This window comes from Lactuca saligna, chromosome 2, assembly GCF_052625555.1.
Source record: "Lactuca saligna cultivar CGN05327 chromosome 2, ASM5262555v1, whole genome shotgun sequence".
NCBI classification, from domain to species: domain Eukaryota; kingdom Viridiplantae; phylum Streptophyta; class Magnoliopsida; order Asterales; family Asteraceae; genus Lactuca; species Lactuca saligna.
In genome coordinates, this window is record NC_136418.1 from 144,546,756 (window position 1) to 144,672,899 (window position 126,144).

A 126,144-nucleotide genomic window follows, 5' to 3' on the forward strand; every position below is an offset into this window, starting at 1 on the left:
CCTCCATTCTAGATACCATATGGACTGAGACATGGATTATAATCATTCTCTCTGTCCATTAGTTGTTTCCCGATTTCCGATTTATGACGACTGACTAATTGAACAAATCAAATCAGTCCTGGCCCGGCCGAGCACTTCCGTTTGTCATCATCAAATCATCGAGGGGCCCACAGATATCGCTTTCATCCCGAAGGTAAAAGGAATGGATAAACTTCGACTCATATGGCTTGTTCTACTACTTGTTGAATCATACACAAAGACACGTTTTATAGCACCGAGTTACCAAATGCAGTTTCGTGCAATCAATGTACAACCAACTCATAGTAACAACTCATATCTCTAGGTTTGAAGAATATAAGATATTATCGTCTCATGATCACTCGTGATAAAATCCATGAAGTGATTCCAATGAGCGCGGGTTGAATCCAATACTCAGAACTTATGAGCACTCATGAGTGTTGTAGCCCTTTGTCCAACAACTTAGACCTCTACAAGCCAACCCATGACAGTCTTAATTCATATCTACTTCCAACATATGACCGACTGTGGATGGTTTGAATAACTTAGTCATTCCGGAAGAATAACCTAGTTTATTCGGGAAGTCAAAACATGCAAAGTGAAACACAATAATAATTGAATCCAATATGGTCTCAGAACTTATGAATATAAATAAAACTCCTTTTATTTATCACCATATGATTACACATTATTCATTGTATATTGTTTCAGCTATCAACATTATTCTTGAATTTGAAACAATAGTTGTCCCATGCTCCAAGCATGCACACTATGTTTTCTAAACAATAGTCATGCCATACACCAAGTATGCATACTATGTTTGTCTATGATCTTTACCTTGTGAACTAGATCAATTGAACATAACTTCAATGATTCTCTTTTCACACTCCCAAATCCTTACTGCAAATGCAAGAATTCCAAATTCATGTCATTTACTGAAATCTGTTAGATTCTAAACTTATATGCATCAATCCTCTTGTAATGATTATGCACAAGGTCAGAAAGACTTAACAACAATCATTACAGAGCATTCCAAAGAAGATCAAGTCCTTGGAACCATCCTTCTTGCATTAAGTTTCCTTAATCTTACACAGATTGAAAAAATTCTAACTTTGAAACATTTCCAGATTCCATTTTGACTATCACTTCTGAACAAGAGTTGCCTCCTTACAGATTATGTCAATATGGTCCTTCCAGAATTATCACTATACTTCCAATTGTCCTTGAGCAACCAATCTTTGGTAAACCTTAGATTGTCCTCGACAATTGTTTAATCCTTTTAGTCATATCCAGTTCTAAACCTTTTCCCTTCTTAATGCCCTAGGCATTTGGAAAATTTTAGAAAGGATGAATATAGCACATGTAATCGATCCTATATCCGAAGCATATGGGACACGATTCATGACGTCTCACATAAAGACTAAACCAGTCTTTTGCTATAACATTTCCATTTCTATTTGCCAAGTTCTCATAATTCAGATTATGAAAAGGGATGCCGTAATCATAATTGAATTTAAGAACGCAAATAATTGACCCATATACAGAATTTCCTTATGTTGAGCCATTCCAACATGAAATTCATATATATCCTTGACTAAATGATTAAAACCTCACGATCTAAGCTTATAGATTTGAGATGAAGTATAATTTCCTCTCCCTTAATTATAGCAAAACAACTCTTTCCCAGTTGAAACTTTTGTTTTCTATAATTAACATTGCTAGCTTGCAATACTTATCGTAATTATCATGCTCCCACTAACATGATGATTATTAGCATAACACTTATGCTCCCACTAGCTTTGACATATACTCAGAAAGCTCGACTTCTAGAAATCAATACTTTATTGACTTTCTTACCAAAGTTCAGATTTCTGATACTAGATTGTTTTGATAAGACTTTATCAAAAACATACACCTTCCCTTAGATAGCTCATGGGTATGTCAAAACAATTTTAAGAACTATGAAAAGGGATGCCGTAATCATAGTCTTGATCGTTTTGACCTTTTCCATTTCTCACAAGTCCAAGTTAGTGTGCCGGTAAACCACACACGCTCCACTAACGACTTTGAGAATGCAAATATCACAATTGCTATCTAACTAAAATCTACTTAGTCAAAGTGTTTCCTCACCATCATTTTCATGAATCGGAGAGAAACCTTATGACACTTAGATTTAATGGTGTATGTGTTCTTATCCATGTGAATTGTCAAAACCATAGTCACAAGACAAGGATAATGACAAATCCAAACTCATATGGACTGAACTCAATCTTAATTTCTTGCCACCTGGCAGCACAAGGGCCTACCATTGCTTCCAAGTTGTTGTGCAACACATTGAGAACTCTAAGAACTCATATGTGAAGCCAACTTTAACTAGAATGGGCACAGAATATGTCAACACGATAGGTTATAAACCTAAAGTCGTGTGCTAGTGAAGAACTTCAGGTTTCATTCTTGATTAGTTCTTGAGAATTTCAAGACCTTTAAGACTCCCACTGTCCTCTTGACCTATAAGACTCCCTTGTCGAACATCCAATAGATAGTGCGGATTCTAATCAAGACAAACACTTCACACAATTGGCCGAAGTTGGTCTTTGTTTTATCCAAAACATCACAACTTACCAATTTCAAATGTACAAGAGTAGAAGACTTTTACTCTTACATTTGTCAAGTGTTTTAAACCTTCTTTAAGGCATGTCACTCAAATTACAATCTTGGAGTATGACTCTAAGACTTGTATTGGAACGAAGTATGACTCATCTTCTTGATTTAACCATTTCAACAATTCAAGATCCCTTCTTCTTAGTCATAAGAATGAACTAAGACTTCCTTAGAGAACTAATTTTGATATGGTTTCTTAATCATTGAGATGATCACAAAGCTAATACTAAAGTACTCTCCCATCTTTTCAGATTTGAGAAACTTTTATCCTTCTGCCTAATTTGATTCTTCTTATCCGCTCTGCTATGCATTGGAACCTTTTCCAATGTCTCAGAGTTACACTTAAGCTTGTAAGTATAATCATATTTACTGAGCTTTAGTAAACTATGACGAATAGCCTTACATCTTTTGTGGTGGACTTAATCAGTGTACATGACTATGTACTCGATCCCTTAGTCCATTACTTGACTCACACATCCATGTGAACAAATAATTAGTCTTAATTTTTCCAATACTTGAAAGTTCTCATTCATCATGCTATAGAATTTGCATGATTCCAAGTCCCGGTCCAATTGAGACTTTGGATGATGAGAATCTTTCCTTATTTGGTAAATTTAGACATTACCACAAATGAAAGAATCAATTTCATATTTCCACTTTTGCTATTAATGGAATCATATAAGCAACAATTTTTCCTCAAATGCCATTGTAAGGATATAAAAACTTTCTTTTATTTTAAAACTATGCGGAAAAACTTATCCTTACAACCCATATGAAAAACTTGTTGTTATCTATTCCTTAGCAATATCTCATAACTCCTAAGAAGTAGCTCAAGAATCCGATTTTCAAACTACGCGATAGAAATCCATCTATGCGATCAGATTCAGCATAATCTTACTTTTAAGTTCCTTTACTTTTCTTTGATTCTTAAAACATTACCATGTGACCCAGTCACATCATGTATCCGGAATCTCAGAATAGAAACTTAACAGAGTTAGATTAGTGGACTTTACCTGAAGTAGAGTCAATCATATTGACTTTAACATCCTTAGGTAAACTTGGCAGCTTCGCAACTAATGACCCTTCCTTTGGCAATATAAACATATGGACCCTTTGATAATGGTACACAGGACTATCACAGACTTAGCTTTTCTCTTTACCATTTGTTCAACCGAGTTGACTATGGCCGATCCCTTTCCATTGGGAAGAGAATGCTTTTTTTCTGTATTTCCAGTGTCACCATTGTCAATGTCCATAAAGTTTCAGGAAGTTGATCTTAACATTAGATGAGATCATTAAGGGTCTTGTCATAGTCTATTTCATAGGTGTCCCAAAGGAACTCACTATGTGACTTAGAAAGTGATTGAACCACCAACTTTCTCAAGACTTTGACACCCAACTCTCCCGGCTTGTCAATATGTGACTACATCTCCAAGATGTGACCACACCAAGACCTTTACTTGCGAATAGGGCTCGAGTGACTTTAAACTTTTAAAGAACTTGTGGGGTAGGGAGAATAATTTGGAGGAGGTGAAAGAAGTATGAAATCCATGGGACATCATCTTCATTTAGGAAAGCTTGTTTCAAGAGATTTGGGAAGATCATAAATGTCTAATCCAGACATGTTATGGGAGATATTCAAGATAGTTGATCTTTGAGTCCTTAATATGCCACCCAATATGAAAATATTAAGGCTAGGACCCAACAAACTATTTTATAACTTAGAAGAGGTATGCCGTAATCCAAGCTATAAAACAATTTGAAGGTAGGTGAATGACGATTCACCAATTTCCACCAAGATAAACGAAATGAATTATTAGGTTTTAATTGGTTTTGAAACTCCTAGATCTTTTGAGATTCATTGAACTGTTCAATGGCATGTTTCAATCTCGAGTGTGCCCTTCAGGTTTTGTGACTGGGATGTCGAGGATCACAAAACAAGGTGTGAAGTAACCATGCAAATTACTGGGTACCCTTAAGTGTTTATCCCTCAATCGATGTGCCGGTTAACCACACACGCTCCATCGATACTATGATAAACATTAAGTTACCCTTTGCCTACCTTGTTAAATACGAGTTAGTGTGCCGGTTAACCACACGCGCTCCACTAACCGACTCAAACAAAGTGCAAAGTGTAATTTCGTGGATTAGCACCTTATTCACATTTTTCTAAGCAACTAAGATTGGGTATTATTAAAAGTTTAGTTACTTAGTATTTATCATTAATACTTTTAATGAAGGGAGAATTATAGTCATGTCAAACCCATTCGGCTAACGACCCTCCACCAGTCAAGCGAGCAGTGGGTGAGAGTGAACACCCATTACGTTGCCATTTTATAGGCAACAACCTTATACCCACCTTATAGACCGGCTTCGTGAATGAGGCGTACTAGCGGTAAGACCGACTTTACTCTTATACATATAAATATTATTAACTTATAATATTATAAAGTATAAGGGTTGAATTTTAACTTTTAAAATTCTAAGGGCTGACTTGGAATTAAAGTATTCATAAGAGAAAACTTTACAAATTCCAAAACTTGAGGGCAAGTTTTGAAACTATTCAAAACTAATTAATTCCATAACTTATATGTTTAAAGTAGTTTTAATCCAAAAACTCTTCAAGTTCCATAACTTGAGGACAAATTATGGAAGACTTTAAACTAAAAAAGAATTAACTTTTTCTTTATTTTATAACTTATGGAACTAATTAAGGTTACATATTTTATTTATTTATTAATGAAGTGACTCTTGAACCTCCATAACTTAAGGACAAGACTCTTCATCTTTTTTGTAACCTTTGCCAACTTTATGAGTTTTATGAGTCTTTAATGTGACTCTTCATGTAACTTAAGGATAAGTTACACAAACACATTTTATACTCAACTCTTAGATTAATTTGGATTGAAAACAACTTTTTCACTCAACTTTTTCTATTAATCTAAGCAACTCATAAGAACAAGATAATTCAAATCAAACTTTTTCATGTAATTAGTCTAACCTTTAAACTAATACAAAACATGAATCTATTGACAATTATCTTGAAAATGGATTAGCATGAACATTACCACATTTAAAAACAAGTTTATAAGTTCAAAACAACATAGGGTAATGTTCCTAGTCCATTTCTAGCCAAAAACCTCGAAGATATGTTGTCTGGGGTCCAACTCGTCGAGTGCATGAACACAACTCGGCGAGTTGGATGCATTTTGCCTTGGACTCGTCGAGTCCCTTCATGGACTCGGCGAGTCAGCTGGGCTGATAGCACCAAAACTCGATTTTTCAGCTTCTATTGCAGGTATAACAAGAAAACAAGCCTAGGCTCTGATACCACTGTTGGGTTATGAGCATTCTAACACTCCTAAGTGTACATGCAACCCTAAATACCTTGGATCTATGTTTTCTCTATTATACATGCAAATATGAACATCCAAGGTATTATCCTAATCTAGCATACAAAATAATGGATATAACAAGATAGAATACATACCTCTTTGATAGTGCTTGTCTTCATGAAGCTTGAGTGCTTAGTGCCCCAAGTGTGACACCTCAAATGGTTCACACAACACCATAAGCACTTGGAATAACTTAGAGAGAAATTAGAACACTTCATGAAATCGTGTAGCCCTCATACATACACATAGTGTTAGTCATAGTCACGATTTCTTGAGCCATGGGTTTCTTTTATATGGTGGCTATTAGGGTTACACCATGTAACTCATGACTTTACCCATTCCTTATGCTCCATGGGTTTTAACCTCCATGGAGTATCCATGGGTCACCCCATGGACTTAGTCCAACATAAGGAATCTTGGATCACAAGCCCACATATATAAGAATGAATGATTTACACAATCAACCCATATATTTAATTAGTCTTCTTTTGATCACTTAATTAATTCTAGATTAATTCTTGATCAATACTAATTAAATAATCTCATTATTCTTATTATTAATATACTAGAACTTATAATATATTAATAACCGTAAGTGTCTTATTTCTCTCATTATAGTTTATCCAAGTGCATGATGCCATGCAACCCAAATGGACTATGCCGGGTCGGGTCAAGTCTTACCAATTATAGTTATGGACTTAGACATTAATCCAACAGGTCGTTAGCCGAACGGGTAGGATAGGGCAACTCTCTCTCCTCGTTAAAAGTATAATATTAAATACAAAGTAACTACATGTTTTTCAAATTCCCAATCCTAGTTACTTTATGAAAAGTGAATTGATGCAATCCCATGAAATTACACTTTGCACCCTTGCTAAGAAGTTAGTGGAGCGTGTGTGGTTTACCGGCACACTAATTGGTTCTAAGCATATGTGGCAAAGGGTGATTCATTGTTTATCATAGTTCGATGGAGCGTGTGTGGTTTACTGGCACATCAAATAGGTGATTGTTACAATGAAGGCACCACGTAGATTTGCATGGTAATTCACACCCACTTTGTGATCCTCGGTATCCCAGTCACAAACGAGAGGGGGCGTATCGAGATTTAAACATGCCATTGAAAAGTTCAATGAATCCCATCAAACTCTAGGAATTATCAATACATTTAGTACTTAAGGTTAATTTTATGATGGATAATTACTGAATCGTCATTCACTTACCTTCAAATTGTTTGCATGTTGGATTACAGGCATCCCTTTTCTAATATGTAAATAGTGTTGTTGGATCCTAGCCCTAATTTCTTATTGGGTGATAATTAGGGATTCAAATTCTAATAAATCTTTGTCCTTTCTATTTGTAGATGTCGAACGCGAACAACGTTGCTGCTAGTTCATTCACATTGATGAGCCTTTGCCAAAAGGTGACTTTCGATGGAACGAACTTTAGCGAATGGATAAGATACATTCGCACGATTGCTCGCTACGAGGACAAGGAGTATGTCCTCGACGAAAAGCTCGAGAAGATCAATCCAGAAACCGCTGCTCCGGCTGAAATCACCGCTTTTGAAACTCATGAGCGTGATGCAACGAAGGTTCATTGCATCATGATAGCCACTATGAACTCCGAATTCCAAAAGTCCTACGAGGACATGTATCCGTACGAAATGCATCAAGACTTATTGGAGAGATATCATCAAAACGCGAGGCAGGAGCATTACGAGATCTTCACTAACATGATCTCCGCTAAAATAGGACATGAAGAATCTCTAACCGTACACTTGCAAAAGATGCAAAGGTATGTCGATCATCTTCGCAAGTTGAATGTCGACTTTGGGGAAGATTTGGCCATCGACATGGTACTTCATTCTTTGCCTCCATTTTACAACCAATTTAGGATGACCTACCATATGAACAAGGAAGAGGTCACCCTAAGTAAGCTCCAAGGTCTCCTAAGGGTTGCTGAGAGAAACCTCAAGGACAAGTCTGTTGCACCAACTCCCAATCCATCCGTTGCTCCTGTTTTGGCTATTGGGCAGGGAAGGGGCAAGAATAGGAAGGCTTCGTCTAAGAGCCACCGCAAGGGAAAGTCTCGAGATGGTTCCTTTTCTAGTGGGACTAAAGTTGATCCCGCTAAGCCCAACTCTAACCCGAAGGAGGCAGAGTGCCACCATTGCCACAAAATAGGCCATTGGAAGAGAAGCTGCCCAGAGTACCTACAAGCTATCAAGGAAGGAAAGATCAAGCTGTCTTTCGCAGGTATTTATACAATTAAATCTAATGATTCATCTCATGCTATTTCTTGGGTCCTCGATACCGGTTGTGGTTACCATATTTGTTCTGAATTGCAGGGACTAAGAAGAAATAGGGATGTGGAGCATGGAAGAATAAACCTAATCATGGGGAACAGAAGATCATCGCCTGTGACCAAGATTGGAGTGTATTCTCTAGTGCTTAGGAATGGTTTATGTTTAGATTTGAACAATTGTTGCTATTCGCCAGAAATGGCAAGAAACATCATTTCATTTCATGGTTTGTTTAGACAAGGATTTAGATTTTCTTTTAATAATGAGAATGGTTCTATTTTTGCTTATCTAAATGGTGACTTATATTTTGAAGCAAGGCCATGTAATGGAATTTATGAAACTGTTATGATTGTAGATAACCTAGGAAATGATGTTTTATGCATGGATTCTTCCAATAGTATGGATAGAACATCCTTGTGGCATTATCGTCTTGGACATGTCAACAAGAAGCGCATAGCCCAACTCCAAAAGGATGGAGTGTTGGAGTCATTCGACCTTATGGAAGATGACACATGCAAATCTTGTTTACTTGGAAAGATGACCAAGTCACCCTTCACTAGAACATGTGAAAGGGGTGAGGGTTTATTGGACCTAATACATACTGACATATGTGGACCCTTTAGATCCACCACAAAGGATGGGAACCGCTTCTATGTGTCTTTTATCGATGACTATAGTAGATATGACCATATGGGTATATCTACTTATTCAAGCAAAAGTCAGAATCGTTTGAAAAGTTCAAAGAGTTCAAGAATGAAGTGGAGAATCAATTAGGCAGGAAAATCAAAATGCTTCGATCCGATCGAGGAGGAGAGTACCTAAGTCTTGAATTCCACGACTATCTAAAAGAGTGTGGAATAGTTTCACAATTGACGCCACCTAGGACACCGCAATTGAATGGTGTGGCAGAAAGGCGTAATCGAACCTTGTTAGACATGGTCCGCTCTATGATGAGTCGTGCTTCACTATCTATCTCATTCTGGGGGTATGCCTTAGAGACTGCCGCCTATATCCTTAACCAAGTCCCTACTAAGAAGGTTGCCAAAACACCTCACGAGATGTGGACAGGGAAAGCTCCCTCGTTAGCACATATCAAGGTTTGGGGTTGCGAGGCTTTCATAAGAAGAGATACTCATGACAAGCTCGAACCTCGTAGTGAGAGATGTATTTTCATCGGCTACCCACAAAAATACTTTGGATATCTCTTCTATAGACAGAAGAACAATGTAGTCTTCATTGCGAGGAGAGGAGTTTTCCGAGAGCGAGAACTCATAAGCCAAGGAGACAGTGGGAGGCAAATCAAACTTGAAGAGATTCAAGAATCGATAGATGAAGGAACCTCTACCGCTGGTACTCAACCCGAGGAGGAAACTCCGGTTGAACCGATTGACCAGTCCTTACCTCTTAGACATTCCGAAAGAGTTAGAGTTCAACCCCAGTTTTATGGTTTTCATATTACTACCGAAGGGGACACGTATAATAGTGATGGTACACTAATAAATATAGATGAACCTAATAGTTTTAAGGAAGCCACGGCGAGCCCGGAGTCTGCAAAATGGAAAGAGGCAATGGACAATGAGATCCAGTCCATGTATGACAACCAAGTTTGGAATTTGGTTGATAATGTGCCCGGACGCAAGACCGTTGGGTGCAAATGGATCTTCAAGAAGAAGACCGACGTGGATGGAAATGTACACACATATAAGGTGCAATTGGTTGCGAAGGGCTTTACTCAAACTCCCGGAGTTGACTATGATGAGACCTTCTCACCAGTTGCGAAGATAAAATCTATTAGAGTGATGCTAGCTATTGTCGCATTTCATGATTATGAGATTCTGCAAATGGATGTCAAGACCGCTTTCCTTAATGGGAAATTGACTGAGGATGTTTACATGGCTCAGCCAAAGGGTTTTGTTTGATCGAAGCATCCAAATAGAGTGTGTAAGCTTGAGAAGTCCATTTATGGACTTAAGCAGGCATCTCGCAGATGGAATCTCTGCTTCGATGAGAAAGTCAAAGAGTTTGGATTTGTACGAAGCGAAGATGAATCATGTGTATATCTCAAAGCCAGTGGGAGTATAGTCATCTTTCTTGTTTTGTATGTCGATGACATACTGCTCATAGGAAACGACATCCCGACTTTGCAGGAGGTTAAGTCCTGGCTCAGGAAGTGTTTCGCTATGAAGGATCTCGGAGAAGCTTCCTATATCTTGGGAATAAGGATAGTGAGAGAACGAAGTAAGAGACTAATAGGACTTAGTCAGAACACTTACTTAGATAAAGTACTGAAACGTTTTAGTATGGAAAATTCGAAGAAGGGAGAATTACCAATACAAAGTAATGCCAAGCTGAGTAAGACTCAAAGTCCGAGTACCGAAACCGAGATAGCAGAGATGAGCCGAGTACCTTACGCTTCCGCAGTTGGCTCAATCATGTATGCTATGACTTGTACTCGCCCTGATGTAGCCTTTGCTTTGTGCATGGTTAGTAGATATCAAGGGAACCCTGGCAGAGCCCATTGGATTGTGGTCAAGAATATCCTTAAGTACCTTCGGAGGAACAAGGAATGGTTTTTAGTCCTCGGAGGGAGTGACGACTTGAAGGTGCGAGGGTATAGTGACGCCAGCTTTCAAACTGACAGGGACAACTACCGTTCACAGTCAGGCTGGGTCTTTACCCTTAACGGAGGAGCAATAACTTGTAAAAGTTCCAAGCAGGAAACCGTAGCTGATTCAACGTGTGAATCAGAGTACATTGCAGCAAGCGAAGCGTCGAAGGAGGCAATATGGTTGAAGAACTTCATTGGTGATCTTAGAGTTGTACCTACCATCAAAGAGCCTATAGATATTTTTTGTGATAATGAAGGAGCGGTTGCCTTGACCAAGGAACCGAGGGATCATGGTAGATCTCGTCATATCGATAGAAAATATCATTTCATTAGACATCGAGTAGAAGAAGGACACCTCGTGGTGAGGAGGATATCATCAGAAGATAACCCAACAGATCCGCTTACGAAGGGATTGAGTAGGGTTAAGCATTTGCATCATGCTGGGAGTATTGGGCTGAGAGATGATATTAGATTAGATTAGATAATTTTAGAAACTTATAATAGATAAATGTAATTTAACATTTGATGAATAAATAAAGGAGTATTATTTATACGTAAAGTTGTTGTCTTATGTTAAATTTTTAACTATTGTTTCATTTTGCATGTTTTGACTTCTAGAATAATTGAGTTTATTTAGAATAATCGAATTATTCAAACGATCCACAATCGTTCCTATTTTGGAAGTAGGTATGAATGAATATTGTCATGAATTGGTATGTAGATTGTCTGAATGGTATTAGACATAGCAAAAGTTTGCTGCAACGTTCATGAGTGCTTATGAATTAGTTTGAGCATTGGAACAAACCCGCGCTTGCTGGAATCACCATATGGAATTTGACGAAAAGGATGATCGCAAGATGATAATATCATATGGTCTTAAAACCTAGATATATGGTTTGTTATTTGTTAATTAGTTGTACATTGATAATGCAAAACCGCATCAGAAAATTGATGTTATAAAACGCATTTTGTGTATAATTGATTAATGAATAAGTAAATGCATATAAGTCGAAGTTTATCTGTTACTTTTATCCTAAGAGGGTAAAAGCGATATCTCGGTCGCTCGATGATTTGATTTGACTTATGTGTCGGGCCCGGTGAGAACTAAATTGATGTGTTCGATTAAGTTCTATGTCGAATAAATCTGAGATCGAGAAACCAAATGCTAGACAATTGGTTCCATATAAATGTTTGCATGATATCTAAACAGAGGACTGTACGATCCCTTATCTAAAGGACAAGATTGATGAGATCAGAGTTTAACAGCGTCTTTGAGAGCTACGATTGCTAATCGGTTTATACCTGTATATAGTTACTAGACTTATCCAAGTGGGAGACTGTTGAAATAGTGTCTAAGGCTGCAACTATATTAGGTAAGTATTTGACCCGGTTGTGCATGGTCCTTTTAGGTTGCCTTCACCATAGCAACTTGATAGGATGATTTACAATGAGAGAAGAAATATTATTGGTATATTATGAGAATAATATAAGGAATAATAATATTGTTATTTGATTAATATAAGTCATAAATTAATTACGAATTAATATGGTGACTTAAAGAGATTAATTAAATAAAGGGGTATAAACTGTCAATTGAATGATAGTTGTACTTTGGGCTATTATCCCTTACGGATAAGGGGTGGACGGTTTTGGGACTTAAGATAAGTCTAGAATTCGTCCAAGGCTTATCATTAGGGTATTGGATAGCTTAGGGCCTAAGTTATCCAATTAGGGTTTAAAGGTGAAACCCTAGGAGCCTCATGAGTATAAATATACCCTTGGGTCAACGAAATCGGCATTCATGCTTGAGAAGAAACCCTGGTCGAATTCCTCCTCTCTCCTCTCTCTCTATAATCATCCGCTTGCTAGTTGGTGTTTGTAAGCCATTAGAGGAGTGACATTTGTGACTCTAAAGCTCCAAGGACAAGAAGATTCAAGCAACTGATTCAAGGTAATCTTCTAAATCTGATTTCTTATTGTTATTATACTATAATTACCGTTAGAAGTCTTGGATACAATGCATGTTCAATACCTATTCCACATAACAGATGAGGCACACCCACATAACACGTATTTCATAGAGAATAAATCAGATCTATGAGATAGAAAAAAAATGAATATACATTCACACACATAACAACAAAATTATACACATAACACGTATTTCGTATAAAATACATCATAATTATGCGTTAGAAGAAAGTAACCACACACTCACTTGATTAGAAGATGATTGGACAGCACTACGACTTGTAGAAGTAGTATTCTTCGGTGAAACCGGGATCACTTCACACACCGGGTTTCTCGCGGGCAGAGCTTCGACTCGGAAACTCTTTTCTTCTCGGGATTTTCGGGCTGCGGGACTTGTTTCGGGTCTCGGGGTTGATGTCGGGGCTTCGGGGGTACTTCTTTGCATGTAAATCGATGTAATATGGGAGAGAGATGAGAGAATGAGCAACCAAACTCGGCTGGCCCTTCAAATCTATTTATAGGGCAAAACTGGCCCTTGCCACGTCGTGGAACCTTTTGCCACATCGTGGGCTTGATCGTCACTGCATGCGTCATCCCAAGTTGCATCTGGGGGACTCCCGGAGGTATCAGGAGACTTTCCACTTCGTGGCATTGCTTGCCACGCCGTGGTCTCTGATAGTTTTGGGGTTTCGCGCCCCGAACTTCAGAAATTCACAACTTTCGCCTACAAACTCTGTTTTCGACGTTCTTTATATCGACGCGAAGGTGAGATTATGCTCTACAACTCTGATTTAGACTCCATTGGCTAATTTTGACTTTATTTTAATATATTATAATTATATTACTTATAATATATTTAGTAGGCCGGGACAGGAAAACTCCGTTCAAAATTCATAACTCCTTCATCTGAACTCCGTTTTCGTCTGTCTTTTTATCGTTGGACTACTATCGAAGAAATCTTTGACTCTGATTTAGATCACTAAGGATAGATATCTATCTACCTTAAATTCACTATTTACGTCGCGTTGGGTCGCGCTGGGTCATGCCGGTTCTGTCGCGAAACTTCGACAGGTCATAACTTCTTCGTTATAACTCGGATTTTGGCGTTCTTTATATGCACGGAAACCTTGTGACATATACTACAGCTTGGTTAAGATTAATCCTTCTAAATAATATTCTATCAAAAAGTCATTTTTGATGCTTATCGTCTCTAAATTGACTAGCCCGGATCTACGGGCGTTACATAGATCTAGTAAGATCACTGTATAGGATCAGTATGTGGGGATCGAAGTTGTTAGTGATTGTAATATAAACCTTGGACAGTGATGGATGTCGTGCCTATTCCTTAGGATGAATCCTTAGTAATGAGTGATATTTTATTTTTAGGGTAAATCCTTAAGAAATGAATAAGATAATGGGGATTGGGTAATTGGGTTGATTGTTTGATGTTTAAGCATAATAAATTTATTTATTGTGGGGTAAAAACCCTATATGCTCACCAGGCTCCCAAGCCTGACCCACTGAGTTTAATTGTATCACAGGTATCGATACGAAGTTGCTTTACACTGAGAGATTAAGGAGATATAGATCACTATTGAAATGAATGTAAGTTTTGTTTATGCTTATGTTTATGTATTGACGATGACATCCCAAATGTTTTAAAATAAATAAAATACGTTTCTTCGGAAATGATTTGATAACGTATTTATCATGTTTTTCTGGGAATAAATTCCGCAACATTTTTTATTAAAAGATGTACTCTGATTTTCATAAAGCATAAACAAAATCAGTCTTTTCTTGCCGTGAAATTGGGGATGTCATATTGTGAGGTGAGTTGTCCTCACTATACTAACAGGGTCGAAGGCACCAATACCGGCCCTTTTCGGATTTTTATCCAGGTTTATTGCATGATATGCTTATTGATTTACATCCTGGTAGTTAGGATGGTGATATGCTTAGTGACCTGGTTAGGTCGGTATCATGGAATATAGGATAATGCTATGTTAGTGACTGGTTAGGTCGGTATCCTAGTTATAGGATGTTGCTATGATTAGTGATTTGTTAGATCGATTTGACTGTTATATAACGGTTCGTAGCGCAGCCTCTTACTAAGAGAACAGATGCCACGCAAACACAGAAAAATCGTATGATATTTATGTGCACATCATTGTTTGATTGGGGGTTGGGTTGAGGCAGACCTGCTTTGTACTGAAGGCCAACAAAACTAGGGCAGACCGGATAGACTGCAAGCCCAGGAGGGCATACTAGTTAGACCGAAGGCCCGATGAGCAGTCCGGATAGGCTGAAGTCCCTGACAGGCGGTCTAAACGTGTCGATGGCTCGGAGAGCGGTCCAGATAGATTGATGGCACTGCGAGGTGGTCCAGTCGGCTGATGGCTCATTATGCATGTTGTTTTATATATGATATGATTATGATTGTATGACGTTGGTATTTTACGGAAACTTACTAAGCTTCGAGCTTACAGTTTTGGATTTTGTTTCAGGTACTTCTGATGATCGCGGGAAGGCGAAGGTGTGATCTTGCACCTCTTTATGTTTTTATGATTTGTTTCTGGGATACTCTGACATTAAACCATCTTGAAAACATATTTGTAATAATTATCAGTTTTTGAATGATTTAAAAAGTTTTAAATTGGCTTGAAATTCATAGGTGTTACAAGTTGGTATCGGATCCTTGATTTGTGTGAATTGACGGAAACACCTGTCTGTCGATAGTCTCAAACTAAGGACAAGATTGTAAAATGGTTTTTTTAAATGGTTTTCAAAATACTGAAAGAGGATGCAAGTGTACGATCAGCCTGAGCCAACGAGTAGACCCCAAAATACCTTATGGATTATTTGATTTTGTGATATGCTAGAACAGCATGCTAGTACTAGGCTAGAGATCTCCAGGAATCGCATGATAGAATTGCCTGATTACATGATGACTGACAGCCTAGGGTTTTCCTTGTATGAAATTGACATCATTACTATAGTTGCTTAGCGTATACATCACGACCATACATAATTAAGATATTATAGCCTGAGAAAGTTTGGTTTGGCCTTATTTCCTGTTCTTGTTTGATGAAGGGCTTAGGGTAGGATCAGGTATTTGAAAGTCTATAGGATCCAACGTTATGTATGACTAGCCTACACGAGTGTTGCAGGGTTGGTGGAAGTTTCATTGGTGGGTCGTGTGGGGTCAGTAGGCCAGTTATGAGATATTTATCATTCCTCTAAGAGTGAGGTTTGAGCGTTCACCATGCATATGTATATTGTTAAGGAATTGTGGTAATACTTGATACAAATATGGGTAGGTGTGGAAGGTAGTATGGGACCATACTACTGAAAGCACATGACCCATATACCTAGAAATGAAGTCACAAACCCTAGGGCTTTGTTGGGAGTTGGTTCCCAGATTATTATATGGAATGTCTGATATTTTATTGGTATATTTTCAGCATGGTGGTTACGTGGAGATTTGTGACTGGATCCGGGTCAGGATTAGGAAGGTGCGGTCAGGAGGAACCAGTAGTGCCCGAGACTATCAGTCAGATGAGATGGACGTCAGGATTCGAAAGATCCTACAGGATGAGGTTGTTGTGTTGTTCCGGGAACAATTATTAGATACGTTTGGGTCCATTAAGACCGCCATGATTGAGTACTTCGACGAGCGCTATGTAGCCATTACCGAGATGGCTGCCGCAACAGCTACAACAACTGTAATGGCGACAGGGGGAGGAGCTAGTTAGGCTTTTTAGTACTGGGACTTCGATAACACGAAGCCCACGACCTTTGATGGGACTCAGGACCCGATCAGAGCCATGAGGTGGCTATCTGACACGGCGGGATGTTTCTTCACATGCTCATGTCCTGCTGACCAGAAGGTTAGATGTGCCCTGAACCTGCTGAGGTCCGGGGCAAAGGACTGGTGGAGGTTGATGACTAGGTCGTATACTGATGATGAGAGAGTTGTGGTTACTTAGGAGCAGTTCAGGGATATTTCTCGCGCTCGCTGCATTCCGCAGGTCGATCGAAAGCGGTTAGCTCAGGAGTTATCGGAGTTGAGACAGGATGGTGAGACGGTGACGAAGATCACCCATATGTTCATGGAGAGGGTGATGTGATACTTTGTTGGAGTTACAGGAGGCCGCTAGGCGGCGGGAGCTTGAGATTGATTTACAGCTGAGAGAGCAGAAGGCAGGCCCTGACGGTCACAACTGGCACCAAAGTGGTCTAAGACTGTTGATTATAGTTCAGGAGGCCAGGAGGGCTGCACTTGTGGCAAGTATGGTAAGGGTCACTCGGGAGTTTGTAGATCGAGTAGTGTGTGCCGCAAATGCGGTAATGAGGGGCATTTTGCAAGAGATTGTCGCCAGCCAACCCGGTTCAGGATATGAGGATCTGCTACCACTGCCATTAGGTTGGTCACGTGAAGACCAATTGTCTACAGCTCGCTGCTAGGTCGACGCAGGCTCCATCGTCGGCTACACTGAGGATTACTGACGGGATTCAGGGTAGAGCAGCGTCCCTGAGGGCTCAGGGTCGCACCTTTCAGCTTACAGCAGAGGAGGCCAGAGCAGCAGTAAACGTGGTTGTCGGTATGTTTCTATCCCTTATCTTACTGAGTATAATTGTTTTATACTTACTGTTGGATTAGGTGTCTAAGCCCATAACTATAATTAGGATGTACTTGACCCGATAGTAGCATGGTCCTTTTGGGTTGCCTTCACACTAGTGACTAGACATCATGACTATTAAGGAGAGAGGCCTATTTATTATTAAGAATAATGAATTAGGGCGTAAATATGATTTATTAATATATTATAAGAATAATATATTAATTATAATTCATATTATTAATTAGCATATAATCATAAATTAATTTGGAATTAATTTTTGGATTAAAGGAAGTGAATGAAAGTGCGGGGGTTGTTTTGTAATTTTTTATAGTTGAGGCTTTAGGGCCTTGGATCAACTTATTAAGCAAGGGTCAAAAATCCCTAGAAGGATCTAGGAATTTTCGTCCAAGGCTAAAGGGTAGGAGGTCCATGGACTCACTTAGTTCCTAAGCTAAGGAATTAGGGTTTCCACACTGAAACCATGGCTAGCCTCAAGTATAAATAAACCCCTTAGGCTCTATATGCTGTCCACTCTTGAAGAAACCCTAGTAGAGCCAATTTTTGGAGCAAGCTAACCCCTCTCCTCTTTCTCATATTCATCCTCTCACTCAAGTCTGTTTGTGAGCCATTAGAGGTACTACATTTGAGGTACTTGTTCTCAAGAGCAAAGGAAGTTCAAGAAACTAGTTATTATTACTATATAGAAACAAATGTATGTATTCTATTCTTTGATTTGTAATTTTCGAAAATAGTAGATGCATGCTAGGTTTTTCTTTTGTGTTCATATGTTGTATGTCTAATAGAGAAAACATTGATCCAAAACTACGGTTACATGAACACATAGGATTGTTTGTATAAACCCCATCAGTGGTATCAGAGCCAGGTTGTTGTTTTCGATTAGATTTGATACAAAAGTATGAATTTGACAGATTGGGGTTTATGGAAAATAAACCATAGGGTTTGGATTTTCGAAATTAGGGTTTCAAAACCTTAGTTTTCGAAATTTGTTAGGGTTTCTTGAACCCTTTCCTTTGTCCTCATATTTTCGATTTTAGGGTTGGTTAACCCTAGGGTTTTCAAAAAATACCTTCCTCCGCAAGATTAGATTTCAAAATTTTATGGATTAGGATAATGTTATCTTTGGTAATTATCTTATTAATTGTTTAAGCAGATAATTAAAGATTTTGAAATATCCCTTCCCAAAATTTTCGAAATCTATGGGATAAAGGGTTTAGGTTAAATTAATTATTTAATTTAAAGGATAATCCTTTAAGATTTAATAATTTAAATTAATTGTTTAATTTTAGATAATTATTAAATCAAGGGTTTTAATATTTAGGATTTTAAAATTAAAATGTATTAATTTTTGAAAATTAAAATATGATTAAAAACCCTAGTATTTTGAAATGTTTAAAATACTCCCTTATACTATTATAATATTAAAAGGTTAATACATATATACATATACATACATATACATACTATTATAATATTAAAAACCTGAGTCAGTCTTACCGTTAGTAGGCCTCATTCACGAAGCCAATCTATTAAGGGGGATAAGGAAACTGCCTATAAAATGGCGGTTGAATGAGTGTCCACTCTCACCAAGCGCTTTCATGATCAGTGGAGGGTCGTTAGCCGAATGGGTAGGATAGGACAAAATATGATAACCATTTATCAAAACATTTCTCGAAAAGAATGTATTTTCATTAAATAATAAAACCTTGGGATGTCATGTTCGATACAGACCAAAAGCATAAACAATATAAAATAGACCTTACGATAGTTATTCAACTACTGATCTATAATCCAAAATCTCTCGTCAAGTCCACCAACTTTTACCCTTGTGCCATTACCTGTAATGAAAAGAAAACTGAGTGGGTCGGGCTTGGGAGCCTGGTGAGCATATAGGGTTTTCAACCCACAATAATATAATTATTATATTCAATCATCAAACAATCAACCCAATTACCCATCCCCGTTATCTCCATTTATTTCTTAAGTACCTTCCCTAAGGAATTATCCTAAGGGTCATCTCCTACATCATATTTATCTCTCATCTCCTTACATCATATTTCCTTGTATGTTTGTTCCTAAGGACTTTTTCCTAAGGATCATCGCATGAATACGTAGTCACAACATCGCCTGGACTAGTAAGTCATAATAAGGGTTAGACTATCATCGCATGAATACATAGCCACAACATCGCCTGGACTCGTAATTCATAGTAAGGGTTAGAGTATCATCGCATGAATACGTAGCCACAACATCGCCTGGACTCGTAATTCATCACCTACAGGTTATCAGCCTGCTGGTGTTTCCACGGGGTCATCTAGAATAGTCCGTGGTCGCCATCTATACTCTGGTAGATGACTACATCGCCAAATTTCCACATCACCGGTCAAGGTTATGGTATCTCCTCTCATCTCACATCACCTATTTATCATTACCTAATTATCATCACCTTTCTATCATCACCTATTTCTCATCACCTAATCATTATCACCTGTTTCTCATCACCTAATTATCATCACCATTATATCCTCACCTTTCTCTTATCACATTCGTTCAATACACATCAACTATTTCATCTACCCATGTTCTACCCAACATATTTGTAGATATAAATTACATATATAGTTTAAATCATTTAACACCCATATAAAAACATCAATTCCAAGCCCATACCATATAGACAATTAATATATAACACATAGCACGTATTCCATAGCTAATGCTTTATATTTATGTGTTTAGAAGAGAGTAACCGCACACTCACACATATAAACCACAATATATATACACATAACATGTATTTCGTATAAAATACTTCATAATTATGCGTTAGAAGAAAGTAACTACAAACTCACTTGATCAGAAGATGATCGTACAGCACTACGACTTGTAGAAGTAGTATTCTTTGGTAGATCTGGAAGATCTCCGCAAAAATCAAACTTCTCGCGGGCAGAGCTTCGGCTCGGAAACCGCACTTCTCGGGATCTTCGGGATCTCGAGACTTGCTTCGGGTCTCGGGGTTGATACCGGGGCTTCGAGGGGTTAAAATAGGGCTTAGAGGGTGTATCGGGAGTGGGAGAGAAGGGATGGAGCAACCATAGTCGGCTGGCCCTTCAAATCTATTTATAGGGCAAATTTTACCCTTGTCACGTCGTGGGATCCTTTTCCCACGTCGTAGGCTTGATCGTCACTGCATGCGTCATCCCAAGTTGCATCTGGGGGCCTCCCGGAGGTATCAGGACACTTGCCACGTCGTGGCACTGCTTGCCACGTCGTGGTCTTTGACAGTTTTGGGGTTTCGCGCCCCGAACTTCAGAAATTCATAACTTTCGCATACGAACTCCGTTTTCGACGTTCTTTATATCGCCGCGAAGGTGAGATTATGCTCTACAACTCTCGTTTAGACTCCATTGGCTAATTTTGAATTTATTTTTAATATATTATAAGTATATTACTTATATATTATCTATGGTAGGTCGGGACAAGAAAACTCCGTTCGAAATTCATAACTCCTTCATCTGAAATCTGTTTTCGTCTGTCTTTTTATCGTTGGACTACTATCAAAGAAATCTTCGACTCTCATTTAGATGACTAATGCTAGATATCTATTTACCTTAAATTCACTATTTACGTCGCGCTGGGTCACGCTAGGTCGTGTCGGTTGTATCGCGAAACTTCGACAGGTCATAACTTCTTCGTTATAACTCGGATTTTGGCGTTCTTTATATGCACGGAAACGTTGTGACATATACTACAACTTGGTTAAGATTAATACTTCTAAATAATCTTCCATAAAAAAGTCATTTTTGATGCTTATCGTCTCTAAATTGACTAGCCCGGATCTACGGGAGTTACATATTCCATGAAATTGCACTTTGCACATTGCCAAGTTGTTAGTGGAGCGTGTGTGGTTAACCTGCACACTAATTTTGGACTAACAAGGGTGGAAAAGGTTAGCTCAATGTTTATCATAGATCAATGGAGCATGTGTGGTTAACCGACACATTGATTAGGTGATAAATGACATCGAGAGTACAAAACACATTTGCATGGTTATTCACACCTTGTTTGTGATCCTCGGTATCCTAGTCACAAAATTGAAGGGCATAATCGAGATTGAAACATACCATTGAAAAATTCAATGAATCTAAAAAGAATCTAGGAATTTCAATTCATTTAAAACTTAATATTCTTTTTCGTTTTTCATGGTGGAAATTGGTAAATCATCATTTACCTACATTCAATTATTTTGCAACTGGATTATGGCATCCCTCTTCTAAATTGTGAAATATTGTGTTGGGTCCTAGCCTTAATATTTCTTTTAGGTGTTATATTAAGGATTCTTATATAATCTAAACTTTGTCTCTTTTCTTTTTCAGATGTTTACTTAAAACAACACTTATGGCTCAAACGCTTCTGGCTCCTTTTCCCTCATGAACTTATGCAGGAGAGTGATCTTCGACGGATCTAATTTTAACGATTGGATTCGTAACATTCGCATGGTCACTCGCAATGAGGACAAGGAGTATGTCCTCGAAAAAGAGCTAAAGGAGATTAATGAAGAAACTGCTACTCCTGAGGAAATCATCGAGTATAGGGCGCATGAGAAGGACGCGAAAAAGGTGTCATGTATCATGCTTGCCTTTATGACTGCTAAACTCCAAAAGTCCTACGAGGACTACTATCCTTTAAAAATGCACCAAGACTTGATGGAAAGGTACCATCAAAGTGCCCAATTGGAGATGTAAGATATAATTTCCTTCATGATAACAACAAAGATGAAGGATGAAGAGTCTGTCACACCCCCAAACCGGAGTGGCGCAAACGTCCGGGGGTGGATGACTTAATGTTAAGTATCACAACACATGCATCATAGTAATAAAAGTACAACAAACATTGCATTAAAAATGTATAAGTTTTACATAGTATTCAAGTCATTTGTATATGACATCAAAAGTAGATATAACAAAAGATAGAAGACATGACTCTATACTGCTCCGTCTTCTCAAAATCCTAGGAATGTACCTGTATAATGGTTCCTTGCGAATACAAGTGTTTTGAAAAAGAGAGTATCAACATTTAAGTTGGTGAGTGCATAAGTATTTATGTTTATAAGTTTTTTATATGTTCCTTGAAATCGTGGGTACGTTACTGTTCCAGAAAATCCAATATTTTATAAAATGATTAAAAGTAGTTTTAATTTCATAAAACCGTTCTGTGTAAGTGTTGTTTTACTATAAAATAATGTAACTGTATTGTTTATGTTTTCCAAGTTCTGTAATTGTACTCTTTGAAAACCCTGTAAATGTGAGTGTGCCTGGCTCCACCAGTTGTAATTGTAAATTGTAATGTAATACTATAAATCATATTATTGTAAAATCAGTACTTTATATTTGTACTCTTTGGTTTAATAATTCATACACTAATCGTATTTGTTCATACCTTTTTGTGAGTTAGTATAACCATGTTATGACTAGTAGGCCTAATACGACACTTTGTAGGCACCGGAACTGTAACGAAATTTGTCACTCATAGGTATACCAACCTAACTCTAGCGAATAGTCTGAGTGCGGGATTGTGAATCCCGTATAAATCTATACACATTTGTCTTGCTCTCTTTCGGGAGATTCTAGTTATAATATCATGTCTTTAATAGTATTGCTTCAATGAATAAGCGAGTGAACTTTGTCTCACAAAAACCATATTGACGATTAGGTGTATAATAATGATGAAAAGTCATTCTAAAATAAATGAACTGATAGTATGATCTTTTTCTAGTATACTTGAATGTAAAGTATTTGTACGAGCGTATACCGTTAAACTTTGTATAAATGATTAGTGAAAATAGTATTAGAGTTCCACAAATTATACCTATTATAATTTATATATGTATTTTGTTCGATATGTAATATTCATGAAAGTACCCCCATTGCCTGACATGTTACAAAGGGGATATAAATCTGATTGAAGTAACTTATATATATATATATATATATATATATATATATATATATATATATATATATATATATATATATTTATATTTATATTACATATATAATTAAAATTGAAACGACATTCGGACAAATAACTATACCTTAAGCCCACCTCCAAACAAGGAAAATGAAATAAAGTGAATTATTATTCCTAAGCCTTTATATATATATATATATATATATATATATATATATATATATATATATATATATATATATATATATATGTGTGTGTGTGTGTGTGATTTTGACAAAATAGAAATTTAAAAGAGTTTTTAAAACATTTAAAAGAGTTTGATACTATTTAAAAGAGTTTCCGTAACTTAAAGTCAGTTTAGAAATATTTAGAAATCATTTGATCGTAAAAAAAAAACATTCTTGTGGTAGACTTGTATCCCCCCCCCTCCCCTCTTAAAACAGGGAAAAATACTAAAAACGCAGGGGTATGAACTCACTTTTTATGAGTTTCCGGTTGAAGATACGGTGTAGTAAAGCTAAATCCACAAGTTAGAACCCGTGATAAAAACTGAATCCTAATTTATATTAACATCAAATTAAGTATAAATTAGATAATCTAATGAAGTTTAAATTGTTAAAGAACACTTAATTATTGTAAGACGACTTACAATAATCCTTAGAATAGTGTGTGTGTGTGTGTATGTGTGTTCTTCGTGAAAACTAGTGATATTTTAGTGTTTCCGGTTGGAAATCAAGAGAGTGGATGATGATTTTCAAAAGATGTGATGAATACTTGAAGAAATCAGTATGAACTTATGAAGATTCAAGTGATTTTCGCAAGATACTTGAGAGAAAAGAGTGTTTTCGGTTGAAGTGTTCTTTAAAGGAAGGTGATTTTCCCATGTGTTTCTTGAGAGGATTTGTGAGGCTTCTCGGTTAAGGAAGTAAGAATGAGGGCTTGATTTTGGTCTACACACACACACACACACACACACACACACACACATATATATATATATATATATATATATATATAGGTGCATATTATGTTGGTTTTAGCAAAATATCTAGACAAATATCTAGATATTCAAGTGATTTCAGCCAAGAACATAAACCGAGGAGATGGGTTATCTGTCAGGAACTCCTTCCAAGAAGTTTCATTCGCGGTCAGAAGTGGATAAGATGAGAGGGTTCTCGGTCGTAAACTCTAAGTCGGCTTTGCATGGTTTTCGGTCCGAACTGGGTTTGCAGTCCATGAGAAGGTTTCCGGTTGGAAACTGTTTACGATCCGACGTGATGGGCCGTTCGAGGGTTTTCGGTCTAGGCGAGAATCCTCGGTTTCTTGAGTGTTTTAACTTCCAAACTTTACAACACTTTAATACAATGCTTATACAAATCAAATTATTAAATTAACTTTATTAAATTAACAAAACAGTAAATTTAACTTTTATTTGATATGTTTGACTTTTGTTGACTTTTACAAGATAGAAAATAACATGTTGTTACATTATGCCCCCGTTAAAGGGAATTTCGTAATGAAATTAAGATTATAGAGATACAATAAGACTAGGGAAAGAGATGCGTATACTTTTGTTTCATTTGATCCTCCCGTTCCCAAGTGAATTCAGGTTCCCGATTTGCATTCCAGCGACCTACACTATCAGAATACGGCTTTGTTTAGTTCTCTTTACTTCCCTGTCTAGGATTTCTACTGGTTCTTCAACGAAGTTGAGGCTCTTATTTATCTCGATTTCATCAAGTGGGATAACAAGAGTCTTGTCAGATAAGCACTCCCTTAGGTTAGACACATGGAAGGTAGGGTGTATGTTACTGAGTTCTTGAGGTAGTTTGAGTTTGTAAGCTATTGGACTGATTCTAGCAAGAATCTCGAATGGTCCGATGTACCTTGGATTTAGTTTTCCATGCTCTCTAAAGCGTATCATGCCCTTCCAGGGTGAGACCGTCAACATGACGCAGTCACCAACCTGGAATTCCAAGGGTTTTCTTCTCTTCTCAACGTAGCTTTTATGTTTGTCTCTAGAAGCTTTAAGTCGTTCTCTAATTTGTACCATCTTCTCAGTAGTTTCTCGAATAATCTTCAGACCAGTAAGAGTATTGTGTATAACTTGACCTCTAGCCAGTTGCGTGTCACCCACTTCAGCCCATCACCGAGGTGATCTGCACTTGCAACCATATAGGGCTTCAGATGGAGTAACCTTAATTCTAGTATGGAAACTGTTATCGTATGAGAACTCGAGTAGTGGTAAATAGGTATCCCATGCTTTACCAAAGTCAATTACGCATGCTCTCATCATGCCTTCTAACGTTTGAATCATTCTCTCACTCTGCCTGTCAGTTTGATGATGGTAGGTTGTACTCATGTCTAGGCTAGTTCCCAGAGATTTTTGAAGTGACTTTCAGAATCATGAGATGAATATGCTATCTTGGTCAAAGATAATAGATATGGATACACTGTGCAATCTAACTATCTCTCTGATGTATCTTGTATGTTTCCTTTATTGGTAGGAAGTGTGTGTATTTGATTAATCTGTCGACAATTACCCAAATGGTATCATGAACACCCGTTGTCTTGGGTAACTTAGTTATGAAATCCATTGTAATCCGTTTCCACTTCCATTCAGTGATTTTTGGTTGTTGTAGTAGACCCAAAGGCTTTTGATATTCTAACTTGACTTTAGCACAAGTGAGACACTTGCCCACATAGGTAGCAATCTCAGCTTTCATGTTAGGCCACCAATAAAGTCTCTTAAATATTCACCTGCCATATTTTCGGGTTTCAAGGCCTCAAGTTGAGCCTCTTTGATCTGTGTGGATAGGTGTGAATGGATAGTCATGGTCAACAACTTTACTCGACGTCCCAAGTATTCTTTTCTTTTAAGGGCATCAACTACTACATTGGATTTACCGTGATGATAACGAATTTCGCATTCGTAATCATTTAGCAGCTCCACCCAACATCGTTGCCTCATGTTTAGATAGTTCTAGTCGAAAATATGCTGAAGTCTTTTATGGTTTGTGAATATTGTGCATTTCTTTTCAAACAAGTAATGTCTCCAGATCTTCAGAGCAAATATCACTGCTCCTAGTTCAAGGTCGTGAGTTTTATAGTTGACCTCATGTGTCTTAAGTTGGCTCGAGGCATAGGATATGACATTTCCTCGCTGCATAAGAACACAACCTAGCCCTTGGTTAGACGCATCACAATATACTACGAAGTCATCTGTCCCTTCTGTTAGAGACAAAATAGGTGCGCTGCACAGGGCCCGCTTTAGCATTTGGAACACTATTTCTGGTTTCTCTCCCCAACTAAAATTTACACCCTTCTGAGTCAGAGTGGTAAGTGGCTTAGCAACTCGATAGAAATTCTGAATAAATCTATGATATTAGCTAACAAGGCCTAAGAATTGGCGGATTTCTATACGCATTTTGGGTGCTGACAAGTTCTCAATTGCCTTTATTTTAGATGGGTCCACGTGTATTCCTTCTTCACTGACTATGCGACCTAGGATATCTACTTTCCTAATCCAAAATTCACACTTTGAGAACTTCACACATAGTTTCTCTGCTCTCAATATTTGCAAGACTTGTCGGAGATGTTGGTTATGCTCTTCCTCACTTCATGAGTAGATAAGGATATCATCTATAAAGACTATTACAAATTTGTCCAAAAATGGATGACACACCCTATTTATCAAGTCCATAAACACTGGGGGCGCATTTGTTAATCCGAAAGGCATCACTACAAATTCGTAATGACCATAACGAGTTTGGAAGGCTATTTTGGGAACATCTTCCTCTAAAACTCGAAACTAGTGATACCCATATCTTAATTCAATCTTTGAAAAGAAACTTGCACCTTGTAGTTGGTCGAATAGATCATCAATACAAGGTAAAGGGTATCGATTCTTGATGGTCAGTTTGTTTAGCTCGCGATAGTCTATGCACATACAAAAAGATCCATCCTTCTTATTCATGAACAAGACCGGTGCTCCCTAGGGTGATAATCTTGGTCTAATGAAACCCTTGCTAAGAAGTTCGCTCAGCTGGCTGGATAGTTCCCGCATTTCTGCCGGTGCAAGATGATAAGGTGATTTGGCTAAAGGGGTAGCTCCAGGGATTAAGTCGATTCTAAATTCGACTTGTCTTTCTGGTGGGACTCCTGGAAGATCATCGGGGAAAATGTCAGGTAAATTACAAACTTCGGGAATGCTCTCGGAGTCCTTCACTTCTTGTTTCTTGTCTACCACGTGAGCTAGAAAAGCACAGTACTCTTTGCGAAGATACTTTTGCACCTTGATACAGGAAATGATTTGGAGGTTCGCGTTGGATTTGTCACCGTAAATGATAAGGGTTTCGTTACTGGGCAGGTTAAGGCGAATAGCTTTCTCGAAACATAAGATGTCGGCACGATTAGGACTTAACCAATCCATACCAATGATGACGTCGAAATTTTTTATGGATACCGGCATCAGGTTGATTGGGAAGGAAAAGTTATTTAGAGTAAGGGTACATCCTATGTATATATTGTTAGTGCACTCGGTTTTCCCGTTGGCCTTTTCTATAGGGAAGGTATCTTTTAGTGGTCGGGAATTTTGTTTAAGTAGGTGTTCGAATTATGGTCCAAGAAGCTTTTCTCAGCACCACTATCAAATAGAATGCATGTGTGTCACACCCCCAAACCTGAACGGCGGAAACATTCGAGGGCGGAGGACGTCATGTACAGTATCATAACAAAATAATAGTAAAGAAAGTACACACTACCATCATATACTTAATTGAAAGGTTTACATGATTGTAGTATTACATGTTTGCAAAAAGTCAATTACAATATGATATCCAAAAGATTAAACTAACGCCTGAGCGTGAGTCTTCAAAAGCAGTTGCTAACCTGATTTAGCGATTTCCTGAGAATACAAGTTAATTCAAAGAAAAAGTGTCAACATTTAAGTTGCGGAGTTCATAAGTAGTGTTTTGATATAATGCATGTCATTCGAAAGTTCATGTATGTTTTCCAGAAAATACAATATTTTCTTATTAAAGTGGGTTGTGAATCATTGTTGTATAAAGTGAATGTTTGAACCAGGAAAATCCTATATTTTCCTAAACGAGATACAATCTTAAATGACCAAGACTGTAACCTGTAAGCAAATATGTCATGCTTAGAAATGAAGATGTATAGTTTTATTATTAAGTAAATCTAGTTGTGGAAGTGTTTATCCTAAATTCTAAACATGTTGATAATACCCTATAATATAGTTATTACCCCCCTGAGCATGATTGAGTTATGTATTACTATGTGCATGAGTCATTGTTTCTGCGTGTTGTGAGTTCCTCATAACCATACTAGACGCAGTACCTAATGTTGACATTTTTCACCCCGAGGACTGTAGCTAACAGTCAAGGTGCGGAGTCGTCAACCCCATATAGATCTATACACATTTGCCACGCTCTCCCTCCAAGAGACTCTAGTAATAGGTAGGGACTTTCGTTTGGTACAAACAAATCCATATGACATCACATGATTGCTAACAACAAGTTCACGAGTAATATGATGAAAAATCATTTGTATGAAATGATTTCCTTTCCTACCGTGTTGCAAAGGCGTGATGATGAGTTGAGTATTCTTGTAAAAGCACCATGTTATAGTTGAAATGGTTACCCTTGATATGATGTAGTACCCAAACGTATAAATAAAACATATTTATATTTATAAAACCTATTGTATCCCAAGAGGGTAAAGTTGTGTTGTGAGCTGTTTTGCATGATAATAACTTCATATGATAGTTAAAATAACAGTATGAAAAGTATAGCAAAAGATTGGCGTTTCACACGATTTTAACGTGTGTTTACTTGTATTCCCTCCCCTCCCCCTTAAAAGTGTATAAAAGCATTTACAAAACATTTGAAAACGTAGTTATAGGGGTATGAACTCACTTGTTAGGAGTGACGATTTGATGAAAATGAGGCTTTTCTCGGGCAGCACTTCGACTGGAAAAAAGTTGATTTCTCGGAAATCTCGGGACTTTAGGACTTGCGTCGTGTGTTAGGGGTGTTACCGGGGTTTCCGGGTAGCCTTGGGATGCTAAACACAGAGTAAAAGTGGCCAGAAGAAGAGAAATGAGCAGCCTAAACCCGAGACATTCGATTCCTATTTATAGGGCAAATGTCTTATTTTCCATGTTGTGAACAGTACTTTCACGCCGTGGGCTTGATCATCACTGCATGCGTCATCGCAAGTTGGTTCTGGCAGGCTCCAGGAGGTGTCAGAAGACATGCCACATCGTGACCACCGATTTCACGTCGTGGTATCTGACAGTCTTGGGGTTTCGTGCCCAGAACTTCAGAAATTCATAACTTTCGCATACGAATTCCGTCTTCGATGTTCTTTATATTGACGCGAAGCTGAGATTATGATCAACAACTCTTGTTTAGACTTCATCGGCTAATTTTGAATTTTAAATTTTATTATATTTATTTTAGTGGGTCGGTACAGGAAAACTCCGTCAAAAATCCATAAATTCTTCATCCAATGTCCGTTTTTGCCTGTCTTTTTACCGTTCTATCACTATTGTTGAGATATTCGGTTCTCGTTTAGATTGTATTGGCTAAAAGTCGCTCGATCTTTATTTCGAGTTTTTAGATTTCTACTGCTATGCCCGAAACTTCGAAAAATCATAACTTCCTCATATGAAGTTAGAGTTTGGTGTTCTTTTTATGTATGTTCACGGTTTTGGGATATATATGACTTTCATTTAGATACCTAAGGCTAAAAAGTATTTTATTGGAATTTTGCATTTTACGCTTAACAATGTCTTACCGGTATTGTCGTGGATCTTCGATTGGTCATAACTTCTTCGTTATAAATCGGGTTTTAGTGTTCTTTATATTTCTGAAAACCTTTTTATGATATCTACCACCTAGTATAACCCAATTATGGTTTTATAAAAGTTAAATTTTGACCCTAATTTTGCTGGTGTTACAATGTATATAAATTGTTGAGATGAAACGTACCCATAACCACAGTAGGGTCTGCAACGACTTCCTCATGACCAATAGCCAGTATTCTTCCCACACCATCGACATTCCTTGCCTTTGGACAGTCCCTTTTGAAGTGTCCAGTTTCGCCGCATTCATAACATGCTCGGATTACTCCAACGCCAGGAACTTGAGTGATTGGTTGTGCCGGTGACCTACATAATTGGGCAGTGTGCCCTTTTCTGTTGCATTTCCTATAATGCATCTCATGGTAATTTCCATTGTGATGGAAATTACATTTGTTGAACTTTGGTAACTTTCCAGCATACTGCTTTGTTGGGGTAGGGTTAGCAGGCATAACAGTAGGAACAGTAACAATATGAACAACCATTATCTACTGTTTCTTGGAAGACTCTTGGGAAGATTGACCCTTCCTTTTGTTCCAGGACTTTTTCTTCTTGTAGTTGTTGTTATTGTTGTTGTTGTTGTTGTTGTTTCCTTTGGGTTGTTCTAGAACGACAATCATGAAGCCTTGACGAGCTCCATGATCTATGAGTGATTGTGCCAGACGTTTGGCACTATCAAATGTATCAGGATTTAAAGCTAGCATGCTCCCTTGGATCTGAGGTGATAGTCCCCAGATATACCTTTTGATTTTCTTGCTCTCCAGAGCAACCATTCCAAGATATAGGATTGCTAGATCACTGAACCTATTGGTGTAAGTTGTTATGTTTGTACCTGTCATGGTAAGGCCCTAAAGCTCTTGTTCAGGCTTTTGTACTTCACCCCTCGGGCAACACTCTTGCATCATCATTGCCTTCAGATTCTCCCAGCTCATTGAGTTAGACACTGTAAGAGTTAGTGACTTTACATGGCCATTCCACCATGTGAGGGTCGGTCAGAAAAGGTGCAGACATAAAATTTCACTTTGCTCCCTTCAGGGCACGAGCAGATCTCAAAGACTGCTTTGGTTTTCTCTATCCATTGAGTTAGAGCCATGACTCCCCCATTCCCATTAAAGGTTCTAGGTTTGCCATTTGTGAAGTCCTTATAAGAACACTCTCATGGGTGTCCATGACTTTCACCATGATTGGAGGGATGAGCACCACCCCCAGATCCATTGGTACCGGTTGTATTTATTTGTAACATGGAGGCTGCCACAGTTGCAGTGACCGTTGCCTTAAACATAGCAGAATCAAACTGTGGAGGTGGTGGCGGAGGTGGTGTCGGTGTTGCATTGACATTGACATGTCTCGGTTTCTTTCTTGGAGGCATATTTTGCTTCAAGATATAAAATATGGAAAGGTAGTAAGACATCAATAGTGATAATAAATCAGATGTATTTGAACTAATTACACTAGTTCAGCATGTATTCTGAGAGAAGTTTATATAGAAGTCTACCACAAGGAATAACTTGTAAAGCAATAATGTGAAATTGGATAGTGATTTTTCACAGTAAATAAGATGCCTGTCAATTTCATTGGTATATTAGATACATAGAGTTCGGAAAATTTGACCTTGTAATAGGTCTACAATATACCAACTTAACAGAAAATTTTGATAGCATATTGACCTATTGAAAAAATAAAATTCCGAAGTCATGCTATGAACATGAAAACATCACTAGTGTATATACGTAGACTTAATCTATATCCAAAAGAGAGAGTAGAGTGATATGTGCATATTTAGTTTGTATTAAGTATAGATTTTTATTCATTTATTAGCTAAATTATCGCATATTATGGACAAAAGGTACTTAAAAGTGTTTAAATTGCATTTTCAGCTCGGAAGCAAAAGGAAGCAGGAGAAGCGGTTAGGAGCTCGAGAATGGAATAAAGAAGAAAAACACTAAAAATGGCACCTACTCGGCGAGTCAGATCGACTACTCGGCGAGTCCAATCGAAGAATTGAGAAGATAATGACTCGGGATTCCAGAGAGTTATCGCAATACGGGGAATGTGAGAGGGACTCGACGAGTCGATTCGCTTATTTAAAGATAATTCCACAGATCGATTAGGAGAGTTCTGGGACGATTCAAAAGTACTTTGCTACGATTAAGAAGCCAAAAAAACCCTAGAAGTCGACGAAGGAAGCTAGAATTCAATTCCGGGGAGTAATTAAGGCAAAATTTCATCATTCCACTTATTCTTTTGTTTTATCATTATGATTAAGCAACTTGACTTTGTTTGTTTGCTGTTATTTACTTTAATTATGAACTAAAACCTTTAGACTTCTGTTTGGGGATACAAAGTTGACAATATGGTTTGATTGATTGGTAGGATTAATTCCAAGTTGGTGAATTTTTGTTATTTTAGCTTGCTAAAGAACCTTGTGTGTGAATAATAATTAATTTTCTGTTAATAGGAAGATAATTGATTAGCATGAACATTTACTGATTATTGACCTCATATGCTATGTGATCACTATACTATATGTCTAGGATTAATGAATATGAAACTAGAATTAATAAGAAAATTGAGTAAATTCATGTGCAAGCTTGTAAGATGACCATCAAACAAGAAGTTAATTAAAATAATAAATTAGTTAACTATTGCAAGTCTAACTTAACCCGAATAATTAATCTAGTGAATATAATTAAATTAGACAATTAGCCACTGTTTAAGTTAGTTTATTTGCTAAGGATTAGGGTAGTGAACACAAATCTAATCACTTGAATCGGTAACCAATGAAAGAACTAATCCATTGCACTATTACCTTGAAATCAACCATAGAGTTAACCAAGTTGAACTAAACAGAAGTTCCTTTCCAATTATTGAATCTAGTTAAGTCGTTATTTTCTAGTCTCAAATTAGTAATAGTTAGTAAGTTTCTAGTCTTGTAAAACTAGAGAAAAACCCTTACTTCTTAATTAACTTAGATATAATTAGTTTTTAATTTAATTTGTCGTTCCCTGTGTTCGATACCCTGCTTATTTAGCTATACCACAATTGATAGGTTCACTGCCTTTTGTGTGTTATTTGATAATTAAAAGTAGGTTTAAAACTAAGTGAGTTTTACACACATCATAGAGTATGCTCTACTCGCAAGGAGTGTTGTTCAGCTTTCTACTAGTTTTATTCCTGAATTTAGCCAACTGGCTTTCTGTTGCAAACATACGCCTTTCTAGTGTCACTTGGCGTTCTCTAACTTCTGTTCGGGTTGTAGCCAGTTCCCTTTGCAAGGCTTCGTTGTGATTCCTGGTTGTTCCATGGTTTTCTATTAGACGATGAAGACGAACCGTGTTGACTCTATTGGTAGCATTAACTTGCACGAGTCGGTAGATTGCAGCTCTTCCTTGTTCATCGTTACGTGCAACTCTACGAACTAACACTGGAAGGGCTATGTCTGTTGAGCCTCCTTTTTCAAGGCTATAGAAGCTTCGGTCTCCATTGTAAGAATGGTCCTGACCCTGTTCATGACTCCACCTATCTAAATTCACTGTCCACAGAGGTATTGGGCCATGGAAATTCTATCAAGGATTGGGATTTTGGGAAACTTGAGGTGGGTTATAGGCTTCTGATTCTGAGTCAGAATCTTCTGGAAAATCTTCTTCAAAGTCTTCTTCAATTGGAATTGCAGGATCATCTTCTGGTTATGCGTTGAGCCATCCTCCATTCCCTTGATTGGGAAAGTACGGGTCTCCCGATAGATAAAATCCAGCCATGTTATCTATGCGAGAATAGGGATATAAGAGACATCTAATAGATTTAATAAAAGCAAGTAAACAAATTCAAGTTTCCATATAAGAAACTTATAATTAACAGTTAATGTATTCTTGTATGGTATGACTCCTAGTGGGTCCTTCTATAATCATGTAGTGTATACTAGTTATATATAACTCGGGTCGAATAGACCTTCGAATAAATGATCCTACTCTATATCCACATCCAAACACGGAAAAGGAAGTAAAGCTAAACAACATAATCTAAGTCTATAAAACCTTAATTATATATAATCGTAATGTATGCACTTAGTACTTATAGATCTACCAACAAGGTGTAGGGTTTTAAGCATTCTAACACTCCTAAGGTGTACATGCACCCCTAGAAACCTTGGATTTATGTTTGACTAAGATACATGCAAGATGATTTTCCAAGGTTCATAATCCTATCTAGCATACATGGGGAACTTTTAAACATAAAAGTTAGTATGAAAACATACCTTCTAGTACCTTGGATTCCATGAAAACCTTGTGAGCCTAACACCCCAAGTGTGATGCCTCAAATGTCTCACACAACACCAAATGCACTTGGAATAAACTTGAGAGAAATGTCACACTACTTGAAATCGGCTAGACCTCACTTGTATATCTAGTGGCCGATTTTGGTGAGCAACGTGAAGCTTATATAGTGTGTTACAATTAGGGTTACACCATGTAAACCCTAATTGTCATGACTTTTCATTCTCATGACCCATGGGTTCTATAAACATCATGAGCATCCATGGAGCATCCTACGGGTTTTAGCCTAACTTGATCATTCATGAAGCATTAGCCCACTATATAAGTATGGATGATTTACACAATCAACCCATATATTTAATTAGTCTCCTTTTGATCACTTAATTGATTCCAAATCAATTCTTGATCAATACTAATTAAAAAACATTATTCATATATTAGAACTTATACTATATTAATAAACCATAAGTGTTATTTCTCTCATTTTAGTCTATCCAAATGCATGATGCCATGCAACCCAAATGGACCATGCCAAACCGGGTCAAGTACATACCAAAAATAGTTATGGATTTAGACACCTTATCCAATAGTCACCCACTTGGATAAGTCTAATAACTATAACTGCAAGTATGACTTCATGAACCGATCAACAATCGTAGCTCTTTCAAGGTCTCTCGTAACTGAGATGATGATGATACACCATTTAAGATAAGTAATCATATAATCCTCTGTTCTAGATATCAATCGAACAAATACATGGAACAATGTTTTACTTATTATCCAACAGTTTGTTTCTCGATTTCTGATTTGTTTGACAAAGAACTTAATCGACCACATCAATTTAGTTATGAACAGGCCCGGTACATAGGTCAAAACAAAATCATCGAGGGGCCCAGATATCCCTTCTAATCCAAGAAGGAACAGATAAACTTCGACTCATATGCTTGTTCTACTGCTTGTTGAATCACACACAAAGGCACGTTTTATAACATCGAGTTACCAATGCATTTTCGTACAATCAATGTGTAACCAACTCATAGGCAACAACACATATCTCTAGGTTTGAAGACTTATATGATATTACCGTCTCACGATCACTTGAGATAAATTCCATGAAGTGATACAAGTGAGCGAGGGTTGAGTCCAATACTCAGAACTTATGAGTACTCATGAAGTGTTGTAGCACCACTTTGCAATGTCCAACAACTTAGACATCTACAAGCCAACCTCATGACAATCTTGATTCATATCTACTTCCGACATCTGATCGACTGTGTAGAATTTGAATAATATGTAATACATAACATAAATATTTTGGAAATCAAAACATGCAAAAGAAATAATAGTAAACGATTGACAAAAGATAGCAACACTTTACTCATAAATAAACACAACTTTTATTCATCATCAAATGTCAATTACATTTTACAAATTACATATCTATCTAACTACTAAAACTAATATCATCCTTCAGCCCTATGCGCCTCACATGCTGGAGATGCTTAACCCTACCTTATCCCTTCATGAGGGGATCTGCTGGGTTCTCATCTGATGATACCCTCTTTGGCACGAGGAGTCATTCTTCTATTCGATGTCTGATAAAATGGTATTTTCTATCGATGTGTCTGGATCTCCCATGATCCATTGGTTCTTTCGCTAAGGCAATTGCACTTTCACTATCATAGAAAATTTCCATAGGCTCCTTTATAGCTGGTACTACTCTAAGATCTCCAATGAAGTTCTTCAACTATATTGCCTCCTTTGATGCCTCACTTGCTACTACATACTCTGATTCGCAAGTTGAATCAGCCACTGTCTCCTACTTGGAACTTTTCCAAGTAATTGCTCCTCCGTTTAAGGTAAAGACCCAGCCTGACTGAGAGTAGAAATTATCCTTATTAGTCTGGAAGCTAGCATCACTATACCCTACAACTCTCAAGTCATCACTCCCACTGAGGGAAAGGACCCAGTCCTTAGTCCTCCGTAAGTACTTGAGGATATTCTTCACCGCGGTCCAGTGAGCCTTGCCAGGATTCCCCTGATATCTACTAACCATGCTCAAAGAAAAGGCTACATCAGGACGAGTACAAGTCATAGCATACATGATCGAGCCTACAGTGGAAGCATAAGGTACTCGACTTATTTCTGCTATCTCAATGTGACATCCCCAAAATCACGGCCAGAAAAGACCAGTTTTGTTTATACTTTATTTCAAAATCAGAGTAACCTATTAATAAAAGAGTTGGAGAATTTATCCCGAAACAATAATATGATAAAGAGTTATCAAAAGCATTTCCTTAGAAATATTTTTCATTAAAAGACTCGTGATGTCATGTTCGATACAGTACATAAGTATAAACAATACAATATAAGCCTTACTACATTATTTCATATCTACAGGCCTATATCCGTAATCCCTCATCCCAACACATCACAACTATGCTCGAGCGCCACTACCTGTAATACATAAAACTGAGTGGGTCAGGCTTCGGAGCTTGGTGAGCACATAGGGTTTTCAACCCACAATAAATAAGTTTATTAATTTCATCGACCAACAATAACCCGATTACTCGTTCCCGTTATCCTCGCATTACGTCCCTAAACACCTATCATAAGGGACCTATCATAAGGATCATCATCGGGATGTACATTACTGTTAAGGGGGTTCCTCAACAATAAATGTCCTAAAGGCAACCGTGAGGGGGATGGAGTACACCGGTGAACACATTGTTCACAAACACCTATAGGTTGCGAGCCTGTCAGCGTTCCACTGGACTGTCTAGAAGAGTTCATGGTCGTCATCTATACTCCGCTAGATGACTGGATCAACAACAACAACATCGAGGCCTCTCATCATTTTATCACACATCGTCTTATTACATCTACCCATATTTTACCCCAACATTTTTGTAGATATAAAATACATATACAATTTAAATCATTTAAAACTTGTCTAAAAACATTCATCCAGCATAGATAGCAAGTATACAGATAATATGCACACATAGCACGTAATATATAAAATACTTCATATCTATGTGTAAGATGAAAGTAACTATGCACTCACTTGAAAAGGTGGTGATTCGGTACTCGGACAACGCTTCGTTTACTTTAAAATAATTTCCTTCGACGAAACCTAGTATTATTACCACTAGATTTTAGTCTAATATTTACCGTGACTAACTATTAGTCTTATTGTTATTATTATTATATAAGAGTTTAAACAATACTTTCCAACCACTATGTACAGACAGGGGCCAGACATAAGACACCAGAGGGCAGGACCATTTTGGCGTATAACACTTCTGAAATCCAACAACACTATGCGACCCTTTAAACAAGATTCCTCGTACCGCAAGTAGTTAAAAAGATATTATAAGGACACTTATATAAGTCATAATAATAGCTCAAATATTTATTATAAGTTGATAATAACATATTAATTTTAAATATAAGTTATATTAAAATAGGGTAAGCATAACTTACTTACAAGGGGATTTTAGCTAGGAGTCGGGCTCTGCAGGGGCAGAACTTAGTCGCTGAATCTTTCTAAGAAAGATTTGTGCAGTGCTTCAGCGCTCACCTTACTATACTAAAAACTACAGAAAAAGAAGTCGAATCACGAGGGACCGAAATGCTCGGGGGATAAGGAGAGAAAGACTCTTGAATCAAGAGAATAGTGCAAGAAATATGAGAGCCCAAGGCTCTTATTTATACTAATTGAAATTTCAAAAACTACCCTCCATAATTACTTAATGACCTTTTAGTTATATAAACAACTAAACACCCCTCAATAATGGATTTAATGATATTTGTACTAAATTTTGGCTACCATTTGAAGGTGAAAAGTTGTTACCTTGATCATTATAGTGCTAAATCTCATTATTCTTGGTTTTAAGGCCATTTAAGCATGTTTATGGATCATTTCGGGTATTGAGCATGATCTGAAGTTGTAACTTCAGTTCTGGACTCCTCTAAGTCCTTATAGCCATAAAGTTATTGAATTTATCAAGCTTGGGCCCTTCTCTTTGGCCTAAACCTCTCCCATTAGCTTAGTTTTGACATTTAAGACCTTGCATGCACGTAAAGTTTGCAACTTTACATGGAATATGTGCCTTAGGAAGCTAGATCTACAATTTGGAGCTCTGGGGGATCTTAAAAATGTCTGAATGAGAAATGGACTGAAGGGACTCAACGGGTTGCATGGTCAACTTGACGAGTCAGATGAAGGTTGTCCATGGTTGGTTTCTACATGGACTCGGCGAGTCAGTGAGATGACTCGATGAGTCAGTTAGGGTTTTCCCGACATTTGGACACCGCATGGACTCAACGAGTTGTCTGGAAACCCGGCGAGTCAACTACGGTTTTCGAGATTTATCGAGTTCTGGAGGGACTCGACGAGTCAGTAGGCTTCACTCGGCGAGTTAGGTCATCATGGTTTGTTTACCTTAACCATTGACTTTGACCAAGGATTGACCCGTTCAACTTCTGGAGGCATTTTAGTAATTTGAGAATTTGTGGAAGTGGATGATTGGTGGATGTAGGTGTTTGAGTTGGAGTTGTATTTGGAGGAGTTTGACATTATCATCCCGAGCTACTTGTGAGGCGAGTTGTTCTCACTATACTAACAGGGTCGAAGGCACCAATGTCGGCCCTTTTCGGATTTGTATCCGGGTTTATTGCATGATATGCTTATTGATTTACATCCTGGTAGTTAGGATGGCAATATGTTTAGTGATATGGTTAGGTCAGTATCCTGGTATATAGGATAATGTTATGTTAGTGACCGGTTAGGTTGGTATCCTAGTTATAGGATGTTGCTATGATTAGTGATCTATTAGATCGGTTTGACTGTTATATACATGCTAGCGTATGATATTTATGTGCACATGATTGTTTGATTGGGGGTTGGGCTCAGGTGGACCTGCTTTGTACTGAAGGCCAACATACCTAAGGCGGACCAAATAGATTGCAGACCCGGGAGGGCATACTAGTCAGACCGAAGTCCCAGCAAGCGGTCCGGATAGGCTGAAGACCCTGAGAGGCGGTCCAGACGTGTCGATGGCTCGGAGAGCGGTCCAAATAGACTGATGGCCCTGTAAGGCGGTCCAGTCAGGCTGATGGCTCATTATGCATGCTGTTTGTTTATATGATATGATTATGATTATATGGCGTTGGTATTTTGGGGAAGCTCACTACGCTTCGAGCTTACAGTTTTGGATTTTGTTTTATGTACTTCTAATGATCGCGAGAAGGCGAAGGCGTGATCGTGCACATACTTATGTTTTTATGATTTGATTATGGGATACTCTGACATTAAACCATTTTAAAACATATTTGTAATAATCTTCGATTTTTTAATGATTTAAAAAGTTTTGAATTTGCTTGAATTTCATGGGTGTTACAATACTAGAAAAACGACTTGATACTAGTGATGGAAGGCTTGAAGATTTCTTTTTGTTGGTTCATGGGGTTTTGTTTGGTTGAGATGAAGACATTTTTCTTTGATGAATTGAGAAAGTATGTGAGGAAGATAATTATATTTTGTATGTGTGTGTGTGTGTGTGTTTGAAATGTTAAGAGTGTGGTTTCATTTATAGTAGTTGGATTATAGTTGAATATTTTGAATTTTATAAATTAAAAACGTTTTTTATTAAATAGGTCGGTGGAAATAAATGGACATAAATTTGGGAAGTCAAACAAATTGCAATGGAAATCAATTCATTCAAATTGGCCGATGGAATCCGACTCCTTTCTTCTCAACCAATCACAACACATCTCCACCTTATCTCTCCTATCGCTACGGACCTAACGATTCTCCCTTAGCGACCCCCCTTGCGAGCGCTATGGGGCGGTGTTCTAGAGCCCATAACAAGCTTAGCGAGGACATGTTGCGATCCCACTTCGTTTAGTCTTAATATTTGTTCTTATTATTTTTTGTATTCATATAATGTTCATCTTTTTACTTTTAATATTATTTAATGTATTTAATTATTGATACATTTCTTTATTTTTTCATTATGAACTGATTTTTTTTCTTTTCTTTTCTATGTTAGGAGTAATTTCTAGAGATAGGCTAAATATTACACCGTTGCATTTTTATGGGTCTATATTTTGTTGGATTATTACAATAAAAGTCATTAGTTTTACACCATCTTTCCAATTTAGCCCCAAACTTTTTTTTTGTTATGTAAAACCTATAATTTTTCAGAAACCTTTTATTTTTTTATATATTAATCAGTTACCAACCGGTCATCCCATGCCACAAGAGAACCTTTAGTCCAAATGGCTAAGACGATGACCTTCCTTCTCTTAGGTCACGAGTTCGAGACTGGACAGATCATTTTCAGCAACAACATCAACAAAGACCGACTTGTCGGCTTGTTACATGGTATGACCGATTGGTAACATGCTAATAAGTAAAAAATAAAAGGTTTCTAAAAATTTGCGACTTTTATATAAAAAAAGAGTAAATTACACGAATGGTCCCTATGGTTTAGGGTAATTTGCGTGTTTGGTCCCTAACTTATTTTTTTAACTCGGAAGGTCCCTAATGTTTGTTTTTGTTACACGCTTGGTCCCTATCTTACCTAAAAAACTATTTTGCCCTTGATTTTTTAAAATATTTAAATAAACACACCCCAAACCCAACCCCTGTCACTTTATCCTACCTATCCTACAATTTTTTCCTATTTAAATAATAGTCTTTTTAGATAAGACATGGACTAATCGTGTAACAAAAACAAACAGTAGGGACTAAGCGCGTAACAAAAACATACATTAGGGACTTTCCGAGTTAAAAAAATAAGTTAGGGACCAAACGCGCAAATTACCCCAAACCATAGGGACCATTCGTGTAATTTACTCTAAAAAAAAATTGGGGCTATATTAGAAAGATGGTGTAAACTAATGCAGTTTGTTTGTAGTTAGACGGGTCAAATAGGACACATAAGAAACCTCGGGTCATACCATACGGGTCGAAAATTCGCCTTCGCCGCCCAAAATAGGAGCTGAGGAAAACGGAGAACGAAGTCAAAGAAAGTTGAAAGCTTTGCACTCTCGGTTCTCGAATCATATCTATCTTCCCTCAATTGTCTGCGCTTCTCTCAATTTCTGGCCACTTGTTCGTTTCAATCGATTACAGGTTTGTTCATTCTCTTATTCATATTATTTCTTCACCTATTTCATTGCTTCACAAGAAATTAGGGTTTGTTTAATCTTTCTAGGTTATGTTCTCGTCTGTAATTTGTATTAATGGCGGTATTTTACGTACTTTTTTCGTAATGTTTTAGCTCATCCGTTCGCTATGGATTTCTGAACTGCCCTAGAAAATATGATGGAAAACAGTAATCAATTCGCCATTGTTTTAGACTTAGTCATTGTCATCTTTGTTCTGTTGATTGAATTGTATAATTTTCATATATCTGTAAACTGTTTTCTTTGGATTCAGATGAAAACTGTTTCTGGAAAAATTGTATCTACGAAGGCTGTCAATCTCTCGAAAGCTGCCAATATCTTATCAAAATTTGTAACATCCGACAATGGAGCTTCTCAATCGGTGTCAGCTTATCTTCGTCGTGCTTCTGTGGCATTCAACGAGCTTGTATACTTTAAAAAGCACAACAAGCTGAAGAAAAAGGCGAATGAAGACGCTTCAACCATATCTGATATAAGCCAAAGAAATTTAGAAGAAGATGATGTTAGGGTTCCTAAAAATGATAATGTTGAAGACAAGAGTGAAGACAAGAAGAAAAAGAAGAAGAAGAAGAAGAAGAGGAAGAATGTAGAGGTTGATGGGGGAGAAATTGGCAATTTGGAAGGACCTGAAAGGAAGAAGAGAAGGAGAACCGAAGCTGATGAATAGCCCTGAAAATTTGTTAAATTTTTTTGTTGTGATTTTAAGTTACATTACATGATGAATTTGATATGATATTTGTGCAATTGTTCAGCTTCTAGACAATTTTGATGGTGGTAAACTAGGTGGTTGTTGCTATTATTAACTTTCATTTAGGAATCAATTTTGAATGAATTTGATATCACATTAAAGATCTACATGTGTGTAAGATATTTTACCATTGTTATGGCTATTGTATCCAGAAGGCTATCTCCAATGGGGGGTTAATCGAGAGTTGAAGGGGGAAAAAGTAATGAGGGGGATAGAAGGCGATGAGTTGAATGGATTGCGGGTTGATGACATGACATTCAATAGAATCTCTCTCTCTTTCTCTCCATAGACAATGTAGTAAAAAGTTTAATGGATAAAGTAATATAGTTAGTGAATGGTTGATGTTGCAATCATTGAACATATATGAATTCAATGCATAGCAGGTGGCCTAACATATTAAGATGGTGTTTATTTTTTTGGAGAAGCTCTTTTTGAACACTTATGTATGCGAGCGGAAAGTTAATTACGTCTGCATGTTCTCGTAGATTGATTGTTTTTTAGAAGACCACAGATGTCAAAACGTCTGCATGTCCTCTTCTCCAAAAAGACATGGACCAAAGTCTACGGGTGGGAAAACATTTCTCGAAGACATCTTCTAAACAAAAAAAGTGAAAAAAATATATATATAACTTGAATATTATATAAAACTTAAATATTTTTAAGAGTCATGATCGCAATTCATTAAGCATACGTATAAATAAACACATAAGCATTCAGATCACCATTGTTGCTATTTATATATATATATATATATATATATATATATATATATATATATATATATATATATATATATATATATATATATATATTAGTAGTGAGATCCGTGTATTACAAAAGTTAATTAAAACAATTAAATATGAAAATATAAATATTAAGCATTTTTTATATACAACATAGGGATGAGCAAAAGGACCGAACCGGTCGGAACCGGCCCGAACCGGACCGGAACCGGGAACCGGCTTCGGCCAAAATCAAGAACCGAACCGGCCCGGCGGTTCTATCGGTCCGGTTCTACCGGTTCCCGGTTCCTACCTGTTCTTGTCGTGTCTTCAAATGTTGGAACCGGTCCTTTAAAAATAGCATCATACGGTTCCGGTTTTTGCCGGTTCTACTGGTTCCGGTTATATCGGTTCCGGTTCCTACCGGTTCCCGGTTCTAAAAATCTACAAAAATAACGTCCCGGTCCCGGCCCGACTGGTTCCAACGGGTTCCGGTTCCGGTACCGGTTTCGGCCGGTTCCCCGGTCCATTTGCTCATCCCTAATACAACACGTTGTAAATCTTAGAGCGGACGTTTATATAATTTATAAGATTGTTAATTTAGAAATTTGATTAAAATAAATTGTGTGATATCCACGAAATGGTATATTACATTTTTTATTTAAAATGGATGTTAAGAGAAAAAGAAAAGAGAGATAAAACGGAAATATATAAAACTCAATTCCCCCTTGAAGAAGCATGTACAATTTGGCCTTACATTGTGTGGGCGCTTAGTTTTAAAGATTCTTGAAAACCCTAGATATATACCAGCTTGACAACATCTTCTTCTCCATTATGAACATTTACTCCTATAATGAAAAAGAAATCACTCACAAATGTAACATAACAAAACTATTACATAAGAACAATAAAAACAAAAAGACTATGATATGAGGGAAACAATTATCCAAATAAAGCTCTTAAAAGATCCGGTACCAATCTTTCTTCCAAGCTTGAACTTCCCACCAATCACATGATTCATGATGAATTCCCAAACAAACAAAGATTAAGTAGATTCAGGCAACTAACTTCTGTTGAATTAATTGAATAAATTTCAAGGTATGAATATAAACTCAAATCTAAAGCGAATTTTGGTATGAAGATTTGTGAGGAATCAACCGAGCTTGATGAAGTCTAACAATGCCAAAAACTTAAAATCCAAGCAAGAAATTTATGGGTATCATTGTCGCTCCTATGACACAGAACCGACAAATCAATGGATAGGTAAAAACCATAAAAAGAAAAATCAAAAATCGAGATGCTTCTCGTGAACGCAGAACTTAAAATAAAAAATCAAACACATAATCAAAATAACCCCCACAAAAAAAAAGGTAAGAATTTAATATAGAAGAGGCGTGGGAGACAATCAATACGATAACACATGTATAAAAATTTCCATAATGAAGATTACATGTATTATTTGGAAAACTCATAAAACAGATGGGAAAGAAAGCATTACCTACATAATTCACTAATGAGCCAATGTTCAATGAAAGGATAATGAGCAGTCAAGATGAAGTGTCTATCGTTAGAACCTTCGAGAGAAAAATATGACAATAATTTTTACCGTAAGTGAAGGTGAATTTGCAATTCGAAATTTGAAATAAACCTCATCCTTTCCTTAATTCATGCAAACTAATGGAAAGCCATTCAAAATTGTCAAGATTTTGAGGATTTGACTTTTAAATTAAGGTCCATAAGTTTAAAAATTCTTTGCATGGATGATTTGTAGTTCAATTTTAAAGCTCCATTAAATTATTTCCGGTTTAGTTTCCGATAAATCATCTAATTTTTAAAAAGTAAACTTAAAATTATATAAAATTATCCTAATCATTCCCATAATTTAATTGCCATAAATTAGTAATATACTTTGTCGTTTTATGAGACTTTCTTTACTAAAGGCCTTAAACATCATATCTACTATTATTATCAAATTTGATGTGTAATTATTTTAGACTACGTGAAAAGAAAACCTAAATTATAAGAAAATAACATGTCACATACTGTAAAAAGAGGACAAGTGTCAAAACGATTATTATTTATTAATGTAGATAATACAATAACTATGTATGAAACCCATGTATTATATGAGTTCATTTAAAAAATATATGAAACTCTAAATATTTGAAAAGTTTGAATTTATAAGAAAATTAGAAAACTATTAAATTATTAGAATTAAAATATTTTTTTTTCTCTTTTAAATTTAAACAAATAATTTAGATAAATAAACAAATAAACTAATAATCTTTAATTTACAAATTTTGAAATCAAAAGGAAATTCAATTAATGAAATTGAAATGCATTTATTATTATATTTATTGCAATTAATATATTTAATTAAATATTATATGAAATTTAATAAAAATAAAACAACCACAAAAATGTCATGTGAAAAAAATTTAATTGAAAATAACCACAAAATGACTTGTGACCATATCAATAACAACATGACATGTACCAAAAAGATTTTTATTTATTAGAATATAAATTAGAGTACAAATTTTAGAATATATATTTTATGCAAATGATTTTATTAATCATGATACCAATATAATTTAAAAATAAAAAATAAAAGAATCTTCTTGATCCTATTCATCTACAAACAAACTTAAAGGAGAAAGTATTAAAAATAACCATGTAATAGTCTATAAGGATATATGACATTATTAGTAAACTAAATATTCGATGGTCTTGTATTATATAATATAGTAAATAACAACCCCTGTAGGAACAATACTTTGTTTTTATTGGCAGAACTTTTAAAAAAAAAAAAAAATGTGGATTTCTTTTAATTTTTTTTTTTACTTTTCAATATTTACAACGTGTTCTATTATTGCTTGATTCACCGCCACTTTAACTAATGACAATCGGATTAATGTGCGTATCCACACTTCATTCCTTAGTCACCGCCTCTTTATCCACCTTCGAGATAATACTGTCTCCACCGCTTCATTCCTTGGTCACCGCCGATGCTTGGGACTGATTTATCTACCTTTTGGCGCTTACCTCTCTTACAAATCCAAACTGCCTTACAGAAACCATTGTTTTCCTCATCGACAAATATGTCCTAATTTCTGTTGTTCGGGAGTCGGGTAAACCACAAACGATTACAATATGTGCCCCTTCTCATGCTTTTTAGAAATCTTCGACTGAGATTTTGATTACGGTTTGTGGACACACTCACCAGACGTATATCTGGAACGACCCGATTATGCACAAACAAATATCAAACTTATCTACTTTTGATTGAAAGGCACATCATCATCTCACCCAGGGAAGCACTATTTTTTAGAGGTATATGTTTTGATGATTTATCATTTTCCTCTCATCATCGTGTTTCTTTTTCCGAATAGAAACCCCGCTTCGGTTACTTTGGATTCCATTTACATCGATAACCTAATATTAGGTGATTATCCTTTTTTTTTTTTTTTTTTTGCTTTTGACGGTTTTTCTTAATTTTGTTTTATATTTAGTGAGGTCGATTTGTGCTTAAAAATATTTTTTAATTTGGTTGGTTGATGCGATAGCGGGTAACTAAACTACAAAGGGTTTTTCTACTGCTGTTCATCCTATCTTACTCAGGTGAAAGAGTCGCTTCTTACTTCATGTTTTTACTCTTAGATTATGATTCTAGAAGATAAACTAAAGTGTTTTTGTTGATGTGCATTTAAAGTTTATAGATGGTGTTTCCCATGTGTGTGTGTGAAGTCAGATTTAAGCGTTCTTTTTATGCACGCTCTCGGTTTAACGAACTCTACAACTTTCGTTTAGATCACTAAGGATAAATATCACTCTAACGTAAATTCAATCTTAGGTCATTCAGCGTCGTGCCGGTTTGTCGCGAAATTTCGGCAGGTCATAACTTCTTCGTTATAACTCGGATTTCGGCGTTCTTTATATCTCCGGAATTCTTGTCACGACCACTACAACTTAGTTAAGATTATCCACCCTAAATAATCTTCTACCAAAAAGTCATTTTTGACGCTTATCGTCTCTAAATTGACTAGCCCGAATCTACGGACATTACACCTTAAGGTAGTACACAATTAGTCTAATACTTGTCCTCCCATACCCCTACCCACCCCCACCCCCTTCCCCCTCTCTCTTTTACTCTCGGCCGAAAGGCCCTTCATCATCATCATTTTCTTCTTCAAGGAAAAACTCTCATCTTTCATAACTAAATTCTTCCAAGTTAGTTCTTGATCAGTTTTTGGTAAGTGTTTCCTTCATAATCTGGTGATTATACACACTTATAAACTAGTTTCAATGCATTCACACACATTATCATGTGTTATTATCTATAGGATCTTCAAGTCGTCATGTGTTATTCAATTGTTCTTAGCTTGAAAACCTCCATCTTCACCTCTTTATCCACTAAGAAATCCATTCAAGGTGAGTTAATACACCCTTCATTTCGATTTTTCCAAGTTTTAGGGGGAAGGGGGGGGGGGGGGTACAAGTAAACTTGTATAAATATACAAGTTGTTATGCATGCTTACTTATGTTTTGTGTAAAAGTGCTAAATATATGAAATAATGTTATTACCTAGCATTATGAACATTTAGATGTAATAGTTTTTTTAAAATACAAAACTATGAAAAACAAGTATGAACATGCTATATGTTCTAAAGAAAACTAATAAACATAAAACTATAAAAACTAGAGTTTTTATGAACTTAATAGGGCTTTTTCTAGCAAAAATGGTTATAACCAAGTTATTACACCATTTTTGTAGGATATAAACCAAAATATGTTACTTGGAACATATGTCTTGAAACTAGTTAAAAATACCAAAGATTTAGTTAAAAAAAACCTTAAAAATCTATCATTTTATGTAAAAGCGGGTTTACTAACAAATATGGTCATAACTAGGTTATGGTACCATTTTTGTGGGTTTTGACCAAAAATATGTTGTTTTAAACATATAAAGTTAACTCGACTTAAATATTACAAAAATATAAAAATAAGTTTCACATAGTTTATATTTTCACTATTTACCGTTTTGTGACGTAAAATGTCAAAAACTAGAAAAATGAAAATGTTAATGTTAGGGAAATCTCCAGAAAAGTCCTAAAATTTTACCCTAATTTATGAAAAAAACCCAAACTATTTTTTTTTTACAAAAAAACATGAATTACCGGTAAAAATGGTGATTTGACCCTTTTTTCCCGCTTTACCGGTTTCATTACTTATCTATTTCATTAAAGTCCTATTATTTCACCATAATTTACGAATTAGTCCCAAACTAAAATTTAGTGACGATTTAGCCCTTTTCTCCATAAAACATACATTTTATCGGTTTCATTGTTGATTTAGACACGTAGTCATTAAATTAGTTGATAAGATAGGTACGATGAGTTATATAATACTATATTTACTGTAAAATTTGATATCCATCTCATCGGTTCATTTATCACCATGTATATAGGTCAGCAATAAAACCAATAAAATGTGTGTTTCCAAGAAAAAATGGCAGGAAATGAGCTGATGTTACATAAGATTAGATAGACAATTTGAAATTTCTTATAAACATAATAAATGGCGTAGTTGTTGCTAGTTAATGTGATTATTACAGTATTCGTCGAATGCATTTTATATTCTAAAATATATATAATATATCAAGATATCAAGTTTTATGGTAAACATAACATTATATAGCCCAACATATCCATCTCATCGGCTCATTTAATGATTAGGCGTCCATGCCAGCGATAAAATCGGTAAAATTTATGTTAAATGGAGAAAATGGCCAAATCATCACTAAATTTTAGTTTGAGACTTATTCGTAAATTAATATAAAATAATGTGACTTTAATGAAACATGTAACTAAGAAACCGGTAAACCGGGAAAATATGGTCAAATCGCCATTTTGACCGGTAATTCATGCTTTTTTATTAAACAAAATTTGGTTTGAGACATTTTCGTAAATTAGGGTAAAATTTTAAGACTTTTATGAAAATTTCCCTTCATAATAAAGACTCACTTATTGGCGTTAGATGCAAGATAATTGTTATTTATGAATAGCTAAGCATGTTAACCTCTCTCTCTCTCTCTCTCTCTATATATATATATATATATATATATATACTATTATATAAAGCATATTAGATGTTTTTTGAAAATTAAGAGGTATAAGCTTCAATACATATTGTACAACTACCAATACATTTTTTGTTTAAACGATACTATTTAATCAACCAATTTGTTTCCTTCTTATTCTCCCTTAATCTCAGACATTATTTAATTAATCAATATATTTCCTTCTTATTCCCCCAAATCTCGGCCTGGTATCTCGGTCTTTATCTTTTTTTTTTGGCAGAAATTGAATGTTTTGAATGATATAAGGTTGAGAAAATGGTGAGGGTTTGTAACTATCCACTATTTGCATCCTCCTCCTTAGCCTCTAATTCATATGCGTTCACATACACGCACACAAACTCTAGAACCCTCACCATTTTCTCAACCCAGTTTTCTCTATCTTTCTTATGTGGTTATATCAACAGGCCAATATTTATTTGATTTCATTCAATTCATTGTAAGCAACATCAGTGGGTACATGTTGGTTTTCTTTATTTTAGTTTCGATGGTAAGATTATGTGACATTGAATTAGTACTTACTTCTCTTGTCAAGGTATACGAGCATATCGGTACCTACTTATTAGTCAAAGTTATTTGTTTATTGCTTGATTTCTTGTTGGTTTTGTGGAATTAACCACTGATCAGGATAAATTAATGGGTGTTGTGGTGGTCTCTGTTGTTGTCCAAATCAACGGTGAGTTCTTCATTTTCCTATTCGTGCTTTATATTTTGTGTTAGAAAACTGGGGTATGGAAAGACTTGGAAATCCTGAGAATCATGTTAAACACTTTCAGATTAAAGTATTTGGGTGGTACTCCCAACCTTTAATCGGATAAGACTCATAAGAGTTTCTAGAATGGAGAATATAAAGTTATGATTTCGTGATTGTTCTTGTACCAGGAAAAAATGATGACCAAAGAATATCATTTCGTGATTGTTAAGTATATCATTTGTCTGAAAACTGTCAAGGTAGTTTTCTTTGTCCAAAAGCTACTCCAACTGTCAAAACATGTTATAATAGTCACAAACTATCACTAAAACCGGATCCCAGCCAGGGGCTCTGCCCCTTGGACCCCGCTAGGGGCTGCCGCCCCTTAGACCCCGCTCCCAGGGGCGCTGCCCCCGGACCCCCGTTCGTTTAGGGGCTTCGCCCCTAAATGACAGTTTACTTTGAATCTTGAATAAACTCAAACAAGTGTGCACTCTGCACCTTCCTTACTTGTTTAATATTCATCAAGACTGAATTTTTGGTCAATAAGTCAATCCATTACACTTAAATACACATTGATGATACAAAATCACCAACATTTTGTAGGCTAATTATTTGATTCACAGTCAATAACCATGAATGCAACAAGGAGTGGCAAGTCATGAACAATGAATGGAATCATCAACATATGACACCTCATGTCACAAGCCCAATTAGGTGAAACAAAATACATTCATTAGTTTTTTTTGAATTTTTTTACGAGATCTTAGAGTGATTATACATATCTTTTATGTTTATGCACTAATATTTCGAATTCTTGATAATTTTTTCTTTGTTTTTTATAGATTTCAAAACATGGATGAGCTCAAAATGTAGGGGTTTCAAAATGCTAATGATTTCTCTTAACATGATTACACCTATGTCTCTGGTAAATTGCTTTCATTCTTTCCCTACATATATATTTCATATAACATTATAACATTTATTTATGAATGTTAAACCTCAGGTGAGTCCCTGTTTTCATTCTGAAATAGGTTTGTTTAGTTTCATGTTATATCTTTTAAACTTGTTTGTAATTACTTTATGATGATCTTTGTAACAGGTGCTGATTCTTTTAAGTTCTAATGTCATAATTGCATTGATGTTCAATTTTGTCATCAATATATATTTACTCATCATCCTATCTCTTAAGGTATTATCACAGGGCTCACATTTATCTTGTATTTTGAGTTTTTTTTATGATGATTTCTTCATGCATACGATATTTTTTGGGGAGTTGCATGCATTTGAATCTCAGAAGCCGTTAGAGTAATTGGTTAATTATGTTATGTACAAGATATAAGCATTCATCCATGAAGTATGTTCTGATTGTGATTCTTGACATATGACATTGTATATGTGGCTAGAGTTATGATTGATTTGATATCTGGATATTGCTAAAAGGAAAATATATTTGATTGTGGTTCAGGGAATGTTCCTTCCATTGGTAGTCCCTCCAACTAGCTTCATGGTTCGGTCGTTAATCGAAAACTTAGACCATTTACACTCGAATGGGAGTGGTTAACTTCCAACGTTGCTTCAATGCTTAATGCATGTTCTAAATGGTAAAAGATGCTATAGTGCAATATATGCTGTTCTGCATGGTTTTGGGTTACCCTACACACAAGTTTGTTGTCTTTCCTCCTGTAGGATAATATTTCCCTTGTACCAGTTTCACCTGTTATGGGTGAAATCAAGGTATTCATGTGAGCAGACACCAACTCAACAAACCTATACATGAGCTCCATAGATATTCCAATGGTAGTAGATCAAACCTCAAGAAGCATGGAAAAGCTTAAGTTAGGCCAATGTTTGTTGATATTTAATATCGGTGATATTCCAATGGTATATTATACTCTTTAGTTTTGTATATCTTTTGATCTATACTCTCTACTAGCTTCTTATAGGTTGGCTATATACTTTATTCACCTGTTTGGGGAAAAAACCATATGCAACTTACAACACTGTTTTTATGTTAATAAAACTCAATTTTTATAGTTTTACAATCATATTGCCCCTGCACACTGTTTTTATATTAAAAAAAACATTTTTTTACAGTTTTAGGACCATATTGTCCCTGCACACAGTTTTTATATTAATAAAATTCAATTTTTACAGTTTTAGACCATATTGCCTCTACACACTGATTTTATAATTAAAAAAAAAAAATCAATTTTTATAGTTTTAGTACCATATTGCCTCTGCACACTGTTTTTATTGGGTAGATTTTGAAGCTACAATGTTAAATAGAAACAAGTGAATGTAGGATGATATAATACAAAAAAAATAGATGAAAATGTGTTGTTTTTTTTTTCTATTATTAATCCTCTATTTTATGTTGGTTATTGAACTTAATATGTTGTTACTATTCCAGCCGAGTTCCCTGGTACCAACTTGATTAGCATTTCAATGCTTCCGAACAAGAATGCCCTCTTTGATTGGATGCCTAGTCCTATTAGTGAAATATGAAACTGGAATTATAATTGAAATCGGAGTTGGAATCAAGCATCCCGTTCTTGAATATGCATAATATATACCTAAAATTTGGTCCAAAACAAGTTGGAGGTCGTCACCATTACCTATAATTGAAGAATGGTGACCCCCCAGTTGAAATACATGCTTTTCACGATAGTTACACCAACCATGGTGGAATAGAATGCTATTCCGAATACCAAAACAGTAATCACCAAACTTTGAGAACCTTCCAATTATCAATTTGGTGATTGATGCTTCTATTTACTTGGTTTATTGGTGGTGGTCTTAGTTTCTTAGAGGGCTTATATAGCCTTTATCCAACCTATGCACATTGTCCTTCATTTTGACATTCTTGCAGCCTTAATATATTTGTTTTTCTACTATAAAATTTCATGTTAAATTTAACTGTTTTCAAGTTTAATGTCATTACAAATTATTATGTAATATCTATGTATGTGTTAATGTGTGTTATTAAGTAAAAGGAAACTAAGCAAGAATATAGTGCAAACCTAATTTCATAAAACTGAGAATAGATGTACATCATATATCTCTCTTGCATTGAAGATATGAAAGATTAGCAATATAATTTTTTTTGCATATTTGAATTCGATGCAAAATGATATTAATTAGTAGTTTATTAACCAAAATTGTTAAAACAATGAATTTTAGTTTCATAATTTTATTATGTCATGAATTTTGGTATTTATCTCAAATAAATATTGTTTTTAATTGTTTAAATATACACATGCTTTTAGTAGGTGTATTACGCCATTAAAACCTACATACAAGCTGTAGAGATGAACGACTAAATTGAACCAGTGCACGATAGGGTGATGGTCTTTTTTTTTTTTTTTTTTGAAATTTAGTATCTTTATAGTCAAAATATGCAATGTTTAGTCTTCTGAGTGACATATCTCCCATGTAATTGACTTTTCCATGCTATCAATCCTCCAAGAAGTAAATTTATGTATTTATATTTTACTACTTGTAATGTTGTCAGGGAAAAGTGTTAAGTAGGACCAAAATATGGTTGTTTCTTGGTTGAATTTATTTACGCTCGTAAATTCTTGTAGTTTTAGTTTTTAAAGGGTATAAATTTTATTGGTGTCAAGTATTTACATCTTGTTGTCAAATGAGAGAAATAATAGTACGCATTCATTTCTTTTTTTATTATATCATCTTACTTTCATATGTTTTGGTTACAACATTATACTTTTGAAGAAGCAACCTTTATAGCATCCTACTTTCATAGCTTTGTATTTAAGTGAGTTTAAGGACACTTCAATGATGTGTAGATTTTTCAAATAATCTAAATGATTTTAATGATGAACACCCCCTAGGCACCCACACACATGCAAACACACATACATGGACATAAATATCATACATACCATCATCCGAAAATGAAACTAATCGACCGCAATAAATTAATCATTGGAAAAAATTATTCTCCGTACCCCAACCGACGCACGAAGCATCGCGCGGGTACCCTACTAGTATATATATACACATACAAATGAAATATTATAATAAACTATAATATGTATAGTTTATGGGATATTAACACTATTGTAACATTTTTTAACAAGGCGGATAATCATATAAAGATTTATATAATTATTTTATACCATTTTATTATCATGGGAAACGATAATTATACATACAAAAGTTTTCATTACATCAAAATGTAAACGCGTTAAATCAATTTTTGTGAGACAGTCTTCATTGTACCTACCAGAGTACATATAAAAGTCATGTATTATAACCAGAATATCTCATAAGATAGCGTGATACTTGTGTATAGATTTATACGAGACTGACAATCCCGCACCTAAGTTGCTTGCTACAGCTAGACCGGTAGGTTTGGGGTAACAAATGTTTATAACATTCTGACGCCTAAAGAACGTCGTAACAGACCATCCATGTTTTAGCACGGTTATAATAACTCACATGGGGAATCAACGATACATTTAGTTTACGGGGAACATACATTCAAATGGTTTTATATAGACTAAAACTACATATTACTATTTTAAGTATAAAAATACTTATCCATTTCGGTATTGGGGTCTCTAAGACCTACAACTCATTTTTAAGGAAAATATTGAATTTTCTGAAAACGAACACTATCATTTTACAAGGAAAGGCCTACAATTCTTCACACAAATTCTTATGAACTCACCAACTTAAATGTTGATACTTTCAAAACTACTTGTATTTTCAAGAAATCATTAAAACAGGTAACTACAAGCTTTTGAGAATGGGACGCTAAGGCGTCAAACAAATATTTTCATCATCATATTGTAATTGGTTTTGAAACATACAACTTTTTAGGGGTGTTCACGAGGCAGTTCGGTTCGGATAGTAATAAAATTGTGAACCGTGACCACGGGACAGGTACCTCATGCGCACTAACCGAAACCGAATCGTATTGACAAAAAAACTGAACCGAACCGAACCGAACCGTATGAAAGCGGATAACCACAGTTCGGTTCACGGATACTTGGTAAAATATAAAAAATTAAATTCAATTGAAACTACAAACTCCATTTTAGTTATCTCTTTCTTAAAATTAGTAAGTCAAAGAGTTTAAATAAACATAATGAAGTTTAAAAAACGTAATTAAGTTCAAATATCATATATTATAAATTATATCATAAATACAATAATAAAAATAACAAGAAAATCAAATGAATTTAGAATTACAAAATTGGAGATGTCGGTATTGATTTTTGTTATCTTATTAGACTCATAAATCAATCAAAACAATACTAATGAAATATATATATATATATATATATATATATATATATATATATATATATATATATATATATATATTACTTTATGTATATATATACACACACACACAATCAAACGGTTCGGTTCAATTATCCGTGGATACCTAAATATGAAAACCAAAAACCGACCCGTTGATATCCGGTTTTTTCGGTTTCGGATTGGCCGGTTCGGTTCGGTTTTTCATTCTTGCGGTTTTTTTTGCACACCCCTACAACTCTTACAACTATGTAACTATTTCAATTATTTTTATGATGGATGTGTTTTTATTTGAACACTATTATACATATTGTTGTGATACGATTCGTGAAGTCATCCACCCAGACATTTCTGCCATCCTGGTTTGGGGTGTGACAGATTGATATCAGAGTATTGTTTACAGTGAACTAAGTATATCAAACCATGTAGGATATAAACTACAAATACAATGAGGGTAAAACACTCTGACTAAAAATTGTACTTTTAAAATATAATGATATTTTTGTAAAGTATAAGTACATACATACATACTAGATCGACGTCATAACAAGAACAACACAAAAGTAAAAAGATAAGTTGAACACTACGATTAACCTAGATTGTTACGTAATCATATATTGGATAAATATAGTGTGATCAACTATATTTATGCAAGATATGACTAACATACATTTGGGATTAGTCATGGTGAACAACAAATCTAAAACTTACCAACACCCTAAACAAATAAATCCTAGAACCAAACATAAAGTTTAAAAATACTATAGGATACTATAGAACCATACATCTAGATTCATTATGTACCTCTTATACCTCTATCATTACACAGTCGACATGGAAGGCTTTCGCCTTCCCGGAGACCCTTACTTTCCCAATAAGGGGAACGAAGGTTGGATCGAGGAGGACCCAGAGGAGGATCCAGAGGATGAGGAGCATATGGAGGAGGTGAAAGCAAAGAAGCGCACAACTAGAATAAAAGAAACAACATCATGATAGAATTACAAAAGAGAACTCACAAGTGATGAAGTATCATCAACTTGATTGTTACAATGACTGTGACGATGGCATCAACACCAGCGTCGACATCTTCGTGGTAAAGGTACAGATGGAAGAGACAACATTGAAAACATCAGGGGAGAGAATCCGTGTCTTTTTATGCTTAGATTAAATGAATGGCTGATAATGATTCCCCATTCTCAACCTTTTTTATTTTCTCAATTGAATCCACTTTTATATATATATATATATATATATATATATATATATATATATATATATATATATATATATAATTACATTTTTTGCCCTAAGTGACTTTAACCTAACCTAAAAATGTATGATTCTATCTATCAGAGAATCATCGTATCCAATTCCCCTTTACACGCACCGTCGCTTCCATCGCTGACGATCCCATCGGCTTGACGACTTCCACTCACCGGCGGACGGCTGTCGGCAGCATCTACTCACCCGCGCAAGGCGGCGAACAACGGTAGACCCCAGCGACGACTTTCGTTCTTCATTGTCATCGTCGCATACAGAGTGAGACTTACAGCCGACGACCCTTTTTCTTAACCTTGTCGGCAATCTCGTGAACTCGACCGCTACTCACCAGCGGTAGCAAGCAACGACACACTACCGGACTTCGATCCTCCACTCCGAAGCAGCAGGGTAGCGACGACGGACTCCGAATCAGGTAACATTAAGCTTTTTTCCTTGCAAATGTTGTTCGAAATCCACCTCTTCTGTTGATTTGAGCCTTACAATGCTACATACTGTTCGAATCTGTACATGGAGTTTTTTTCTTGCAAAGTTAATTCGAAAGCCACATGTTATGCTGATTTGAACCTATTCTGTTGTTTATTTTGTTGTATGTACCAAAGCTTCGAAATAATTTGTGAGACCTGTTGTTTAGTTTTGTTGTATGTACCAAAGCTTCGAAATAATTTGTGAGACCTGATGTTTAGTTTGTTGTTTGGAGTAATGAATTTTGTAAACGGATAAAACAGAAATATCATGCACATTAAAACATAGACTTTTTATAAACTACAAGGTGGATTTATGTAATTATCTTTTTAATTCCTAAGCCGTGAGAATCAAGCAAAAATTTCCATATCCCGAAAATACCCTTCTAGGGTTTCGTCACGTGAAAACCCCCAAAATCATTTCATCACCGAAAACGTTACATTTGGCAGGGTTTATTACAGGGGTTTATTTCAATACGCAATCTCTAGAAAGAATCTACAGATTTCGGAGCAATTGAGGTGGAGAAAGATGGTGGAAGCTCTTGACCTTTTTTTGAAGATTGGGTTAGATAAGCGCACTGCAGAGAACACCATCGCCAACAATAAAGTCACCACGAACCTTGTCGCTGTGATTAACGAGGTATGGTTGATACTGATACTCATAAGGCTGCATGCAATTGCATCACGAACAACTTATTTTGGTGTATGCGTTGGATTAGTCTGAAGTAGATTCAAGGAGTTTTGATTGTTTCCTTTGGGAATCCGTGATTGAGGCTGTATGTCATAATCGAGCTGTTCCTATTAACAGTTACATCAAGTCTTTCTGGAGAGATTATAGAGATGAGCTTATTAAAAGAACATGCTTCTGTCTTCAGAGTTCCCAATTGAAACAAATTGCAAACAACTTGACAGTGATATGCATTTTTTGTAGTGAAAATTTATCCCATTATATATATCTACTGAGCTAAAAGAGGACAAAACATGGTTTTTGACTTGTTTTACGCTCATAGATTGTTTTTACAAAGATTTGACTACATTTCGATTTTTGTTTAGGCTCATGATAAAGGTTACAAAGTGACTAGAAAACATTGTCAATTTAGGCTTGAGCTGATTTTGAACATTTCTGCACATAAGCTGCTAAAGTTCATATAAGTTTAACATTGTTTCATCGATCTTCATTTCAAACCACTGCTAGCAAATTTCGGCTTGGGTAGGCTCAGAAATGCACATATTCACTGTTATCACATGAAGAAGACAATATGATTTAGCCAAACAATCCATTCTTGGATTGAAAACTATAAACATATAAATAGAACTTGGCAATTGTGAGAGTCAAATTGTATCTCTTTCTCAGGTGCTTAGAGAGTAGTTACACTTTTAAAGCAGCTTCTCTTACTTTCTGTTTGAAATGATCTCAGCTTCATATTTCTGATAAATTTGTTTCATATTCAATGATGTATCTGTATGTAGGCAGCTGTTACTGATGGATGCGAACGGTCTACTGGCAATCTTCTTTATACAGTAAAACTCTTTCTTTGACATGTTGTTTGTCTTCCATCTTGAATATGCACATGTTGATATGCTAACTTGTAGTTTAAAATTTAACTTCTACAAGCCTCCATATTTATATTTTATGTTAGAAAAAGTAATATGAAATTTTGAGTACCATAACAATGATTGCTTGTGCATAACAGGTTGCTACAAAATTTCCTGCCAATGCCCTTGTGCATCGTCCCAAGCTGCTGGAATACATTGTTTCTTCCAAGGTTTTGGGTTCTTGATTTCTTTTCATATGATTAATTCTTATGGTAAAACAATTAGTAAAATATATACCCATCATTAAAATGACTATACTGTTGGTATTGCAGATAAAGACTCCTGCCCAGGTAGAAGCTGCATTTGCATTTCTTACAGTCACTGGTTCAGAGGATCTTGAAATTAGTAAATTTGAGGAAGCTTGTGGAGTTGGTATGTTATGTTTTAGTTCATCCATTTCATTCTATGTTGTAAAAATTTAACAATGCATAATGCTGAGATCCTTTATTGTTGTGGAGTAATATAACAGAAGCCCTTCTTTGCAAACAGGGGTTGAGGTCTCTCTTGAAGATATAGAAAAAACAGTTGATGAAATCTTTGAAGAGAAAAAGAGTGCAATATTGGAGCAACGGTATCGAACAAATGGTGAGTTTCAGTTTTCTTGTATTTCCTTAATTTCTAACTGTTGAATTTGAGTCTGATGTGTCATTTGTTGATTGGTTTCAGTCGGTGATCTGTTTGCTCATGTCAGAAAGAAGCAGCCTTGGGCAGATCCAAAGATTGTTAAGGTAAATAAGTTAAATAACTCACTTTTCTTGTCTTGTTTTATCAAGTGATAGAATAAGTTAACATTTCTATCGTTTATTCATTTATTTATTATAAATTGATTAGTATCTTTCCCCAGAACCTTATAGATTCAAAGCTATATGCTTTACTTGGTGAAAAGACTGCAGCAGATAATGAGAAGCCTGTAAAAAAGAAGAAAGAGAAGTCTGTTAAAGTAGAGGTGACTGCATATTATTATATACTGATACAGCTAAAAAAGCATAATGCTTTTGTCTTTCAGTCTTTCTCATATATAAGTTTTTACAGGTCAAAAGTACCCCTGAAGAAACTCCTCAACAGACACCATCTGAAGAAGAACTCAATCCTTATTTAATATTCCCTTCACCCGAGGAGAATTATAAGGTTACCTTTATGATTGTCTGACTCATGGCTTATTTGTATTATCTTTTTGGCATGTTTCAATATGTTTGTGATTGTGTGTGTGACAACTGACAGGTGCATACAGAAGTATTTTTCAGTGATAGACCTGTGCTCAGAGCATGCAATTCCAAAGCATTATTAGAAAAACATTTAAAGACAACAGGAGGAAAAGTTCTTACCCGTTTTCCACCAGAACCAAATGGGTACCTACATATAGGTCATGCAAAGGTACGTTTCTATTTCTACAAAAGTCATTAGAGATTAAAGTAAACATATATAGATCCTGCTTTGCTTTTAAGTTTTAAGTTTTAAGTTACAGAGTATGATGTGCATGTGCTGCAGGCTATGTTTGTTGACTTTGGTCTTGCAAAAGAGAGAGAGGGTGGCTGCTACTTGAGGTATGATGATACAAATCCTGAAGCTGAGAAAAAAGAATACATCGATCATATTGAAGAAATTGTAGGATGGATGGGGTGGAAACCTTTCAAGGTAAATTTTTGCTACCAATATGGACAATATACTTTATTTGTACATAATAGCAATGTGATTATATATATATATATATATATATATATATATATATATATATATATATATATGTTACCACTAAAGTATATTGCATATATTGATAAAAGGAGTAAAGTATGTCGCTATTTTTGCTGCAATTCAAAAATTTCAGATCACATACACGAGTGATTATTTTCAAGAACTGTATGATTTAGCAGTGGAGCTCATCCGCAGGGGACATGCCTATGTGGATCACCAGGTTTATTATTGAATTAAATATTTTATTCTATTTGTTTTAGTATACAGAAACTTGAACTGATTCTATTCATACTCATATTTTATATTATTAATAGAGTGGTGATGAAATAAAAGAGTACAGAGAAAAAAAGATGAATAGTCCATGGAGGGATAGGCCCATTTCAGAATCACTTAAACTCTTTAATGATATGAAATGTGGGTTGATTGAAGAAGGAAAAGCTACACTTAGAATGAAACAAGATATGCAGAGTGACAATTTTAATATGTATGACCTCATTGCGTATCGAATCAAGGTAAGTATCAAAAAAGGTATATATATTTCTATATTCTTTTGCATTAATTGATTTTCGTTTTTTTTTTTTTTCAGTTTACACCTCATCCACATGCGGGAGACAAGTGGTGTATTTACCCAAGTTATGATTATGCACATTGCATTGTGGATTCTCTTGAAAATATCACACATTCAGTATGTTTTTCTTTAGGTTTTTGGGTTTGTATTTGTGTTTTTATATAAACATACTGATAAAATTAAAAAAGAAAGCGGCAATATACTGGAAGGATACTAATAGTTAAGCATACAAGTATAACTATTAAGTTTAAATTAAAAAAAAAAGTATTTTCCTTTAAGAACTTGTCATGAAAACCAAGTTGCAAATGGGGAAAAAAGTAGAGATGATAAGATTTAGGTACAAATAGAAGTAAAAAAAAAATAATCTGAACTTACCATGCTTTCAGGGTTGAAAGAAAGAATGATTTATTTTGTGAGAATATAGAAAATAAAAGTTTAGATAATAGAAGTATTCTTCATAAGAAGTTATCAAGCTGCAAATGGAGAAAGACAAAAGTGAGTAAAGTTAGAAGTTTAAGATACATATAAAAATTGAAAAAATCAATTGCAAATTAAATGATGTCATTTTTAGTTTTTGGTTCAATTACTACGTTTTTATACAACCAAATGTAAAATTTATGTTTCATCAGGTCTTTCAGTTATATTTATTTTACCTGGGTAAATTAAATAAAAAAATATTTGATATTTTTTTTTGTTGTAGCTTTGCACACTTGAATTTGAGACACGTCGTGCTTCATACTACTGGTTACTAGACGCCCTAAGCCTTTACCAGCCTTACGTATGGGAATATTCACGTTTGAATATAACCAACACAGTAATGTCAAAACGCAAGGTAAGTCAAAAAAAGTTTTTTTTTTAATAAATAAAAGTGAATATAATGACATGACATGTGTTTTTTTATAGTTGAATCGGCTTGTGACTGAAAATTATGTTGATGGATGGGACGACCCTCGGTTAATGACACTAGCTGGATTGAGGCGAAGAGGTGTGACTTCAACTGCAATAAATGGTTTTGTTAGAGGAATTGGGATTACAAGAAGGTAGTCATTTCTAACTTCTTTTTTTTTTTATATTTTTATTTTATTATAATAATAGATAAGCATATTGTACTTATTTATGGTGCTTTATTAGTGATGGTAGTATGATACGTTTGGAACGCCTCGAGTATCATGTACGTGAAGAGTTAAATAAAACAGCTTCGCGTACAATGGTCGTCCTGCATCCACTAAAGGTACTCTTCATATCTACACTAAATTACACTTTTCCTCCCTCCAAAACTTTTATCTTACGATTTGGCTTCTTGTGACATTTTTGGTCTCTGAATAGAATACAACTGATTTTCCAATAATGATCCGAAAATATAGTCATTTTACTTGTTATTAAGGACCCAAGTTGCAAAAGAAAAACTTTAGGGTTACCAAAATTGTAAAAATCGGACTTTTATTGAGTGACTAAAATGTAATTTACTCTAATATCAGAGTAATTTACATTTTTGGCCACTCAATAAAAGTTATCTTGCAGTTTAGGTCCTTATCTGTAATGTTTTTGGATCTTGTTTCAAGTAAATCGACTCTTTTTGGTCCAGTAGTTTTGGTTAAAAAAGTAGTCATTTTACTTGAAACAAGGACCACAACCATTATAAAAACCTCAAAGGAGGACTAAAAGTGCTAGAGAAAACTTTTGGGGACCAAAAATGTGATTTATGTTGATATTATTCCCCACAAACTCTTTAGTTACAATAGGAATAAATTTTAATGTTTTTAGGTTGTTATTACGAATCTTGAGGGGAGTTTAGTAACAGAACTTGATGCAAAGAAATGGCCAGATGCACCAGGGGATAATCCATCTTCTTACTACAAGGTTGGCATTTTATTTTATTAATAATTCTATTTTAAAATTTTTTGTATGAGTGCATTATATTATTATTATTATTTTTCTTGACAGGTACCCTTTTCGAAAGTTGTTTATATCGAGCAATCTGACTTTCGAATGAAGGATTCAAAAGACTATTATGGGCTTGCTCCTGGAAAGACTGTTCTACTCAGGTCTGTTGCTTGCTATAATAATGGAATGGAATGGAATCACAAACAGATGGAATGGAATATGGATTGTCATGTTTGGTTGGCTTGAGGGAATGGAATGAGCCATTCAAACATGTTCTTTGTTAGAAACAAAACAACATGAAATTATTTATATGGATGGCTCCATTCCATTCCTACGTGAAAAACACAAATTTTCATTCTGCTTTCCATTCCCTCTTCAATTACCATATACCAAATTCTAATCCAACAATATCTTTTCATTCAGATATGCATACCCCATCAAGTGTATGGAAGTAATACTTTCTGAAGACAAACAGACTGTTGTTGAAGTACACGTTGAATATGATCCAGACAAAAAGACAAAACCAAAGGCAACCCAGCAAGCTTTTTAATTTTTTTATATAATTTTTTTTTTCTATATATGATATTTGTATTCATACACTTTTTATTTTATTTATATTTATATTTATATGCACAGGGTGTTCTTCATTGGGTTGCAGAGCCTTCTCCTGGAGTTGATCCATTAAAAGTGGAAGTCAGACTTTTTGACAAACTCTTTCTTTCTGAGGTTCGTCATTTGCTATTATTCTTATGATAAAGTTTTCCAACCAATTAATTTCATTTAATCCTTTTTTTTAATATATATACTAAATAAATACAGAATCCTGGAGAACTTGACAAGTGGCTTGATGATTTAAACCCGGATTCCAAAGTGGTGATACCATGCGCATATGCTGTACCATCTCTCAAACATGCAGAAGTAGACGACAAATTTCAGTTCGAAAGACTTGGTAAATTATATAAAAAATTATAAAACTTTTTTTTTTTTTTTTAAATTGAATAAATGTTAATTTGTTGAAAATTATCAGGTTATTTTGTGGCTGATAAGGATTCAACACCGGAAAAGCTCATTTTTAACCGGACGGTTACATTGCGCGACAGCTATGGAAAAGCTTGGAAGTAGTTGACTTTGTTACAGCTAAATTTATAAAAATAGTTTTTTTTTTTTTAAAAAAAAATCATCTTTTTAATGTAACTTTTTGATGCTTATGTTTAAAATGGTGTCTTGTTAGTTGTTACTTGTTTACTAAATTAGTAGTGATGATTGGTTTATGTTCTCTAAAGTTGGTAATAGTGATCGATCCACCTCTCTGTAAAGAACTTGCAAGATTCATAGACATTTTGAATCATAGTTTTATGAATCGTATTATTTTGGAAAGTAGCTTATAAGCTAGTTAATAATCTCTTTTTAGGGCTTTACCAAACTGTAAATTACAATAAACTAACTTATTTTCAACAAAAGAGCATAAAACCAGAACTTTGCAAGGAATCAACAAATTGCATTTTATGAATAAATTGAATGGTAAAACTTGAAGTCAATGAATCCGATATGATTTGTCCAGTCTTTAGTTTAACAGCACAACCAAATGAAACATACAAAATGGTCGACTTAAAAAACTATATCACACAAAACATGGATCTGGGACAAGAAAAAAGTATGTTATGTTGTGTGATGGTACTTTGTGGGAACTCATTAGTCTTTGGTTTAGAGTTTTAGTTTATTGTTTAAGATACCTTAGAGGGTTGTGGGAAAGCGAAGCCTTGATAGTGAACATTTTTCTATCTTCATGATATTGATTTTTGGAATACTCCGATATGATTTTACTTTTGAAAAAAATGGTTTTTTTTTCTAAACAATGACGGTTAATGGTTGTTTTGAAAACTTTATGTTTTTATGATTTTTGGAGTGTCACAGGAGAAATGAGTATTTTGTTGGAGCATCATCGGTCTGTTCCGTTTTGATGGATTCAACATAATAAGTAAGAGGAATCTACGGTTCAAGTATGCAAGGTTTTGGTTTAGGTTTTCTGCGACATAAGTGAAGGAAAGTAGGTTACCTAGAAGTACTCCGAGTTAGGAAGTTTCCTCCTTATGTTTCTCAAGAATCCATTAGAGTCCTTCTTGATCAGTTCAAGAATTCTTTATTTATGCAGGGTGACTCGACGAGTTGGTGCTCAAACTCGTTGAGTCTGGTCGCGACTGGATGACGTGGTTAATGAGGGGACTCGACGAGTCAGGGGAGCGACTCACCGAGTCAGAGCTGACGAAAGAAACCCTAATTTATCGGGTTTGGAACCTATTTAAAGGCCCTTATGGCCTTCATTTGCGGCTACCAGTCCATAGAGAGAAACCCTAGAGTGCTTGAGCGTTTTGAGAGAGAAAGGAGGCCATTCTTGACCTTTGTGGTGTTGTTTAGCAAGAAGAAGGAGGTCCTAACCAAGAGGAAGCAAAGGAGGTTGCTATTCTGTGGATTTGAAGCTAAGATCATCGCATTTGAGGAGGACAATACGTCAGGGAATCGAGCTCGAGTGATTATCCGACATCAGCAAGGTGAGTCTTCTCACTATGCCATACCCGATGGGGTAACTAGGTGTGACCGGAAGGTCTTATGTGTATGATGTTTATGTGATGCATGTTAAATATGTGATATGTTATGATATGAGTATGATATGGACCGGAACGTCAACAGAGTTATGGGATGGAAATCCCCTAAGACACTTGGATCGGAAGATCCTATGGAGTTATGGCCTAGAAAGGCGTATGTGTTGTATGTGGTATTTTGCGGAACTCACTAAGCTTTTTATGCTTACCGTTTATGTGTTATGTGTTTCAGGTACCAGTGATGATCACGGGAAGACGCCGACATGATCCGTACACACTTGCAAATGACATGTTTTGAGATCTTGGATTATGGATTGTATTGTGTTTTTGATGAAAATTATTGGATATATGATTTTGGGATGAATTGGAAATGAAATGTTTTTATTAAAATTAATTGAAAAATTGTTTGAAATTTAACGGTGTTACAATTAGCTTGTTCTGGTTCATTATCAACATTAATTTGTTCTTGTTCATTATCAACATTTTTGTTTGTAGTTAAATATTTTAAAAACGAACCTTTTTGTTTATCTATAAAAGCTTCTTCTTGCATTTTTCGTTTCCTTTTTGAAGCACCTGATTCGTATTTTCTCTTTGACATGTTTATTAATTATTTGATTAGTAATAACTATAAGTATAGCAGATATAGATTAGGATTATACCCCCCCCCCCCCCCCCCCCCACCCTTCTCGTTTCTTCTCGTCATGGCATTTCTCGTGCCCATCACCACTTATTGAAACGGGAATAAGAACCAATCAAAATCATTTTTTTCTTCCTCCTCTCTCTCTCTCTCTCTCTCTCTCTCTCTCTTTCTCTTTCTCTTTACTTTTTTCTACCTCTTAACAAGTTATAACATTGGAACACCATTTCCTACATGGTGTTATGGCGGTGTTAAGGTTGATGTGACATGTAAGATGACGTTAGAACACCGGTCCATACCCAATGCTCAGGGCTGGCTCAACGAGTTTGGGGGCTCTAAGCGAACCAACAATTTGGGGCCCTTTGATATTTACTATACTTAATGTTATAAATCCTCCTCCTTTATCCAGGCTTGAGATCAGCAATAATAAACTAAAAAGTTTACAAATGGCGGAGTTAAATTTTTTTTATGTATATATTTTTTCTGAATATATTTTATGACGTAAAGTTAATTTTTCTAGCTTTTTTAGATGCAAATTCTTTAATGAAATTTTCATAATCAATTTCTTTTATTAACTGTTTTTCAATTGATAAAATTGCTAATCCATTTAATATTTTTTGTGATATTGTAGATCTTAAATAATTTTTTAATAGTTTTAATTTAGAAAAACTTCTTTCTGAGGAGGCAACGGTTACATGAATAGTTAACATAATCCTATAGGCAACATATGCATTTGGAAAAGAACTAAATTTTTAATGTAGTTAAATATATTAATAATTGTATCACGTTCTAAATGTATAATATGTCTTAAAAGTTTTAGTTTATGAAATAAATCTAAACCATTAATATCTAAGCTATCATCATGTTTTAAAGTTTTTTCAAGATTTAAACAATGTTTTTTTTAAAGTGTTTTCATTTTAATTTTTCAAAACTAAGAGCATCGACAATGCTCTTATCTTCTTTCTATAATCCACATGTTTAGAATTTTTGCGTGAAATCGCTACACATGCATTATGCATAAACATAGCAGTTGCCAATCCACAATTCTTTACATATTCTTCATCAAGTTATTGTCATCTCCCACCCTTACGAAGGGAACTAAAAGAGAATCGCTTCCTTATCTTCGATAATTTCCTCGTGACATATACTTTCCCCATTGTGCCAAGCATTTCGCAAATCCTCCAAAGATCTTTTAGATTGAAGCTTATGAGGATTAGTTAGATTTGTCTTTTTCACTTAATAAAGTATAAATGTTTAAGCCTCGAAACTACCAAAATATAGTTATTTTTTATGCACTTGCAATAACCTGTATTAACATTGGTAAAGATATTAACATTGGTATAGTACGTTAAATAAGTCAAAATATATATACGATAAGAAACTTTTAAAAGGAATCGCATCACCTTCAATCAAACAAATTTATCCCAAACTCTAAAAACAATTATTACCAATACACCTAAAACTACATCAAATCTCTCACAATACACAATCAACTTCTTTTATTAAAAAGCTCACAAAAAGATTTATTAGTCGGCTTCAACAAATTATAAACAAATCCTCCAGAAATTGCACCAATGAGTGGACCAAAGATGTACGCCCAAATCCCCTTGAAGTTAAGCTTCACAATAGCTGGTCCGAGACTCCTTGCAGGATTCATCGATGCTCCAGAAATTGGTCTAGATTAATTATATATAATTAATTCATTAAAAAAAATCAAAATTTTAAGTTAATTTAATTCATAAATATATCAAGAAAATTATAAAAAAAAAACTAACCCTCCCACAAAGACATTTAACATAATCGTCATTCCAACTGCAATCCCTCCATGCTTCTTTATCTTCAATTTTGAATCAAATATTAGTAATAAACAATATTATTTTATTTTAAAACAAAAAAAAAAAGGCCAATTAAAAAAACATACCGCTCTATGATCATTAGTAGCACCCGAAATTACAAACATTAGAATAAACGTAATGATGATCTCAACAACAAACGACTGTGTTGTTGATGCAACTGGTGTAGTTCCAAAAAATGCTTCTGGAGTCACATCCATTATCAACGACAATGTTCCACTTGCAGAAATCGATCCTAATAACTGTGATAATATATAAAAAATAACCTGCAAAGAATTGTCATGCATGTATGTCACTATACATAATGCATTCAACAACTATCATAAAATTAATTATTAAGTTAAACAGCTTTTAATTAACAAAATACCTCTTGAAACGAATGCAACCCTAAAAGAGACAAAGTAATAGTGACAGCCGGATTAAAGTGAGCTGAAACATGGCCGACGGTGTAAATCATAGCCATGACGATCAAACCCCAAGTCACACAAATTCCGGGGAAAGTTACAGTGCCACCATAAAGCTTATTAACTGCGACAGATCCACATCCGGCGAATATGATACAATATGTTCCGATGAATTCTGCTAACAACTACAGCATGCGTTACATTAGTTGATTGCATTCATAATTATCGATATATGTATATGTATATATACCTTTTGAGCTAAATGTATTCTAGGGTTTGTGGAGACCATCAAAGGAAGAAGATTGCCGTTTTCCATATTTGAGATTTGAGAATCATCAAGACCCATGGTGGGAAGAAGCTAGTAAGCGGAAAATTTTAAGAGAAATCAGATTTCTTTTTTATAAATTTTGGATTAGGTTTTGAAGGTCCATGATCAGTATGGCTTATATAGAGAGAGAAGGAATAGTAAATCCGTTATGATTCTAACGTTTATTTTTTTTAAGAGATTGAGAGTGGATAAGTTATCTTTGATGTTTATCCATGAAGTCAAAATTAGTTGTAAACTTTTTTCTATACTCACTTGTAATTCGGACATTATAAACTACTATCCATTATATATCAAAGATATTGCTTTGAAATTATTATTTGATTGCGTAATTCTTTTTTTAATAAAGATACAAAGTGGATTAATGGCACTTATATGTCAATAAAGAGTTATATTTCCATATGTTCTATTTTATATTAACTTTTCTAGTTCATTTTTATTTTCAAACTTATATAGAGTAGAGATATGATATCGTTATATTTACAAATTTTCTTGTTATATTGGTGGGCTGGTGGCATGCAAATTATATCAAGTAATTATTATAATTGATAATTTGTATTCATAGAAATCATGTGTGCTTATGATTTTGAATAGTCTTCTAACGTTATCAATTTATTGATCAATTTTGACCAACATTTTATTTAGAAAGTGATTTTCTCGTGAGTCGTGACCTAAAGTGGTAAAAATTGAAACGTAAATTAAGTTTTTGGTAGTCTTATTTTGTTTATTTTGAGTTTAAAAATCTTATATAAGCCAATTTATTATACTATTTAAATCATTTAATCCTTTTATTCCCATAAGGTTTAGATTAAACAATATCATACTAAAATACATGCTTACGTTTAATCATTTATATAATACACTTGTTATATGTTTTTTTTTATATATACCTTTATCATGCGCGAGTTTTTTTGTTAAATGGAAAATTTGCAAATTTAAGATGAAAGTGCTTCGATAGTAGTTTTTATGAATCTAGTTTCACGTTATGCTAAAAATGAATATGTATCACTACGAAGGTGCAATTACATGAACGAAGATAGATTAAATTATTGGTAACTAAAGGGGGTATTTGGCGAACGAAATTATTAGTTAATTATCGGTTTCACACCGCTATAAGTTAAAACAGTGTCTGGATAAAAACAACTTATAGCGGTAAAAAACAGCAACAAATCATTTTTTATAAGTTAATTCATCCTAACTTATTAACTAATAAGTTATAAACTAATAAGCAATAAACTTTTTAACCAAACACCCTCTAATTATTTGTAACTATTGGTGGGGAAATTTTGCACATTACAAAAAAAATAATAATAAAAAATCATATAAGCTACTTTAAATAATTATTTTGCATAGCTTTTTCATTTATTATAATAAGGAAACTACATAATAAATAAGTAGATGTATCGCTCAATATTATGAGGTTTTTAAGTTGAGAAAATATTTTAATTAATATAATGTGATTTTAAGTTGGCGTAGAAATGATAAAAAAAAAATAAAAAATAATAAAATAACAATAAAAATAAATAAGAAAAAGGTACAAATATCGATGTTCTAAAAACATCATCCAAACTAAACGCGTTATATTATTCTAATAGTATGATACGGATGGTAGAATAGAGGATGCCATCATAAAAAAAGTGTTCATAATAAGTTGTTTCATTTATTATAAAATTCTCAACTTACGTATAATGTTAAAGGATATATATTCAGCATATAATGCGGAAATCAATCTATAAAAACATAAAAAGGGACAACTATATATTTTCATTGTTTACAAAAAAAATGCAAAACAGTCATATGATTTAATGAAATGAAGTCCTAAACCTAGTATGTTTTTTATTTCAAAGTTTTATCTTACTTTTTATAGGAGAAATTTTTTTGATTTCATAAAAAAAAAGGGGAAAAATCAAAAAAAGAAACAAAGAATGTCAGAAGTGGGATTTGAACCCACGCCCTCTCTCGAAGACCAGAACTTGAGTCTGGCGCCTTAGACCACTCGGCCATCCTGACTTTGATTTTTTATTTGTACATAGCTAATATATAATTTAAAAATTCTAATTTCGAGATATCAAATATTTAATTCATGTTTTCTATAACAGGAAAACCGTGGTTAATTTGTTATAATTTGTTGCGTAATAAGAATAAACTTTTTTCTAAAATTTTATTCTTTATGTATAAATATTTAAATGGACAAATACTTCGACTACAAGTTCGTTTAACGATGGGTGTATACCAATCATATCTGCCATTAAATTTATTAATTCTTTTAGTACAAATATTATTTATTAAATAAAGCTCATACAAATAAAAACTAACTAAATTTAAAAACATATGATATCCTTCAACTTAACAGACGATTTGGAGAAAAGACCAAAAACAAATCTATCACATATTACCATAATAAAAAATAAACTATACTAGTAACAACCTACAACCTAGGCATGTATTAGAAAACCAACATACTGTTTACATTGTAAAAGTTATCACCCAAACAACAGTATAACCATAATATCCTACAACTTTAAAATACGGCTTTTATCACTACAAAGCCATTAGCAGCATCACAAAAAATTCTACTTCATGAATCATCACAGTCATCACACACCTTCCACAAACAAAACGAAACTTTATCCATATCATTCTGCAATAAACATACGAAATCATCAACACTCTTCAACTTAAACTTGACTTTCTACTTTCTACCAAAAAAAAAAAAAGTTTTCTGACCTTACAAACACAGAGCTCGACTTATTGTGCAGAAAAAGTGGGAACTTGACCATGAAACATGGCAGACATTGCAACCCTGAAAATGACAGAAAACCAAGTGAGTTGAGGTTAAATAAGTCAATATACATAAACAATCAATCTTTTCCATACCCGAAACTCAAAACTTACTGATTCTCAGCTCGCATTCTCTTTTGGGCATTTTTCTTGTTTTTATTTTTCCTCTTCTTGCCAGTAACTGGAAGTGAAGAAGCAACAGTTACAGGTGGCACCAAGGCCTCTGAGTTTATTGGTTGAGCTACACTATTACTATTACTATTACTATTAGAAACCTGAATTGCAGGATTATTATAAGGTGCAATACTTGTTACAATAATCGGGGGGGTTTGTGCCAAAACAGTTGGAATTGGTGCTTCTGCCATGACTGTAGGCATTGAGACAGTTTGAGCCATGACTGTTGGCATTGAAAGAGTTTGAGTGGGTGTCTGAATCGATTGGATTAACGGGGTCTGTGCCAAAACTGTAGACACTGGGGTGGTGGTTTGAGTGGGTATTTGTGGAGTCATTAAGGGTAGTGAGTAAGTAGACACTGGGATAATTGGTGTTTCTAGGGTTTGAGTTATGTTTACAGAGGGATTCATTGCAGGGGTAGAAGTAGTAGTAGTAATGAGTAAAGGGATTTTGGTTACTTCATTGCTTTTTGCCTCATTCAATGCAACAAGGTTATTTACCACATTGGTGTCACTCTGAGCAATTTGAATGTCCTTTGTTGGAATATGATTGAACTTAGACTTAATTATCTCTGACAACATGATTCCAGTTTCAGACTCTACACAAGAATAAAGAAACAGAAACAAAATCATGTATGTGAGTTTTGAGTTTTGAGTTTTGACTAACAAAATAATAAAGGTACCTAAGTATTTCAAAATAACAGCACGTGCTGCAGATTGTTCAGCTTCCTTCTTGCTTCTAGAGTCATCTCCAGTAAAAGAAGCACCATTAAAAACCAAACAACAGCGGAAAAGTGGAGGGGATGACCCCAATTGAGTTGTCTGATACGTGGGTCTCTGTATATTCATCCTGACAGCATATTCCATAAGAATAGCCTTGCAGAAAATTTTAACCTGAACATACATGTAAAGGGAAATTTGTACATTAAATTAATATACTCGAATCAAAAGCAAGATTCAGTTGTTTCAGTGTATGCACACAAACCTCACAAAGATGATTCAATGCTTCGTCTTTTAGCTTCTGTCTTATAGCAAAAAGTGTGAATTTAGAAGCATCTGTCTCGGCCAGTTTACGGTTGTGAAATGTGTTTGGGGATGTGTAGCTCACTCCATCAACCCAAATGGTGGTTCTGAATTTTGGTTGATGTCCAGCTCCTTCATTGGTAGTTTGATATACTGGAACTTGTTTCCTTAGCTTTTGAACCTGTTCATTCAGAAGACGTTTGTATAATTGTTGTTGGATTCCTACAAACAAACCAAACAAAAAAGGAATATGGAATTAGATTATATCTAAGCTATGTGATATTGTTATTGTGATATACTTATACTACACATCAAGTTTAAGAGAGACAATGTTCTTGTTTGTTCTTGATTGTAGTAATTGATTCTTGACCTTCACTTTCTGATATCAGACAGAAGTTCGATTAATTTATAAGTTTTTTAACGTGAGTTTGACTTGTAAATTTTGCCATACAGCTACAAGATCAGAACTTTCCTGATGTTTGACAGCGGATGGCATTTTCGACATAATATATCCATTGATCAGGAAAACAACATTCATAGTCCGTTCAATAGAAGGATGATGATGATGAAATTTCGGAAGAGCCATGGAATAGAAGGAACTCAAGTACTAGTTACATAATCGTTACACATGTTAATCGTTCTTTGCATGATTACTGAAAACAGAATCAAGAACAATAAAAATTATGCAACTTGTAAAGGTTAAAATACTCTTAGATAAGTCATATCTTGAACATATCTTAGTTAATTATGTACGGGTATGATTTTTCTTTTACTGATAAATCACTTCGCATCTCAAGGATAATGAAAATTATGAAAAGAAACGAGGTTATTAAACTGCATTCTCAAAAAACTTTTCACAGAAGATATATATATATATATATATATATATATATATATATATATATATATATATATATATATATATATATATATATATATATATATATATATATATAGAGAGAGAGAGAGAGAGAGAGAGAGATGAAGAAGAGATGATAAATCTACCGGTGGCTAAAGGCTGAGATGAAGCGTCGACTTTCTCCGGCTCCGGCTCCGGCATCTTTATGTGTCTGGTTTCTCAAGTACTTGACGACGGCAGTTGTGTACAGACGAGGGTTTTCACGTAACTGGTTGTGAACAATGTGAGGAGTATGCGAAAGTTCAATTTAGGGATTTTATATTTTCAGGTCGAATGTCATTAATTCCAAGACTGAAGATGAACTCTTATTTGAAACTATTCATATCAACCCTTGTTATGTTATTTAACAAAAATACATCCTTCATCGTTTGGGTACTTCATGGAATGGCCCCTAGAATTGTTCAATAGACAAAAATGCTCTTATATTGAAATCCATATTCAACAAACTCCAAACGTGGAAAATGAACAATTAAGGCAACACATGTTGGAACCAATGAAAGCATGACAACACATCATTTTGGAATAACTACATAAATAACTTCCATAGTAGATTGTTTATGAATAAAGAAATGAATACGTGTCACTTGATCATTGGTTCCAGCATATGTTACCCTAATTGTTCATTTTCCATTGAACCTACTTCTATATATATATATATATATATATATATATATATATATATATATATATATATATATATATATATATATATATATATATATATATAGGAAAAGTGAATATACCCTTAAGGGTATATAAGCTTAGATACCCAAACACACCATAATATGTCATTTTGTTTGATATATTCATTTTAATGTTATTAAACTTCAACTCCTAATTTGATTTACTTTCAAGATTTTCGAAATTTCATTATTATCTTCCTCTTACAACTCATGTTTTTGCCGACCACATATTAGGCTATATATATTGTACTTGAAAATAAAAATTATTTAAGAGTAAGATAAATGTGTAATTTATAAAAATCATGGAAGTAAATCAAGTTCGAAGTTAAATTATAAGAACCTTAGACAATTAGAATGAATTATATGATACAAAACGACATGGTATAGTGAATTTGGGTACCTAAGCTTATATACCCTTAAGGGTATATTCACTTTTCCTATATATATATATATATATATATATATATATATATATATATATATATATATATATATATGTAGGGTAAAGTGAATATACCTAACAACCTTATATAAGCTTAGGTACCTAACCACATCATGCTACGTAATTTTGTATCATATCTGCATTGTAATCACCCAAAGTTCTTAAAATTCAACCTCATAACTTGATTTCTTCCAAAATCTTTGGACTTTTACCATTATCTTCCTTCAAATGACGTCTTTCTATCGGAGACCCCCTGGTTGGCTTCATATATTGTCGTTACAAATCAAATGGTGTAGGAGGAATATAATGGTGAATCTTTGAAAATTTTGTAAGTAAATCAAGTTAAGGGTTAAAGTTTAAGAACCTTAGACGATTGCAATGAAACTATAATGCAAAACAATGTAGTATAATGTGGTTAGGTACCTAAGCTTATATAAGGTTGTTAGTTATATTCACTTTACCCATATATATATATATATATATATATATATATATATATATATATATATATATATATATATATATATATATATATAACGAGTGGTTCAAATGAGAACCATAAAAAATAAAGAACCCTAAGAACCTCAATTAATTAGTAACTATATACATGATACTCTTATTAAACATGTTAAAATTCTAATTTTTTGTGTTTTTGATATTAAAAGAAGAAACTTATAATTTTTACAGTATAATATTTCATCCATATATGTTCTCATATTTTAACACAAAACTTATATAAAATACAGATTTACACAGTCATTTTACGGTTTAATGCAAAAAATTCACAGCTTAATACAAATTGTTTTACAATAATTCTGTAACATCCCGGATTCGCAAGGGTAGAGTTGAAGGGCTAAAAGTGTAAGTTTTAGAGGATGACTCAGCGAGTCCATGGATAGACTCGGCGAGTCAGGTCGCGGTCATGGTCGCGTGCTGAGTGGCCTACTCGGCGAGTCCCAAGTATGGACTCGGCGAGTAGGTGCTGTATGGAGAAAACCCTAGTTTCCGGGGTTGAGCCCTATATAAAGAACATCATACCCCTCCACAGCCTCTCTTATTTCCCCCTTGAGTTCCAGAAACCCTAATCTCGTGGAGAAGAGCATTGGTGGAGCAAATTGGAGCTTGGAGAGGTGTTGCTTGGAGAAATCTTGAAGGAGAAGTGGTTTGGATCAAAGGGCTTTGCTTAGATTCGTGTTTAGCTGTTATTGAGGCATCTTCTGGAGGTAATATCTTCGTCCTTAAGCTGTGCATTCCTAGTTTCATCATTTGGGGTTGTGTGGGATGCTTGGTTGTGAGACATTTTGGTGTTGGAGGATGGATCTGAGGTTGCTACCTCAGATCTGGAGTGGAGAAGTCATTGAGTGCATTAAAGTCCCAACCTTTGTGCTATGAGTGAAGCTATCATGTCCCAAACCTTGGTTTTAAGGTGAAAATGGCCTAGATCTCGTTTGATTCACGTAAAGTTTGCCACTTTACGTGATGGATGGATTGTAGGAGGCTGGATCTATGTTATGGATCAATTGCATGGCCTGAGATGCTTCTGTATGGATTCAGACCGGTGGAACTCGGCGAGTCACATGGGTGGACTCGACGAGTTGCTTGAAGATGGCCTTGAACTCGACGAGTTGGAAGAACAACTCGACGAGTAGGTTGAAGATGGCCTTGGACTCGACGAGTCCGGTTGGACTCGGCGAGTCTTGTCGAGGAAGTCCCAATATTTCTGGTTGAGTCGATGAATCGGTGAGTCGAGGGACGACTCGGTGAGTTGGGGTGCGAGTGGACTCGGAGTTGTTGTACTCGACGAGTCTTGGGGTGACACGGCGAGTTGGGTCGCTAATTGAGGGAAGTCTGAGCATAAGGACTCGGCGAGTCATCGGTTGACTCGACGAGTAGGGTCAGTCAGGGGTTGACTTTGACTTGTCCAGGGTTGACCAGTTGTCTTCCAGGGGTATTTTGGTAACTATGGATATTTATTGGGTTATTGTTTGGTGTTCAGTGGAGGAGTTGTGTCAGAGTTCGGAGCAGCAGGATCTTACCTTTTCAGCCGTCAGTTTCGAGGTGAGTTATCCTCACTATATCAACAGGGTCTAAGGCACCAAGGCCGGCCCTTTATTGTATTGAGATTCAGTTACGTTTATCATGTTGTTGTTGGTTGTGTCTGCATCCTGGTAGTTAGGATGATACATGCTAGGGGGCCTTGTAAAGGTCAGTTCTCGATATGCAGAGTAATGATATGCTAGTGAACGGGTAGGTCGGTAGCCCGGTTAGAGTAATGATATGCTATGTGATCTGTTTACTTGGTTTGTTGATTATGACTGTTATATGAATGTATGTTTCGTGCACATGGTTGTTTGGACTAGAGATGGGTTGAGGCGGGTCCTGCTTTGTGCTGTAGGCCAAGATACCCAGGGCGGACCGGTTGTTCCGAAGGCCCAGTGAGCGGTCCGGATAGGCTGTAGGCCCCACGTGGGCGGACCAGACGTGCCGAGGCTCGGAGAGTGGACCAGGCCGACTGTAGGCCCGATGCGGGCGGACCAGTCACACTGTAGACTCAGAGAGTGGGCCAGGTGGGTTGAAGGCCCGATGCGGGCGGACCAACCCCACTGTAGACTCGAAGGACATGACTAGACTCGGAGGATGGATCCGATGGACTGAAGGCCCGATACGGCGGACCAGTCACGGTAGACCCGACATGCATGATTGATCTATGATCTGTTTTGTTATGTATGCTTTATATGTTTTGGACCGGAAGGTCACGGCCTGGAAGGGCGTATACGTGGTTGGTATTTTGGGGGTATCTCACTAAGCTTTCGGGCTTACAGTTGTGGTTTAATGTTTTTCAGGTTCTTCAGGAGACTGTGGCAAGGCGAAGGCGCGATCGTACCGTTCCTCATGATTTTGTAACAACGTGATTCTGGGAATACTTAGATGAATTGTATTGAAAACCTTTTGTACATATTTTAATGAAAATCGGGTTGTTTTGAAAATTTCAAATTGGTTGTATTTTTCGGATGTTACAAGTTGGTATCAGAGCCTTGGTTTGAGTGAATTGGAGGGACACTTGTGTGACTCCAGTCTCAAATCGAGGAGAGTTTTCAAAAAGAGAAATTAAAATGGTTTTCAAAATAAGTAAAGGAGGATGCGGAGGTACGATCAGCCGGAGCCAGTAAGTAACCCCAAAATATCATACATGGCAATTGTTTTATTGAGCTTTGATAGAACAGCATGCTAGAGTTAGGCTAGGGATCTTCAGGATTTATTGATGAGTTGCCTGATTTATGATGCCTGCTAGCCTAGGGTTCCTTGTGAGAGATTTCTAGTGTTCCTCTAGTGGTGAGGATAGAGCGTTGCTATGTGTGTCGCTAGGGTGTTGTGGGAGTACTTCATACAAATATGGGTTGGTGTGGAAGGTAGTATGGGCCCGTACTACTGGAAGCACGGACTCATACGCGTATCAGGGAAATCATGACCTCTAGGGTTGGGATGAGAGCTGGTTCCCGGAATAGTGGAATATGTCTGAGATTGGTGTTTTCTTTTCAGTATGGAGATTCCAGGGCATGCTGGGAGTGGATCCGGGTCAGGATCAGGAGCAGGAGAGGGAGCTCCAAGTGGGTCTGCACATCCAGAAGTTGTCAGTCAGATGAGTACGCACGAGTTGGATGCGAGGATTCGCGAGATTCTGCATGATGAGGTTGCTGCATTGATTCGGGTTGAGCTGCCAGAGTTGTTTGGGTCGATCAAGACCGCCATGGTGGAGTATTTTGATGAGCGTTATGCGGCTCTCACGGAGACGGCTGCCGCGGCGGCTACCGCAGCAGTAGCGGCGGCAGGGGGAGGAGCCAGTAGAGGTTTTCAGTATCGGGACTTCGATAATACGAAGCCTCCCACTTTTGATGGAGTTCAGGATCCGATCGTTGCTATGAGGTGGTTATCAGATGTGGAGGGATGTTTCTTCACGTGTTCATGCCCTGCTGATCAGAGGGTGAGGTGTGCTTTGAACCTGTTGAGGCTCGGAGCAAAGGATTGGTGGAGATTGACCACGGGATCGTACTCGGATGCGCAGAGGGCTGCGATTTCATGGGATCGGTTCAGGGAGATGTTCAGTACTCGTTATGTTCCACAGGTCGAGAGGGAGAGGTTGGCTCAGGAGTTCTTGGAGCTGAAACAGGATTCAGAATCGGTGACGGAAATCACCAGGATGTTTACTGAGCGGGCGATGTTTTGCCCTGAGTTCGCCTCGGAGCAGGCTCAGATGTCTCGATATCTGAGCATGCTAAAGAGGGATATCAGACAGTTTGTGTCTGCGCAGAGGTGCGAGACTTTGCTGGAGTTGCAGGAGGCCGCCAGGCGGCGTGAGTTAGAGATTGAGTTACAGATGCGGGAGCTGAGGCAAGCTCCGGTTCAGTCGCAGCCGGCGACGAAACGGTCTAAGACCGTTGATTTCAGGATGGGAGATCAGGGTGGCCACGTCTGTGGTAAGTGTGGAAGGGGTCATGCCGGGGTTTGTCGGTCCGGTGGAGCATGCCGCAAGTGCGGGAAGGAGGGACACTATGCGAGGGATTGTCGGCAGTCGGTGCCGGTTCGGGATTTGAGGATATGCTATCATTGTCGTCAGGTTGGACATTTGAAGGTCAACTGTCCACAGATTGTTGCAGGATCGGTGCAGGCTCCAGCACCGGCTACGTTGAGGATCACAGGTGGAGGTCAGGGTGGAGCGGAGCCCCCAAGGGCTTAGGGTCGTGTTTTTCAGCTTGCTGTTGCGGGTATGTTTCTTTCTGATGTTTTGATTATTTATGATTGTTGTGGAGTATTGTTATCTACTAGTTTCATTGGTTGGCTATGGAAATTGCGTTTCGGGTTTCTTGTGGTATTCGTTGTTCCTTGAGGGATTGGCGAGTTGTGATCGAGATTTTGGTTTTAGTATCTTGTGTCCCTTGAGGGATCGTTATGGTTATGGGATTGTACTTCGAGCCATCATTGATTATCTTTGTGAGGATTGGTGGCGAATGCGGCGTTAGTTTGGAGGCTAGTTGGATTCTGCAATCTGAGGAACGGAAAGATGAAGGTTGATTCGCTTTCGAGCGGGTTGTACAGCGGGGGAGCATGATTTGTATGAAAGCTGTTGGTACTGGTGAAACGCACTTGGAGTGCATGTGTTGATTCCTGCGAGGTGCTTTGGGAGATCGGTGATGGCGACCGGTGATTATCTGTCAGTGTCTTAAGTGGGGGAGAATTGGAAATTCTTCGGATGGTCGTTGGGCATGGAAGGTTATTTAGCCGCTTGGGGAAATTCAACGGTATTTCTATCAGATGAGAGCAGGCTCGTATGGGTGAGCAATAGGCGTGCGGGGGCGAAATACAGATCTAGAGCAGTTGATTGAGGAAGGCATGAGGGCAGGCCGGGATCGAGTATGTATGATGGAGATAGAGTTCGGAACCCCTAGAGGGCTAGAACGGTACGCACGGGAGAATTTCCTGAAGAGATAGTTCGGAATGATGAGTGATTGTTGAGCGGTCCGGATAGACTGAAGGCCGGTAGGCGTACCAGTCAGGCCGGAGGCTCGGAGGACGGTCCAGTCAGATTGGCTGAAGGTTCTGAGAGTGGTCCAGATTGACTGAAGGCCCGGGGAGGCGGTCCAGTCATGCTGAAGACTCTGCGGGTAATGTTGGATCGGTTGGAGGTTATGGGTTGCGTATGTTGCAGTGGGAATACATTGGGAGGTCTGGCCCCGGCGAGCGATCTTTAGCGGTAAAGGTAGTGCATGGGCTTGAGAGCCCTTGTGATGAGAGGCAGAGTAGCGGTAACGCATGGATGTTGAGTGCGCTGTAGGGAGGTAATGTGGCGCAGGATGGGCACCAGGGTGCCTGTCATGATGAGCGGGCAGATGAGTGGTTTCCTTGGTAAGGGAAGAGGGAGGAATGAAACTCCGGCAAGGGAGAGCGAATTCACGGAAGTGAAAGCGGCAATGTGGGGTTGCGATCACTGTGGTCCGTCGATGGTCTTTGAGTAGTGTGTTGCGGCGGCGGAATATAAGCTTATTCGACTCGATATGTTGCTTTGGGCGCAGAGGGAATATCGCAACGTGGAGTCAGGGAGAGGAGTTCGGAAGGGATGCAGAGCAAGAGTCTTGGACTCTCAGTGAGATCATGATCAGGGTTCTGGGTATGTATCAGTGGTTTATCCTGGAAGGATGTTGAGGATATCGTCTGTATATCAGATTATCTGCACCTGAGGGTGCCAGAGCTAGATCAGCATGAATGTGTGATTGCGATAGGAGAACTCGGGGGAGTTGCTCCGAAATGGAAGAATGGGTCTTTCGGTCGTCATGGTAAGGGTAGAGTGGAATTCGGATCGGGAATCCGAGGGTTCGTGGCTCTATAGCCATGTGAGTCAAGTGAAAGATGAGAATTGGAGCAGTAAGGCATCATGGGTAATTCTCGGTTGTTGAGTGTGGTTATCGGAGGGTACAGGGGGTGCCGGTTTGAGTAGGTGGTGGGAACACCGTATGGAAGGAGAAAGTGAGCTTCTGGTTCTATGGTTGTACTTTGAGGGACTTGGTTCGGTCAAGGTCAAGTGGCGCATAGTGGGAAGTAAATTGAAGATGAGATGCCGAAGGCTTCGAGGACGAAGCCTAATTTAAGTGGGGGAGAATTGTAACATCCCGGATTCGCAAGGGTAGAGTTGAAGGGCTAAAAGTGTAAGTTTTAGAGGATGACTCGGCGAGTCCATGGATAGACTCGGCGAGTCAGGTCGCGGTCATGGTCGCGTGCTGAGTGGCCTACTCGGCGAGTCCCAAGTATGGACTCGGCGAGTAGGTGCTGTATGGAGAAAACCCTAGTTTCCGGGGTTGAGCCCTATATAAAGAACATCATACCCCTCCACAGCCTCTCTTATTTCCCCCTTGAGTTCCAGAAACCCTAATCTCGTGGAGAAGAGCATTGGTGGAGCAAATTGGAGCTTGGAGAGGTGTTGCTTGGAGAAATCTTGAAGGAGAAGTGGTTTGGATCAAAGGGCTTTGCTTAGATTCGTGTTTAGCTGTTATTGAGGCATCTTCTGGAGGTAATATCTTCGTCCTTAAGCTGTGCATTCCTAGTTTCATCATTTGGGGTTGTGTGGGATGCTTGGTTGTGAGACATTTTGGTGTTGGAGGATGGATCTGAGGTTGCTACCTCAGATCTGGAGTGGAGAAGTCATTGAGTGCATTAAAGTCCCAACCTTTGTGCTATGAGTGAAGCTATCATGTCCCAAACCTTGGTTTTAAGGTGAAAATGGCCTAGATCTCGTTTGATTCACGTAAAGTTTGCCACTTTACGTGATGGATGGATTGTAGGAGGCTGGATCTATGTTATGGATCAATTGCATGGCCTGAGATGCTTCTGTATGGATTCAGACCGGTGGAACTCGGCGAGTCACATGGGTGGACTCGACGAGTTGCTTGAAGATGGCCTTGAACTCGACGAGTTGGAAGAACAACTCGGCGAGTAGGTTGAAGATGGCCTTGGACTCGACGAGTCCGGTTGGACTCGGCGAGTCTTGTCGAGGAAGTCCCAATATTTCTGGTTGAGTCGATGAATCGGTGAGTCGAGGGACGACTCGGTGAGTTGGGGTGCGAGTGGACTCAGAGTTGTTGTACTCGACGAGTCTTGGGGTGACACGGCGAGTTGGGTCGCTAATTGAGGGAAGTCTGAGCATAAGGACTCGGCGAGTCATCGGTTGACTCGACGAGTAGGGTCAGTCAGGGGTTGACTTTGACTTGTCCAGGGTTGACCAGTTGTCTTCCAGGGGTATTTTGGTAACTATGGATATTTATTGGGTTATTGTTTGGTGTTCAGTGGAGGAGTTGTGTCAGAGTTCGGAGCAGCAGGATCTTACCTTTTCAGCCGTCAGTTTCGAGGTGAGTTATCCTCACTATATCAACAGGGTCTAAGGCACCAAGGCCGGCCCTTTATTGTATTGAGATTCAGTTACGTTTATCATGTTGTTGTTGGTTGTGTCTGCATCCTGGTAGTTAGGATGATACATGCTAGGGGGCCTTGTAAAGGTCAGTTCTCGATATGCAGAGTAATGATATGCTAGTGAACGGGTAGGTCGGTAGCCCGGTTAGAGTAATGATATGCTATGTGATCTGTTTACTCGGTTTGTTGATTATGACTGTTATATGAATGTATGTTTTGTGCACATGGTTGTTTGGACTAGAGATGGGTTGAGGCGGGTCCTGCTTTGTGCTGTAGGCCAAGATACCCAGGGCGGACCGGTTGTTCCGAAGGCCCAGTGAGCGGTCCGGATAGGCTGTAGGCCCCACGTGGGCGGACCAGACGTGCCGAGGCTCGGAGAGTGGACCAGGCCGACTGTAGGCCCGATGCGGGCGGACCAGTCACACTGTAGACTCAGAGAGTGGGCCAGGTGGGTTGAAGGCCCGATGCGGGCGGACCAACCCCACTGTAGACTCGAAGGACATGACTAGACCCGGAGGATGGATCCGATGGACTGAAGGCCCGATACGGCGGACCAGTCACGGTAGAACCGACATGCATGATTGATCTATGATCTGTTTTGTTATGTATGCTTTATATGTTTTGGACCGGAAGGTCACGGCCTGGAAGGGCGTATACGTGGTTGGTATTTTGGGGGTATCTCACTAAGCTTTCGGGCTTACAGTTGTGGTTTAATGTTTTTCAGGTTCTTCAGGAGACTGTGGCAAGGCGAAGGCGCGATCGTGGAATACGTCTCTCTCTCTCTCTCTCTCTATATATATATATATATATATATATATATATATATATATATATATATATATATATATATAGAGCTGGTTCCCGGAATAGTGGAATACGTCTCTCTCTCTCTCTCTCTCTATATATATATATATATATATATATATATATATATATATTAAAGTCTGATTATACATAGAAAAAATATAATAATACCATAAGTCCATAACTAATAAAAGTGAAGAAATCTTTTTCTTACCCTATACAATTTAAGTTATATAAAAACAAAGAAAATGCAAAGATATTGTTTGTTTAAATACATGGTATATCATAGTGTTATAGTGGTCGATTTGATTGTCGTAAAAAAAAAAAAAAGGCATTTTGTGAAAACGAAATTACTATAAAACTTTTTTTATTAGATGGAATAGAATGACAAATGAATAAAATAGTTAATATAACGGAATAAACCAAATAATGAAACTAATTACTATAACTTTATTGTTATTGTATTATTATTCCATATTGATTGGTAGGTAAGACATAATAAATGAATGAAATAAACAAAAGTTTTGACTTAATTGATAATCAAAGTTTCAAGAATGTCCCTATTTAGCCATCAAAGTTTTAATTGTGATAATTAAGCCATTAGAATATCATTTTTTGCTTCAATTTCTCCCTTATATGCTACTTTAGGTATTCTCATTTCTATAAATACTTATGAATTAATTGATCATCAAAGTTATGAAAATGTCACCATTTATCCATTTAACTTCAAATCATGATCATTAAGGAATTGAAAAAGAAAAAGGGTATTAAATGTTAACACTGAGCGAAAAGAAAAAAATTACTCATGTAAAGAAAAATAAGACCAAAAGATACACAAATAAACAAAAGCATCCATGTAATCATGTGGAACGGTCGATGCACCCTAAGCGAACTAGAAGTTAAAAGGTTACTCGTCAAACAAAAGAACTACATCATCAGCCTTCCTACTGAATCAGACCATAGAACTTGCTACGTACTTGGCTACTTAAACAAGAATACAAGCATCCAACAACAATATCATCCAAAATGAGATGAACCAAGATAATGAAATTCACGCTCAAAACTTTGGAAGCATAATCAAACTGATGTCAAACCAAAGGAAAACACCAATGAATCAAGATCCTATCTCTTAGACATTGGCGAGTTTAGAAAAAAAAAAACTATTTTGTTCCCTATTTAAGTGAAACCAGGAAAAATGAAATAATTAAAATTACTAGTTGTGTGTTGGGTCGTGTATACTATTGTAGAACTCTGACAACTCGGTTGTAACGACCCTAATTATGAAAATAAGTTTTTCATTTTTAATTAGTCAAACATTCCCATAAAAGGTGAAGTAACATTAACCACTGTTTTCAAAATTCATAACATTAACATTTTATTCAAAACATCAGAGTGTCCATCAAAACAAATGTCGGAGAGTGCACACCACACCTTGTCATTTCCCTTAGGCTTCGATGTACCTGAAACAAATCAACAAACTGTAAACTAATGCTTAGTGAGTTCCCCAAAGCATACCACACACACAATCCACATAAACACATATGATAATAGTTATACAAGCTACATATACCACATAAGTCATGCTTACAAACATATAAGGAAGCCCTGGAAACCCTCTAGGGTCTTACTCCGGGTGCCATGGGAACCCCCACATGGTCTTAACCCAATGCCTCAGGAACCCCCCGAGGTCTTGACCTAGGATGCTAGAGAGACCCTCCAAGGTCTTACACCTAGCCTCGGGAACCCCCCGAGGTCTTTACCTAGGATGTCGTGGAAACCCTCCAAGGTTTTATACCTAAGTGCCTCGGGACCCCCCCCCCCCCCCGAGGTCTTCCATACAAATAGCATATCACATATCACATAATCTGCTAGCATATATGTAGCAAATAATGGGCCGACCTTGGTGCATTCAACCCATTTGTATGGTGAGGAGATTCACCTCTGTCTGTTGTATCCGAAACCTGCTCTCTTAACATTCTGTGACCACCCGTGTTGAACAATAATACCATTAACATGAGTTAAGGTCGAACATAATCCAAATTAAAGGACCCAAACCCCAACTCCTTTCTACAATGGCCCAAAAGTCTTCCTTTGCTAATGGGTCCAAAGTCCATGTTCAAATCATTAATGGGCCTCATGGCCTAATAAGTCCCATGTAATGGCCAAAATTTCAATAATATTTAAACTTTTCAAAAACATCCCAATTCATTAAGTTATTACAAAAAGGTTTTCAATACATTTATTATCAGAGTATTCCCAGATCCATTTCATAAAAACATAAACACGAGGAGCGGTACGATCACGCCTTCGCCTTGCCACAGTCTCCTGAAGAACCTGAAAAACATTAAACCACAACTGTAAGCCCAAAAGCTTAGTGAGATACCCCCAAAATACCAACCACATATACCATACACATAACATGCCATATCATATCGAATCACAGAACAACCATGCATATCGGGTCTACTGTGGTACTGGTCCGCCTTGTCGGGCCTTCAGTCCACCTAGTCCACCCTCCGAGTCCATTCATATCCCTCGAGTCTGCAGTGTGGTTGGTCCGCCCGCACCGGGCCTTCAACTCACCTGGTCCACTCTCCGAGTCCAATCATGTCCCTTGAGTCTGCAGTGTGGTTGGTCCGCCCGCACCAGGCCTTCAACTCACCTGGTCCACTCTCTGAGTCTACAGTATGACTGGTCCACCCGCATCGGGCCTTCAGTCGGCCTGGTCCACTCTCCGAGCCTCGGCACGTCTGGTCCGCCCTCGTGGGGCCTACAACCTATCCGGACCGCTTGCTGGGACTTCGGAACAACCGGTCCGCCCTGGGTATCTTGGCCTACAGCACGAAGCAGGACCCGCCTCAACCCAACTCCAGTCCAAACAACCATGTGCACATAAACATACAATCACATAACAATTCATATTCAGGTAAACCGATCTGGTAGATCACATAACACAACATACTATAACAGGATACCGACCTAACTGGTCACTAGCATAGCATCATCCTATCTAACAGGATACCGACCTTAACCAGGTCTCTAACGAATACCATCCTAACTACTCGAATGCAAATATATCAAAGCAATAACATAACAATAGATACCCGGATCTCAATCCGATAAAGGGCCGGCCTTGGTGCCTTAGACCCTGTTGATATAGTGAGGATAACTCACCTCGCAACTGCTGACTGAAAGGATAAGATCACGCTGTTGTAACCTCCGACCCGAACTCCAACACTCAAAAGAACGCCCCAAATGAAATGAAACTCGAATCCAAGCAAATCCCCTTGCTCCAAGCCTCCAAACTCCCAAGATTCCTTCAACAAATACCCTTCAAGCTGCTAAATGCACTTTGATCCACTCACACACGAATGCTAAGGGTTTATGGACTTGAGGATGAGTAAAGAGGCTAGGGGAATGGATGTTATGTTCTTTATATAGGTCTCAACCCCGAGAATTAGGGTTTTCTCCACTCAGCACCTACTCGCCGAGTCCATATTTGGACTCGCCGAGTAGGCCACTTGACACGCGACCAAAGTCGCGACCCTACTCGCCGAGTCCATCCATGGACTCGCCGAGTTGCCCTTCAAGTTTACACTTTTAGCCCTTCAACTCTACTCTTGATATTTCGGGATGTTACATCCCAACCATAGGAACCATGGCCCAAAACATATAAGTTGGCCCATTAACTCAAAACGTAACCAGGCCCAATGACTAATAAAGGCCCAAAGGCTTACAAGGCCAAAACAAGTATGAGTCCATCTGATGTGCGTACGCCTTGTGTACCACCCTGGTACACGCAGCGTACTGAGTCCCTGAGCCGCACGCACTGCGTACTCTGAGTTACGCCTAACATACAAACAGATTAAGCACTTTCTTCCATTAAGTGCTTAATACTCGATGTTCTAACGTCCAATACCAGATCTGAGCTCATTAAGACGTCCTAGGGCATAAAGTTGGCAACTTTATGCTCTTGCATGCTATATGGGACTTAAAAACTTCATTCTTCACATTAGGACTTCATATAAAGATTCAAACTCATGCATGGAGTCTAGATACTCTTCAAGATAGCACCTTTATGCATCTAGCATGCTCACAAAGTTCAGATCTAACCATTTCAACCTTTGGAGTTGCTCAACTCTCAAGAGAAGGTCCAAAACCAATTAAAGGGAACAAATAGAAAACTCCTTGCTAGATATAATTAATAAGATGGAAAGATCAAAGCTTTATACCTCCAGAATCTCTTCAAGGTGAACTAGATGCAAATCCTTGAAGCCCAATGCCACTCCAAGCTTGCTTAGCAACTGCTTCTTCTTGAATGGACACTAAAATGGCCACAAATACACTCCTTAAGCTCAAAAACAATCTCACAAGGTATCTCTAGTGTAGAATGGAGAATTAAGGCTATGGAGGCTGACTAGGGTTTGGTCCAAGAGGCTTAAGGGTGTTTAAATAGGTGTCAAGTCCGAGAATTAGGGTTTTGGCCCTCTGTCGCGTACGCCTCGCGTACCTATACGCACGCCCTGTGTACGCGGCCACCTTCTGCGATCATGCATCCTTAGTACGCTAAGCGTACTCCTGGAGTACACCCCGCATACTAAGGGACCTTTTATGCCATTTTATCCTTTTCAAGGGTCTAAAGAGTCATACTCGAATGAAATGCACAGAATTAACACACGAAAGAGGTATCCCTATATATATATATATATATATATATATATATATTAAACATATGGTTACGTTACATCCGAATTTAGAAAAAAAATTGATCTTTCTAAAGGTCTCTGATTACAGAAAGTTAAAGAAAGTAAGACTTTTAGCCGATGGTCCTATTCTATATCAAAATTTGGGAGTTAGGCGATACTTGCTGTGCAGATTGCGCTTGGATCTTGACTCCACATCCGATTGCTTGGCTCCTATGAGATGCCTGTCAAAGGCAGCTTGTTGCTCCCTTAAATCCCTCATTCCGGAGAGAGCTGCAGTCATTTGCTTCTGGAGGGAGTTGGTGTGGAGTTGAGCATTCCCTTATAGAATGTCTAGGCGATGGATATCAGTTGCGTTATCTTCCATCCTTATGTCAACCTCACGAATATGGTTTGCTTGGACTCCGGATTGATAAGCCAGATTGGCAAGTTTGCCTACCACAACTGGGAGTGCTCGATCAACTAAACTTCATCCACTGACATCGTAGAAGTCTCGACACATACCGTAAGGAGGACGCAGTCCTTGCTGCTGGCTCCAATGGTGGATGTGGCTTCCCCGAACGGGAGTTGGTCCTTGAAATCCCATCATGAAAGGAGGTCAGACGGATGAAGGTCAAACGATTGGCGGATTGATTATCTCAGGCTCTGAGGCTGAGCTATCTGAACCTTTCTCCTCGTCATCTTCCATGGGTTCCTCCTCGGGGTCATCTTCAGTCCATCCCCCATTACCTTGGTTGGGGTAGTAGGGGTCGCCGGGTGATGGAATCCAACCATAAAGTTTATACGAGAATAGGGTTAAGAATTGACTATAAGCTAAAGCATGTAAAATTTACCCTTAAGATTGACTGTTGAAGATACCCAAATACTCCCATGGTATTCTTAATGATATGCTCTTGGTAAGTTTTAAATTTGTTGTCCACTGCAAACACTCTGTGGCATACGTTAGTCGGCTCTCGGACAAATATAGTTGATCAGGCTATATTCATCCTAGTTCCGATTACATGTCCCATGGCACACCTGCACTGCACAATTTATTTATAATACTTCTATATTGATCTATTTAAGACACTGTTATTAATATGAAATGAATGCATGCCTACTTTACAAAAATTAAATAAATTTAATTTTAAAAGTATGACTCTTACTCAGAGTATTTTTTCCCAACTGTGTTTATAGTTGTATACCAAAAATGTTTTTGATATACTTAATTCACTATAAACAATGCTCTAATACCAATCTGTCACACCTCCAAACCAAAATGGCGGAAACGTTCGGGGGCAGAGGACGTCATATTCAATATCATAACAGTTCATAGTAAGGAAATTACACACCACTATATATATATATATAAGTTTCAAGATGTTTACATAATTGTATTTGTTACATGTTCAAAAGATAAATACATAAACATCTTTCAAAAGAAGTAATTAACGCCAGAGCGTTAATCCCCAAAAGTTGGTTTCCAAACCTGCTTAGCGGTTCCCTAAGAATACAAGTTATTTCAAAGAAAAAGTGTCAACAATTATGTTGGTGAGTTCATAAGCGGTTTTGAGAAAATGTATACCATTCCAAAGTTCGTGCGTTTTCGAAGAAAATCCCTTATTTTCTTATAAAAGTATGAAATGCATATGAATGTTCGTGTTGTGAATTGTAAATAGTTGTACCAGGAAAATCCCTTATTTTCCAATTAGTTGATTGTTTTTGATACAGGAAAATCCCTTATTTTCCTAAAGTAACAGACAGTCTCTAATGTCCAAGACTGAAAGTCGCAAGCAACTGAAATGCTTAAAAGGTTGAGACATAGTTTTATATAATAAAGCTATAAGAAGATCGCACTTGTTAGATTAAGAATAGTTTTAATAACTACTCATTCATAAAATCATAATACCATAATAATTGTCCATCTGGTGAGTTTTATAACCATACTAAACATAATATGCCTGTGACGACGGTCTTCAGGCGTCGAAACGTTATGACAAACTATCACCCAAAGGACTGTAGCTAACAGTCAGGGCACATGATCATGACTTCCCGTATAGATCTATACACATTTGACATGCTCTCCAAACGGGAGACTCTGGTTATAATAGACAGGACTTTAGGTAGTACCTTTTAACGAAAAGGTAGCATTGAAGATGTAATCGTCTCACGGATTCTCAACTAAGTCTGTATTAAAAAAATAGTTTTGTATGCAATGTTTATCCTCTTTCACAATGTTTGACAAAGCATAAATCATAAGTTCTTTGAATGCATAAAATGGTTTAACAAGGATGGCTACCCTGGATACTATGCATTTTGTATAAATCTAATGCATGCAAAGTATAACAAGAGTTTTCACGTTTTCACTCGGGATCAACCGTGTGTTTACTTGTATTCTCCCCCGAAATATATTAAAAGTACATTATAAAGTATTTGAAGGTGTATAAAAGGGGGTATGAACTCACTTGATTGAAGTGGTTGTTTTGAAGTAGTCGAGAGAAGAATCGAGCAGAACTTCAACTAGTGAGAGTTGAATTCTTGGGAATCTCGGGAGTGTAGAACTTCCTTTTGATCTTGAGTATGAAAACCAGGGTGTCGGGATGGCTTCGAGTGGAAAAACGCAGAGCAAAAGCGCGGGAAAAGAGAAAAATCGAACAAGAAACTCGGAACCCTAGCCTCCCTTTTATAGGAGGCTGAACCGCCTCCGTACGCTGGGCGTATGCTCTTACCCGGGGCGTATCGTACGTCAGTGCTAATGTCAGCATCCTGAAGGATGATAGGATGTCTGCTACCAAAGGGACTACGCCCTTATCGCCTGGTACGCTGGGCGTACCCTTTACGCGGGGCGTAACTCGATTTATAGAACTTCTAAATTCCGTAACTCTTGCATACGAGCTCCGTTTCTGGCATTCTTTATATCCACGCGTAAGTGAGACTGTACTCTACAACTCTCATTTAGACTCTATCCGCTAGTTTTGACTTTATATTTAATAATACCTTTTTAGCAATCCGAGATTGGAAAAGTCTGTTAAAAATCTATAACTTCTTCATCTGGCGTCCGATTTTATCTGTCTTTTTACCGTTGTATTCCTATGGTCAGGGTCTCCAACTTTCGTTTAGGTTGTGTTAGCTAAAGATCGCTCGATCTCTAATTCGAATTTTTAGTTGTCTACTGCTAGGTCACAAACTTCGTAAAATCATAACTTCCTCATACGAAGTCAGATTTGGGCGTTCTTTTTATGTATGTTCGCGGTTTAATGATATCTACGACTTTCATTTAGATAGCTAAGGCTAAAAATCATTTTATTGATAAATTTATAAATCAACTAATTAGGTCGTTAAAACTGATCATCCATTTTGATCAAACATTATAAGGTTGGCCCTAAATTTTTTTTCAAGGTGGTTCTTAATTTTTTTTCCTATACAACTTATTATAAGGTTTGAAAATTGAGGTGGGTCATTACCATCTATGTCACCCTTATCCCCCACTTACATTTCCGTGTAATGATCATTTAGTAAAATTAATGTCCTCATTACCGATGTCTAGATAAGGACACAAGGAAAAACATAAGATATTGATTATACTTATACAAAATAAAAGGTTATACGTTATAGAGGATCACCCCCTTACGTTGCCTCAACACCAATTATGGGAACTCCCAAGAAGAATAGGGAATTTGTGATGAACTACAACTAACCCATACAATCCTCAAAAGGAATAATGAATCTATACATTCTAAATTATCACACAACTTGCACCAATTAATATCATTTCCTTGGAAGAAGACCACTCTATAATATTGTGTAACACCTCAAATTTCAAGACAATTTTTTCATTTTAATTCACCAATCATTATTCATAAATTCAAGTTATCACATAAACTATAAGTTGTTATCAAAACAATAGCAGCGTATCCCAAAATCCACAAGATCTCATAAGCCGGCGAATGTGTACAATCATCCCTCTGCCTTCCCGGAATCTACAGAAGTACCTGAAACACATTTAAATCAACATGGTAAGCACGAAACTTAATGAGTTCCCCAAATACCACATACAAAAATAATTAGCTTCTCGTGGCTAAATCTCAATATGGACCCCCTCCTCCCCCCCCCCCCCCCCCCCCCCCCCGCGGTCATATGTCTTAGTGAAGACCCTCCGGTCCAACATCTCGATATGGACCCTCCGTCATAACTCAATATATACACAAGATAATATAATAGCATAAGTCACAAATACAAAATACATAATAATACATATAACAGTAAAAGGAATTCAGACCCTCCGCTCAACAATACGAATAAGACCCTCTAGTCGATAATATAAAGAAGACCCTCTGGTCAATAATATGAAAAGACCCTCTGGTCAATAATATGAAAAGACTCTTCGGTCACACATGCATTACCACATAGGTAAGTATAGTGAGAAGACTTACCTCGGATGATGAACAAATCCTATAACTGCTGCTGCTGCACACCGACCCCTATCACTGAGCTAAACCCACAATTAAACTCAATTAGGATCTAAGACCAAGCCCCCACACACATTGAGTCTAAATATGGTCCACTAATCCAGCCCATAAATAACCCAAGCCCATTGGACCCACCAGGGCCCAATACCAAATGGGTCTACCAAGGCCTAACACTAAACTTAAGTCCAAAATGGCAAGCCCAACACAAGGGTCTAATACATATATATTCCCCTGACCAAAAATCTCCAATCCAACAAGCCCAAAACCAAGACCTAAACAGTTAAGGCCCAAAACAAGATCTAGACCAAAAATCCCACAACGATATTACGTGGGACTTACCTCCCTTGGTACTCTCAGTGTACACGCAAATCCTGATCGGGGAACTTACATCGGTACGCGGGGATGATGAACAGTTCCGTCTCGCCGGCTCGTTGCCATGACAGAGCACCGAAAGTAAGGTCTAGCAAATAGATCTAACATCATCAAATACATATTGATCAAATAAATACTTATACTTATCGAACTGAAATAATATATATATATATATATATATATATATATATATATATATATATATATATATATATATCAATATTTTTATAAACACACACTTAAAATAATTCATTAAAAACATATCAAGTTGATTTGGTTCTATGTTTGTTCGTGTCCATTCACTTCATTCGTTCTAGTTAGTAAAGATCGAAGTGTCTAGTGGAACATATCAACATCGTTCGGCTCGAATTAACGTCTATGATTATTTATGTAATTATATTTAACTTAACGTTCATCTCCATCACGAACTAGCCTAGAGTCAACTTTGCTACTTGTTAGTAATATTAACAACCAAATATTTATGTATCATACTTTGTAATCTATTTATCTTTTTTGGATTCACTCCCTCTAATAGATAAAGGTGCCAAAATTGATACGATATGTTAATCCGACACGAACACGACATCAAATCAACGTGTTTGGGTAAAAGTTTTCAACTCGAAAATCACTTGTTTATTTATATTTATAGGCATGTTTTTTTAATTTTTAGATAAATTGGATAGAAGCAAATTGAAAACCATATATAAAAGAAATTTTAGGGGTTGAATCATTTTGTAAATAAAAATTATATTTCATACTCCACTGTCCTACTCGGACACTCCATCCTCCTAATGATATCTTCCTTCTACCTCCCAACTCCATCTCCTACACTTTTCTATTTTCATGTTTTCTTTTCCTTATCCTCAACTTCTACTCTTTCAACACATCATCATGTAACCAGTGAAGAGAAGGGAGACAATGGATTGATGTTGCACAAAAACATTGGTGGGACAATGGGTTCCCTAATAGGTCTTTGACCCCTTCATTTTTTCATTTACCTTAGCGAAAAGAGAAGCAGTTGCTGGTAATTTTTTTATGAATCATGTTCATCATCTATGTTATTTGGTGATTTTTTTTCATCCAGATTCAATAATGGGAAAACCCCTATTCGTATTTAGGGTTTTAAGTTCTAACAATCCCAGATTGCATCGACGTGGGTTTGGGTTAGCTTATCCTTCTTTTAACGGATCCATGGAAGAATAGAGAGAAGACCCAGATCATAGTGAAATGGGGTGACTGAGAATGACGGATAGTGAAATGGGTGATTGAGATACGTAGCAAAAGGCATGAAGGCTAGTGTGTGTATGCATTTGTCTGGATATATATATATATATATATATATATATATATATATATATATATATATATATATATATATATATAACATAAAAGGGTTTCTCTTTCTCTCTCTCCATCTCTCTCTCTCTATCTCTCTCTCTCTCTCTCTATATATATATATATATATATATATATATATATATATATATAGAGAGAGAGAGAGAGAGAGAGAGTGAGAAAGAAAGAGAAACCCTTTTATATCATATATAAATATATATATATATATATATATATATATATATATATATATATATATATATATATATATATATTAAATAGGACAAAACTTCATAAATGGTCCCTGTGGTAGTGAAATGACGAAAATGCCCTTCTGTTAACAGACAAAAGATAACAGATTGAGCAATAAGGATCAAACATCAAAAGTTTTGAAACCATTAACATCTGTGAGGTTTTTTAAACTTAGGGACTAAACTTCATATTTTAAGATTGTAACATCCTATTTCTTGTAATTTCTTTTTTTTGGGTTGTGGGTCGGAAGTCGATTGTTAAAAGGCTTTGGGCCTTATGATTATTTATGTAGTTATATTTAACTTAACGTTCATCTCCATCACGAACTAGCCTAGAGTCAACTTTTCTACTTGTTAGTAATATTAACAACCAAATATTTATGTATCATACTTTGTAATCTATTTATCTTTTTTGGATTCACTCCCTCTAATATATAAAGGTGCCAAAATTGATACGATATGTTAATCCGACACGAACACGACATCAAATCAACGTGTTTGGGTAAAAGTTTTCAACTCGAAAATCACTTGTTTATTTATATTTATAGGCATGATTTTTTAATTTTTAGATAAATTGGATAGAAGCAAATTGAAAACCATATATAAAAGAAATTTTAGGGGTTGAATCATTTTGTAAATAAAAATTATATTTCATACTCCACTGTCCTACTCGGACACTCCATCCTCCTAATGATATCTTCCTACTACCTCCCAACTCCAACTCCTACACTTTTCTATTTTCATGTTTTCTTTTCCTTATCCTCAACTTATACTCTTTCAATACATCATCATGTTCTAACCAGTGAAGAGAAGGGAGACAATGGATTGATGTTGCACAAAAACATTGGTGGGACAATGGGTTCCCTAATAGGTCTTTGACCTCTTCATTTTTTCATTTACCTTAGCGAAAAGAGAAGCAGTTGCTGGTAAATTTTTTATGAACCATGTTCATCATCTATGTTATTTGGTGATTTTTTTTCATCCAGATTCAATAATGGGAAAACCCCTATTCGTATTTAGGGTTTTAAGTTCTAACAATCCCAGATTGCATCGACGTGGGTTTGGGTTAGCTTATCCTTCTTTTAACGGATCCATGGAAGAATAGAGAGAAGACCCAGATCATAGTGAAATGGGGTGACTGAGAATAACGAAGAGTGAAATGGGTGATTGAGATACGTAGCAAAAGGAATGAAGGCTAGTGTGTGTATGCATTTGTCTGGATATATATATATATATATATATATATATATATATATATATATATATATATATATATATAACATAAAAGGGTTTCTCTTTCTCTCTCTCCATCTCTCTCTCTCTATCTCTCTCTCTCTCTCTCTATATATATATATATATATATATATATATATAGAGAGAGAGAGAGAGAGAAAGAAAGAGAAACCCTTTTATATTATATATATATATATATTAAATAGGACAAAACTTCATAAATGGTCCCTGTGGTAGTGAAATGATGAAAATGCCCTTCTGTTAACAGACAAAAGATAACAGATTGAGCAATAAGGATCAAACATCAAAAGTTTTGAAACCATTAACATCTGTGAGGTTTCTTAAACTTAGGGACTAAACTTCATATTTTGAGATTGTAACATCCTATTTCCTGTAATTTCTTTTTTTTTGGGTTGTGGGTCGGAAGTCGATTGTTTAAAGGCTTTGGGCCTTAAGGAGGTGTTGTTTAGACATTTGGATGGAGGCAATGATGGATGCGATATCTTAACCTTTAACTTGTGTTTTGGGCCGAAGGGTAGAAAAAAGAAAGTCGTAAGCCGAGGTTGTAACATCCTGTTCCAGATTGTTTGGTGATTTAAGGCCCGTGGGCCTTAATCTGAGTATGAGAAGGTTTTGAGGCTTTAAAGGAGAACGGTTTAGGCCCTTTTTGGGATATGGGTAAGGTAGGTTGTGTGATAAAACAGTTCGGTTTGTGCTTTAGAGCCCAAATGTATTGTTAAAGGAGTTGGTGTAGGCTTTTCATGAATTTTGGATCTGAGTTAGAGTGGGCTTCAGGAGGAATAAACTTGATAGAAGTGTAGGGCTTCTTGTTAGCTTTTCGTGGATATAAGGATCGACGGAAACAAAATTATAATGAAGAAGTTATGGCCTTCATAAGTTTTGTGGTTGCAGGCTTAGCTGAGTACGCTGGATGTACTAGTGAATAAGGAAGTACGTTGGGCGTACTTTGGAGTGCGTTGGGCGTACTTACCAGGGGTGGTTGTGAATGTTCTTCATAGTACGCTGGGTGTACCATATGTACGATAGGCGTACGCCAGTCAGACCTGAACCATATTGTAGGGTCTTGGACCATATTTAATCTCCTTATCTCATAACCTAACCCTAATATCTTCAGCTTCCATCCCTCCAAACCCTATAAATCGACCCTAAGCCTCCATTTGAGTGATTCTTGAGCATTTTGGTGATTTAGTGAGTTTTTGGTGCATATTGTGGAAGAAGGAATTCCTTAAGGAAGAATTGCTTGGCTTGGAGCTTGTGGATCCAAGCCCTAATCTTGTTGATCTAGCTCTAGAAAGAATAAAGTTTGAATCTTGGTGCCTTTCTCATGTGGATCTAGTGGGGTGATCACTTGTTATGTTCGAATTTTGAAGAAGAAGGAGCTTTGAAAGAAAATAGCTTGAGCACCTAGCTTTTGGATCTATGTTCTTCTCTTGTTGGTGCATCTTCCAGAGGTATCAAGTTTTGAACTTGCTTGTTGTTGTGCTAGTTTTTGTTTTTTTGGGTCCATTTTAGGGTTTTTGGTCCCAAAGCTTGAAGCTTTATGAGTTGTTGAACTCCAGAGCCTAATATATGTCCCTTTGAGTATATTTAGTGGTGTTATGTCATAAAAATCCAATCTTAGAGATTGGAATCAAGCCATGCAAGAGATATGAGGTTTTTGAGATAAGGAAGTGAGTGTTTTGGGTGTTTGTGACCTTTCCAGCCATGCAAAGGCTTAAAGTCACTAACTTTATGGAGTAAGTGCCATTAGGGAGTCCAGATCTGGGGTTTGATGTAATGTTTTAACTGTTTAAGACCAAATGAGTAGAAAGAGTGAATTTGGGGAGTACGCTGAGCGTAATTCCTGTACTTCCCGCGTACTGCCCCAGTGTCCCCAATGGCCAATATAGATTTGCGAGTACGCTGAGCGTACCAAGAGAGGTACGCCCTGCGTAACCTCACTGTGGACTTTTGGGATAAGTCTCATTTTAGGCCTTGAGTGTTGGTCCTGGAGTTTGGACTTGTTGCAATACAGTCTTGGACCAGAGGATTATATATATGTGCTTTGGTCCCTTGAGTTGGGCTTGCCCTTAGATGTGAGAGAGTTGGGCCTTGGGAGAGCCCATTTATTATTGGGCCTTGGTGGGCCCAATGGGTTTTAGGTCATTGATGGGCTGGTTAGTGGACTACCTTTAGACCTAATGAGTGAGAGTTGGGACTTAGTTCCTAAGTTGGATAATTGTGGGTTTGGCACAGAGTCAGAGGCCGATGTGTAGCAGCAGCGTTTATAGGGGTTGTTCATCATCCGAGGTGAGTCTTCTGACTATACTTTACTTAGAGTGGTAATTATGTGTGTCCAGAGGGTCTTATGTGCTTGCTTGAGATATGAATTTTTTGTGTGATATGTGTTGTGTGCTATATTATGTGATACTTAGACTGGACCGGAGGGTCCAACAAACTATGAGACCGGAGGGTCCTCACTTAGACCGGACCGGAGGGTCCAACGAGCTGTGAGAGCGGAGGGTCCCAACCAAACCTGACCGGATGGTCCAACGAGCCATGAGACTGGAGGGTCCCAACTAGATCGAACCGGGGGATCCAACGAGTCGTGGGACTGGAGGGTTCCATAGAGACACTTAGACTGGAGGGTGTTACAGAATTATAGCCTCGAGTGGTTTACGTGTAGTATGTGGTATATTGGGGAGCTCACCAAGCTTCGTGCTTACTGTGTTATGTGATATGTGTTTAAGGTTTTCTCAGGATCGCGGGAAGGCACAAGTTTGATTGTACACACCAGATAAGGAGTTATGTTTTGAGGATCCTAGAGTATTAATCAAACAATTATAGAGTTGTGTTTTGTAAATTAAATTAATGAGATTTTTGTGAAATGTGTTACGAGAATTATATGATTTTAAAATGAAAAAAAAATTTGTTTGAAAAATTTACGGTGTTAGAAGTTGGTATCAAAGCCTTGGTTTAAGGGATTCAGATGCACCTCCAGGTGTGTTTGAACTCAAACTAAGGATTTGAGAGAGATTTTCAAAAGAGATAAATTTTTCTTAAAATGAGAAAGAGTTTAAGAGAAAATGAGTTGGAGCTTGTGTACAATCAGCTAGGGCCCAAACGGTGATATCCCAAAATACCTTTACTTTTGAGTTATGAGATATTTATGAGATATTATGCATGCTAGAGATAGGCTAGGTATTTCATATTTTAGGACTAGGGTGGCCCGATTTATGATGCCTTAGCCTAGGAGTTGCTGCTATCTGTGATTTTCTTTTGAGTATGTGCAGAGTAAGAGTATCTAGTATGAATCCTTTTTAGAGAGGGATTTGAGTAGAGGAGTAATCTAGGAGAGATACCTAGACGAGCATTTGAGGAGTCTACTGAGAGGGTAGTCAGATGCCCGCGTGGGCTAAAGTTGCTTAAGTTCGGTGATATCTTTCGAGTATGAGGAGAGCAAGTAGGGTAATAACCTAGAGGGGTTTTACATGCTGGTGGAGATTACCCGATGCCCAAACGCTGCTTGCTTTGTACTTTGTGGAACTCTCGATGATGGGAGTTAGCTACTGAGTGAATATGATGATATTCAGGAGGTAGATGGCTGGCATCATAAGGATTTCTTCAGCAGTTGATGACAGGAAAGTGAGAGAACCTAGGAAGAGACTAGGGAGTGAACTTAGTCAGATGAGTACACTGACGGAGGAGAGTATTCGTTGGAGGGAGAACTTGCATAACAAGATTGGTGAACGAGAAGGTTGAACAACTACTTAGGAAATCTGGGACGATCTGTGTGGAAAGTATGGGTAGATGTGGCAGGTAGTATGGGCCCATACTATTGAAAGCAGAGGACCCATACTTGAAATAGGGAGAATTCCAGAAGTTCTACGTAGTGGATTGAGAATAGAGAACATGGTTCGAGTACCATGATTCATACCAGATTGAGAAGAGAGAACATGGTTTGAGTACCATGATTCGTATCAGATTAAGAGGAGATAACATGGTTCGGGTACCATGGTTTATGGCATATCGAGAGGCGGCCACATGGTTCAAGTACCATGACTCGTGGCGGTTAGTGCTTCTGGTTTTACCAGTTATTCCGTTGCGATTGGTTAGACTAAGATCAGATATGAAGGAGTATGGGGCCAGAGGGCCGAGTTGAACGAGTTTCAATGGAGCGTACCTTGAGAAAGAAATCGAGTTAGTTTCCAAGGGATTTTTGGTGAGATGCCAGTTGGAGTTGCAACTTGCAAGACTCAGGGATGAGTAGAAGATGGTGCTTTATGGAGAATTACGTGTCTGATCCGCTTCTACACGACGAGTTGGGGCATCCAACTCGTCGAGTAGGTCTAATAATGTAACAATAAGCTTTAAATTTTATACCTGGGAGTTGGGGTGTTACAGAAAAACCAAAAATTATATTGGTTAATTTAAAGATCAGACATGTATCTAACTGAATACTTGTGGCTCAATCAAATTATATATAACAAATGTCTTGAAATGTTTTAATGTGGATAATGTCAAACCTTTAAGCACTCCAATGATTATTTAATCATGACAATAAATTAATAATCCATTCCGATCATGTGAATAAAATGAAAAATATCTTAGTAAATAAGTGAACCTTAATGTAATGGGGGCTATTGTATATCTTACCAATTATACTAGATCTGTCACTATTTTTCCTATAAACTTGCTAGTATGGTTTTGTTCATATGCGATATTGGTGTTCGTTTGAATGAACCGATTTAATCTATTTAATCAAGTGAATCCACATTGATTGTGATTTTAAATATGAATCAGAATAATACAAACTAAATCAAAATCCAATGTGGATCAACAAAATTACAACTCGATTGTATATGTTTTCACAATCAGGGTTTCAAGAGCTCATACATTCCAAAAAACACACACTTTAACATTAAACAAACTTTAGTTATCAAGATTAAATTTCCTTGTAGTAGTTAACTTAGTCAACTCTAACAAAAAAAGAAACATATTATTGTGAACTACATATTTGAAAAAAAGGTATCAAGTAAATAACATCATAATCCAATATTATACATGTAAAAGCCACTATAATTAAGCTTGGCAAAGCAATAGTTGTGAGTGATAATAATAAAGCTCCAACTTTAGTGTTAATGCAACTCAATCTGACTTGGTTTGAACTAGATAATGATAAAACTCCAACTTTAATATACGAAGATAACACAACATGTGTCACTCAAATGAAAGAATGATATATCAAAAGCGATAGGATGGAATGTATACCTTCAAGATTCTTTGTATACACTCAAAAGCTGATAAAGGACACATCAATTTGTACTAAAATATATACAAACTAGCAATAATGCCAAAAACTTTCTTACGAAGGCACGTCGTGCTTCAATATTCAGAAAAAATGTCTACGATATCAAAATGTGACATGTGCACAACAAATAACGGGTAATAGATAGCTAAATAAGGGAAGTCAACTATATTTGACCTTTTTTTCTTCACTAAAGTCTTTCCAAATTGAATTTCTCTTGGTGAGATTGTATGTCAACATTGAAGTCAATTTCAAAAATCATCATTTAAGAAAAGTGTTATGTAAGAGTGATAAAGTTGATTAGGAATGGACCAACCAAATGGATTATCAATTTCACTTTTTTAAATTGTGTGTGTTTTTTTGCATGTGACTATGTATGTGTGTATGCATGACTTTGTTGAGTGTATGTATGAATGTGTATGTGTGTGGCAAAACATAAATTACATTGTTATTTTTGTTTTTTTCGAACAAGTTTTCCTTCACTATCTCAACATAGTAAGTATTCACAAAAAATATTGTTTAAACTGGTAACATAGAAGGATCTTAAAACACTCATTTGAATACAAAATTCTCTCATAGTTTTATTTATGTTCCCCATAAAGTTTTAGTTTAATTATGGTAGTCTTATTTAACATATCTACATAAATGGTCCTTGTGGTTTTTTATAATATCAAGTTTAGTCCCTATTTTTTTCGGTCTCATGAAAGTTCTTTATGGTTCAATTTCTATCATGGTTTTCCCCTCACCATAAAAAGTGACCTTTATCCCCTTATTAATTTATTTTATATACTCTTTAATTAAATTATTAAAAAAAACAAAATAAACAACAACCCATATGCCCAACCCTAAAGGCAATCATATTCACCATATCCCCCATCTGCCCATACCCTCTTGCCACTCTCTCGTTAATCTCACTTCTTGATGGTGGACATCATCGTCGCCGCCTATCTATGGAAGAATCAAAACCTTCCAGAGACACTCTTTTCTTGTTTAATGTCTCGAGCAAATGGTTGATCGATAGATGAGTTTGTAGCACCACTAACAATGTTGGAATATGACAGGTGTCTAGCGACGGAGGTGGGTGTCACCAATGTGGAAGTGGTCCAGCAAGGATGATGTTTTGTAATAACGACCATGCTTTTATCACTTCTTCCAAAAGCTTTCCTTTTTCCGGCAATGCTTTCACCAAGAAGCCTAATTATTACTCCAACAACAAAAATGAAGGTGTTAATCGAACTGGGGTTTTAGTCACTGAAGATGAAACAACACTTACATTACAATTTAAGGAAGAGAAGACACCATTGATGATGGGTTCATTTTCCATGGTTAAACGACATAGTGTGATGGAGGTGTGGTGGTTTGATGGTGGGTCTAATGGCGGTTTTTAGAAGCTGCTTGAGTTGAATCAGCTGGTCTTTTTTAGCGAAAGTTCTTCTTGAGCTTTGAACCTTGTTGATTCAAGCTCCATCGTTGGATAAAAAAGAGATTATGCTAATTCCGTTGTACTCTGTTTCAATCAAAACCCACCCACAAAAAGATTCAAAATTCAATATTTTTTTACTACAAGAACTAAAGAAATTTAACATTCCAAGGTAGAAATATAGCAATCAAGAAGATAAATTGTTTGATAATCCATGGTCACGTGTAACTGCAATGGATGAAAGATGAGTGAATAAATGGGGAGTGGGGTGGAGTTGTTACCGAAAATTTATTGTTAAAAGTGTTTGTAGGAAAATTTTGTTTGTAGAATAATGAAAAAAGTTCTTACAAGGAGAATACGAATGGGATATCGATGGTTCGCCGGACAAGAAGGACTGTAAAAGAAACAAAGCGAAATTTGTATATGCAATGTATTGTCATGCAATAGGGAGGTTCGATTTTGGGAATATCCAAGTCATCGGCGACGGGAGGGGGCAACCCTCTAACGATGGACGTCACCGATGATGTTGGAGGTAGGAGTATTTCGCCGTTGGTTTAGACCAAGCGACCGGACTTGTTAGGTCGTGAGAGGAAGAAGGCAAGTTTGGAGTGGTTTATTTATTTATTTATTTTTATAAACATTGTTTTGATTAAAGAAAATATAAAATAAACTAAAATGATATTAATATTATTTATATAAGTGAGAGACTAATCAAGATTAAAATTTAACGATAAGGACCTTTTATAATCTCGAAAAAATAAAGATTATTCTAAACTAGAAAGGCTAAAATTATTTTATATATACATATATATATATATATATATATATATATATATATATATATATATATATATATATATATATAATTTGTGTGTTCTTAGCTACCGCAATTTGGGCTCTCTTTTGTTAAAATTCCCCCTTCTATTATGCTCTTCTTGCCCTTATATTATGCTGATGTTGTCGGCACAAACAGTCTAGATATGGACATTTATTTGCATTGTAACTAATACGTGTCATTTTTTCATTCCCTCTTCCATTGTAACCGATACGCGTCCTTCCCACCGCCTCCACTACTTCCAACTCCTAACACGGTGTCCTCCACCGTTTCTATTCCCCAATAACATTACTCCACCACATCTCGCACCACCAATGCCTCGATACCTGAATACTAGATGCTTTCAAGCTATGTTCGTCGATTGTGCTTCCCACCCCACCGCTTCTCTTCTGTTTCTTCATCGAATCCTTTTGTTTCCTTCATCCACCGCAGTTCAATTCAGTCCCGGTTACTTCCTCCGATCTCTATCTGTGTCCGATGACCATCAATGAAAGGGGAAGGGCAGTTACTAAGTCGATTATCTCTGCCGTAGACAAACTCTCTTCATTGTTGAATGAAGCAAAAGCATAGAGACCTGTCCATTCGTTCCTTTCAACCTCCGTATTGCAGCGAATGAGATCGATTTTAGTTCCGATTTCCAAAATCGAACACACACATACACACATCCAGTTGTTGAATGAAGCAAAAGCATAGAGACTTGTCCATTCGTTCCTTTCAACCTTCGTATTGCAGCGAATGAGATCGATTTTAGTTCCGATTTCCAAAATTAAACACACACACATACACACATCAAATTAAGTAAGTCAATGTTATTTTCAATACAATCAGAAAGAGGGAAAGCGAAAAGCAGGTTCGACTAAAAATGGGTTAGTTCTTTTCCTTTGTTGAATTATTGCACTATCTTTTTTTAGGGTCGATATCCAAAGAAGGATGTCAAGTTCTTCTTTTTTCGATTTCTAACTACCAATCGATATTTATTTTCTGTTGATTTCATACCATTACGTTTTTCTTCTTTCCCAGGTTCGACTCTTATTTTCTGTTGATTTCATACCATTATGTTTTTCTTCTATCCCAGGTTCGACTCTTATTTTCTGGTTTCGTATAGGCTTTTGTATGTTGAATAGGTAAGCACCATTTTAAGTTGCTTAATCTTGATCGAACCCCGATTGGTTACTTTTCCTGAAATTCTGATGGTTTTCAACCCGTTGTGCAATATCAGATTTTACAGGTAGTGGTGGGGCTGTAGTTGTTAGCAAAAAATAAGGAAACTCTTTTGGACATATGGGGAATATTTTCTCCAAGTTTATCTAATGCTCTCAGTTCTTTACATTGCAAGGCTATGACCATTACAAGACATGTATGTTTGATTGTTTCTTCTTCTGATTTTCTTTATTATTTTCATTCCTAGGCAAAGTAGCAGTTAAGCTTGAGTTGGATCCTTATGTGTGTTGGTAACTGGGGTGTGCCCAACACTACTCAATGGCTCAATGATGTTTTAGCTCCTGGTGGTAGAATTTGTATAGATCCTATTTGATTCTTTGCTTTATAATGTATCCTAAATTTACCCATTTTTGGTAGATAAGACAAAATGATATAGCTTATAATAGACGAACTTGGCATCAATCTTGGGAATATGGACTTTGAAATGGTTGGATCTTAAAAAAAGGTTTGTTACCTTACTTCAAGCATCAAGAAATGAACTTTAATTTATGGGTTTTGTTTATAACTAAATCATAAATGATGATTCTTGGTTTAGGTCACCGTGTCCAATGATGACAGAATTGTTGTTCATGGTGTTGGTGATAAGAAATCTATGGAAGAGAAGAAATTAAGGAAGCACACCATGTGTTCGAAAAAAATGCATACTTGAAATTTAGGTAATTGTAAAAAGTTTTCTCTATACATTTGAATCAATGGTAGAGGTATGTTTCCTAAAAGTTCCTCCTATGTTTCTTTCATTTTTTGGGGTGATTTATTTTTTCTGATTCTATTTTGTTTATTATTTCATTGATTTTTAACAAATTGTTAATATTTTGGTCTAGTTGTCTAATTAAATTGCATTTCCGTCCCTTTATCAAGGTTTGACAAGCTTTGGTAGATGGTGAATTCACTTCAACCTAACCTGTACTATGGATCCAGACACTTAAACAAGGTATTCATGATTTGGAATTCTCTTCTGAAGCATAAATTACACATATTACCTTAGCAGGTTAATCTGGAATTCTCTTCTGAAGCAGACATGATAAGAAAGTTCCTTGCTGGTCTTGCTTTACAACCCGTGACTAGACAATAGAGTATGCATGCATTGTAGTTTTCAGGGATTTTGGCTGTGAATTTACATATTGAATGTGAATGATATTGCATGTTTACATCAACATTTTTCACTTTTTAGGAACCTTTTAATATTTAAAGTTTGGTCACAAAACTTTAATGGATTGACAACTTTGATCCCTTTTCGAAAAAGTTGCTAATTACTATCCCTTTAATTCTTTAGCCATTTTGACACTTCTGGTCCTTGCAGAAAAACGGTCCGTGGCAAAGCACGGGTTTTTCATCCTTGCACGTTCTACGTCTGTTATATTTATCGATTCGGAAATAATATTGAAAACTTCTGGCCCCCGCATAGCGGGGGTAACCTTTCTAGTTGTTATTATTATTATTATTATTATTATTATTATTATTATTATTATTATTTTAAGATTTGTCTATTTTAATTAAATGAATTTTTTTTGGAAGAATTTCATATATACCATTTTTAAACATTAAAATATCATATTTACCAAACTTAATTTCTAAATATCATATTTACCCATCATAAAATTTCAAAATATCATATATGTCATTTTAAACATTAAAATATCATATATGCCATTCTTAAATATCAAATATCGTATATGTATTTTTTAAACGTCAAAATATCAATTGTAATATCTAAAATATCCTACATCTACAACATGATAATAGTCAACAACAATAAAAATCAAACATTCAAAACATACATTTCATAAAAAGGGTTGAAAATGAATATTTTTGTTTTTCAAGAAGGCGACATTCTAATAATTTAGAAATTTACATTCTATTATTATAGACGTAAGGATAATATGATTAAATATTTTAATTATTATAATAATTATAAGATATAAAAATGTTATAAAATATTAAAATCATTATAATTTATATAAATATAATATTCATTATTCATTATAATTTATATAAATAATAATTATTTAAATATAATATTTTAAAATTTGAAAGGAGCGTATATGAATTTGTTTTTACCCTGTAATTATTTTTTTTCCGTTACGGTTTCCACCTTTCTTCTTTGGTTAGGGTTTTCTGTTAACGACGATCAACCGGAAAGATTATGACGAGAACCAAAGAAACCAGAAGAAAGCGGAAACGTCATGATTCTCCACCACGCCCCTCGCGTGATCGGAGCAGCCAAAAGGCCGATCATTCACCATATTCGGCCTCACACCGTCCCCCGATAAGTTCGGAGCCGAATCACCATCGGATCCACCAACAAGAACCAACGGGTAAGCGTCCCACTTTCGCTTCATATATCGACACCCCTAATTTACCCGTTAAAGTGAAGTTACTATGTGAAATTATCGCACATACGCCGCCACTAGAAGTAGATAGGGTTTTAGAAGATGCTGGAATTAGGGTTTCTACAGACATCGTTGAAGATGTCCTCAAATTATCATATGCACACCCATCCGCCGCCGGTAAGTTTTTCCGGTGGTCGGGATATCAGTTGCACGATAAACATAGTCCTTACGCTTGGAATTTAATCGTCGATATGTTAGGAAAGAATGGGTCTTTCGACGCCATGTGGAAAGCAATCGAGTCTATGCATAAAGAAGGGTTACTTTCTCTCGCCACATTCGCTTCTGTTTTTGGTAGTTATGTCATAGCTGATAAGGTGAAAGGAGCCTTCAAGACATACTATGAAATGGAACACTATGGCTGTGTACGCGATATTGTAGCTTTGAACTCGCTTCTCAGTGCCATTTGTAGAGATGGAAAAACCATAGACGCCAAGGAGTTTTTGCAGGTTGCCAAATCTGACATTAGACCAGATGCTGATACATACGCGATCTTGTTAGAGGGATGGGAGAATGAACAAGATGCAGTTAACGCTAGACAAACTTTTGAAGAAATGGTTGATGAAATCGGGTGGGACCCCAACAATTTCCCTGCGTATGATTCTCTTTTAAACACTTTACTCAAGGGTTCTGATGGGTTAAAAGAGGCTATGAAGTTCTTTGAATCTTTAAAGGATAGAAGGTGTTATCCAGGTATGAGATTTTTCAAAGCTGCATTAAACGAATGTGTGAAAAAGGGCGATATGAAGTCTGCTATTGTGCTATGGGGTGTAGTAAAGTTGCAAGAAGGTTGCAAACCAGACACTGAAATGTACAATTTGATGATTTCTGTATATTTGAATCTTGAAGACGATGAGCTAGCTGGAAGAATGTTAGATGACATGGTTTTGAATGGGGTATTCCCTGATTCCCAAAGTTATAATCTTTTATTTCGGTTCTTGATTAACACAAATAAAGTTCAAGAATCCGAATCGGTGTTTACCGAGATGATTAAAAACGAATTTGTCCCAACTCATGACAATTGTTGTATGGCAGTTAGGGTTTTTGTAGAGGGTGGAGACCCTTACACTGCTATAAAAGTTTGGAAATGTACAGTTGAAAATTACGAAACTGACCTTGAGGAAACAGGGAATATTTTGGTTAGTGGGTTGCGTGATCATAATTGGCTTCCTGAAGCAGCAAAGTATGCAGAAGATATTATTGACCGAGGGATTAAGTTGACTTCTGCTACATTGTCAAAGGTAAGACAAGGTCTTGCAAAAGCTGGAAAAGGGCGTGTTTATGATGCTCTTTGGAAGAAGTGGAGCCTTCATCAGGTTAGTTTTTATTTTTTAGACAAGTTTTTATTGCTACAATTGCTAGTATCTGCTTTACTGACATTTTGTTGAAATTTGTGCAGATTGAGAATCCGAACACATCCCAAAAGGCGTGTAGTGAACAGGTGAATAATCACGAGGGTAAGGACGTAAATTTGGGGAATAGTGAGGGTGAGAAGATAAATTTGGAGAAGAGAAAGTTGGAAGAGGGGAAGAATGAGAGCCCAAAAAGGAGCAAAAATGTGTGTCAACAATGTAACAACTTCCACAAGGGAGAATGCAAATTAGGGCAAAAATCATGTTACAAGTGTGGGAAGCGTGGTCATAAAAGTAGTGATTGCATGGAAGAAGCGAGATTATGTTTTGTGTGTAATTCACCTAATCATGTGAAAGCCAATTGTCCGCAAGATAAAAAAAATGGGAAAAAGACTGAGACTGTGACTGAGTCGAAGGGGTGTGTGAAATGCAAGCGGGCCCACAAGGGAGAATGCTTGGTAGGACAGAGGATGTGTTTCAAGTGTGGGGAGAAGGATCATATTAGTAGGGATTGCAAAGCAAAGTTATGTTTTGTTTGTAAATCCCCTGACCATGTAAAAGCGGATTGTCCCCAAGATGGAAACAAGAACATGGGTAAATAAATGAGTGTAAGATGGTTGCAAGTTCGGGACAAAAAAATGTATAAATGTGTGATTTCTTTGTAATTTTTATTTTAGCTGTTAATTATTATGTTGAGGTAGTGGTAAATATGTTAGATGAAATGGTTTTTTTTAACGAGAAAGATGATGTTCAAGATGTTCACCCTTTTAACGTTAGAATACTTGTGTATGACGGCAGATGTATTTAACTTAAAATCCTACTTTGGGAACCATTGCATGTTTATGTTGTACGAAAATTTTAAATTTGGTGGCAAAATATTCAAAATATCTGTGGGAAGTATTTGTTCTTACTTTTCTTGGTTGACAAGTGGATTAAATGATTATTAATTTCATTAAATGTGATATATGTCAATATTTGATACGGTAGGAGGAAAACTAAGAACAAAATATAGGAGAATATTTAATTCCTCTTCCCCTTTCGATAATTTTTATTGAAAAATTAAATATTCTTCTATCTATTTTAGATGATGACAAGTATCATTAAATTTAACTTAAATTTGATTGAAATATTAAATTTGTATATTTATCATTATCTTAAATAGATAGAAAGAAAAATAGGAAGGTAGGATGATATTTAATTTTTTATTTTTATTTCATTTTGATCTTGGTCATTGGTAATTTGTTTTTCATTTTAGACATTCCAAATACTTTTAGTCATTATAAATAATGGTTTTATATTATAGGATAACATTTTTTTTTCCATTGGTTTAGTTATTTCATTTACTTATGGAAAAAGATTTGATATAGATGATGGTGTGTTAGATTTTTATTTTATTATGGCAAAATGGTGAAAGCACTGACTTAATTTTCTTGACTAATAATGATTGTCTATATCAACAAAATAATTTTGTAATATTTAAAGGTAGATATAATATACATACTTGATATTTGACAACTATTTCACGTGTTAAGTTTCTAACCGACTTGACACATTTTTTCCATCATATTAAAACAATAGCCTTATTAAAACCTTAAAACAAAGTTAAAAAATTTTAAGTATTTTTTTTTGTTGTTGGTTGCTATCTCGTGTAGGAAAATAAATAAAATACAAAATTTAGTTTTCTTTTTGTATAGTGTTCATAAAATTCTGCAAAAGTTTTAACATTCTTAATTATGAATGAGTGCCTTATAGACAAAAGCTGGAATAGCTCAGTTGGTTAGAGCGTGTGGCTGTTAACCACAAGGTCGGAGGTTCGACCCCTCCTTCTAGCGATTGTTTTTTCGCCGGTTTTCTTTGATGGTTTTATTTATTTATTTATTTTTTTAAATATTCTATAAAATTATATTTTTACCCGGTTTAAAACTTAAAATGTAGTAACCTCGTATCAGATAATCACCAAACGTCCCCTCATAAAATTAATATATAATTAACATAAATATATCAAATATTTATTTCAAGTTTCTTCATAAATCATCATAGAAAGTTTAATCCTAATAACTGCCCGTTTTAGACATTTAGTAGTCAAAATAATACAATTTATATAAACTTAGAGTTAATCAATTAAAAAAAGTTTTATCCTAATAACTGCCCGTTTTAGACATTTAGTAGTCAAAATAATACAATTTATATAAACTTAGAGTTAATCAATTAAAAAAAGGTAAAACTATCTTATTATCTGTTTGTCTAAAAGAAAATTGAGAGTAAGATGATAAACTATTTTTATTTTATAGGTAAAAAGTTAATTCAAGATAAATGTGTAAGAAGTCAAAACAACTTATTTTACCTGTTTTGTTTGTGCGATGAGGAAGAAGTTGATTGTCTCTTGTATAATTGGCGGTATGTTAAAACTTAAAACCATTTTGGGGGGGGGGGGGGGTGGTTTTGCTTATGGTATGGTTTGCTTAATATGACCCCGACTTAATATGCTCCAAACTAGTATGTCACATCTTCTTTCTTATGTGAAGTTCTCAGCAAGGAGGAAGTCGTTTTTGACCTTATCTTACTTTGTTCTGTAGATGGTTTAGAATGATCGGAATGATGTTATTTTCAAAAACTTGAGGTGCAATCTTGTAAAGACGGTGGATGATATTAAATATATAACTTTTTCTAACGCCTCACTAGTTTTTTAATGATCATTTGTTCTATAGAAAAATAAATCAGTCAAAAAAAGAAAAATAGAACATATTTTTTATGTCATTATTTAATTTGAGAATTATAATAGAAAGATTTAAATTTGAAGATTTATATATGAAAAATAATCTTGTTGTATGATAAAAAAATAATAACCAATAAGATGATAAAACATATTTTATAAGTAAATTTCTATAGGAATGACATTTAAATTATATATGTATAAAACCTTTAAGTTTAAAAAACACATTTTGGGTCTTAGCTTTTTGAAATCTTATATATTTTTGTTTAAAATAAAAAATAAAAATTTATGTTGGAAACAGCTGTTGGTTTGTAGTTAGTAACAGAAAGCTTTAACTTTTATTTATGTAAAAATATTTGACAAAAATAGTTACAACTTTTTATATGTATAAAATTAGTTACAAACTAAAAATAAAAAGCTCTGAAAAAACAAAAGTTTTTTTTAAGTGTTTTTTCTTAAGAGCTAATAACTAAAAGTTTTTAAAAGCTATGTCTCAAACACATTCTAAAACATTTGGTTGTAACTTGTAAGTTATATATAAAAGTAGCAATTTTAACGATTCAAATATTTTACATTCACTTTGTTTTAATGAAATATGTAATTTTTAGAGCAAGTCTCATGAATAATTTGTATTAAACTATATTGGACAATGTATAAGAGAAACAACATATACACCTCTATACGTTAAGGAAAAAACTAATAATGATGGTCCATTGTTGAAAGTAAAATACATCAATCACATTGATCAAATCATTGAGAATACAAATTATACTACTCAAGTGTCAAAATTCTAAAATCACAATGACCAAGACACCTTTTCCTTCTTCATAAACGACACAACTTCACCTTCACATTTACGTTTTTGTTTCTTAAAATATGAATGAAATATTCAACATCTCATTTGACGATCAATAGGAGTAAATTACATGCAAAAAAAACATGAACTATATATATGGTGAAACCACATCAAAAAGACTCATAAGATTTTGGCAACATCTCTCATTAATCCCTTGTTAGCATTACAAAAATCCATGTACTCTTGATACGAAATAAACCCATCTCCATCTGTATCAATTTCACCCATCATACGTAGTACTTCATCTCCTGACACAGAGCCGAGTGCCTTCAAAGCTTCTCCAAGCTCGGTTGAAGAGATCTGACCATCTCCATTTGTATCAAACCGCTTGAAGATTCGATCAAGGTGAGCCTGGTCATCCTCAGCCATTTTATCCGGTTAATTTATTTGTGGGTTTTTGGTTATTTTTTCTTTGTTAAAAGATTAAGGAAAATATGGCTTTATAAATAGGTTGTATAGAACAAAGATTGTGGTTGGCCTTAGAGTTCGGAGTGTAAACAAAGAATGCATCATTAAATTGTCCGAGAGAAAAGGGTTAAAGATGGTTTCTTGGTTTCTCCACCTTTGATGCATGTTTTCAAGCATAATCTAAAATTGTTTTCTAATTTGTGTACTTTATTTCTTTTGAGGAAATACCGAATAGTTTATTCTTATACTCCGTCCTAAATACAAAAAAATAAAAATAAATAAATAAATAATAATTTTGGATTGTCTTAACACATGATAACATTATCTTTGTCATTATTTTTCTATATAAATTTATAAATGCTTAGTCAACCTTCTAATCACTGTAACTACAATATACTGACCGACTTTTAGTCCACAAGGTTTTTATTTTTTGGTTTCGCACCTATGCATAAATCTAACAAAAAGTAGGCCGTTTTACGTTAGCATCTCTATGGAGGAAAGTAACGATTTTGTGAGTATTTTGGTTGTAAGGTGAAATAGTGAGGCCAAGGCTACTCTAAATTGCAAAAAAGTGGGAAATAAGAGACTACTCTTGCAAAATTTTGAAATTGCATCTCTCTTAAGCTCTAAATTCTCTTCTTTGAGCTAGCAACAAATACTTATAGTGACGACTTTGAGGTAGCTTTTTTCTCCATTGTTGTTGCTTAGTTGTAGAATTGGAGCTTCCATCAATGACAACCCACAAATTTAGTTTACTAATCTCGAATTGATGTTGACACTCACTCCATGATTCTATGGTTAAATTGAATTATTGGGCCTTATTGGATCCATAGCTTGATGAGTCATTCCTTGGGAGTTGTATAACCTTTTGTCTGGAAAGGAACATATATATATTTATGGGTTAGAGGCTTAGAGCTCTGAGTGAAGAAATTGAGGGGCCATTGGGCTTTTAAGTAGAAAATTGGGATACTGTGTGCCAAGTATAGATTTTATTAATTTAGCCACGTCATACATTTTATTAAAAATTACTTAGTTTGAAAAAAAAAAAAAAAAAATAGAAGGTGGTTTTAAAAGCAACTAATATACAACCTCAATTAGCAAGAAAAGTTACGCAACAGCCTTGAGCAAAGCATCCATAACAGCTTCTCTAGTGGGTAATGCCGGAATTGCCCCTCTCTCTGTCACAGTAATTGCACCACAAGCATTTGCAAAACTCAAAGCCTCTCTCAGCCTCTTCTCATCTTGCAACAGTGACAAATCTTCAGCAAGTTTTGATAAAACTCCAGCCACAAAAGCATCCCCTGCACCCGTTGTGTCCACAGGATCCACCTTCATACCCTTCACTCTCCCACTAAACTCCTATAAAATTTTTAATAAAAAAAAAAATCACAATTAGTTAAATAATGTTAATCTTTATAACATGATTACACAAAAAAAGAATGAAAAGTTATTACCTTGGTGTAGTATCTGCATCCATCTGGTCCTTCTGTCACAAGTAGCAATTTCAGGTTTTTATGGTATAATTTTCGTACAACATTGTCATCATATGGATCTTCTCCATTTGTCAAAAAACCAATCTCCTCTTCACTTATCTAATCATCAACAATACTATCATTCGTTCAATACCATAGGACAAAAGGGTAGAAGTGTCCAAGAAAAGGAAAATAGTTTTTACCTTGATGATGTCAGCAGTATCCCAAATGCTCAAGATTCCTTCTCTTGCACTCTCTGCAGATGGCCATAAAGGAAGCCGAAGATTCGGATCATAAGACAAAAGAACACCAGCATCCTTAGCAACTTTTGTTGCAGCAATATGAGCTGATTTGCATGGTTCTGTAATTAAACTTATGGATCCATAATGAAATATTTTCGCCTGAAAAAGTCATGAAGTGTATGTTCAGTATTTGAAGTTTGGTTTTAGTTGAGTGTATGTAAGGAGATTGATGTATCATGTATTTGAATACCTTTTTTATTAAGTCAAGATCAAGTTCAGATTCTTGTAAAAGCATATCAGCACTAGGGTTTCTGTAAAACATGAATTCACGTTCACCATTTTTCTTTAGTGTCACAAAAGCCAAAGCAGTTCGAGCACCAGGATCAAACCGCATTCCTTCATTGTTTACATTGTTTTCTTTTAGAATATCAGCAAGCATGTAACCAAACTCATCTTCTCCAACCTGAAAACCAGATGGTATATCAAATTAATCAAGATAAACACTTTCATTTATAACTTGATGAAGATTGAAATGAATATGGTGGATTACCTTTCCAATGAAAGCAGATGAACCACCAAGGCGAGCAATACCTACAGCAACATTTGCAGGTGCACCACCAGGTGCTTTTTTAAAGGCAGGAGCTTCAGCTAATGCCAGCCCATTTATTGTAGGGACGAAATCTATCAGCATTTCCCCAAAGCAGACCACAAGTGAGGATTCATCGGTTTCAGCTGATCCTTTAATACTTGCAAAAACTTTTCCTGAAAGGAATTAGGCAAAAAGTTACCAGTCAAAGCATGGAAATGAACTATGATTAGAAAGGATGATGTAAAGCGTAAAAAACTCTGCTTTCTCTTGTTTACTCCTTTCAACATAGAGATCAATGTTATGTTTAATTTACATTGGGTATCGTACCAGATTCAATAATATGAGGAAAGCAATCGGCTTAGTAGTTTAATTAGCAAATAGCATGGGTAAAGGAAAAATCAAGTGATCAACAGTACCTGGTTGTGAGCAAGATGAAGAAGAAAACCGGAAGGATGGAGGAGTCGATGGCGTTGAAGTTAAGCCGGAGGCTTTAACAGTACTACACGATCTCGAATCTAATGAACTCGACAACCGATTCGACCAAGAAGACGGTCGAAAATTTGAAGGAATAGCACTAAAGCAGAGAGCAGAGGACTGAACTAAAGCCATAAATCACAGAATTGATCGATGATTGTGGATCGAACAGATTACCAGAGATCCCAATTCTCAGCTACTAATCAAGTTTCGTGACAAATTAAAAACAGCTTGGTAGTAAGGAATAAGGATATCGAATGGAATCTAGTTATTGGAGTTACATTCGCATTGAAATAATCGTATAAATTCAAGAAAAAAACAGAAACCCTAGTTCTTATGAGGCCAATAGATGCGGAGAATGCCAAGGTAAGGGAGGAGGATAGTAGTAGTGTCAAGTCAAGTCTGTCCAAACTCCAAACCAACGGTCTTCGGTCTTAACGGCAATTTAACGTCCCTTCATTTCTTGGCCTTTCTTTTTTATAATCCATGAACCATTTTTTATTTTTTTTTATTTTTTATTTTTTTAAGATTTTATAAAACATGATTAATGGAATAAAACAATTATCATTCATACATCTATTTTTCTTCTAAGTTATTAGAAATAATAATACACATAGATACAATGAATATTATGCAAAGCATATGGCGAAATTAGCAGAAATATTAAGATAAAATTTATTTATTTCATTATTTAAAACTTAAATTTCTAAATATTATGCAAAGCATATGGCGAAATAGCCGAAATATGAAGATAAAATTTATTTATTTCATTATTTAACTTAAATTTCTAAACGTATACACGTTACAACGGGTTTGAAAAATTACATCCGAACCAAAATAAGATACATGTAGCACACACAAACTTAATGAAAATACTAACATATGTTTTTATCTGACAAACTACTATTCAAAACGTATATTTTTTTTAATGAAGTTATCAGAGACCTTTGGAACCAGGAACATTAACCCATTCTAACTGAATCTCAATTTCACCAGATATAACATTTCGTAATCGAATAATCAGTTTTTGGATAACTTTTCCATCTGCCCATTTTATGTGGCTCTCTTCAGCTATGCAATTGTTTCTGGCTGGTTTTACGGTTGCAATGATTGTCTCGTTTGGAAGATCATCAAAACGCATTTTTAATGCTTCAAGGAATGGGTTGATGTCAAATTCTGCATCCCCCAACTCATCATCTTTTGAAAATGTATCCTTATCGTAGACTTCCTATAATGTTTCATTCATCCAAATATCCGATAAGTATAGAAAAGCTATAAAAGAAAAGAGATAAATATAAAACTAACAAAATTACCATTTTGATTGGGAGAGGTTCAAACATAGCAAGAGTTAAAACTTCATCCCACACAGGATTGTTATTATTCTTCACCACTTTAGTCTTCACTTTCTGTATATAAATATATAAGATAAATTTCAATTATTTAAAATCTAATAGATAAATATAAAATCACCTTTAAAAATATTATTTTATTATTTAATTTTAGATATAAAATATATATATCTTCTTAGTTCTTTTATTTGCAATAATACTTTTATCGTATTATTTATCAATAGATTAAAAAAATCGTGATATGCTCTTTTCCTATTAAAAAAGTCTCTCACTTATAATTAGAAAGACAAGTAGAATAGTAAAAGAAAAAGAGAATTAGATATTCTGTTTATAATGCTTGTATCCTGATATAAATATCTAAAAAGAGAGAAACAAAATCATATTAAAATGAAAAGCACCCCTTTACTGAATCAACAGCCACCGGAGACAGAGTAATGAATAGACAGAAACTGCAACCACCGCCACCGATGTATTCAAGAATTTCACACAGGTGGTGGTGGTGGTGGGAGGGTGTATCTTAGCAGTATAATATTTGATCGTATCAAAGATGAAGAAGAAGAAGAAGAACACAGGTAGTTTGACAGAGTTAAGATGAACAAAAGCTTGACCTGATCACCCAATTTGAAAATGATGTAAGGGTCACTGCCCCCGATATCTCGAGATGCAAGGTTTACTCCTTTGTGTACATGAATGCTTAATAATCCCAATAAGGACTCCATTGAAGATCGATGTCTGTGTGAGTGTTTTCTGAAAGTTTTAACCTGTAGATTTGTGAGGATCAGAACAATTGGGGAGGGAGATATGGTGGAAGATGTCCTTTAGACCAAACAAAAAGAAGGATCCAATTATTTTGTTTTAGTGAAAGTAATAGATTCCGATAATCACTTGTAGTAAAAGCGACTTTAATGACAAATTATTTTAGATGTGTTTATTTTGTTTGAAGTAATATTAATTAGTTGTTTGAATGTGGTAGATTTTTATTATTATTATTAGAGAAATTTACAAAAATAGCCATTTACACTAATGATATTACAAAAATAATCAAAAAAAATCGAAATTACAAAAATAGCCACCCATTTCGCAGATGAGAAGGTCCCATTTGCGAAATGGGTTTCTCATCTGCGAAAGTACAAGTACCTAAAGCACAGTAGTACTTGTACTTTCGCAGGTGGTTTTAATATATATATATATATATATATATATATATATATATATATATATATATATATATATATATTTAAATTTTTTGCTGTATATATAGGGGTAATTTCGCAGATGGAATAGGTCCATCTGTGAAATCCTCTAACTCTATCTGCGAAATCGTTGTTATTTTTGTATTTTTTTTTTTAGGTTGACTATGAAATGGTTTGTTTTGACTTGTTTTTTACGTTAATGCTTTGTTCGTATTATGTCGTTGTTTTTCATATAATTGTTGTGATGTTTTTAATGTAATTGTTGTAATGTTTTTAATGTAATTGTTGTGACTTATGTCGTTGTTTTTCATGTAATTGTTGTGACTTGTGTTTTACGTTAATGCTTTGTTCGTATTATGTCGTTGTTTTTTATGTAATTGTTGTGATGTTTTTCAATGATTTGTTCGTATTATGTCGATGTTTTTAACGTAAAACACTATTTATATAGCAACCTGATTTCGTAGTCAAAACAAACCATTTCATAGTCAACCTTAAAAAAAAAAAATACAAAAATAACAACGATTTCTCAGATAGAGTCAGAGGATTTCGCAGATGGACCTATTCCATCTGCGAAATTACCCCTATATATACAGCAAAAAATTTTAAAAAAAAATATTAAAACCACCTGCGAAAGTACAAATACCTAAAGCACAATTGTGCTTTAGGTACTTGTACGTTCGCAGATGAGAAGCCCATTTCGCAGATGGGACCTTCTCATCTGCGAAATGGGTGGCCATTTTTGTAATTTCGATTTTTTTTGGTTACTTTTGTAATGTCATTAGTGTAAATGATTATTTTTGTAAATTTCTCTTATTATTATTATTAATGTTTTGAAGTTTAATAGACACAGCTCAAAAGCTCAAAAGACTAAATTGCAAAGTTGGCTAACACTAAAGTTATGACGATAATTGTAAAAATAACCCCACGATTATTGAATATCAAAGTAATTGACTTTTTTTTTTTTTTTTTTTTTTTTAATGTGTGTGAACTACAACATTAACACTCTATGGCGACGACGGAGGTTGTCACTACAAGTCTATCTATGCCGACGGCAAGTCGTCGCCACACCATTCGGCAACTTCGACCAAAATCCTTTGACCATAATACCTGTGCCGACCACATATCGTCGCTACAAGTCTGGCGGGAACGACCAAAATCTTCGCGGTATATTGAAAACCTATGGTGACGACATATCGTCAGTATAGGTATCGACAAATCTAATTTCGAATTATTTGTATGCCATCGTCCAGTAAACCAAAACGGCGTACTTTTATGGAATCTATACCGAGGACGTGTCGTTGGTAAGACACATGGCGATCCGCGTGAAAACCCTGTAACGACTACATGTCGTCGCCATAGGTTTTCAATTATTATTATTATTATTTTGTTTACGCAAATACTGAAACGACATCGTTTATCGAAACCTTATACCGACGACATTTCGTCGGCATAGGGGTTCACCCTAGCAGACCGCAGTCCGTCTTTCATTTGCACACAACGATGCAGGAAGAAATTCTCTCTTCCCCGCCGACGAAAATCGAATAAAGCCTTACAAATTCTGGCGATTAGCACCGGGTAACATCCTTTTGCTCCTATTTCTTTCTTTGTTGCTGTGTGGTCATCTTTTTTACCCTAATTGGGAGTTTTTTTTTTTTTTTTTTTTTTTTGCTGTTCATGGGTTTCGGTCATGGTTTTAAAAAACGCGTCATGGCGTGCCTCAAGGCGTGCCATGGCGCGATGCAAGCCGTTATATGAAAACGTTCCAGACGGGTTTGTGAAGCGTGATGCCCAAATAACGTGTCAAAGCGCGCCATATCGTGTTATAGCGCGAGGTTTTTTCAAGGCGCAATTTTTTTTTTTTTTTAAAATTTTTTTTTATCTCGGACCTAAAATAAATATGTTTTTGTTAAATTTTTTCTATTAGGTATTAATATAACACTTCTAAAAACTTCATATATTTGATAAAATTCAATAATTATATGATTTATATCTTTTAATTCGACTCCAATAAACATCCGAACAACTAATGAGATGTCTGATGTAATTAATGATGTTATGGCGGAACAAAATACAAATGAAGAAATACAGATGATGAAGGACGAGGCATGGACCCAGATTTGATGCTTTGTTTAAGGAGCTCAATACCGAGTTATACCCTGATTGTGAGATGTATTCTTTAAACTTTTTGGCGAAGTTGTTGCATATTAAAGTGATCAATAAATGGACAAATAGTTCATTTGACCAACTTGTAGAGTTGCTAAGAGTTGCTTTCCCGAAGAGCAAGATTCCAACTTCACACTACGAAGCTAAGAAAATTTTGAGAAAAATCGGGTTAGGATATGAGTCCATCCATGCTTGCAAATATGACTGTGCTTTGTTTTGGAAGGAGAATGATTCCATGCAGAATTGCCCGATTTGTAACGAGAGTAGATGGGTAGATACAACCACAAAGGGGAAGCGAGTACCACAAAAAGTGTTGCGCTACTTTCCTTTGACTCCAAGACTTCGATGGATGTATAGTTCCAGATTCACAACTAAAGATATGATTTGGAATAATACTGGAAGATCAACAGATGGTATGATGTATCATTCGGTAGATGGGAAGTCATGGCAATAATTTGATAAGAGATACCCATAGTTTGCCAATGAACCTAGAAATATTCGTCTAGGTTTAGCTGCTGATGGCTTTAATCATTTCGGCAACTTTAATAACAATTATAGTATCATCCGGTAGATGGGAAGTCATGGCAATAATACACCGCCATGGATATGTATGAAAGAGTCTTCTTTCATGCTAACTTTGCTGATTCCTGGCCCTAGACCACCCGCAAAGGACATTGATGTTTACTTGAGGCCTTTGGTGGATGAGTTGAAAATGTTGTGGGCCGAAGGAGTCCAAACAAGAGATGCATCAACCAACACTGTATTCAATATGCGTGTGATGTTGTTATGGACTATCAATGATTTTCCAGCACATAGCAGTCTGTCTGGATGGAGTGGTCAAGGTTATTTAGCATGCCCTACTTGTAAAGAAGATACATCTTCCATATATGTGACCAACAAGATATCTTATGTTGGTCACAGATGATTCTTGAATACAAACCATAGTTGGAGGGAGAGTCTATTGTTTGATGGTCAACCTGAGAGAAGACCGTGTCCTAGACGATTCAGTAATGCAACTATATTAAAGTAAGTAAATTGTCTCTCTGATCGAATTCCAGGGAAACATCCTGATTACGGGGGCAAAAAAACAAAGTGCGACGATGAAAGAAAAAAAAGAGTTAAATAGGACGCAACGAAGTATTTTCTTTGAGCTTGAGTATTGGTCTTCCCTCGACCTAAAACACAATTTCGATGTTATGTATGCTTCAAAGAATGTGAATGAGAGTGTCATGAATACTGCACCGATGAATGATAAAAGCAAAGACAAAAAAGAAGCAAGAATTGACTTGAAAAATATGGGCATTAGACCAGATCAATGGCCAAACGAGAAAGTCAAGAAGATGAAGAAACACAACAAAGAAGAAGACAAGAATAAAGAAATACTCCCACATGCTTCTTACTCTTTCAAACCAATTGATCGACAACGTTTCTGTCAATTCATTAAAGGAGTGAGACTACCTGATGGTTTTGGATCGAACTTTAAGAAGAAGGTTAATGATAGTGAATCAAATTTGGTTGGGCTGAACTCTCACGATCATCACGTCCCCATGCAACGATTGCTACCTATAGGGGTTCGAGCATGTCTCCCACCAAATGTTTCAAGAACAATCATTGAACTGTGTACATTCTTTAAAAAAAATTTGTGCACGGTCATTGGATGTTATCGACATGAGAAATGCCAGAACAGAAGTGGTGAAGATCTTATGCAATCTTGAGTTGATATATCCTCCAACATTTTTCGACATAATGATTCATCTTATTCTTCATTTACTCGATGAAGCCATTCTTGGAGGGCCTGTACACATGAGATGGATGTATCCTTTTGAAAGATATATGAAAAAACCTAAAAATTATGTCAGAAACAAAGCCAAACCAGAAGGTTCAATAGCAGACGGTTATGTTGCATACGAAGCTTTGACATTCTGCTCTATGTATCTTGTGGGTACACAAACTAAATTCAAACGTGTTGATAGAAATGATGACCCGGGCCTTCCAAAAAGGCAATTTTCTGTGTTCTCATCACAATGTCGAACAATGTCGGCTAAGAAAATCGTTGAACTTTGTAAAGAGGCCAAAAAATCACTGCATTGGTTTGTGCTAAACAATTGCGATGAGGATGAGATGAGAAGCTACAAATCATAAGCTTCTGTTCTATTAACTACATTTTCCATAGTGTTATAATATATTTTAACTATTCTAATTATTTTGTCCCATATTCAGTGGATTCAAATCAGAATTGCCTAAAAGTGATTTCAAAATGGAATTTCCTTCATGGTTCAAAGAAAAGGTAACTATGTTATATATTTATAATGTAAAACTAATTTATTACTTAAACATACAATCTTATATTTCCTTACAGATTTATCGTCTCCAAAAAGATATGCCTTCAGAGTGTACTAATGAATTAAAGGCGTTGGCATATGGTCCATTGCGTGCATATTCTTACACTGTGTGCATTGTAAATGGTGTTCGATTTGTCGTGAATAACCATGATCTCCAACGCACTACTTAAAATAGTGGTGTTGTTACATTCGGAGAAGACGGTACACCATTCTATGGTCAATTAGAGGAGATTATAAGTTGCATTATTTATATGATAAATCAGTTGTACTCTTTCGTGGTAAATGGTTCAATGCGTCATTACATAATGGAGGTTTACAAACTATAAATGATATGGTTCTTATCGATACCAGTCATGAATGGTATGTCAGTAAAACGTGGTATGATGATCAACAATACAACTTAGCCACACAAGCAAAACAAGTATTTTATCTCAAAGATCCTACTAAAAACGATAATTGGAGAGTTGTGGAAGAGGTTCATCATCGAAAACTTTGGAATCATCCAAGTATTGGTGTTGTGAATGAGATAGATGTCATGAATGACACTCAATCAACTGATTTTACCTTGGTTGTTGACTTAGGCACCTTGCCTATGCAGACGACTTTAGGTGAAGTTGGTGAATCAAGTGTGGTTGCTAGGAGGAATGTTGATCCTACTATAAACGATGATGATTTCATTAACGATGACAATGACAATGGTGATACGTACTCTTCAGATGAAGAAATAAATAATGAAAAATATGACAGTGATGATGATGTTGTACATGTATATTGTTCTAGTGATGAATCTGATTGACGGTATGCCGTAGTTATTATATATCCTGATTGCTTATAATATTTGTTAAATTTTCAAATGTTGCTTATTTATAATTAGCTTTATTATATATTTTGAATGTTTATAATATTTGTTAAACAGATGGCAGAAGTCATGAGGGGACATGGAGGAGACGGTGGGGATAGATCACTACACGGGGTCGCACGTGGTGTACAATCGGGTTGCCAATCTTGTAAGTTACATAAAATTTTTAAGTATTAAATATATTAAAGTTTTAAATTTCTAATTTTCAATTCTATATGCAAATGTAGCACAAGCGAAGAATGTGAATGTGAATAAGCGTGGCAAAGGGAGAAACTTAAATTTGTATGAAGACTATGAAAACAACAAGCGTAAGCCTTTGGATTTGAGAATTGATATCTCCGGGCGGATGTACCGATTTGTGGGGTACAACGGGCAAATGTTTGTCAGATTGATCTCAAATCTGGTGGGATCACAGGTACCGTTGCATTATCATATTTGGCGTCGTGTTCCTATCAAGTACAAAGATGATTTATATCCCGAGCTAGAAGTAAGTATACAATATATTTTATATGTATTGAATTTTACACTTATTAAATATTTTTTTACTGATCAAATATGTTTTTCCTTTTGCAGACTTATTTTGATCTAAATAGGTACCGGGGCACAGACTTGTGGGAACCCCTTCGAGCGGTTATCCGAGCAGGCATGCAAAGAGCTTATCGAGACCACAATCATGGCATGAAAAAACATTTTGATAGAGTTGATGGGTATAATAATGTGGAAAAGGCAAGAAGATGTCCACCGACTGATTGGTCCGAAGTTTGGAACAAAATGATTGATTTGTTATTTTTGATCGATGAATACAGACGCACGTCGGCCAAAAATAAAACTTGTAGGTCGAAACTTCCGCACACAAGTGTTCACGGATGTAGATCCTATGCTCAACGACGTTATTTAGAGGTAATAAAATATATTAGTCTTAGTTAAAAGTGTTAATAACATTTATATAAATATATTTATTGATTTTTCACTTATTATAGGATGAAATGGAACTCAAGCCGCAACATATTGAGGGTTGGAGACAAATGCGCTACAAAGAAGGTTCGGGTTGGTGTACACGTCGAGTACAAGAAGACTGGGTAAGTGATAAACAAAATAAATGTGTTAATTAAATATATTATTATTATTAGTTATAGTTTTTTGTTTAAGGAATATTATTATTTTTTAATGTTTAAGTTTAGTTGTTTGTTTTAATTAACGTATGTTTATTGTTTTCTTTATTTTATGAGAAAATTCATGAAGAATATGAGAAAATGCAAAGCGAGGTTGGGGAAGGCGGAATAGTAGACGAGGAAGAATGTTTAGAACGTGCCCTTGGGGGGAGACGTGGGCATGCTCGCGGGGTGTGTAGGAGACCAACCGCCAACTTCGGTTTAATTCAAAATGAACGACTTTCCACTTCAAAATCGTCCCAATCTCAATCCCAATTTGATGCACAACAAATGCAAGAATACTTGCAACAATATAATGCATCATTGGCGGCATGTATTCCGCGCTTCCAACCACCACCATTTCCGAACTTTCTATTCAACTATAACACACAAGCAAGTACCTCTCAACAAGTTGCCGAAAGGATGGAAGAAGAATGAGAAGAAGGAGAAGAAGGATACGATTATGATAATGATGGTTGATGTTTTTTTAATGTTTTGAACAATGTTAGCTAACTACTTGAATTTGATGTTTTGAATTTGAACAATGGTACCTATTTAATATATTTCAATTGATATATGTTGCAATGTGTTTTGGATTTGTTAAAAATGCAGGAATAGTAATCTATTAAATCTGTAAAACAGGGAAAAAACAACCGGTAGCTATCCCGACGACATGTCGTCGCTATAGGTATGCCATGGACTCCTGTTAAAAACCTATAGCGACGACTTGTCGTCGCAACAGATTACACCTGTTGCGACGACAAGTCGTCGCTATACGTTTGCCGACGACAAGTCGTCGCGATAAGTAATTAATAAAACTTTATTTTTTTCCCCTGAAAATATGATTAACGAAATCTGTCCCGACGATATGTCGTCGGCATAGGTGAAGCTATCGCGACGACATCTATACCGACGACACTATTGACCTATGCCGACACGACTATACCGACGACATGTCGTCGGCATACTATATACCGACAACATGTCGTCGGTATAGGGTCCGAATTTTTCGTTGCCATAGGGTGTTAATGTTGTAGTGGTGTGCGTGGATTTACCTAATTTACCATTTTTCTTTAGTGTCACAAAAGCCAAAGCAGTTCGAGCACCAGGACCAAACCGCATTCCTTGATTGTTTACATTGTTTCCCTTGTGGCCATGGAGGTACGTCTGCAGTGACTCTAGGGCATGAGACAAAGCTTTATGTTTGCAGCGGGGGATTAGTCGGTGCGCGAAAGCTGGCCCGGAAACCCTTGTTAGGAAAGTTCCATTTCCAAAAAAAAAAAAACTCATCTTCTCCAACCTGAAAACCAGATGATATATGAAATTAGTCAAGATAAACACTTTCATTTATAACTTGGGGAAGATTGAAATAAATATGGTGGATTACCTTTCCAATGAAAGCAGATGAACCACCAAGGTGAGAAATATCTACAACAACATTTGCAGGTGCACCACCAGGTGCTTTTTTAAAGGTAGGAGCTTCAGCTAATGCCAGCCCATTTATTGTAGGGACGAAGTCTATCAACATTTCTCCAAAGCAGACCACAATTGAGGATTCATCGGTTTCAGCTGATCCCTGAGCACTTGCAACACTTTCCCTGAAAGGAAATTAGGTAAAATGTTACCTATTAAAGCATGGCAAGGAATGAAGATTAGAAACGAGATGTAAACTTTTCTTGAATCGTAAAAAACTCTACTTAGTACTTTCTCTTGTTAATTCCTTTCAACTAAGAGATCAGTATTATGTTTAATTTACATCGGATAACATAACAGATTCAGTAATATGAAAAGGCAATCGGCTTAGTAGTGTAAAATCAACAGTACCTGAATGTTCATAAGATGAAGAAGAAAATGGAGTTGATGGCGTTGATGTTAAGC

General features: G+C 36.1%; 8 protein-coding genes, 1 long non-coding RNA gene and 2 other non-coding genes across 13 annotated transcripts; 5 read left to right on the top strand and 6 right to left on the bottom strand.

Annotated features, from left to right (window-relative positions):
- The first annotated feature begins 41,655 nt into the window (after positions 1–41,655).
- LOC145029177 (uncharacterized) lies at positions 41,656–42,682 on the top strand. 2 transcript variants are annotated; one of them, XM_078977780.1, is made up of 3 exons: positions 41,656–41,866; positions 42,015–42,068; positions 42,173–42,682. In XM_078977780.1, the coding sequence occupies exon 3, from the start codon at positions 42,173–42,175 to the stop codon at positions 42,584–42,586; it is 414 nt and encodes a 137-aa protein (XP_078833906.1). In that variant the 5' UTR covers positions 41,656–41,866; positions 42,015–42,068; the 3' UTR covers positions 42,587–42,682. The 2 variants fall into 2 exon arrangements, with proteins under 2 accessions (XP_078833906.1, XP_078833905.1); XM_078977779.1 differs by lacking the exon at positions 42,015–42,068.
- A 14,968-nt stretch (positions 42,683–57,650) lies between these two features.
- On the top strand, positions 57,651–64,370 carry LOC145031932 (glutamine--tRNA ligase-like). The gene is made up of 22 exons (XM_078980587.1): positions 57,651–57,890; positions 58,721–58,771; positions 58,945–59,016; positions 59,119–59,218; positions 59,336–59,431; positions 59,513–59,574; positions 59,691–59,792; positions 59,879–59,974; positions 60,068–60,220; positions 60,335–60,481; positions 60,672–60,758; positions 60,853–61,050; positions 61,125–61,223; positions 61,807–61,938; positions 62,010–62,146; positions 62,238–62,337; positions 62,871–62,966; positions 63,051–63,151; positions 63,414–63,519; positions 63,627–63,716; positions 63,810–63,939; positions 64,018–64,370. Exons 1-22 carry the CDS (start codon positions 57,780–57,782, stop codon positions 64,110–64,112), a joined length of 2,361 nt encoding a protein of 786 aa, XP_078836713.1. The 5' UTR covers positions 57,651–57,779; the 3' UTR covers positions 64,113–64,370.
- Positions 64,371–67,716: 3,346 nt separating this feature from the next.
- Positions 67,717–68,878, bottom strand: LOC145030208 (putative aquaporin NIP-type). Its single transcript, XM_078978610.1, has 5 exons — positions 68,735–68,878; positions 68,448–68,669; positions 68,149–68,346; positions 68,003–68,064; positions 67,717–67,903 (listed from the first exon to the last, which is right to left on the bottom strand). The coding sequence occupies exons 1-5, from the start codon at positions 68,828–68,830 to the stop codon at positions 67,717–67,719; spliced, it is 765 nt and encodes a 254-aa protein (XP_078834736.1). The 5' UTR covers positions 68,831–68,878.
- A 1,857-nt stretch (positions 68,879–70,735) lies between these two features.
- On the bottom strand, positions 70,736–70,819 carry TRNAL-CAA (transfer RNA leucine (anticodon CAA)). Its single transcript has one exon. It is a non-coding gene; the product is annotated as a tRNA-Leu (tRNA).
- Positions 70,820–71,224: 405 nt separating this feature from the next.
- Positions 71,225–73,986, bottom strand: LOC145031933 (uncharacterized). Of its 2 annotated transcripts, none has more exons than XR_013677052.1 (6): positions 73,792–73,986; positions 72,749–73,008; positions 72,447–72,657; positions 71,687–72,362; positions 71,537–71,612; positions 71,225–71,450 (listed from the first exon to the last, which is right to left on the bottom strand). XR_013677052.1 is itself a non-coding variant. In XM_078980588.1 (6 exons), the coding sequence occupies exons 1-5, from the start codon at positions 73,844–73,846 to the stop codon at positions 71,558–71,560; spliced, it is 1,239 nt and encodes a 412-aa protein (XP_078836714.1). In that variant the 5' UTR covers positions 73,847–73,986; the 3' UTR covers positions 71,225–71,450; positions 71,537–71,557. The 2 variants fall into 2 exon arrangements, 1 of the variants encoding a protein (XP_078836714.1); XM_078980588.1 differs by having other exon boundaries at positions 71,705–72,362.
- A 29,742-nt stretch (positions 73,987–103,728) lies between these two features.
- Positions 103,729–105,649, top strand: LOC145029179 (uncharacterized). Its single transcript, XR_013676406.1, has 4 exons — positions 103,729–104,361; positions 104,516–105,161; positions 105,252–105,372; positions 105,575–105,649. It is a non-coding gene; the product is annotated as an uncharacterized LOC145029179 (long non-coding RNA).
- Positions 105,650–106,782: 1,133 nt separating this feature from the next.
- LOC145031934 (uncharacterized) lies at positions 106,783–109,292 on the top strand. Its single transcript, XM_078980589.1, has 2 exons — positions 106,783–108,419; positions 108,503–109,292. The coding sequence occupies exons 1-2, from the start codon at positions 106,860–106,862 to the stop codon at positions 109,055–109,057; spliced, it is 2,115 nt and encodes a 704-aa protein (XP_078836715.1). The 5' UTR covers positions 106,783–106,859; the 3' UTR covers positions 109,058–109,292.
- Positions 109,293–110,213: 921 nt separating this feature from the next.
- Positions 110,214–110,287, top strand: TRNAN-GUU (transfer RNA asparagine (anticodon GUU)). The gene has a single exon. It is a non-coding gene; the product is annotated as a tRNA-Asn (tRNA).
- Positions 110,288–111,882: 1,595 nt separating this feature from the next.
- Positions 111,883–112,429, bottom strand: LOC145029180 (polcalcin Syr v 3-like). The gene has a single exon (XM_078977781.1). The coding sequence runs from the start codon at positions 112,391–112,393 to the stop codon at positions 112,145–112,147; it is 249 nt and encodes an 82-aa protein (XP_078833907.1). The 5' UTR covers positions 112,394–112,429; the 3' UTR covers positions 111,883–112,144.
- Positions 112,430–113,404: 975 nt separating this feature from the next.
- LOC145031935 (putative fructokinase-6, chloroplastic) lies at positions 113,405–115,632 on the bottom strand. The gene is made up of 6 exons (XM_078980590.1): positions 115,152–115,632; positions 114,697–114,908; positions 114,397–114,609; positions 114,108–114,305; positions 113,887–114,024; positions 113,405–113,791 (listed from the first exon to the last, which is right to left on the bottom strand). Exons 1-6 carry the CDS (start codon positions 115,342–115,344, stop codon positions 113,540–113,542), a joined length of 1,206 nt encoding a protein of 401 aa, XP_078836716.1. The 5' UTR covers positions 115,345–115,632; the 3' UTR covers positions 113,405–113,539.
- Positions 115,633–115,955: 323 nt separating this feature from the next.
- Positions 115,956–117,410, bottom strand: LOC145031936 (protein C2-DOMAIN ABA-RELATED 4-like). Its single transcript, XM_078980591.1, has 3 exons — positions 117,167–117,410; positions 116,523–116,615; positions 115,956–116,437 (listed from the first exon to the last, which is right to left on the bottom strand). The coding sequence occupies exons 1-3, from the start codon at positions 117,275–117,277 to the stop codon at positions 116,147–116,149; spliced, it is 495 nt and encodes a 164-aa protein (XP_078836717.1). The 5' UTR covers positions 117,278–117,410; the 3' UTR covers positions 115,956–116,146.
- Between the last annotated feature and the right edge of the window lie 8,734 nt (positions 117,411–126,144).

Bases quoted from the DNA above. Each gene is read 5' to 3' on its own strand.
- LOC145029177 (XM_078977780.1), top strand. From the start codon at position 42,173: ATGAAAACTGTTTCTGGAAAAATTGTATCTACGAAGGCTGTCAATCTC.
- LOC145031932 (XM_078980587.1), top strand. From the start codon at position 57,780: ATGGTGGAAGCTCTTGACCTTTTTTTGAAGATTGGGTTAGATAAGCGC. The intron at 57,891-58,720 runs GTATGGTTGATA...ATCTGTATGTAG, and splicing joins TTGTCGCTGTGATTAACGAG to GCAGCTGTTACTGATGGATG. The intron at 63,940-64,017 runs GTAAATTATATA...GAAAATTATCAG, and splicing joins ATTTCAGTTCGAAAGACTTG to GTTATTTTGTGGCTGATAAG.
- LOC145030208 (XM_078978610.1), bottom strand. From the start codon at position 68,830: ATGGGTCTTGATGATTCTCAAATCTCAAATATGGAAAACGGCAATCTT. The intron at 68,670-68,734 runs GTATATATACAT...CGCATGCTGTAG, and splicing joins GAATACATTTAGCTCAAAAG to TTGTTAGCAGAATTCATCGG. The intron at 68,065-68,148 runs GTATGTTTTTTT...TCAAAATTGAAG, and splicing joins CTACTAATGATCATAGAGCG to ATAAAGAAGCATGGAGGGAT.
- LOC145031933 (XM_078980588.1), bottom strand. From the start codon at position 73,846: ATGCCGGAGCCGGAGCCGGAGAAAGTCGACGCTTCATCTCAGCCTTTA. The intron at 72,658-72,748 runs GTTTGTGTGCAT...ATGTATGTTCAG, and splicing joins CATTGAATCATCTTTGTGAG to GTTAAAATTTTCTGCAAGGC. The intron at 72,363-72,446 runs GTACCTTTATTA...ATTCTTGTGTAG, and splicing joins TGTTATTTTGAAATACTTAG to AGTCTGAAACTGGAATCATG.
- LOC145031934 (XM_078980589.1), top strand. From the start codon at position 106,860: ATGACGAGAACCAAAGAAACCAGAAGAAAGCGGAAACGTCATGATTCT. The intron at 108,420-108,502 runs GTTAGTTTTTAT...AAATTTGTGCAG, and splicing joins AGAAGTGGAGCCTTCATCAG to ATTGAGAATCCGAACACATC.
- LOC145029180 (XM_078977781.1), bottom strand. From the start codon at position 112,393: ATGGCTGAGGATGACCAGGCTCACCTTGATCGAATCTTCAAGCGGTTT.
- LOC145031935 (XM_078980590.1), bottom strand. From the start codon at position 115,344: ATGGCTTTAGTTCAGTCCTCTGCTCTCTGCTTTAGTGCTATTCCTTCA. The intron at 114,610-114,696 runs GTAATCCACCAT...TCTGGTTTTCAG, and splicing joins CATCTGCTTTCATTGGAAAG to GTTGGAGAAGATGAGTTTGG. The intron at 114,306-114,396 runs GTATTCAAATAC...TGACTTTTTCAG, and splicing joins ATCTTGACTTAATAAAAAAG to GCGAAAATATTTCATTATGG.
- LOC145031936 (XM_078980591.1), bottom strand. From the start codon at position 117,277: ATGGAGTCCTTATTGGGATTATTAAGCATTCATGTACACAAAGGAGTA. The intron at 116,616-117,166 runs GTCAAGCTTTTG...ATTTATATACAG, and splicing joins TTTTCAAATTGGGTGATCAG to AAAGTGAAGACTAAAGTGGT. The intron at 116,438-116,522 runs GTAATTTTGTTA...GAAACATTATAG, and splicing joins AACCTCTCCCAATCAAAATG to GAAGTCTACGATAAGGATAC.